Here is a 117,942-nt window from a genome sequence, read left to right as displayed (position 1 = left end):
GCCAGAGGGATAAGGGCATATCTCTCATCAAATAACAAAAAGGTTACAAGTTTGAGAGAAACTCAGAAGATTTAATAATTATAAGATCATACCAAAACGTATCTTTTGTGATTGAACTTAAATACTATGTGCATAGACTTTAATTAATCATTGTGTAGGGCAACTTTTAATAGTTAAGTCAGATAAATATACAAATCAGTTTTTATACTGCATCACTGGTAATTTCTTTGTTCCTCACTGTATTGTACAGGGTGACAAACAGACTGTTGTATGGTTGAGGAAGAACCATTGTGTCGTAGGACCGAAGCCGACTACAAAGGCAAAAGACCTTAACTCGCCAGAGTGTAGAACTGAGAAAAATGACTTTAAAATATTTTTGTTGTCCAGCCAAATGAGTTGCAGGCAGAATATTGGAAATGTGGCAATTCTTTGTTATTCATGTTCATAAAAATCTTTAGCTCAAACATGACCTTTGACCCTTATTTGGAAGTTAAGGTACTCTGCCTTTGCATTGCCTGTACAAAAGGCATTAACTTCCATTTGATACTGTATTTCACTTGGTTGCAATTGTTAAAATAACACAACCAACACTATTTCTTTGCTACACTTTAGTCAAGCTACAGATATTAAAACAAAGGCATAACACCTTAACTCCACTGCAGTGAAACAGTAACTTCACTTTGATCCACAGCAAAACAAAGGCAGAAGACCCATATAAGTGAAGTTACTGGACTCTGCCTTGGTTTCTCGAGGGCTTTTGGAAGTTAAGGCAGATACAACCTACTATTTTCTCAAAAGAACAACACAATTGACTCAAGATATTTGTCCTCATAATAAAGCACATCTGTAATGTTCCAGAAATGACAAAAACTCATTTTTTTTTTAAATTGAAGTTACTGCCTTTTGCCTTTGTAGGGCAGTACACTCTGCACTGTGGGTGCTGCTGCTGCTGCTGCCCTCTGCTGGTCACCACGAGCTCGGCTCTGATTGGTCGATAGACGCCCCCCTCACTTGGACTGAGCGCGCGAAGGCACCCTACGTGGTTCACAGACTGCTGCTCTGCTCGCTGTTAGCTTTGCGTTGTGTCTTAAACAGAGCAAAACAGAGGAAAACCTGAGATAAGGGTCTTCGTCATTTACCTGCAATGGCCGACAAGGAAGGTAAAGGTGCAGCTTGTACTACTGCCAGGAACAAACACCGCGGATATCTGACGCGTCTTATATTTGCTAGCTTAGGTAGCGGCTAGCTGCAGTAGCTCCTTAGCGGGCCTGTAGCAGATACAACAAAAGCCGGGCAGCTGAATTTTCTTTTTAACCAAAACAATCTTGGTTTCAGATTGCAGTTATCGTTTCCGCATTGTTTCCCACCAGTTAACATGGTCAAATGTAAAGCTTTGGCCATCAAACGTCATTATAAATATGCTAACGTTAGCAGGGGCATTATGATAGCCAGGTGACGTCAAGCTAAAGGTTCAATGTGTGAGGAAATAAGCTTTCATGTGATTGAATACATAGTACTTGCAAGGTTGCGGTTCATTAATGTGATATTTTCCCTCAGCAAAGGCAACCTTTAACAGCTTTTTGTTAAGAGGTTGTCAATAATCTAATAATGTCAGAGATGTGTTGTATAGTCCTTATTATTAAAGTGACACCTACCGTCCAATTGAGTTAAACACGCTTGTGTGAATAACCCCTTTTTTCATTAATCTCTGTCCCCACTCAGCAGGTGCATTTGATGATGCTGTGGAGGAGAGGGTCATAAATGAGGAGTACAAGATCTGGAAGAAAAACACTCCTTTTCTGTATGATCTGGTTATGACCCACGCTCTGGAGTGGCCCAGTCTTACTGCCCAGTGGTTGCCTGATGTCTCCAGGTACACTTTTTTTTTTACACACATTTGGACAGTTGTACATAAAAGTAACAACCTGCACATTATAAATAACTGTAAATGACATTAATTTCTATTTATTTTGTCTTTACCAGGCCAGAAGGGAAAGATTACAGCGTGCACCGGCTGGTGTTGGGCACTCACACATCGGATGAGCAGAATCATCTGGTGATTGCCAGTGTCCAACTGCCTAATGATGATGCCCAGTTTGATGCCTCACATTATGACAGCGAAAAAGGAGGTTCGACACCCGTGTAGTCACATTCTTTTACAAATGTGAACATTCTGTGGATTGTACACTTTATCAGGAAAAAAGTTGTTAAGCAAAGTTTATAAGCCCTCAGTAAGCCTTACAATTCAATAGTTGCAAGTAGCATTGTTGCCTTTAGCTGAAATTGTGAGTTCAAACCCTTGTATTATTGTTGTCCTTTGAAAAGATAAGGCTTGCTGCCCCTAATCAGTTGCATGAAGACAGAAAAACATGCACTGTCTAGATTTATTTCACTACTGTAAAATAATCTTTTGTATTTCACTGCAGAGTTTGGAGGCTTCGGATCTGTAAGTGGCAAAATCGAGATCGAAATCAAGATAAGCCATGAAGGAGAGGTGAACCGAGCCCGCTACATGCCCCAAAACCCCTGCATAATTGCCACCAAGACCCCCACTTCAGATGTGTTGGTGTTTGACTACACTAAACATCCCTCCAAGCCAGGTAGGAAGATCACAGGAAGTACAAGACACTGCTCAAGGTCGCTTGTTGGTTGAACATGTTTTGAAAGTAAAGCAGACTCAGTTATACCTTTGAACGACGGAAGTGCATCATGTTTAACACATCTTCGTTAATACTCAAATTTTACTTTTTGCATTGTCAATAGATGCTTCTGGAGAGTGTCGTCCTGATCTGCGTCTCAGAGGCCACCAGAAAGAAGGCTATGGTCTGTCCTGGAATCCAAATCTCTCTGGCTCTCTACTTAGTGCTTCAGATGACCATGTAAGATCAAAATCAAGTTTTATTAAGCATTATTCAAATATGGGATCTGACATTTATTTATTTATTTTTTCTTTGCTCATCTTTCCTGCTCTGTAGACTGTCTGTCTGTGGGATATAAGTGCTGTACCAAAAGAGGGGAAGATAGTTGATGCAAAGACTATCTTCACTGGTCACACTGCTGTGGTGGAGGATGTGTCCTGGCACTTGCTTCACGAGTCACTCTTTGGATCCGTAGCAGATGACCAGAAGCTCATGATGTAAGACATTTGATGATGAGTCAAATCTGACCCTGCAAAATTGTGATCTTGTAGAGTTTATGGAATAATTTTGGTCTTTTTTACCTCAGCTGGGACACACGTTCAAACAACACCTCCAAACCCAGCCATGCAGTGGACGCCCACACAGCAGAAGTCAACTGTTTGTCATTTAACCCTTACAGCGAGTTCATCCTTGCCTCAGGCTCAGCAGACAAGGTAATGTAATGAACCACCACAATTTCCACAATGTGTTGAAACTCTGGGATATTTGTGCTGTTTTACTTTGTTGTTTGCAGGGATTAAAAAAATCTGCAGCTGTGTCTAATTTCTTTCTTGTGCTCGCAGACTGTGGCTCTTTGGGACTTGAGAAACCTGAAACTGAAGCTGCATTCCTTTGAGTCGCACAAGGATGAGATTTTCCAGGTAAGATCTTTATAATTTATATACATATATATATATATATTGCATTGAAACTGTGTAGTAAGTCTTAAGAAAACTGAATGAATTAAATCCCAGCAATGCAAATTTAAATGTAATGTATTACAGGAAGTATTACTACCTACCTAGAAACCCTGTAGATTGGTCCCCCACAAAACCTCCTTGTGATGAGATTTTTATGATTTTATCTCTTTCTCTCTGTTTTTACTTAGGATGATCTAATTTGATTTATTTGACTGTTTTTTACAGGTTCAGTGGTCTCCTCATAATGAGACCATACTGGCATCCAGTGGAACAGACCGTCGCCTGAATGTCTGGGATCTCAGGTAAAACACTGCAACCCAATGTCCGCTGGAAGCAACTATCATGTTTTCAGGCTCCCCTGCTAGTGACCGATTCAGTTACTGACATTCTAGCCAGTCTGTTGATCTCTTTTCTTCTTGAGAGTGGAGTACTACAATGTGTGTTATGTTTACAAACATGTTTCATTAATAGAGATTATAAGTTATCATGAAGTAGTTGTTGTAGTAGTGTCATTAAAGATAAAACACGAAGGTCCAATGATGATTGCCCCCTGAAGCAGACTTTACACAAACACAGGAGTGGTCACAGTATGCAGTGATTGGTACAGAGTTTGTCTGATTTACAAATCTTTGTCTGATTTCTGTAGCAAAATCGGAGAGGAGCAGTCACCAGAAGATGCAGAGGATGGCCCACCTGAGCTACTGGTGTGTATTTTATAGCCTGCTGAACATTGGAGGTTGTATGCTATCTTTGTTTCAAAAAAAAGTTAAAATTAGCCTTTTTTTCCCCTGTTTACTAGTTTATCCACGGAGGCCACACAGCCAAGATCTCAGACTTTTCCTGGAACCCTAACGAGCCTTGGGTCATCTGCTCTGTGTCTGAAGACAACATTATGCAAGTCTGGCAAATGGTAAGACTCTGCGAGTATATTTAACCAGTATATTTAGCTGTGGACAGGGTAGAGAAAAATATCCATTCTTACATTATAGTGTCATAAGGGGAATTACATTCCCACAATATAATTGGAGATAAGTTGATTTGAAGCAGTACATTAAGGTCACAGACAGAAGGCAACTCTTCCATGAAGATCCCTTGTGTCTTACCAAAACTATGACATGTGGGTCGAACAGGGCAGGGAATAATTTGCAGGGAAAGTTGTGTATTGGAAGGAGCCTGACATTTGAACTAGCGACCGCAAGGAGAAACTCAGTGGAGATTGACTTTTGATGTGAAGAAATACGTCTTTTTGCGAGATTGAGTCAGGGCAAAGGAATAAGACAGAAGAAGGAAAGGTGAACATGGTGAGTGTTCTGAACCAGCTGTCTTTATTTCCTAAACTTTGCATTGCTTTTTGATACTTATTTGTCCTGTTACAATGTACAGTAATACGATGTTAAAACAAGCTTGCTGTTCAGACTGTAGTAGTTTTGCTCTTTGAAAGCCCAAGACTTAATTTTTTACTGGATGTCCTAAAAGAAAAAATGCCACTGACTTGTAAATGTCTCAACCCCCTGACAGCATGTGACTAAATCCCTTACTCTCTGATTCTGCCTTTAGGCTGAGAACATCTACAACGATGAAGACCCTGAGGGTTCAACAGACCCTGAAGCCACAGCATAGCATCTTTTCCTGTTGTGCGTTTAACCTACAACCTCATCATAAACTGCCAAACTGCCCCCTCAGTAGTTCCGTGCAGCTACTTCTACTTCTTCCTCCCATCCTTCTTTACTTTATTGGTGGGACACTATTCGGTTAAAGCACTGTAAATACAAGAAATTTAAAAATCATGTGTAGCCCTGGCCCTTTTGGAATGCTCAATTTGAAGAACTGTCCTTTAACTGAGTGATTTATCGCCTGATGAATCTCAGGTTTCCCACAGTGCATAAACAATTGTTTTCCGCAACCAAACTGGCTCTCTGTTCCACACTGTCCGCTATTAACCGAGGCTTTTTCAACAATAAATGAACATGTTTATACAGTATCAAACACACAAACAGACATTAAGGTAATTTGGCAAAAGCCCGCTGTTCAAAGTGTACACAGCAGGAGAAAAAATGTTACAAGTTAACTTGCAGCCCAGCTTTTGATATGATTCAAAGGACAGTGGCAGTTACTTAAACTGTGAAGATGGTTTTATTCACAGGCTAGAAGACTATCTGAAATGTGTCTCATATTTTCCGCTTCATTGTGGTCAGAACCTAAATAGGTCTTGATACTGATTTTCTCACCAGCTGTTTTTAAAAGAAATAAGAATTTTGGAGTGAATCTGTTTGAATTGTCCATTGGTGGTCCCACCTCCCCAAACCTGAATCATTAAATAATCATTTAACTGTTTTTCGTGCTATAGATTAGTGGTTGAACTTTTTATATGTTCAATGTTTGTACAGTGAGTGCATTCTTAATAAAAATGTGTTTCATTAGTCTGTGGGTCCACTTGATTTATTGTCGACATTTCTTAATATAAATATGCTCCTTGCATATTTGTACAATTAGAACGGAGTCTTAGTAAGCCTACAAACATTTTTAAACAACACTAAATCCTTGGAAGTGAGGGAGTATGTTTTACCTCAGCACACTCACTGCTCTTTATTTTGTGTCTGTTCTTGGTGCTTTCCCACCCTGAGATCCTGTTCTGACTTCATTATTACTCTTGTTCTCATTGTTTGGATATTGTCTTGCCCTTATAAGTACATGAACCCTCTCCACACTTCATGCAGGGACATTAACTCATCAGTCACACTGAGATTACAGCAAACAAAAAGTCTTTATTCATAGCAAAACTTGTCTACAAGGTGACTAAAAAATATCTGTTTCAAAAGCATGTCTCATTTGTATAAAGTGCATTCATAGTTGTGATAAAATAGCGTTATTAAATCACAAATATCTTTGAAGTAATAAAAAAAACAGTCAGTCGTTTTTCTGCTCGTCATCACAGTTATGGTCCTTAATGGCAGCTCTGCAAGGAAAATGTTTCTTTATACCAGTGACTTCCCATAGATATTACAAATAAGGATACAAAATAAAGCAACAAATCTTACCTGTAAAGGATTAAACGTTTGGTTAGACTGTCTCTCAATTCTTCTATTTCTTTGGTTTTCCTCTTCTGAAGATTTAACTCAGTCTTGAGCTCTCTGCTGCTCTCCTCCAATGTGTAAACTCTCTCCTGTTTACATGGCAAGTTATGAGTGCTTTTAGTATCAGGTGACCCTACCTTTCATTCATTTGTCATACCAAATGTCTTGTTTGATTTTATACACATAACCTGAAATTAGAAATTCTGCTTACCTTGTAATGCACCACATCCTCTCTCCTCTGCATGTGAGTAAGTTTGAGTTTCTCCTCTAAACAAGTTCGCTGGAGAATCAGTTTTTGGATTTCCTCCTTCAAGGGTCTCAGCTTGGTTCTGAGCTCCTGGTTCTGCTCTTTGGATTTCACCAGGGATTCGGCTGTTACCTCCCTCCTCTTGAGCAATGCAAGCATAATGGGTTCATATCTGGCCAAGACAACCATTGACAAATACACATCTTTTTATTATGTAAAACGGCATGAGGATAAGTGTCATGTATAAATAAAAGAACGTTTTGAAACGTATGCCTGGATAGAAGTGACTGTACCTATCCTCAAGTGCTTTAAGCCCACTCTGCAGATACTGCTGAATATCCCCACAGGAGTGCCTCTTGGACTGGGTCAGCTGATCCTGGGTATTGGAAGTCTGACTGGAGCTCTGGGCATGATGCTCTGCTTTTAGGTGTAAGAGCTGTTGTTGATGGGCTGCTCTTAGCTTGGCACTCTCTTCTGTCAGCTCAAGCACCACTGACTTCATTTTTTCCTTGAAGACAGAAGACACCATGAGGAGATTTTATTTTTATTTTGAAGTACAATTTTTTTCTAAGGAGCTTCTTACCTCTTCCCTCTTCAGCACGTCCACCTCTCGATGTTGAGTGTTCAGGGCAAACTGATTGTGAGCGCAGTCTCTTGCAATGGCAAACAGCCTCCTCTTCAGCTTTTTGAGCTCCTCATGAATCCCTTGTCTCTCCAAGTTTACTTTCCATATCCTTCTCTCCTCCTCCGCTCTCTCCTCCCATAGGCACTGGATCTCTTTCTTCCTCTCCTCTCTTCTTCCCTCTTCTTCTTTCCGCAGTGCACTCATCAACACCGCCACTTTGCTATCAATTAGCTCCTCTGTCTCCGCTTCCTCTTTATTTGTGTCCTCTACCTCCTCTCTGTCTTGATTTCCTCTCAACTCAAGCACCTCCAACAGCAGTTCCTTTCTCCTCTTCTGTACCTGCTGCACTTCCTCTATCCACTCCTCCATCTGAGACCCTAGTGCGCTTAATTCATTCATGCTAGGGCCTTGATAAATTGAGTCCATCCCCAGCGCTGTTGTGTCTTCAGCTGGAAAATGACTGTTGTCTACTTCAATCCCTTTAATTTCTCCCTCTGTTGATGTGGCTTCATTAGGAGACATACATCCTGTGCTTGTTGCCTCACAGTACATTGGACCATTTTGTGTATTATCTGATGTCATCGATGGCCTTGCAAACCTTAAATGAGCTTCAAGAACACTCTGGTCTGTGTTTGCTTTCCCTTGCCCCCCGAGTCTTTCCATTGAGAAGCCACTTGTGTTATCAAGGCTAAGCACAGGATATGTCCGGCTTTCAACTGTTGCTGAACCTACTGCCAGCTCATTTCTGTTCATGTCAGAAAGTATATTCCCCCCTGCATGTGGACAAGCACATAATTCTAATTCTAGCGGGCTGGCCTCCAACTTCATTAACCTCTCTTGCTGAATGGGAACCAGTGTTGTACCGCTACGGAGGTTAGAATTCGTACTGATGTGTACATATTCTTGAGTTGCATCTGTAGCCCAGTCTTGTGGCTCAAAATCCATCCCAGTCTCTTCCATACAGCCTTCCAGCATTGCAAGCATCCCCAACAGATGGCCCTCATACTCAATCATGGAGTTGCTGAGTTTGTTACCTGCTGAAGTGAGAGGCATTTTTCTCTGTTGAGAAACATCGGTGGCCACTACACTCTTTTTGATGATCTGCTGCAAGCCTTGCGCATGGTCTTGTGCTGGCTGGTCTTCTCTCCCAGCCCCATCCATGTTTGTGTCCATGTAGCTTGTGGAAAGATATGCTTGGGGAGAAATACCTGTTTCTTGGTCGCTGTCCATTGGGACTTCGTCTTTTCTGTGGCATTGAACTATTTCAGTTGGGTTTGTCTCTGAGAAGTGAGAGCCAAAGGAGAAACCAGTGAGCTCTTCACAACTTTTCAGTAGGTCATCCATCTCTTGTAGGTACGGCTTGATCAAAGATGATTGATTCAGTTGTGTTCCTGATAAGGTGAAGCCAGCTTGTTCACTGTTGCACTCTCTTTGTTCCGTGAGGGTTCTGTCTGGATCCGCATCCTCCTCTTTAATGAAGAGAGGCTCGAACCCAGTCAATGAAATGTTATCGTTGAGGTCCTCCATTGGTTTTACTGGTGTGATAACCGTGGTCACTCAAGATTTGGAAGTCTTCTTTTCAGCTATGTCATCCTTTGAACAAGAAGATGAAAGTGTTCTACTGAGTAGCTGATGCATTGTAAGCATGATAGTTGAAGTTGTTAGCAGTATTGTTGTTGTAGGTACGCTAAACAAATGAAGGGCTTGGCCTGCATTGATAACATGTCCGCAGAGGTATTGAATTCCTACTTAATGCCAGACATGCAAGAACGCAGAGCTGGGCATGGGGACAGTTTAGCAGAGGGTATGCTACCAGCAGCTGTCCTGCTGGGCTAGATGCCACAGTGACCAACTGAGTGCTTGGCAATGCTCAGACACACACACTTAAAACAAGCCTACTCATGTATGTACATGAACACCACAGCACTACTAATATAAACACATGCAAACAGTTCTACCCGTAGATCCAACAAGTGGCATTTAACTGTTAACATTAGCCAACAAATTATCATAACATGTCATCATGCAGATAAATGAGCATTGTGACTATTCCCTGGTTAGTATCTTAGCTGTAATTCCCCTCGTTGAGATGGACTGGGCATCGAGTCCCAGAGAGTAAATTTATCAAGTTGACCCAATACTGTCATTGCCAAAGAATAGTAGTGTAGAAAGGGCACGAATGTAAGTGTAACATTATATTGGTAACTGCTATTTCTTTGCCAAAACCTTCCCTCTAAAAGTGGGTCAGTTGACTCAAATAAAGTACAATTAAAACAACAGCATCAACATCTCCGTAGTTTATGGCTCTGTTATATTTTATCTTGGATGTTTCCTCACTGGCCCTGGACTGTTCTGCTATCCTATGCAAGGCTGACAAAAGCTCTGGGGAAGACATGGCAGCTGTCTTACTGCAGGGCAGGAGTGGACACAATTCACATTCCTTTAGACTTCCATCACACAACGGTAGTACTGGGCATATATTTGCTTTTCATATGAGCGTTTTCATCTTAAATGAAAAACATGAAAATCAATTATTTGAAAGATAATGAGCCCCGAGAAAAGTATAATCCTGATAAAATATAATTGTACTTACTTCTGTGCCCTTTAACCTCCATCCTCTGGATGAATCCGTTTGAATTGAGTTGCCATTCAAAGATAAAACAGAGTAAGCGGCAAAGTGTGAGCGGGAGCAGTGTTTGCAGCCCAACTGAGAGAGGAGGGAGGGTTTAAGACGGTTGACCCAGCCCCTCCCGCAGTCAGTGTGCTATGTGTGACCATGACTACCTGAAATCTGTTTAGGTTTATTTATAAACACTGGGCCAAAATGGTCATCTAAGAACACTGAATGCCTTGGTGCCATATGTTGTTCAGCGACATTTACATAACTTGATTGAAATACTTTTTGTTGTCAGAATGAGTGCATTTTCATGAATTAAGTAACATTAACTAAATATATTAAGAGCAATCTGCTTTTTCAACAACATCAGTAGACTTTATTAAAAAAAAAAAAATCCATATTGTCCAATAGCACACAAACACCACTTGATTCTAACAACTATTAGCTGGTGGAATTACAGCTGTATGCACCTAGTATGGCTGTTGAGAGGTGTGTGTATGTGGAGAGTTTATGGTGTGTGGCTCCAGAATTCCAGCCATGCCTCCTCATTATCGAGTAGTCTCCAAATAGCTCCATGCAATTTTCTGACAGCTTCCCGTGGGAGGATTGGTTTTCACCTAAACTTTTGACCTCGACAATGGACCACAGGTGGTCTTGTGTAGTCTGAGGAGAGGACAGAGGGCGTGAGACAGGATTGTATAAGGCATGGATATACGTGAAAGGCTTAGAAGAAAGGGAACATGTCCCTGGGATAAAGGAAGAGGACAATGGAGTTCCTGAAATGTTCAGATAAACAAATCCGAAAAACCAGACCAGTGACGAGGTGACCAGGGTCTAGTATTTTCTTTATTCCAAAACTACCTTTAAAATTGACTTCATTTATTTGACTAAGTGACAATTGAACATTTATTTGGAGTCATTGTATGGCTCTCATTTAGATGTTTTGATTGACCGATTTTTTACCTCCCATTTTTGACCTTTTCTTGATACATAAGAAAAGGTAAAACAGTCAGACACCACTAGATGGCATCAGAGTTTGATTTTGACTCCTCTTGTCCTTATTGTGACATAAAGAGAATGTTTATTTTCTACCATTGAACAACCAGTTTCGAGGCAGTTTCAGACTATCAACCCAGTCAGTTTGTGGGTCACTCTTAAGGACACAGCTATCAACTTTTTAAACTGTTATTACAGTACAGTTTCATCATCAGACAGATACATTTTTTTCTGCAGGCTTATTTGTGCTAATAACATTTAGATACAGAGGTAAAAAGAACATGTTGATTGCCTGTTAATTCTGTTGTGCTATAAAATAGAACTAAGAAAGGTTATTTTACTGCAAGTCCCACTTCAGAATATTTACATGACCCTTTTTACTGAGTACACTTATTTGCAGCAAGCACCCTGTAAAATAGTGACTGTCATGCCTTTGACATTCTGAATCAGTGTTTCCATGATGAGTCCCTTGTGCCGAAGGGAAGATGTAATGTTTATCTTATTCAGCCATCTTGACCGCTGTGACTCTGTGTTTTGTCAGGTTTAGGCTTTGAGGGAGGGAAACAGTAATTTACATGGAGCTATGTCCAAGGATGATTTGTCTCACCACTGTTGCACACCCTCTTGAAAATAGAGATATACTTTGAGAGTCTTCTTCACTAGCTTGCCAAAAATGTAATCTTTTCAGCTTTTCCTTGTATTTTTCTTTATTTTCCTTCATAGAGAATGGTGAGGTCATCTGAATGTGTGGGTGTGTGTATAGAAGGTCTTGGGGGAAACCAAATATTATTGTGGGAGTTGTGGTTAAGGACTGAATGTCCCACAGAGATAGGCCATATGCTGTACATTCATTTGGACTAGTCTGTTACTGTCTGCTCCAATTGGCAGTACTGTCCAAACTCACAAAAAATGTCTCGTCAGTGTGTCTTTATCAATGTGTGTTTTTTTTGTACGTGTCACTATTTTATAGAAGAAATGTGAATTATACAGGGTTTGTGATTTCATAGTGTACACATTTTCTAGTATCACCTGCCACATGGGGTGCTCAGTTGGTATAGTGGGCACCCCATGAACAGAGGCTACAGTCCTCATCCCACTTGTCGCAGATATGAGTGTTGATGTTGATCCAGTTTAATTCTTGTCATCTCCCTCTCTCTCTCCACATATCCTGTCTCTAAAGCTGCCCTATCGAATAGACTGAAATGCCCAAAAATTACATTTTATTTTTGTTTTTCACTTAAAGATGCTCAGGTATTATTAAAAACTATGTTGTGATCATCCTATTATGCATTTACTGACAACTGTGCAATTTGTGGAAAGTTACAAGAGTGTGTCTTCAGACTTTCACACTATAATGTTCAATCTGAAAGCACCCTTTTATGTGGCTCCATTCATGTACACCCCTCTCTGTCCCACCGTTAGCCCAGTCACCTCATGAGGGATGAGAGACGGCGCTGCAATCAGAGACGCAGTACGTAGAGGTATTATGGTGAAGTTTCATTGCAAGAGTACAATTCAAGGAGAACCAACAGACTTTTCAAACCGAAGATAAGACATTTTTTTGGTATAAAATACTTAAAACAAATAAAAACCAAATCAACTTGGGGCTGCATATTTGAATCCGTCAAGATCAGTCATAGAAATGGCTGCACTTGGTCCCAACACGAGGGAGTAGTGGGGCAGGAGAGGAGGTGGTGTGCTGAAGGGACAGCTTTGGTTTGAGAGACCGGTGCTAAAGTGCGACATCTACTGGACATCTACTCTCAAAGTCGCATATTATACCTTTACAGAACTTGAGGTTTAGACATAGCTGGTGAATAGTAGCAACAACACCTTGTAGATCCGTAAATAAAAGTAAATATTTTACACCCTATCAAGCCAACATAGTTACTGTAACAACTTCACTTGTATTTTATTTGGAAAAAAATGGTCAGACATATTTCTTAAATGTAACCTAATCAAAATGGGCAACTTTTTTTTTATCAATATCACTTACCGTGAAAAAATTTCACATCTATGAATGTGTTGTCATTTAAAGGAACACTATGGAGTTTTGGGAGAGAAATTTACAGATCTTATTGTACATGTTCATAATTGTATACACAAACTGTCCTCAGAGGAAAATTTGGTCCTTGGAACATTGTTTGATGATAAAATGCTACGCGAGAAGTTATGTTGGGGGGCCCTCAACAGTGAAAGCCTAACTCTCCTGGTAGCTTATTAGCTCCAAACAGTGTTCCAGGGACCCATTTGTTCCTTTGAATAAAGTTTGTGTATTTAGTTCAGAAAATATAGTAGACAATTGTTTCGCTTCTCCAACTTTCAAATTGTACTACCTAGTGCACCTTTAAGAAAATAGCTGATTGGGCTGATAACAAACGCAAACTTTTTAAAACTTTAAATGATGTTCTCTCACTTTGTTGTTCCCTGCCATCAGTCGTGTCTTACATAATAGAGTATTGTCCCGGTAAGTGTATTGTGTATAGTTAAGGCTTTTTTAATGATGGTGACCTATCAGGTGTTTATTTTAAAGAGTGTGCCCTGGCTTCATAGTTGTCAGACACTGTCTTCTTTTTGTCATCAGCCACCCAGTGTTTGCACTGGTTGGCATTTATGTTCTTAAAGGATCACTTAATATAATGGAGCAGGGGGCCCTATGTCCTTTTTCAGTGTGTTTTTCTCCTGTTCTGGATTAGGCATGTTTCCTCTTCTTAGAATTATAGATGTGCTTACCCTTTAAAAAGCCACAGCTAGCTTTGGGTTGTTCCCACAGCTCTTTTATTATAGTTTAATGACTCATGGGAAAGTCTTTAAAAGAAGCTACTTCTCTTTAAAATGTATATTTAGTCTCTCATAGTTTTACTTTGAAACAGTTTTTGCAATGTTTTTAAAAGAGCCCATGATTTAAAACTGTTGTACAGACCCCAGTATCTTGTGTTGAATCAACCTTTTAGAAATACAATATTGTTCACTGTTTTTACATGTATACTATTGAGCAACCATGACCAGTTCCCATGAAGGGATCTGGCAGATGGAAAGAGCTGATATGGAGAGATGAGACAAACCCAGACGAGATCACACGCACACAGTCCATGAGGATTACAGTGTAGATGCTGTCATAGCAGGTGACCGAATTGAGCTACAAAGAGAACGCTGTCAACAGTGAAAACATCAGGAGAAATTACATGTTGAAATGAAATCTTTGACCGAACATCTTTGAATTAATTGAATACTTGTGTTTGACTGTGATACATGTGACCTTAGTGATCCCCTCACTATTCCTGTAGCGCCAACATGACCTTGTCTTTTTCTATTTAATCAAGTTAAACTATTGAATAACTATAAAATTTGGCCTCAAAATCCATGGTGCCCAGAAGATGAAACATAGACTATAGATAAATATGGACAAAGGGGCGTTGGATAGCCTAGCGGTTATGTCACACGCCCCAGGTAGAGAGTCTATAGTCCAACTAGTAGTTGCAGCGGGCGAAGGTTCAAACCGACCTTTTGCTGCATGTCACCCCCCACTCTCTCCTCCCAACATTTCCTGCCTCTCTTCAGCTGTATAACAGTCAGCAGGGCATCAGACAGTTCAAATAATGTAGGATATGGAGAACGTACTGCTATCTTACTTGAACAAATTACCATGCTGTGTACATTTAGTATTTGGCTCAAAATATCAATATACCGATAGCCTCACAAAGCTCCGAGTATGGTTTAAAGTAGTTGTCTGGTCAAATCATTGGGAAGCACACAAATACTGTTTTATCAACCAAAATCGTTTATATATTGTAGAATTCCCTTTATCTTATTTATCTTCATCCAGTAGAGGCTCACCAAGCTTTTCCTGGAGCTACTCTTCATATAGAAAAGTATCATAATGACTCCATGAAGATACTTAATCCACCTGAATCTTGCTCGAAACCTAAACACATCGATCAAGGGGGTAAATGTTTTTTACACTGAATCATTGGATAGTGTGTGCGTACAGTCAGTTTAGATGTTTCTTTTGCATGAACTTTATCATTTTTTTTTTAATGATCTGCAATTGTTTGTATTATGTTACTGTTGTGGTTTAAATGCTAGTTTGAGGTGAGACATTAAATATTACGACAAATCCTTACAATAACAGATTATATGAGTTAACAAAAAAAATATTGCACAGTCTCTAAAGCCTTTGACTTTGACAGGACGACTTTGTTTGTAATATCAGTTGTTTTCAGAGATTGCTTCACCCGAAAAATGACCACTGTGTTTACAGCTCCCTTAATTAGATGTTGTGTGAGTGCCAGTCCTGTGTTTTTAATAGAGATTCAACAGAGGTCACCTGTCTGTGGCGTCAGTGCCTCATTTAAAAGACCCCCGGAGAGAGTAAAAACAGGCTGATAGTTCCTTTGCGAATGGAAAGAGAGGGAGAGACAAAGAATTAGCAAAAGAAAGAGATATGGCTAGATGGATGGATGGAAACTTGTGGCCTGTTTTTGTCCTGTTCCAAACAACCACACCCTCTCAGGAATTCCTGCAACAAAAATATTTCTTTTCATGTTTTTATAGCAGCAGTTATCCATTGCAATAACCAGTTTTCTGCTGGTTTTTACTTTACTTACCACACTCAGTTTTACTTTTAAATACCCCATGTTCCATAAAATGATGTGTTTGAAACTTATTGCGACCTCATATTGTATGTACAAGTTTTACTCTTGAAAAGAAAACTTTGGATATGTGAAAAAAAGTGTACAGTGTTCAATAGTTATCTTAAAAGTAGGCTAAATAACGGAAAAAAAATGAAAAGGATGACTATAAAGTAAATCAGTTAAAATAAAGAATATGCAAAATAGCAAAGTGATTAATGTTATGAATGGTGCATTGAGTCACACATTGTATACAGGGGTGATAGGATTCTTAAAGGAAAATCGATTGAAAATTGCATTTTTGTACAGAAAACACAAAAGCATGATCGACAATTCTGGCAGTACATTTTTTTGACACATCTAAAAAAAAAAAAGCATACTTTTAAGCTGACAGAGCTTCTCCTGGGGGAAGCTTGCAGTTGAACTTTTGGATACATTAGGACCACAGTTTGGGTCAGAGACGAGATAGATACGACAAAAACAAGTTAAGCAAAACTATAAAATCCTAAAGCTTTCCCTGAAGTCACCAATGTGTCAATATTTTTCCTTCCTTGTGAGACTATAGTTAACATTCAATAAATATTCTGTTAAGACATTTTAGCAAATATCCTGAATAATGTTGGCATATCCCATATGTCTTGATCCGAAAATGCTAAGCACCTTTCAGGATAAATTAACAAAATATACTTTTAACATGTAGCTTCAGCTGCCCTGTGTTTGTGACATTTTTCACATCATGGTTATTGGTTTCAACAAATGCTTAACACTAGAGCATTTGTGGCTCAGTGGTAGAGTCTGCCATCCCTCAACGGAAAGGTCAGGGGTTTGATCCTAAGCTAATGCACATACATGATTATATTACCCTGGGCAAGACACTAAATCCAAGTTGCTGCTTCGTCGGCGGCAGCGTGTGAATCCGTATGAATGGGATAGACACACAAAGCAAATTCTGGCTTAAGAGTGTGAATGTGTAGTTCTGAGATGATGTGTAAAGCCCTTTGAGTAGTCAGAAGACTAGAAAAGCAATATAAGCTCAAATCCATTTACTTGTAAGAAAATGTTTTTCCAAAGTTGTCATATTAGTAATAATGTACACTTTACTGTATTTAAAAGTATAGCCACCAGTACACAATGCTTTAAAGACAATTAAAATTGAATTCAAATATTACTAAATTTGTAGAAATGTGACTTCCCAATTAACTAACCGTACTACCAAATATGGACTTTTTTAAGAGTTAGGATAGCAAAAAAAATTGAAATTATAACAAAGGTCAAAGGGAAAAAACAGCTTGTAAGGAAAAAAAATCTAATTCTGCAGTCCAAGAAAAAGCAAAACCAAGTTTTTTCAGAAGTAACGTGTATCTGGTCCTTAATATTTCTGCATGGTTTTATTTGAGTGAATTGTGTTCATGAATCTCTGTGCATATTCATGTATGAATTCCCGGCCAGATGGCTCTGTACACAGCCAGTGTGTTTTGGCTCTGAACCGTCTGGATTCTGGGTAATACTTCTATTACCATCCACTGTGGAGACACTCTCACTCTAGATATTGGACATTCAGGGCTTTGTGTTTGCTCTGACTGTTTGATTATTTAATCTCTTAGAGAGGGAAAAACAAGCTGCGCTGTACACGGTCATGGACCATGAATAACGTTTACTGTACCCTTTGTTTAATGTATGTCTGTGTATGTTTGTCCAAAAAGGGCCATGTCAACTTAAAGCAAGAACCTCAACGGGCAAGCTTCAACTTGTCCAGGCAGAAGCAAACACCCAATGGCTAATAAAGTTTGATGGACGGCCTGAGGGTCACCAAGCTTTTCTATGACAGGGTTACACACACATGGTGAACCCTCCCTCATCTCTAGATAGTATTAGATAGACAGAAACACTAACCTAGGGTGAACAATTACCTTCATTTTTTCCTCCAGTTTTTCCAATTTTTGTATTTCAAACACAGCAGCTGATGTGCCTAGAGTTAGCTTCAAATAAGTAGCTGTTGTTTAAAAAGGCAGCAGAAAACGATAAAATGCATACTGCATTATTTTAGAATTATACGTTTGTTGTGTTGTTTATTTCTAATGAAATGTGCAACTCACCTCATATTTGTATTGGCAGAGTGAAGCAGTTTTTAAGACATCCAAACACCTTTTCAAGATTACGTCTTTATTTTAGGCTACAGCAAACAGCTAGTGAGAACATGACCCTCCCATAACCTTATTGTCTCTGTCGTCTGGCTCTTAGATGAAATAGTTCCCCAGAGGCGCCATAAAGCAGAAAACAGACAACTCTCACAGCTTCATTTACAGCAGGTTCAACCCATTTTTTCTTTTTCCTGTCTGCTTCATTACATTTAACACAATTACCAGTGACATGACTCAACAGTGTATCCTCTACATTCTTCCTTTTCTCATGAGCTTGAAATGAAATGGACATCTCCCTCATGCCCTTACAGCATAGTCTTTTGCGTCTCCTTTAGAGGAGGGTCAGAGGAATGTGGACGGGACGGCCAATCACTGTCCACCAGGGTCAATAACGTGCCTGGACTGGAGTAACTGGAATGGAGTGGAGTCTTTACTTTTTATGTTTTGCTCACTGCAAAACAATCTGAAACAAAGACAGATTAAGTGTCTTAAATTAAGACAATAAATGATTTTATTTTTGTTTGAAAAGATATTTCTACTAGGCATACGTTTTCAGTTTCCAGCCGAGTTGTCACATGTTATCTTGATGAGATATTACAACTAGTTTCTATGATTTTTATTTGATTTGCAGGTTCTGAGTAATTTAATGTAAGAAACTATAACTACACTCATTGGTAATATGAAGACAACTTCTCTTCAAATTCAGGGTTTTCCTATTGCTAGAATTGCATTATTGTTTTTACATCTTTAAGCTTGTTAAGACAGATAATCACAAAATGGAATTAACCATTTATTGTCAGTCTTACACAACAGAATATATTGATCAGAGAAGAAAATTATTTCCACATCAAAGAACAACACTATGAGTGATTTGAATTGTTGTACCATTCTGTTACATCCCCAATGTTATACACCCCCAAATGTAATAAAGTCAGGATGTTGTAAAAATGTACTTAAAAACATTTGAAGCAAGCAACATGTTAAAAAGAATGGGACAGGGTCATGTTTACCACTCTGTAGCATCACATCTCTACCTCTGAGCCCCAGCCACCCTAGGTGCACTAATGCACCCCCATACCATCTCAGATTCTGAGAACTGATAACAACCCGGATGATCCCTCTACTAATAAGCACAGAGGCTCGACGTCCAGAATTTCCATTTTAAATGAACCCGGACCGAGAGAGGGCTGCAATGTTTCTGGACCTAGTTTATATACGGTTTCCTCTTTGAATGGTAGGTTTTCAGCTTGCATCTGTGAATGCAGCGATGAATTGTGCTGAAAGACAATGGCTTCTTGAAGCGTACTTTCTCCCATGCATAGAGTTGGCCACATCAGAATTGTGTCTGTTTTTAATACAGTGTCCTCTAAGGGCCCAAAGCTGTGGCTGCAAAGCTAGCAGCGGGTATGATGGGGCAAGTTTATTAACTCTTTAGAGTGTAACTCCTTTGAAACAATCATAGAATAATGTCATATTTCCTTCTTTAACAACTGTTTTTACATCGGCCCTGCTCCCTCGCTTCACTACATCCTTATATCATTTGACTACTGCTGCTGTCTCTCTTGCTCGTGGCAGCTTTAGCATGTAGTATCCACTAGCAGGCCTACCCAACATCCAAGAGGCACACAGGCTGTTATGACTACTACAATTTGGTGGAAATAAGTGGACATTTTTGATCCATTTCATTAATGCATCGATGTCGGGGTCTGGAAAATCAACATAGTATCGTGAAAAAAAACTATTTTGATACTTTGCCGTATAAATTTTCTTCCCAGTACTTTTGTTCATTCTTCTTGGGTAAACCCTTTTTTCAACTACAACTCGCTGCCAACACTGACTCTAGTGGAAGTCTTGACAGGACAAAGCTGTCTCTGTTGCACAGAGGAATCCCCTCTGTGTTTCACTGCTGAGAATCAATCTGGAAACTCTCCTTATTCTCGATAAAACTTTTATTAAATGAAACAATCTCTGTCCTCGTTTCTCTTTCTCTCCCCTCCCTTGCCACCCCTCTCATGCCCTCAGTTGTTTGGTGTTATAAATAGTGGACTGTGGAATGTAAGTTTGGAGAGTTTTGTTCTTTTCAGTGCTTTAGATACTCGGTGGTTCTTCGAAATGCATTTATTAATGTTGAAACAAATATATGTTGTATTGAGGGTTGAACAAAACTAGAAAGGAATACAGCTGAGACCTGTTTTGATGTTTTTCGGCGTAGTTTTAGTGCTGTATGCTTTTGTTAGAGAAATGGACAGAGTGAAGCAGTTGGTGCAGAAAGAATGTGTCTGGTGCAGCAGGACAAAAGCAGGTTGGGAATGATAATGCTGGTCCGAGGGAGCTGGGCTTATCCCAGCCGGTGGAATGGATTTCCTGTCTGCAGCCACCCTTCAGTTACATCCAACACACATGCATACACACGGGTCATTGACTGAAAGTTTGTGCTGCTGCTGTTAAGATTTGATTGTGTGGTACTAACTGGTGCTGTCACCCTTATTTTTGTATGAATTGATCTTAAAATGTTGTTTTATCTATTTATATTTCTATATTTACATCGTGCATTTTTGGTTTAGATATCATAAGTAAATTAAGTAAACATCCTTAAAATTGTCAAATATTGCATGGAGCATTTTCGGCCTTTTATCTCCCAGCGAGGAATAAGGCTTTTGTAATGTTTCCATCCCTTTATTTACGGTTGTTTTGGTCATTGTTGAGTTACTTAGCATAGAGAATCATCTTAAGGTAAAGACTTTACATGTTCCAGTCCTCTGAATTATAAAGCGAACACCTTAAAAAACATAAAATATTAGCATGCAAATGTTGCTACAACAGATGAGCTAGAGAAGAAGAGAGGGAGAAACACAGTGGAAACAGAGTAAAGACGATACATTCCCCAATATGCTCTGAGTGTTCTGGTCATTAATGTTTTGTACCTTTTACTGAACACACACACAGACTGTACAGCTCCCTTGCAGACCTACAGAGTTGCTGTTTTGTATTACCATGGAAACCAGTTAAACATTTCAATCTGTTAGGCATGAGTGAACTAAACTATGACTCATTTTAACCCCTCCCAACACACCAGTACATGCTTCATTATGGATTCCCCAACCACATGGGCTCAAAATACGCTCGACGCACTTGAGAAATCCTGAATATTCACCCGCTAAAAAAACTTCTTAACAGGTCAGGCTTTTTGAAAATAACTTTGATTTGAAATAGAAACAAATGTGAATCCACTCCTGGCTGAAGACGAGCCTTACAAATTTCTCAAGATATTGTAAGAGGCTGCTGGCTTGCACTGAGGCTATATCGTATACTTGATGGATTTAGCCCTTTAATGTGAAGCATGAGTTCCATACTAACAGTGATATCCTGAGGACATGCACCGGAATTAGCCCAGGAATCCCAACAGACAGGTAATCTAGCTGCCTCATCTCAGAAGCTAAAAGAAGACAGTGACCTGCAGCTTACTGACAGGATATGTAACAGATCAGTTAATAGGACTTTTTCACATTCAAATTGAAAAAGATTATATCTTTTTTCTTAAAAATATCAACTGGATGCAAATTATTTCATCCAGGTGGTTTGCAAGGATTTCTTTTGCTTTTTATTTGAGCTTTGAAGGCTCAGGCCCAGGAGTAAGGGTAAAAATGAAAAAAAAAAAAGTAACATGGCTTTTGGATAGCTAACATCTCTTAGCTTACCTCATCGACGACTATATTTTGTTGCACAAGCTACTATTTAAAACATGTTATGTGAGAGATATTGGTTGGAGATTTGATACAAATACCCCAGCATAGAATAGACAGCATATTAAGTTCATTGAAGCTCCTTGATGCTTGTACATAAAGTGTATTTTAGACTCTTTTGTCACAGGTGTGTCTCTGTCTGTTCCCCCCCAAGGCTGCTACCCCTCCTCCACCTCCTGTCCTCCTGCCTCCCTCTCTTTATCCATGTGGGTCCTCCTCAAAATGAAACCAGATGAGCAAGTCCCACAAGAAACATTTTCACTCCACCCACATCATCTCCCCTCAAAACCTCCCACCCACCCACTCACACACAATGATGTCACCTTGTCTTCTCCCCTCCACTTCTACTTGAAACAAGCTTCACAGTTCAGTGTCACGGCTGGTACATTAAGGATGAGTGTAAGTGGACGAGACTGACCCCCCGTGACTACCTGTCTGTCTGATTGTGTGTGTTTGTCTTGTTAACAAGGGGTTTCAGGTTTCCACCTGGCTGCACAGTGACAGGTAAAAGCCCCTCCCCTCGCAAATTAACAAAAAAAACAGCTGAACCTCTTCACATTTGCCACACCACCTTTTCAACACTTGACTGCTCAGTAGTTTCTGAGACCTTCTAATCATATTTCCTTTATCATATTCAGTTTAATTGAACTGTTCTTTTCATTACAGCTGCACAAGTTCTGTACCACTTTTTTTAATTTTTGATCTATCAATTTGTACTTCGGTCCAAGGTGTGAATTTTTCTCTTTTCAACTGTAATGATGTCTCCTGGCCCAGGGGTTCCACTCCTGAGGGAGAGTGGGATGACTGCACCTGATCCCCGGAAAGGAGGCTAAGACAAAAGCAAAGCCAGCAGCAGGACAAGACACTCTGAAGGACCGATGCAGCTCAAGTTAAAGATTTAACACTGGAACCAAAAAATGCTTACTATGAGCCTTCTGGAACATAAGTAGAAGAAACTACAGCTGGAATGGTGAGGCTGACTCCCAACAACACTGTGAGAGGTGGGTGGAGAGGTTGGCTCTCAGACAGAGGGTGGGACTCTGAGACCATGGAGCTTCATTCACTCTGCTGAACACACATACGCACACACATGCTCTGCAAAGCTGTTCTCAGGCTGAGAGAAAAAAGGGGAGCAGACGAGAGGACAGCACGCTCGCTGAGTAAGTTCTGTGTAGTTATGTTCTTGCTAACAGCAAATTTTTCGCCTTATTTGCGTATTTGACAGCACTTATAGATGGTCCTGTGTTCATCTGCATTCTTTAGATGTGTCTTACGAAATAGAAAGTATGCTTTTCTGCCACTAAATGTTTTTATTGAATTGAGCGTTGTGTTCTCTAACTCACCCATACAGTCTTTTCTGATGATGTGAACCACATGTCACACATGCATGTACACGCACACACACAAACACACACAGATGTTGCAGAAGTCGAGCTCTCCTCCCCACGTCTTCTCCTCTATACAGAAAAGTACAAGATTAGAAATAGAGAAAGCAGGAGTGGATGAGTGGATGGAAAACTAAGGTTGGACAGTTTGAGAATGCTCTTGATTGTTGAAAAAGTAAGACTCATCTCTGCTTAGACTTTCCTAATTTATGGTTCTTTAATCCTTTAGAGTGTCCCATGTAATTTGACAAATTCCAGTTAATATCTCGAGTACAATAAATCACTTCTATTCCTCCTTGTACTACTGGCTTTTTCATGCCACTTTTTCCTCTCACTGGCTTTCATTTTGAGCCAATGTTTCTGACTTTCCATCTCGCCCTCTATCTCTCTCATCATGCTGATCTCATTGTTGTCTCAGGTGGTGACAGACAGGAAAAACAGAGACACTGAACGAGGCGAAAGAGGAACAAAGGGATACATCAAACCCAGGAGGGCAGGGAGGTTTCAAATCCTGTGTCCCTGAAAGAAGCCACGCTGATCCAGGTGCAGGTACCAGGCCTTAGCTCCCAGGACCAACCTCCAGGATGTCCCGGAGGAGGTCTACAGGGGACCTGGTGCCTAAGGAGATCACTGAGATCTTAGCCCGGGAGGCGAGGGTTCAGCGTGGGCAGAAGAAGTCGGGAAGCTCCTTGGGACACGCCTTCAGCTGGTTTAGAGGGAGCAAGAAGAAGAAGAGTGTTGGGAACGGAATAAACCGTGCTGTCATTGGGTCGACGGACGCCAAACTGGGGCTACAGAACCATGAACCTGCAAAAGGTGAGTGATTCAAGAAACAAACAAACTGGAAGTATTGAGTTCCATCGAAATCTTCCACAAGGATGACCAAAATGAAACTCCAAATGTTGAAGGCTTTTGCACATTTTCTATATTCATTGACCATCAAACAAAAACTACAGTTTATTTTTCTAAAGGTTTACTTTTAGGCTTTTTGTGCCTTTATTGCAGAGATAAAAAAAAACAGGGATTGAGAGAGTGGGGAGTGACATTCGGGAAAGGAGCCACAGGTCGGATTCGAACCTGGGCCAACCGCTTGGCCTTGATCCTCCATACATGGGGCGCGCGCGCTAACTAATGCACCACCAGCGCCCCAAACTACAGTTTCTTTAAAGGAGATCTATTATGCTGATACATATTTAAATACATACATATAATGTTAGGATGTTGGAGGTCCTTACTAAACCTCGGCAAAGATACACAGTTGTTGGCGTAATCCCCCGTCGGGTTTCCTGCTGCTCTGTCAGTAGAACTTTGCAAAACTTGGCCAAAACCTGACGTTAGGTTCTGCCAATGTTTGTTTCATGTACAGCACTTTGGTCAGCTGTTGCTGTTTTTAAATGTGCTTTATAAATAAATTTGACTGATTGATTGAAAGTTTTAGGACATGCCCATCCAGGCAACTCTTTCAAGGACACACCCACCTGGGGGGAGGCCTTAAAGAGACAGCAGCTGAAATGAACAGTTTTAGACAAAGGCTGAAATAAGGGATTTTACTGAAGCCAGTAGAAATACACATCTCGCAATGCTACTTAATCAATGTCCCAGACTGACTTAATAGATGGTGAAAGTGAGTATAATAGATCTCATTTAATCTGTAATAACAATGCTGCACTGATACATATGTTTACATCAACCAATCAGAACAGAGTTTGTGCAATGTGAAAGCTGTTGCTCAGAGAATTATAATTAATATTAACCAGATGTTACCATAACTGGTTCAGCCCCATCAGCTTCTTATGTACAGACAACTGTATCCAGCCAAACAAAACTCAAGCAAGATGCCCAGCATCAAACAACAGACAAAGTTAGCAACAGCTTGATAACACTGAGAATTTTAAAATCAAGATATTTCCAACATGAGTTTTTGGAGACCTAAAAAGTCTAAATGAGCTCCAATATGCCAACTGCTCACCACTCCCAAGACATCATGATCTTTGTCTGCAGGTTTTAGATATGTGTTCTGTGTAATGAGTTTTTCATAACAAATTACTGACATGTACATCAGTTTTATGTTTACTTCTTGCATGCGTTACATATTTAGCCAAGTAGTCAATTAATGCAGTATTAAAAGGAAAAGGAAATCAAAAAGCTGAAAAAATTAGATACTGCAAGCTATCCCTAAATAGAAAGTGACACGAGTACAGTACATTAACTATTGTTATGTTTTACTTTGGTAACACATTCCTCTATAAATGGGTACATTAGAGATGTTTCTCATGCTGTCTGAGGAGCATAGAAGTTCTGGATGGATATTCCTTATTTAGTCACAGTGTTGTTGAGGAGACAAGGTTTGCTTGTTTGGCAACTCTGCTGTCTGCCTTTTTTTGTCTGTCATGATCACAACCTGTACAGAAACATGATGACTTTTTGATTACACTGATTTTGTTTTTATCATAAGGACATCAGTCTGCACATTTATGACTTAGTGAAAGTGAAACACAAACACACACAGACTGAAAAGAGAGTCTAATCCCTCTTTCTGTTTACTGATGCGTTTGCTCGGTCGGCAGGACAGAGATTACCCTCAGTCCTTCCTGTTTTTGTTCCATCTCTAAAGCCATCTCTTCTGTCATTGTGTATCTGTGTGTGAACAAGTTTGCATGTGTTACTGCAGTAACAATCCAACAACTTTTTTTTTTTGGTCTTTTGTGGTTTTTGTGCTTGTTCTGCCTAAAAGGGACTTCCATGATGCCTCATTATGCCTAACATTGTGGTTTTGGAGATCTATGAAGAACTATGAATACTGGATGGGTAACAGTCAGTGACTCCATTTGAAACCAAGTTTCAAGTAGTAGGGCTAATATTTTCCCAGCAGAGGATGTGACCAAAGGCTGCTATTAAGACTGTGTGGGAACTATATTTCTTGGCATTTTGTCTCAGTGTTTTTCAGATTTTAAGACCATAGAGGATCACTGTGAAGTTTGTTTTGGAGACATCCAAATAATCACAAACACATACCCAAAAAAGTTACAATACCATTTTCTTCTATCCCATACCAATTTCATATCCGCGACTGGAAGTAAAGGCAAGTAGTGTTTACCACTCCAAATGACACAAAACATACACATAAAAAAACACACTGATATTTAAGATGATATAGTAACAAACTGTTACATTTGTGTCTGAACTGTTTTGATAACTTGAAAAATTAGAGCCTGAAAATGTGTGATAAGAAAACACTGATTGCTGGCATTTTACCAGCTTTGATTACACTTTCCAGTAGCGTCACACTGAGTTTGTGTTGGTGAAAATTTACACTAAATCAGTTCTTCTTCGCCGTTCTTTTTGTTGATGGCAGCTTCATCTTATGGAATCGCTGTTTAGGTTGGAGGCTAATACATCAGAAGTGTCATTGAGATTTTTGACTGGAGTTTTTGCTGTTTCACTGTTTTCCAATTTTGTTTTCCAGCCATCTATACAATGTATTCATCACAGGATTAACGTTTATAACTATGTTAATATCTCTACCTTTCTTTAGGGTCCAATTGAGCTAAATGTTGAGTTTGAGTTGGGTAAGGGTTAGTTAGGGTTAATGTGATAAATGTGATTGGTCCCAATGTTCATTCCAAATCATGTACTATTGGTTCTTAGTTTTACTTTGGAGAGGAAATCTGTGAAATGTAAAAATTAGAGTTTAAGATGCAACATGAATTTTGGTGTCAATCTTTTCAAAGCCTCCTACATACACTGGAGGTCTGTAGACTGACAGGTTCCATAGTTAACAATGCAAAATGAAACCGTAACGCCATTGAACAGAATGATTTGTTTGTGACTTAACCATTATTAACAGGAGGTTATTTTTGTCTCCCCTCCGTGTGTGAACACATTCTTAGGTTTGGATTGTCTTGTTTTCTTTGGCACGATGTCTCCCACAGAGAGAGTACGTTAAGCCTGTTTTCTCACCAGTAAATAATTATTGTTATACTCTGACTTTGGGTCATTCTTCCTGAACCTGCGGAGTGACTTTAGTACTTTTAGAAGTCTGTACAGAGGCATTTGTCTTGCGCAAGTTTTCACCACACAGACGCTACCAGAAACACATACACACTCTCTCTCATACTCTGCATGTACTCATATCCTCCCTTTCCCTGGTTTTTAGTGGGGGTATTTGACATGTCCACATTTTCCAGAAAAGACTGGTCAAACTACACAAGTGAGAAGGAAACTCTTGCGCTTCAGCCACTCCACAGATGGAGGTTGGTGCTCTCAGAGAAGGACTTGAGACGTACCAAAAATATAAATCAGTGGATACCTCCTTTAAGACAGGAACCAAAGAAAATAATGGAGCACACGAATCTCTTAAGGCAAATGTATTAAAGGTGCAAAGGACTAAGGTTTTGACACACTGCATCTTCCTCAGCATCAAAAGCAGAAGTTTGACTTTGCCCTGACCTATAGTGTGCTGTTCTATCTTGATGTCAGTGTCATTATCCTGCTTTATCAGTTGCCTGTAACTCTTGCAACAACATCTTTTAGAAAAAGCACCTGTGGTAAGAAAAAGGTGGTAAAAGAGCAGTCTCAACCAAATCCCTCTCTTATTGTCATTTAGTGTACTTAACTCTGCTTCTTCAATTTTGTACTGCCTAAATTCTACATGTTGACTTCTAACCAAAGCCCTTAAAGATTCTCTCATGACAGAAAAAAACCAGTCAATGCTTTGCCTTTTCTCATTTGATAACACATTTGATGTAAGTCATCGCTGTTGCAGTTGATGCAAACTAATTTATTCACTTTATTTATTTTGCCTTCATTGGATAGGACAGTGGTTAGAGTAGGAAACTAGGAGAGAGAGTGGGGAATGAAATGCGGGAAAGGAGCCACAGGCCAGAATCGAACCTGGGCTGCCCGCTTGAAGGTTATAGCATGGGGTGCGACCTAACTGCTAGGCCATCTGCGCCCCTAATTTCTTCACTTTTAAATCAACATTGCATTGTTTTCTGCTTCACCCAATAAGGTGTTGTGATTGGAAAAAGTGAATGCATATTGAGGAAATTATTTCCTGCACAGCAGCCTTTCTTATTATTGGCTTATGGAATACATATTTAATGTAGTTTAAAGAAATCTCATACAACGTTTCAAGCCCCCTATCAACACCCTTTACAACAAAACACAACAATCAGACTCTGTCCTACTCCTCTAGCCTCCTCCTTTCTTCCTCTCAGCACTTCTTGATCCTGAAGCAGTGACATGTAGCTCCTTCAATAATATGTCTTTGTTGATGGCTTTACGTAGTCTGTGTCATCCCTCTGGCTCAGATCTGCTCATCGGTTATCCAGAACTCTTCATGCGGCCTCTGACTACTACCGGCTGTATTTTACAGACATTCCTCTCCTATAAAATAATAAAACACTCTTTGATGTGCTGAATTCCTGGGAGCCGTGTCTTACCGTGGTGAGTGTGTGTGTGTGTGTGTGTGTGTGTGTGTGTGTGTGTGTGTGTGTGTGTGTGTGTGTGTGTGTGTGTGTGTGTGTGTGTGTGTGTGTGTGTGTGTGTGTGCGTGCCCGGCAGCCTGGATGCCAAATTGGGCCTTGAGTTATGTGATGGAGGGGAGAGATTACAACAAATCACAAAGCCCCATTCAGCCTTGAGACGCCTCTTAGGGAAAACTCTCTCAATGCTTTTTTAATTAGAGCAACCACTCGGCACACACACCCATACACACAAACACACACCTATGTCTGTTAGTTTCAGGTTTTATCTCTCTCTCTCATTACTGACTATTTCTGTTCTTGATTTGCTGTTCAGATTGCTTTAATACCTTCGATCCTGGACTGCTGTGGGTGTGTTGCTTATTATTGTGTAATCAGTGTGTGTCTAAAGTTGTGTGTGGACTGAACACCTGCAGAGCTGTGCGGCTGAGGATGTGTGGCCGAGTGCTGCCCTGTATCAGAGTGTATCTCTGTGTTTGTGTGTCAGCAGCATATTGCTGGGCTTACAGGGCAGCGGCGGCGCCAACCCCAGCGCCAGCACTGATTCATTACATCACCTACGCACACACATACACACACATACTCACACACACACACACACACACACACACACAAGGGCGTATAGAGCCTCCCGCAACTACCTGCTTTGTTCAGCACAGCGCATCTTTGGCTGCTGGCTTGATGAGTGGTGATCTCATTTTGAACAATCCCTGGGATTCCACAAGTGCGTCAGTGTGTGAAGTCATTGTTTTTGATAAGTGTGTAGTTGTGTGTGTGTGTGTGCTTGTGTCGGTAAGAGAATACTCTTTATTGTGTAAGAACTGTTTGTTAAGAGATCCCTTAAGTTTCTCTGTCTGCTTTCCATTTTGCATGTGCTGTTGCCACATCACAAAAACAGTCGGGGTGTGTAGATTCGTACTATATAACGCAGATTACAGAGCCAGCAGGGTAATTGAAGAGCAAACATCTCATTACATAGAGAACATTGTATACAGCCTTAGCTTTATTACAGGCCACAACTCACGGCTACTTTAATACAGTTTGACAGGATGAAGGCAGTAAGAGGAGGGAAAAGAAAAGGACATGAGGCAGGCAGGCAGGAAGAGGGGAGTGTGAAAGTTGAATGCAGCTACACAGTCTCCCTGCTTAAACGTCTTTCACTGCTCACACACACTTTGACGAGTGACGTCATTTTACCTGGGTGAGCAGACACCTCCAACCCTCACCCATCACCGCAGAGCGAAAGCCATGCAGGTGAGGTAAACGTCTCCCAGGCAACGGCGCTGCGAGGAGCGCACTGTGGCTGCAGTACTGTGGGGCAACCATAGGGTCTCTGGCAAAATAATGTTTGAGTGAAACATTGATCGTCCTAAAAGTCAAGTTCAGTGTGAGGGCATGCACAGAAGAGAAGTATGCAGAGGTGTGGGGAGTGAGAGGGAGAATCAGATGTAGTGTTTTCCTCATCAGAATAATACTCATCCCAAACACACACACATATTTTTCTGCAATTTGACTGGATTAGTTTGTAATAATAACCCTTTATAACCCTTTTTTTCAGGATATTTAAAAATAAATGTCATCATCAGATTACATAAAAGCACTAGCCATTTCATGAGTCACTTGAAATCAACATTCAAAGAGGTATTGTTTATGGAATAAGAGCTAATGGTTTGTTTTACAAGACGTGCAGTGTGTTTGATGTTGCGGGGAGGCAGCTGGAAGACATCAGCGTGGCGCTGACAGAGAGGGAGTCTGTATACACAAGGATATACAGAACTGATTTACCCTCAGGACAGTGTGTGTTGTGTGTGGCTCCTGTTACGTAACTTGTAATAGATACACCTGCTGAACAGTTTGTACCTGATCCAGCTGTGTGTCCTCTGTCTCTTAGAATAGGCCGGACAATAAGGAATTCGGTCAGTCTTGAATGTAGAGACATCTGGAGCGGTATATGTTCTGACTGCTCAGGCTGGATGAAACATCTTGGAGCATTGACCAGTGTCACATTATCTTAAAGTGTCCCTGTCTGATTTTGGCTGTAGTGCCACACTGACTTATCATCTGAAAGGCTTTTTCTGCACGCACAAGCTCAAACTTACATATCTACTTCAGCATGATGCAGTTCCTCCCTAAATATCTGTTTAGAAATGTTATTGAACTTTTTTAAATTAATTTTTTAACACCACTGATACATAAACAAAGTGACAGTGGCTCCCGATGCACACATTTTTAGACATTCTATTGTAACTTGGATTTTTCTACAACTTGACTTTAATGTTATTTGTTTGGCCACATAACCTAAGGTCTGGGTTAAAAAAATAATTTGGATAATAAAGGAGGGATGGAAACCAAGATGTCATATGAAGCTATAGGGCTGCTATATTTGAGCAAAATACCCTAACTCATCGCTGTTTGTATAATCAGGAGGACAGAGGCCCTGAGTAACATTTAAAGTGCTTTCACACTTTCACAAAACTCCTGAAAACGTCCTGCAGTTTCAGGGTGAGCTGCATGTGTGAAAGCAAACAGCTGAATCTGTCCCTCGGACTCTTCTCAGACTTTTTTCCTGCCACCCCCCCAGTACATTATCAGTCTGAAATCAGGCTGAGCTGATGTTTGAGCGCAGCAAGATATACTCAGGAGATTTCCCCTGGGGCAAGCAGGGTCGGGTGGCTGAGTCAGGTGGTGACTTTTTTCACCCTAAGACCGGTGCGCGACCATATATGTACGCAAACACTCAGAAGAAACAGCAGTTTACCTGCTCATTACTGTGTATTCCTGTTCATGGTACTCTTTGGCAGTGCTTTGACTTTCGTGTACTATATAGTCTCCGTGCATTCATTGTCATAACCATGGCTTGCCACAAGATGGGAGTGGTGGGCAGATGTTTGCAGGTTCACTTGATATTAAAAATAAACTGAAGATATTGTAAGTGTACTCAGAAGAATAGATGCTGTCAATGGAATGTAGGTCAATCTGTAAGGGATGCCAGTTTTCTATTTCTGCAATGTTTCCAAACAAGACCCCACGCTCAGAACCGCCGGCTATACACCAATAAAAAACACACAGAGCAATACGGTAGATTCCCTTAATGCTGCCTTGAGGCCCTGGTCGTAGTCACCCTGACAACCACCTTCCCTGATGACAACACCCTGACAGCAGCATTCCTCCACACAAGTGTCCTTTTTGTGTTTGCATGCTCTGCACACTCGTTCGTGCACACTCTCCTTTGAGATTCCTAGAGCTGTCACATCCAAACGTTCCTCCTGACAATGTCACACATCTTTGATCACACTCATATTTGAATGTATCTGGGGCATATTTGGCATGTTGCAATACAGCTCAAAGGTGACGGCAGGGCACATCCAACGCGCGCGCACACACACACATGCGCAGACACACTAAAGTGCACTCTCATAGCTCTATGACAAATGAGATAGTGAGCTCAGAGAACTCTTACCAGTGCAAATGGACTGGGTGTGGTTCTGGTAGTGCTGCATTAAGAGGCAGCATCTCTCTTGGAGCGTTTTATTGCAGATCGTTTTACACTCCTCGATCGGAGGCTTGAGTGATATCATCCTTCATTCCTCTTCCTCTAATGGACACGCATATTTGCACGGTGTACGGTATGCATTCAAAGTCCTATCTGGAATTTCTCAGGAAGTCCTGCAGCTAAAAATCAATTCCTGTTCTAGAAAAAAACAGGAGATTGTAAATGTTAGTTATCCTCACTCCCCCAGTCAGTAAATCTACTTTTTATAGGAGGTTTTTTTTTTTTTATCTTCTAGCAGGCCGCTACACATCAGAGGGATTGGGGGGGGGGGGGGGGGCTGACACGTGATCATGGTGACCACAATGAGAAGTATGTGGTTTCACTTTCTTGTGCCCTCATCATCACACTCCCTGCCTCTTCCTCCATTTTGTTCCTGCTTAGCATCTCATGTTTGACATGGTATGCACAGCGTTGCTTCACGATAATTCCTCTGTCTGACCTCGTTTAGCAGAATGACTGTTATCGATCTGCAAGTGTGTCAGTTGTGTTCCCATCGTTTGAGTTTTATCATCCTCTCTGCAAATCATCGTTGTTGGATATGCCCTGTCAAGACATCATGATATTCAGATGGTGTTCATCTGAAGCAGGAAGAGGAGGCAGAGGGAAACCAAGAAAAAAGCAGATAAGAGGAGTGACAGTCAAAGTCAGGGAAATGTCAAATGTTCTATTGATCAGTATTGCCCTCTTCTTTCAGTATGTTTGATAATTATCATTTCACATTACACTAACAGCTCTGTTGAATATAAGCTTCTTCCGAATCCCATATCACCACTGTTACTGTGACTCACCCATCTGGTTCAGCATCTGTAATTCCTCCAAGCATAGCTGGAACATTCTCATTTGGGAAAAAAAAAAAGAAAAATGTTTGATCTGTCCGACCAGTTGACTTGCACATATCCTGCTCGCTCTGCTGTTTATCTATGTCACAGTGCATGTGTGTGTTCACATGTGTGTGTGGGTGTGTGTGTGGGTGCTTATCATGAGAGCTGCACCTTTGAAGATCACTTGAATAATTGACCATCCCTCTTTGTTGTTTTATAGTCCCACTTTCTGTGGCTTATTTCTACAGGCGGAAAGGCTGCTGAGACACTGCTCGTTTTACCGTCAGCTGCTTTCTCTCCGTGTGAGCGTGTGTTTTTCTCCATCACTACGTTGTTTTGACAATGTCTGTCAGCTGTGATTATAATGGTTTTGCAATGTAAGGAACTCTGCTTGCTTCAAAAGGAAATACTGTTGCATTTAAAGAGTGCCGTTTGACATGTAGGAAAAGTGTGTGAATCCATTTTCATGATTTATAGAGAAAGAATAATGGTGTGTGTCTGCTTATGCTTTTTATTTTTTTACTTCTCTCTGACACTGAAAATGCTCAACTGTGTGAATGCTCAGCTCTCGAGCTCTGCGCTCACAGAGAGAGAAAGTGGGAGGGGCACTTGCATTCACACAGTCACACACAGCTTGCCAGTGTCGGATGCTACCCTTGCTTCAGCAGCTGGATGTAAAGGACTGGAAGCGTGTCAGCTTTGACAATTGGACTGATTTGAGTGTTTGCGTTTGATTTTTTTCACCCTGGATCGGTGTGTATACGTCAGAGCAAGCTTGTTTGAAAGGAATTGTGTCAGTGGGTCTTCAGCACACAAACACTGCACGGTGGCTGGTGTGTGTTGGCAGCACTGAATCAGCAGGAAATAACTTGACCACAGGGATTACAGGTTATTGACTTTGACTGGAGTGTGTATTTTCATGCAGGCGAGCAAAAGACTGTGGGAAGGTCTTAGAAGAAATACAAATGTAATGTCACAGAACAACGAGATGTGAGAAGGGGATTCAGGACTGCCCCAAAATGGGGAACAACGTCCAGAAGAAGAAGAAGGTCCAGACAGAGAAAAACTTCTCCGCGTCCCCGTACCCGAGCCCTAAACGGGAAAAACCTAAAGGCTTGAGGCTGTTTGGACAAAAAGACAAACTGAAATCAGGTAAGAAGTTCACAGGATGCGTTGATGCGTCGGTATCAGGAGTTGTAATTGTTTTGTGTTTGTTGTGTTCTTGAAGGACTGACTGTTGAAAATGCAGCATGTTGTTTTTTTTTGCATTTTCAACATCCTGTTTTACTGTAGATGTGCACAAAGCACATTTTTAAAAGCATTGAGTTTGGAGCAAGCTTCTGAAGTTTGCTGCGTTTGCCTTTGGTCGGGTGGTCATCTGTGTAAATTAGTTCCTTCAGTAAGCTTTTTCAGATGCAGGGTGACAACATTCCCATGCTGACTTTAGCGTAGTCAGCTTCAATGCTTCCTGCTTATTGCACAAGTGTGCAGAAGAGGGCTGTGTGTGGGCAAGCGTGTTTTTGTTCTGGTGATTTGTTTATCCTGCTGACAGGTCAGTAGGATGACAGAGGGCTCTGATTTAAGACCGACTGTGACTTTGCTTATTATCCCCCAAACCTCAACATACCTCATTACAACGTGTGTACGTCTGTGTGGGATTTTGCAGAAAGAGTGGTAATTGTTTTATGTTGCTTTAAGGTGTTTTTGAAAGGGACCACTATACCTGCAGTGGAAAACAGAGCGTTGCACAATGATCATTGTCTCAGTTAACAGCCCCCGAAGCAGCGACAAGCACCAGACATACAGGTTTAACTCAAGCTCACACTGACTCAGACTGATTGTCAGATAATGCTCTGCCTCTGAGATTTGTTGCTGTTGACATTTTCTTTTTCTCAGGAGTTGCCTTTTGTGTTCCATGTTTTCTGTTCACATTGTGGACTATTTTTATACTACTAGTGTTTATCATGACATTCCAGACCGTCATTCATCTGCCTTTGAAGTGTTGAACTTTAAGTTCCTGAAAACTTGTATATCAACTCTTGGTGTTACAGCTGCAATCATCCATATCCACACGGGGAATTCTTTTTTGATTCAGCCCTGCTAAACTTGAGCATGTTAAATGTATTTTTAATTTTTATTGTTGGACTTGCAATCTTATATCCAATTGCATTATGCAGATGCAAAACAAGCCCTGAAAAAACTGCTATTTGTACTTGCAGACTAACTTGAATTGCCTATTGATGAACAAGTGAAGCATTTTTCTGATAAAGCCAGATATGTCAAAATTAAGTTAATACTTTCTCGGTTTTACGGTGACAGCCTTTTCTAAAATTCAGAGTATTGCTCATTTCTGTGTCTCTCATAAAGGATGATTGGCCCCATGATGTTTGTATTTCCTTTTTGTTAAAGTACTGTTTTGTCCTGACAAAAAGCCAAAGAGAAAATAACTTAGAAGACAGTTTTAGTGTTTCTTTCTCTTTCAGTTTTTCATGTTGCCTTGTTCTATGTTACTATGGCATAGACTATTGTCTTTAATCAATCTAATATTTTGAATCTGAGTACTTTAGGAAAGCATTAGTATACTTAATACACTTGACTGAGTAAGCATGACAAATTTCTGTGAAACTATGTCCCATTCTGCAAAGGAATATGTTTTAATGTTTTCCAAAAACTCATATTTAGATGTTAGTGAACCTACTGTTTTCTTTAGCTATGTTGTTGTTTGGCTATAAGTTTTAAATGGTGCTAATTTGAATATTACCAAATGCATCCGTCTGCTTGCATCCTTAGACAGCATGAAAAAATTAAGGACAGCTGACAGAGCATTTTTTCATGTGGGTGCATTTTGTATTGCAATCAGACGTTCAGGTTTCGTATTGAAGCCTTTGTTTTGTTGACATTGTTTGTTGTTTGTTCAATCCAGCCTTTAGTATAGCTTGTTTTCCACCAATATGGCTCGGAATAGGTCCCTGAAGCTCCTGCCTTCCGTGGTAACAGCTGACCTCCCTGAACCTTGTGGGTTCATGGTATAGAGATATGCATTAGCTGTCTGTTCAACAAGACTGGGCAGTTGAGCAACCTACTTCATCAAAACATGATGTTGGCTTTTGTGCGTGTGTGCGAGTCTGCAAATGAGAGGCGCTTTGGTCGTCCTAGATAATAAACGTGTGTTCGTATAAACACATCTTGATTTCATTTTCCGTCAGGGTGGTCCGCGTAGATGTGGGTGTGTGTGATGCGTTGTCCTCTGCTGTCCTGCATACGCCGCCTCATTGATGGGGAGTTTATTCAGAAACTTGGGGTGTGAATGCATTCCTACATTCCGGCCGATTACCTTATGCATGAGCACCCATCCAGCACCCAAACACATCAACTCAATCTTGTTCAAGAGAGGCTACTGACTACACAAAACCCCGAAATGAAGCCAGCAACAGAAGCAAGGAAAGACTGCATTGTATTACATTATCAGTTGTCATTGCTGTCGTATAGATGTATGTATGTAACGTTTTTATATACCTGTAAACCAAAGCTAATGGATTAAAGGCTCAGTAAGAGCAGCATGCACACATTACATGGTGTCTCTGTGCTGCAGTAAAGCAGCTCCTCTCCTCTGTACAGCAGGCTGATGAAACATGCAGAAGATGAACTCGGGGACTAGATCCTCACTCTGTGCTCCTGGAATATGTGTCATGTCGGTGCATTTGGCAAGTTTTCAAAACAGAAACCCCGCCTTGTGTCCTTCTCAACACCTGAGAGGTTGTTAATGTTTGTCCGTACAGCATGTAACAGACTGAGAAGCTACTGGATGTCACACATTGAATCCCTGGGTTTTCGGTATTTTTAGTCAAGGTCATCCAAGGAGGTATTTCCTTCTTCACGTCAGGACTCCCATTAGCTTTTGCTCTGTCATGGACAAGCTGGTTTTGAATGGAATGTAAAATAACATATTTCAAAAGTTAATCTCATGTTTCAATTTTGCAGTTAAAAATAAAAATTGTTAGGCTTTCATTTTGAATTTCTGTACCGTCTTAAGCTGTACTTTACTTGCTGTTCAAATTCAAGCACGCTTTTATTTTGAAATAAAGTAATACATTTCTGGTAGATGGAAGGTTACAACATTACCTGAACCACGGAAACAGGAACGTACGGATAAAAAACTAAATGAAAACAGCTCAAAGGAACGGTAACTCGTCAGCTGAGCGGTCTGAGAGTTTTGTAAAGTGAAATGAGACATTTAAAGATGCAGCAGTGTTGTTCTTTTCCATCACTGTGACTACAGGGAGACACTGCTTATCAACGGTCACCCAAGGGGACAAAATAGCGCGTGATTAATCGCGATAAAAAAGATGAATGCATTGATTTCAGACCTTAATTAATTGTGATGAACTGGTTAATGCTGGCAGCCCTAGAAATGATCAATAAGTTAACATGTGTTCTGTACATTGAGTCTCAAACACTGCGAGAATGTGTAGACTTGATTTCTGCTGTATTTATGTGTAAAATGTTGCACATTAATCCTTTAAGAGACACCTCGAGAAGCAATGAAGAAGAGTTACAAATTGGGGTTCCACAAGATTTATACAAAGTGTAAAAACGCCTATTACAGTTTTCTAAAGTGCATGGAGATATCCTAGCTAGCTATCCGACTTAACCCAAAGATTTCTGTCTACTATCACGATAATTGGAGAAATTTGTCACATTTGGAAGGCGAGAACCAGAGGATGTTTGACAAAACTGAAACAATTAACTGATATCCAATTAGTTGCAGTTTACTACTTGTCAATTCATCAACGTATTGTGTCAGCTGTAGAAGGGGTTACACAGACTTGTCGATTAGTCGACTTTTCAGCTGTGCGATGACGCTTTATGCCTGATGTCGACTACTCACTTGCGAAGCAGAGCAGGATTTTTTTGGCACAACTTCACCAACTACCAAGGTGCATGAAGAGTGAAAGGCTTGAAGAGGTCAAAAAGCTCCAGCAACACTTGTAGTATGAAGAGCAACTTCATCAAAGTTAATAAGGTTGATGTTTTGCCCTCCTCACTTATGTGGGAGTTGTAGCACACGTTATTGTGACAAACTTTGTTGCAGCTGTTGCAGCCTGTTTTTTCATTATGTATTATCTGACTGCTTTCAGCTGCATATGCATTACGTTTAGAAAACAGAGATTTCTGCTGGTTGCAAAGCATTCCCATCTCCAGGAGAAGAACATTGGATTTCCTGTTCAAAGAACTTTAGAGAGTATACAAGAGTGTTGTCTTTCTGGGGATGACTTAGTTGAACCTAAAAGTTTTCAAACTTTTCCTCACCCAGTTCAGTCACATAATCAACTCCTCACTTCAAGTGTTTGGATTAAGTTTCCCTGTTTACACGGCGTGTTTTAGACAGGACAGTCACAACGTCAGTCCACCGCGCTGTTTTGTGAAAAAGATGCTGAGACGGAATGGGGTTATGATGTCGTTGCGCCGTTAAGAGAAATTAGAAACAGAGTTGTTTTGAAGTCCGTGTAAATGGGAGAGTGACAGGATGGGACAGTGCTGCTTCTGTGTGTGTGTGTGTGTGTGTGTGTGTGTGTGTGTGTGTTTCTGTGTGTGTGTGTGTGTGTGTGTGTGTGTGTGTGTGTGTGTGTGTGTGTGTGTGTGTGTGTGTGTGTGTGTGTGAGACGAAGGCATCGTTGTTTACATGTCAAGCCTCTTTTTTGTTCCGGAAGGCTGGCATGCTGTCTTAAAATAACACACATGGGACAGCAAAGTGCCAACTTGGGGAGCTTCTTCACGACTTGTGTTAAAAAATTGGTGGATGTGTTTATGTGCACACAAACTCTTTAAGACACAAAATGACGTGCAGGAGCTCCAACATTTCAAAGTTGCCTCTGTATTTGGTGATATGACCAGGAGAAAAGTGGGCTGCAACAGATAACATATTGACTCCCTTCACTGCATCAACAGGTGATCAACACCGCGCTGTCATCCTTTCTTTCTTTGGCCCTTTTTGGAGTTTTATGAAACTCATGTGAAGCAGCTGATTGGTCTCCAGATGTTAGATATCACAGTCTCATATCTGTCCTCTCTGTAGGGAGAACCTCTGGCTGGCTTTCACAGGATAGTCTGACTCAATTTGTCTCTGCACACAGGAAGCACTTTCAGTATGATCCGTCTAGTGAAGAATCTGAACCTTGAATGTCAGGGCATACTATTGTTAAGAAAAAACTTTTCTACCTTTTTATCTTCACCTCATTCCTTCTCACTCCCCCCTTGCTTCCTCTCCTTTATACTTTTATCTCCTTGACCTTGGATTATTTCCAGGTGATCTATCTTCTGACATTCCTAAGGGGGGAATATGTGCATATGGTCAGATGAACTGCTCATGTTTTATGGTTAGTAACTTTAAGGTCAATGTCGTCTCGGTAGATGACGTTAAGTGAGGACTTGTGGCAGAATTGAGGAGGGAGAACGTCAGAAGGTGACTCTATAGCGAATATAAAGGGTGGAGAAAGCAAGAAGAACATGTCATATAAGGCTGTTTATAATTTGAGAACAAGGCTGCAAGCTGATTTCCCTGCCTTTTTCAATACAGCTGTCGTGTGCCGGCTCTGATATTCCATATTCCATTATCCTGCTGGCTAAAGCTCGGCTAAGCCTTTTGATTTCTGTAACCGGGGCTAAGACGCTCTCTTCTTGGTCCTCCTTTGAAGATCCCATTTACTGTGTGCCGCTGACTCCCTGCAGAGAGCTTAGGCAACGTACAGCTGGATAAAGAGATGACTTTTTGTCTCCGCTATCTCGCCCTCCTACGCCTCGCCCCATCTCCTCATCCAGCACTGATCTTCTACGTCCTGTAGCTGTTTTCTCTCTTTGCATCTTGCTGCTGTCCTCTACTTTTTATGCAGGTAAGAAAAAAACATGCTCGCAGGAAAATCTCATTTTGCGTCTATATTTCCTACAATAAGATAAAAAAACTTGTAGATTTATTCTGAAACCAACCTCTGTCTGTTTATGTAACCCTGTTTACCTTTCATCTCCGTCCCTAACTTCATCATTTCTGTCTGCTTGGAAAATAAGAAGCCTATAATCTGTTTAGAGTGAGGGGAAAGCACCTGTCACTCATCAACCGTCTCCCCCTTTCCTGTGACATTAGGCTCCCAGAACCTTTAAGGCATCCTGCCTGTTTTAAATGGCTTCACCTGTTTTCACCTGTAATGTAACGCTTTAGCCTGCTGCAGTAAAATGTCACTGACGATTTCTTTGGAAAAGAATGCACTGCAGATACCTCTGCCCTCTGATGCCCTGCAGCAGAAGGAGCGTTTGCAGCTTGAACATTTTTAGAGCATGCAATTGTGGTTAGTTTACATACCAGAGTCCTAAGTTAAGCGTAGGAATTTTTAAGCTCTTGGACGGCATCCTCATAGCACTTTTAAATTAAGGATAATTGCTTCTAAATTATTCTCAACCAGTTTGAAAGTCCCCCTCATGCCAAAAGAAAACCTATGTTGAGTGTAGTTTTATGTTTTCTATGTGATGACTTGACCCAAATTTAACTTCAGCTGCCACTGGAAAAGAAATCCTGTTATTTCAGTCGAGGTTAGGAGCAGTGTGTGGCTTATTACTTATTTCAAAACAAAACTTTAATTGGTACCTGAAGGCAGTAATGCATTAAAACACCTACTACGTTCCACATTCATTCTTTTCTTAACTATGGCTTCACTAGTCTACAGTTTATCATGAACAGCAGATCAAATGAGTAATGTGAAAGGGGTTTGTCTAAGCAGCAAACACACAGAGACTCTTCATCTCAGTGCAGATTATATCCACTATATGGAGCCTTTTAGCTTTCAGCTCTTGCTTTTGTCCAAAAGTCAAACTGTCTTCATATTGCCCATGAGTACTACCTACTCGAGGTCTCCTGAGGTAAGAAGAGTCCGCTATACGACGCTGTAATGAGAATATTTGCCTCTATGTACCATGCAGCAGTTTCAGTATATAAACGTCACTCCCCCTCCAAATGGCTCGAGGTGAATTCTCCGGAGAATATCCTGCTGCGTTTTCACATCAGCTCACTCTGACTTGCTGGGGAAAAAAATACTAGGGGTCTGGCAGGAGAAACTCCTGGCGAAAAATGTGGCTGTTGGCGTTCACACATACAGCTTCTGCGGGAAATATCCGGAGTTTTCAGTAGTTTTCTGCAAGTGTGAAAGACCTAAAGGACAGAAGAAATATTCAATATGGTATGTAGATGAGCTGACAGAAAAGCAACACTCTGCTTTATATTTGTGTCATAGGTAAAGACAGCATTTATTGTAAGTTGAATAACACTGCGTATGACCATGTAAAGTATCTACCCAAAACGTTGTAGCTTCAATGTGTAAGTTAGAGTGACCTCACAGTCTCCAGTATCAGAAGCCTTGATGTGTGGATTGCTCCGTAATGGGAATCGGTCCAGTAGCTTCCTGCATGTGATTCAAAATTGAATTAAAGCATCAGATCTTACCATTAAAAAGCGCACACACAAACACACAGACCTGTGTGTGACCTTGCCACTCAAAGGTCATTATTTCAACTCTGGTCACGGTGTGGATTTGATGTTTATCCTATCAAAAGAGGAATAAAGTCATCTTTTACTGCTGATGTTAGGCTTCATTTTCCAACACCACTGTGTCCAATCTGTAATCAGAATCTTGTGACAGTCTTAACTCAGCATGTCCTGCTTTGCTGACATAACAGAGAGAAACATCAAACAAAGATAAAAACTTTACTTAAATCACGTTAGGCATCTATTGAAAGGTCTTGTACTAGTCATCCAAAAGTGTTCACTGAGTTTTCCCTTGAAAGATTCATCTGGTTTGCTAACCTCTAATAAGTATTTAAAGCATGTTCTATCTCCGATTACTCACTCTAATCTAAAAATTTGAGAAACTTTTCCCCATTACCAGCAGCTTTTCAGTTAGACTTGTAGTTTTTACAATACTTTAGAATGTCCAAATAAAATGCTCAACACTTCAGTTAACAGTATAATGAACACAAATAAACTACACATACAAGTTTTTGTGCCTAAAGAGTTGTGAAGTATTGTTGACCTGTATACAGAAAGTAGCTAATGTAGCAGCTAAATCTGGTACCTGCACTATTTATTGATTGTTTATTTTCACAGCAACGCATGTGCAATAAATATGATCAAAGAAATAGAAACATGCAGTTATATAACTGCATTTTAATGAGTGTAATACTTTGATGTCACCAGCTATAATTAACCCCAACAACTTCAATAATGTGGTTTCACTGGTCGGTGAAGAGGTTGCACTGGGAAGCCAAAAACAAGTGCCAAGCAGATGGTGTGAGCACCAGCCTCAGCCACCTTTTCTACTTCAGTATTTGGCAGCAAGTTTGCTCAAACAAGCTGTCCTCTCTTCACACAGATTTACAAGTGTTTTCAAACTGATTCAGTCCAAATGGTTCTGACTTGTTTACGAAAGAGAAGCTTAGCTCATTTGCCGTGCATAATGGGATTTCAGTGAGGAAAAGTGACGAGGAGGAGTATGTTTTTTTTGTTTTTTTTTCTTGGGGGGAGGGGGGGGGGGGCGCTTTAATAAAAGCTCACAATTTGCAAATTGAGATGTTTTCTGTTGGTGAGAAGCGCATGCATGAGTTCACACACACACACACACACACACACACAACAGACTGATTCTCTGTAGGTCTCAGTTTACACATATGCACATTGTTGGACTTACTTTGCTGACGAGCATAGTACTCAATGCGTGTGAGTTTCTTTGTGTGTTACATCATGTGTGGAGTGTTGACAACTGAGTGCATCTGTTCAAACCTAATGTGTTCAGTGTGATCCGGATGACACGCAGTCAAATTAAGTTAAAGTTGTCAACTTTCCACTGCTCAGAGGAAAGTTGTTTTCCATAACCCTGACTTTTCATAAGCTTACTTGATATGATATGATGAACATGATTCCTATGGTCACATCATTCTGAATGCATAGATGTATTTTTAAACAGCTTTATATCCCTGTCTTTGAGCAACTTGTGGCTGAATCACATAAGGATAATACATTTTAACAGACAGAGAGTCCATGTACAGAAAACAACAAGGGACAATTGTGTCACAGAAAACTCCATGTCTGGAAATGTTGACAATCTCTTTAACTTCAATAGAACGACAGAGAAACAGAATAATGTGAGTGACTTTTGGCACAATGAAAGTCAATGCAGATACACGTTATCATTCTGTAGTGAGACAAACCAGAATGAGACATTTAGATGTGTTATAGATATGGTCAAAGAGAGAGGTTTTTTTATGAAGTAGACATCAGGGGAAGTTTTATAGTGATATCTATTTGTCACGGATCTGTGGCAGAGAAGTGATACAGATCAGTTTTCAGATACAGTTTTCTTTCCATCTGTCTGAGTGGCAGAGAAGGCATGTTGATAACTTGATAGATAAATAAATGCTTTAAACCACTGAGTTTTTCTGTAAATCTTGAAATGAACATCACAGTGTAATGAGCTCATGTTAAGAAAAATGTAGTGGCAGACAGCACATTGCTGGATAGAGAGTTAAATGTGTCTCCTTGTGGCTCAGTAAAATAAATAAACTGTACGCTGTCAAATTTGTAAAATATGTTTAAGCATGGTTACCCTTCATACACCTTTTAAAATTCTACTGCTAAAAGATTTCAGTTGCTCTGTAATATTTATTCTGTGGAGAAGGGTTACACTTATTAACATTTAAACCAATTTGTCAGAATCCGATCAGATTATAGCAGAGACAGGCAATAACATAATTAGATTATTAATAACATTTTGAAAATAATTATGGATTATTAGATCCCATTGCCAAATATAAATCTTGAATAAACCATGACCGGGTTAGCTTGGAATATTATAAACACTGTACAAGGGAGAAAATAACCCAAGTGCCAGTGTAGACGGCAAAAACCTTCAATTCCTCAAGTGTCCACTTGGGGCTGGCTCCAAAAAACCCTGGAAGTCACATACACACCCATTCTAAAACGCCCATTTTGACAGTAGATATAAACATGTTTACAGCCTGGTATGAAAAATGTTTAGGTCTGAATAGTTTTCTTTATGTCTTTATCGACACACACTGTTTGGGGTTGAATTGTTTTAATACTTTTATGAAGGATAAGAGAGGGGAGGGAGTGGTGTGACTGCATGCAGGCAGGAGGTCGCTGTTTGCTCGGAGGCTGAACTCCACCTCTTTGACTTTTACTAGATTGACAGAAACTTAGAGTCAAAGGTGCGCTCCAGAAACCAATGGGTGATGTCACTGAGACTACGTCCATGTTTTCTAATGTCTATGGTCAAATCATATTATATTGTTTTTATTCTTTTATTTTGAAGGAATTAGTAAAACACTGATAACTTGTAAAGTTGTGTGGTTAACAGCGACTTACCTTTGAGTCAACTTAGCTGTTAGTCAGTAAACTTAGTTACGGTTGTTATAATGTAAAAAAAAAAATAATAATAAAAAGTTGCTAGCTCTAAATCTTTTATATTTCTTGTATCACCACAAAATAACACCACAGCATATTTCCTGACATGTTCAACTTTCCCTTCAACTGCCTTCAATACACACTGTGACTAACTGCAAACAAAAAACACAAAAAAAACCACAAAGACAATTAAAGACTGAGACAGTTTATGGCAGTAACCTTTTTATGTGCATGTAACGTGAGGGTCCGATGTGTGGTGGATGGATCACTCAAGTTAAGAGAAACAGAAGGATGGAGACGGATAACTTTCTCAGCAGCACTTCACTGTCATCCACATTGTTCTGCTACACAACCACCACCACACTTCCTTGTTGCTCATCACATGTCCCGTCATTAGCCAATCAGAGGTTAGGCTGATTAAACTCAAGGCAAACATTATGACAAACACAGAAGTAGATTCAATATAATTTGGTCACAGTTACTAGGTGCTACTGCAAACATTAAAACATGTAAATATATCAATATTATTATACTCAAATATGTAAATAGTTCACTGTATAAATGTTAACTTATTTTTAACTTAAACTTAAATACATGGATTAACTCAAATATATGAATTTACTTCACTTTTAAATCTTACATGCATTATTGCTGAGAATGACTGTATAAAAAGGTTGCCTTAGTTAATTCCAGTAGATTTAGTCGTCCGACTTTACTGAAAAAAAGGGGTGTCAGATCTGACTGAGGAGTAAGACTAAGGGTGCATTGGGCTTGTCCGGTCCTGTCCTGCTCTGCTCGGAGATGACTCTGAACGGAAGCTATGGGCTCTCTCATTAACCCATCAATCATTCTAAATGAGGCCATTCACCATTAGAGAGATGTGCCCTCAAATAACCTGCAGCACCTGTGCCCCTTTTTTCTCCAGCAGTTTGCCTTGGTGTGTTTCTTAAGGACTTGTTTGTGGAACATCCTAAAAACCCTTATCACAAAATCTTTAGCCTAGTTGGAGCCCTTAAGTTTTTATTGTTGAGTTCATTTACAACTTTTCTAATCTTTTTAACGCATTTTTTGTTTGTTATTGACATCTGACTCTGTGAATCTGTGTTTGAAATGTGCAGTAGTCAAGACAGATTTTTCTGCGGTATGCTGAACGTCAGTATGCTGAAACCATGTCTGTCGTCTCTCTGGGTGGCTTTGTCTGGAGGCCCTTTGAGTCTCTTAGTATACCCTCTAATTTTCCTGGGTCACTCAGAGTACTCCTCTGCTCACTCCCACACAAATTGGCAACAAATCAATGTATTATCTTGTTATGAGACAGAAGATGAGTGTTGTGAACAGTGGCTCATCCGCGTCTCCACTTTTATACAGCTATATCTGTAATTGTATTTACTGAGCTTCAGTTCAGCTTGCAAAAAAAAATAAGCTCTTAAGTTCAAACCACCAGGAACATAACAGCTCCTCTTCCATGAAGAAACATAACCCCAATCCTCTTCTCAGGGAGAGGGTGGAGCAGTGAGGATGTGTTGCAGCTTAGTTTATCTTTTTGACCATGTTAGTGTTTACAGTAGAAGTGCAGTCATTCTCCTCAGCTCAGAGGACAACCTGCTTCTGCAGAAATTAGTACTTGGAATAGAATAACATAGTATATCTTTAATAAAGACATGAGACATCAGAGTAAGTCTAGCAGACTTAAAGATATCTTCTTAACATCAGTGTTCATTTCTAGTTAACCTGCAGAGGGACGTATGTCTCGTGTGTTGTTCCACTTTAATGCCCATGTACCTCTAATCCTGTTAGCTAAGCAGACGCTTGTTAAATGTCTCTGTTCCTCACACTGACACTCGTCAAAAATAAATTCATAAACAGCAAGAAGAATTTTACAGGACAGCCTTACAGACACATACATTGGGGCTAGGGATTTTCAGCTCCAGAAAAACACATTTATTTTGAGTTTAAGTTAGAGTTCAATCAATTAGACATTTAAAATCACAATATGTTTTAAAAGTACTTTATTATCTTCAGCGAAGTTGATACTGCCCACAGTATGGCTGGGATATATGACCTCAAATCAATAGCACGATTAATTGAACATTTGACCTCGATTACAATGAATGAACGATTATTTCGTTTTTGTTTTTTGCCCTCATAGTTCACTGACATGGTCTCTACTGTAAATATGCTCAACTATTAAAGCTGGAATATTGTTTCTAATGAAAGAGTGCATATCTGATGAACTATTTTGTGGTTTATTATTGAATATTTCGAACGGAAATCAAAACATCGCTTGAAATTAAAACCATACATTTTAGTAGAAAGTAGAAATTAACTTCTCTTAAAAAAGTTGATAAAATAAATAACTTAATAACAGTTTTTCCGCAATATTTACATTTGACTCTTTCTTCCCTTAAGACTACATGTGTCCAAACGACCGACATTGCTTCCATGTCGCGGATTGGACATGTCGTCACGTGACTCTGCCCTGACAATAATCGGTTAGAGGTTCTGAATGCCGATTTCGATTAATTTTCGATTAATTTCCCAGCCCTAGCCCAGAGTTAAACCCATATTTTATCAAAGCTTTCTTCTTTTATATTCATGTGACAAAAAGTAAAGATGGCATCTCTCTCTTGTGTTAACACAATCACATTGATGATGAAGAAGCCTATAATGATCACACAATTTGTCACAAGAGAACCTGGGATTCAGATGTTTTCCTTTTATTCTTTGTTTCATTACTTTGCCCCCTTCCTCCTCACCGTTTGATGTTAACTCACCCACTCTGTAAAGCCACCCAGAGGAACGCTGAAATACAGATGGGGTTCATGGGTAGTGACAGGTGCTTGTACTCTGTGATTTATGTCCTCCTCCTAGCCTGTACCCTTTCCTTTTCCTCCTATTTCCTTAGCTTCCTTCCTCACCTTCCTTCAGCCTCTACCTCTCCTTCTCCACATCTCCAGGGTCCCTTTATTGCACACATATACATGTCCTCCTCTACCGCTATACAGTAAGCTCTGATCAGATACTGTAGGTACAACAACAAACAACCCTTATCAGACAGTTCATGTTTTATTCTCTGCAGGTCACCTGAACAGACGGTGCGATGAAAAATTCCACTAGATATGTGCAGGTGGGTGGAGGTTAGCCTGCCTCGCTCTTTCCCTGGTTAATACTACACCAGTCAATGTAGAGGAGCTCATAACTCAAGTCGAGAGCACAGCAGCTATAGAATACAAATCAGGGGAGCAGCAATGAGCTGAATAATGACACGTGTGTGTGTGTGTGTGTGTGTGTGTGTGTGTGTGTGTGTGTGTGTGTGTGTGTGTGTGTGTGTGTGTGTGTGTGTGTGTGTGTGTGTGTGTGTGTGTGTGTGAGCGTGTGTGTGTGTTTCCGCTCGTGTGTTGGGGCAGTTGGAGGTTTATTGCTGGTCACAATTTAACCCTGTCTTCCCGTACTCTGGCAGTTTCATTACCTGTATACGATGAGAGCTGGGAGTGAAAGATGTGTGGTGTACTGTTGTGGTCAGACTCAGCAGACAAACATTCCACTGCAGACTGCAGGCCGCTTCTGTATATCTACCAATATGCTGTGTTAATAAAATAAAACATCTTTCAGTACACTATTTATATGCAAAATGTTCTATTATAACAATGGACTGGTTCCACTAGATATTGTCTTTATTTGTTAAAAAAAAAAACGACACTCAAATGATCCTTCATTAAAGAGGAACATGCCATCGTGAAGCAGAAAATACAAGTACATACAAAAACATAAGAAATGGTCACAAGACAATGCAATCAATCAATCAATCAGCTCCAATTCATAAATGTTATCTCAAGACACTTTACAAAAGCATGGTCTTCTAGAGCGTACTCTTTGTTATACTATTTGTAAAGACCCAACATATGCAATTCATAAGTGCCTTAAACCTGCAATCCTTCGAATGGCCAGTAGTGGGCTCATTTACCAGCTGCAAAAAGGAGTTCAATTGAATGGAAACTTTTTGCAAATAAGCCTTCATTTCGCCTTTTTTATCACTAAAAATAAATGTTTTTTTCTCATTTGCCAGTTTGGAGTCTTCTCTATTTTAGCATTGTGCTAATTTGGATGATTATATTATCATTTACAGTATAAATGTAAAGTCATAAATAAAAGTAGGCTAAAAGATTCAGTGGAGGTACTGGAAAGAGGGGAGAGCAGCTGGCTGCCAAAACCCACTTTCAAAACCAGTCAGCAAGAAAACACATCTGCTAATGTTACGTCATCTTAAACAACACTTTGTCCCCTTAGATTGGTTCTAATTCTAACTAGCTTCAAATGGCTGGTTCAAAAAACCAAGAGGGGACCTCAGGGCTGCCACATCCACCTCGTATCTACAATCATGGTAAATACTTACTAGAGAACAAAATGTGTATCATTCCTGGAAAAAAAAAGCCCCCTGCAAACTCAGTTTCTACTCTTGTTTTGGTAACATTTGGTAAAAACTACTGCCCAGCTGATTTTGGAAACTGTTTGAACTATTTGAGAAATTAAAGCAAATATTTAAAACTCGTTTTTTAAAATCTATTTATCAAGGATCTGCGTGTCACTGACCGGGCATGGCAGCAGCAAAAAAGTTGATAGAGAAGCTATTAATGTTTCTTGTCCAATCATAACATTAGTTTAACTCTGTCGGTTTTTGTTCTTTTTAAGGAATCAATGCAGCAAACCTCCCAAACACATCATGACCCAACAGGGGACGAGGGAGCTCTGAGCCTCATTTTATGAACAAGTGCCTGTTGTCCTCGAGTTCTCCACAGCTGTGTTATTACACAAAGCTCTGCAGGCTGTGCAGGTGTGTCTGAAACCTTTCAGGAAACACTGCTCCTACATGATCATAGTTGTTTTTTACTCCCTATTGCCATCTTCACGGCTTTGTCCCTGCCACCACCATTACTTTATTTCTCATGATTAAAGAATACATTCACTGAACCACACACCCCTTGATTTGCCGACACACAGTGGCAGTTTTCAAGCCCAGTCGGGCATGAAGTGGAAATCCTGTTACTCCTCATGGCCCACTGGCTCGAATGCTCACCAGATACTGATGTTGACATTATGACAAAGGCAGTACAGCTTATTCTTTCTGTCTGCTTCTCTGTTTAGATCACTTCTCCCTGTTCAACAAGTGAGAGGTTTGGATGAGGATGCTAGGTGACCTCATAGTCAATGTGGTAACAGTATCTTGTTCTCGAATAATGTCAGAGTTTGGGCTTGGTCAGTCCACTGGGAGTCATAATTTACATTTAGATGGCTCTATGTTTCTACAGTGAACATCATAATCTGATGACCTGATGTTTTTGCAGTGTCATGTTGTCCAGACAGTCGGTGTTGGTACAGCACTCTCTAGTGGAGCAGGACATGATACAGGTTTTTGTACAAGAAATGACGATTATCCATGTGATCTCTTTTCAGGGATGAGGTCTGTGTCTGCTCTGGTGAAAAGTGATATATTCCCCCTTTTTATTAATAAGGCCTGACCGTTTTGTAAATGACTTCAGCTGTATTATGTCACATATTTCTTCTCTCTCCCGAGTAGGCGTGGTGGGTCAAGTTGTCCTGAAGCTGCTAGCTGCAAATGAGTCTCATTAGTCTTGGTTTAAAAACTAATTTTACAAATTAACTTCAGTTTACTCGTCATGTGGAGTCTTTACTCAGCCTGTAAATTACCTGTATTATCTCTTCTGCGGTTCTTGTGGAGCTTCTAAAGTTTAAAAAATAAACCTGATGATGTCATCATTTGTCATGTGTGAAATATCAACAAATCTGTTTTTGATCATCTTGAAAACTATAGCTAAAGTGTGGCCATTTCTGTCTTTGAGCAACACCCAAAACAGTGTCAGACCTGCTCTTCACATGGCCTATTTTACTAAAGAAGAATGTGCAACATTTTACACATAAATACAGCAGAAATCAAGTAGATCCTCTGTAAATGTCTCTTTGAGTCATGACTGTCTACAACGAGTGAGAAGTGTGAGTCCCTCCAGCTGTGTTGTTGTTGGAGCCATGTTTACATAATGTTTACATCATGTTTACATGCCTTACGTATAAAGCTGTTTTGGTCATGGGCTAGAAAAAAAGAAGAATAACGCAGCCTACTCACTGCTTATTTGGATGTCACGTAAGTGTCATTAGCCTGCTAACACAACAATGTAGGACACAGCCAATTGCAGCTCGAGCAAAGTTTAATTTTGTCCGCGCTTGCGCTTATTGTTGCTTAATTATGGTGTGTTTTAATCTAATTCAGAACTCCTCGAGTGGAGAGGGGTTGGAGGTGAGTCGCTGTAGGAGAGCAGAGGCTTCAGAATAGCGGAGGTGTCGCCCAACAGCAGTTTGTTTTGGTTTAAAGTGGTCATATTATGCTTTTTCTGTTTTTATATGCTCTTTAGTGTGTTTTCTAAGTGTCCTGTGCATGTTTAGGCACATCTATGTGCAAAAATTCAAAGTCCACGGAAACGCGGCTTCTCCGATGTCCTCCTGTTAGCTGCAGCATTAGCTGCATGTAACGCTCGGTTCTAGCCCCCCTCGAAAAACATTTGCCAGTGTGACGTCTTGTCAGTGTGAGATCACTGATCTAAGCCCATTGGCTCGTTGTGGCAAGCCCAGCAGCTCATGTTGCAGGCCTGTTAACTTCTGTAGCACGCCCACGATATGCCGCAGCCTGCTGGTAGCACAGTAGTGCTAAGGTGCTAATGTTTATGCTCCCCTCGGAGCCAAAGTGGCTGCATTCCCAATATGGTAAAAGGGGCGTGACATTTCTGAGAACCGTGCTGAGCGACTGAACAATTACGGCAGAGCCGACAGGCTGACCAATCAGATCAGACTTGGCACACGTGGGGAATCTGAACGTGGGCACTTCAGAGCCTTAGAGAGAGAGTCAGAAGCGAGCCGGTGCATGGAGCGGCAGTACATGAAAACAGACACTTTTTTTCGAACTTTAGCTATTGTGAACATACTTTAGTAGGTACAAAGATTAAATATACGAACCCCAATAAGGGCATAATATGACCTCTATAATGCTGGTGCGAATGGGCGACATCTACTGGATCAAAAAGTCGCACATTCTCCCTTTAAGAAACAATAAAAGTTCTATGATGTCCCACTCATCTCCTGGCGTTACATTTTTGTTTGTTTGTTTTCTTTCGTTTATTTATGCTCTGAGCTTTAGGAATACTCGTTCTTAGAATGTGAGATCAATTCAAAGAGTTTATGTCCCTAAATATTCACTAAAAATCAACCTGTACAGATTTTTTACGTGAACAAATGTTTTGATTAAATTTTTTTTTTTTATTGTATTCCCATACTAAAATGTTCTTTTTCTTGAAGTTGGTCATTTTCTTTTAGCTGCCGTTAACTAATTCAATCTAAACCTGGCTTGTATCCACATCATGAGGTGTAAATCAGAAACAAAGGAACGACATGTCAAAATCCTTATCACTAAAATGAAGGTGGCTCGTGCTAACAAGGCGAGTCTTTCTTTGCCTTTTCACATTTTAACAAGCCTGTATTTCTCGGCTGCCTGTGATCTGAAATGTGGTCGTTGTCTAACCGCCTGGTGAAACAATTAGTGATTTATGATATTTAAGTACACAGCAAAAGGCTGTAAAACATGTAAGGAGCCATTAAAAAGCTACAGCACTTGATTTGAAATGATTGATAGAAGGTTTATTTGGCAGTCAACCATTGAATATTTGCAGTTTCTCTATAATGCCTCTAAGATTAGTTATCAAGTTAGCATATGCTACTTTCCTCTTTTGTAATGCAGTGTTATGTTGCCTGTGCGGTGGAATGGTTTGTTGTGTGCACTGAATCAAAGGCGTTTGAAGCCTCCCTCTCCCCTCTGGCCTCTCTCCCCAAAGACCAGATGGTGTCTCTTTAGGCCTTCTAATGAATATTGATATGAGGGGTCCTGGTTAACAACAGGGGGGTGCTTAGGCCGGACCAGACACCCTAAAATTGGCACTTTGTAAAGGTCTGTATTTAGTGGACTCTGGTGTGGTAGGGATTTGTTTTTTGAAGGAGGGTACTGTTTGAAATTATAGGACCATGTCACTGCGGAAGAAATCATTTTTAGATGTACGTAATCATATTTGTAAACTGTTACATTCACATGGATAAAGAGTTAATGAGTAAGATGATTAGTGATTGGAATACAGATGATGTATCAAGCTTTTTTCTCTAGCAAAATGTAAATTAAAAGAATCGTACAAAATGTTTAAATCCAAAGACTGATGAGATTATGATGCTGATACAGGGGAAAACAAAAGTCAGGTGTGAGGAAGTTTAAGGTAAAGACATATTAAGCCACTGGTAGAGTTAATCCTCTGGCATGACTCCAATGTCTAAAGCTGCTCCCCAAGTCCTCAGCTTGTTCCAGGCCTCATGAAACCTCAGGCTGAACTGACACCAGGCCCCCAAGGCAAGGCAGCCTGACCCTGGATGCAGGGATGCAGGGATGCAGGTCAGCGATTTCTTCTCTGGAGAAATGGTAGTGTCTCCACCCATTTCTAAGCATCAGGTGATATGAGTTAGTGAGGAGGGATGGTGGGTGTATGGATGAAGTTAATTGTGTGTGCCTCCAGCGTGTCCCTCCAGCTGGTCTTGGTGTATGAGCCAGCTGTAGCCCCCTGATGTGCCACTTTATTGTGAATAAACATCTATTCAGAGGCCAAGCACTCCAAAACTGCTGCTTCTCTGGCGGTGACACAATCCTGAACACAGCATCGGTTATTTGTCTAGCAGTGCGTCAGCCTTTTTTTTTTGCAGATTTCCCCCGTAGCTGTGTTGTATTTCATAGCCTCTGCGGTTTGTCAGGAAACATTAGTAGGCATGCAGGAACTCATCTGCACACAGAGCTGCGACGATGAACCAAGGATGTGTCAGCTATAAATAACTCAAACTAGACCTCTGTGGCTATAAGGCACCGGGGCAGACAGGAAAAGAAAGGCAGCGAAACTGAGAGATGTAAGACAGAGGGAGGAAAAGAGAGAACTGTGAAGCACAGATAGAGAAGAGGGCAAAACTTTACAGTACACCATAATGCTTGTTTAGCTTCTCACTATGATGACACAACCTTTACTGTCAATTGTAGCCCCTGTAGTCTTTAGATAATGAGACAGAGTGCCAGACAGATACATAATGCTGCAGGCTTTCATTAGGATAAGGACAATGACAAAGAGAACTAACGGACCCTCAAGTAAATCAAAGATTATGGCGCAGTTATAGCTGTTATTATAGCTGTAATAGGAATTGATAGCAATAAACTGAAGGAGTGTCTGTTGTAGTGCACTGGCCCATAGAAATATAGTTTTATGACCAAAGCATGACAATGCAGTCATTTCACAGTACAATGTTTACATTTAATGTCCAAAGGAATACATTTCTGTTTTCTTTTAACAAAAGAAAGTTGTTCTGAGGAGAAGATCTATCATTTCAAATGTAATCGATCAATGAAAACATGTTTTTTTATATGGGGAAAAATCATAACAAAACTTATCTCACAACACTTTACATTAAGAGCATGTGTTTGAATGACCCAACATGAACATGAAACAGTGTTAATATATGCCTCTAAGATAAATAAAGTTCTGTACAACATGTGTGAAGTCAGAGTCCTCAGGGGATGAAGATATTCAAGGTCACAAGATTGTCACATCCAGGTACACTTAATTTTGTCTTTTGTTATTGTCTCTTTTCACTTAGTTTATTTTCTTTAAAGCTTAAAAAAAATATATTTAAGTCATAAGAAAGGGAACTCACTCATAAGTGTGTCTGTGCAAATACATGATCACACGTGTCTGTCTGTATTGAGTGAAGTGGGGGTTGAGGCCTCCTGAAAGCCAAACTTTGACAGCCGTTTTGCTGGTGGGGGGGGGGGGGGGGGGGTCTCTTAATTCGACAAAAGAGAGGGAATCGCAATGAAGAGAGCCAGTGTGAGCGACACAGGAAAATAGAGGGAGAGAGAGAGAGAGAGAGAGCAGAGGGGGGGAGGGAGGAAGGTATCAGACTCAGGGATAAGGCAGCTGGGACAGGCTGCTTGGCTGGAAGCAGATCTCATTGTGCACTTGTCTTTCCCAAGTCACTCAGAAACACTGCAGAAGGAGGAGAGAGCCTCTCACACCAACAACAGGGTATTTACTGTTGCCCACAGACAAACTGCTGTCAAGCTTCTGAGGGCATCCGATTCTTTTTTGTCCTACATTAAATGTACTCACCACTGACAAAAAGAGGACTTGTTGGACTCTGGCTTTACAACTGTATCTGGATTTTTAAATCTGCTATGGCGCTGGTGTAGGCATGGTGGTCTACTTTAGGAAAAGCATCCACTCTCTGCTGTCTGTCTTCAAAAAGAAGGGTGAGTGCTGAGTCACATGATGACTGTAGTAGCTTTGACATAGCTTTATACCTCAGTAATACTCTAACTCAGGTCTGAGTGAGATTTGTGGTGTTAAGATGACATTTTTCTTTGCATGTTGTACCCTAAAAAGTTTGTGATTCACAGTGGAGGTAACGAGGTGGTGGATTTGTGAGAAAAAAAAATTGTTAAGTTCAAAGATGTGATGATGATTGCAGACTCGATGTGCTCGTCATTGTTTCTCTCTTTCTCTCACGCACACAAACAAGCACACTGGCACGCAAGAATTAGAATTAAGGCAATATGGGGGTCTTCTCTAATGAGATAAAGAGCTTAACAGACTTTTTTTTTTCGGCGATCATCTAACTTGACCACAGTCATGAACCTCCTGCAGGGGAATGGTCCTCCTGCATTTAGGAATGGTTTCCCAGTTAATCACAGTAAAAGTTGAGATATGCACTTGTGCTGTGGCAATTTTTGTATTGAAATTGGTCTCTTATTCCCAAGATTGCATCAGACAGTCCCAGGTTCCCAATGACCTGAGATTTCCCACAGCTGCACACAGGGGAGGGCATTGTGTCTGGAATGCCTCACCTGTGTGAATGCAGGAGGATAGGGGTAGGAGTGTCTGTTCTGCTGCTCACACTAACATGTACAGTGTGTGCATTCAGAGTCACACAATGTCACCTAACCAGGGGAAACTGAGAGCCTGAGTGTTGGAAGTGACAAAAGAGAGAAAGTGAACACCTCAAGTGACCTTTGACTAACTTATAATAGACAACACAACTGATATGACTTAGATATCCCTCATATACACAAGAAAGCAATATTTCTAATCACTTTTTAAAACACAACATTACAAAGTACTTACTGGTTTAAAAGAGAATGGAAAACATTGTGATACTGATAAACGCACATACAAACATGCATTGCATACCAAATATGCATACATCAATATACACAATTAGGCATACACAAGTCACATATGGGGGTCATCATATCAGACAAAAATTAGCACGACTAGAAATAAAAATAGGCAAACAGGAAGAGTTATAAAAAAAAAGGCTAGCCTAAAGAAGTGAGTTTTTAAAAGCTGTTTAAAAGAAGCCACAGATTCAGCCAATCTGATGGCGAAGTGAAGGCTTTCCAGAGTTTGGTAACTGTAAAAGCGCGGTCACCTCTGGTTTATATTGGGAGTGAGGAACTAAAAGAAGCTGCTGATCAGATGAACGAAGACGCCAACAACTACAGTAAGGCTGTAACAGCTCAGAAACATATGTAGGTGCCAGGCCATGCAGGGCTTTATACGTTATTAACAAGATTACGAAGTTGATTCAGTGAATAACAGGTTTTCAGCGTAGTTAAGCGAGAATTGGAGTGATTTGTGTCCAACAATTTTGTTTGTTAACAGCCTAGCTGCTGCCTTTTTGCTAACTGAAAAAGGGTTAAAGAGGATTGTGTGATACCAGAGAAGAGGGAGTTACAGTATTCTAACCCAGACAAAATGTGTTGTGTGTGGGTAGCATAGATTTTATTTTGGCATATATATTATATATGAAAAAAAAAACAATTAGAATACCAATGGTCCTGGACAGGGGTTTAATGTTACTTGGGACCAATATGCTGCCTGACCACTTTTGTGAAGCATTCAGGGCCGATCACTAAGACTTCAGTTTTGTCAGAATCGAGGTGGAAGAAAATTGTCACACATCAAATTTGTAACAGCTGCTAGACACTGGTGAAGGGTGGTAAAGTTATTAAGATGGAGTTGCCTGTTGACAGCATAACAATGATAAGAGATACAACAACAAGTTAAGTACATAACACAGGGGTAACATATATGAGAACAGAATAGGTCCAAGGATTGAGCCCTGAGGGAATCCACACAAGATATGTTTTCTAGACCTGGTTTTAAATTACATATTTTAGAGCCATTTATTTTCCCCTGCCAATTCAAAAACTAACTGTAGTTAACTATTACTGAACCAAAGCTGCATCATTGGCCGTGCCAGCATTGGCTATATTGGCTACTGTTCAACAAAAGATTTTCAGATCTTAATTTCTGTACAGTCTTTATCCTTTGATACTGACTGAAACCATGGAAGAGTCTATTCCCACGCAGGAGGTCAAGTGGCATCTTTAAATGTGGACAATCCAGATAATCTAATCCTTCATGGAATAAGGAGAAGGAGAGATAGAGTAAGAGATTAACCAGGCAATTTACTAGTCTAATTTACTGTTAAGAGCCTGGTCAGGCTGGGACATCTGCCCACCCAACTGCTTTGCTGAGGAGATTTGAAGAGTGTGCTGCATCACACCAGGTTGAGGTGCAGAGGATTCACTGAAAAGCTGATAAATGATTTGGCCCCTGCACACCTGTTGAGTCTGTTTATTTACGTGTTGAAGTTTATATCTTTAGACACCAAGGAATGTACCTGTGGAAACACTTACCATACCTGTGGAAAATAAGGTTTAAGCTTTATGGGTATATACCATAGACTGTAAATGTTACAGTATATACATATATATAGGTATATGGTGTATTAAGAGTGTTTTTGGTCAAAAGGGAAGATGGTAAAATTGTTGATGAAAGAAATGATCATTTTGACCATTTCATGCTAAATGGCTAAATTATCATTCTCTTGAAACGTTCACTGTTAAAATGTTAAGCATCATACAGTACAGTAATTTAATTGGTCTTCCTTTCTGTTTTTCCTCATCTCTTCCATCATACCAACAGCTGGCCTGAAAGGTAACGAGGACCAGAAGAGGTTGACCGTCCACTACACAACCTCTCAGCACTACCAGGAGAATGTTTTCATTGAGGGCAGCAGGCCACAGTACCTGGAGGACCTGCACACAGAGGCCCAGGAAGGCCTCAAGATACTACAGCAGGAAGGTAAAGACACATCACTACAAATATAAAAACATGTATCGTGTTTTATTTTCAAAGATGTCAATTCATCTAAATACAGTAAGACTTGCCCACAGTTTTAAATGACCAACCCAAGTATATTAGATTATGTTAATATATCTGAGTGGTTAATTGCATGGGAGTGCTTTCCTTTTTGAAATGTGTTTGTCAAGGGTAATTTTCTCTATGAAGTTAAAGCTTCTTTATCTATGTTATGATCCCTAAAGACCCTCCCTTTTAGTGATGACTAAGTTTGTATTAAGATTGTTTCTTTTCTTTTCTGTTTGGTTGGTACAGAACACAGAAATGGAGTTAACTTCCCTGACAATGAGAGCATTGCTGTAAGTTCCCCAAACGCTCTGTGGATAATTTTTCCTTCACGTCCTACACACTAAACATGCCACCTAACTAAATACTATTGTGTGTGTTTGTGCATGTTTGTGTGTGTATACGCTGCAGTCTACAGATACTCTGCGTCTGGAGCATGATATCAGCTCCAAGGACGGAGGTTTCTCTCTGGAGTCAAGATCCACCGCAGGGAGCACTGATACCACAGTAACCTCCGCTGTGTCGACAAGGCCTGTGCTCACACGCCAAGGTAAACGCCATGCAGGCCTGACGTTCTGTGCATATTTAGAGAGAGAGGAAGCCTCCGTATCTCCTTGGATTCTTTGATTCTTGCTGGAAATAGGAGCTAATCATAGAGCTTGTGTCAGTGCAGCAGTTCAAGCTTTTTTTTTTAAACTTAAATTCCCTGCTTTACAAAGAGTCATACTGGAGTGCTTATTTAGCATGCACATCTCATTCCCAGCTGCATTTATGGTTTGGAATCAAAGGAGAAGGAACTTTACACACATTCACACGCACACACAGCTGAATCTGTTTTCGGTTACTCAAAAGCATTTGAAGACATCACTGCGGCTGCCTCTGCATATCACAGCTGCAAGGTAGAGAATGAGTGTGTGTGTGTGTGTGTCTGTGTGTGTGTGTGTGTGTGTGTGTGTGTGTGTGTGTGTGTGTGTGTGTCTGTGTGTGTGTGTGTGTGTGTGTGCGTGTGTGCTCAAGGGTTGTCAAATTCATATTCTGATTTATACCGAAAACATCCATATTTAAAATCCTTCAGTAAAATCAAATTCCCCAATATACTGAACTAGGTTTCAATGAATACGTTAACTGCTTCTGCTATTGGTCAAGGTACTTGTCTTGTGCCCAATAAAGTTTCTACATTGCAACATTAAATCTCCTCAAATTCACCGTTTCTCTGTTTCACTCAGGCTCTACATTCAAGCCTCTGAACCCAGTAAAACGATTAGATAGGAGCCGGAAAAGAAGCAGGAGGACCACCATCATGGGTATTCCAAACCAGGTCCAGAAAGAACTTGGTATGTCAACACCATCATCCTTGCTAATCCTATAGACATCATGTATCGTTGGTGGTAAACTTGTTAGTTAAAGTTATCCGCCCTCTTTCCAGCATTGCACAGAACCTCAACCTTCCAGCAGCTTGTTTCCACCCAAACCCTTGATCAGGATGGAGAGGACAGAAACAGCCAATCAGGTGTGGTCATTATTCCTACGGTTGATGGAGGGACCCCACTCACAAATAAAGAGGGAGCAAGGGTGCATCTTTCAGATGTGTTTGAGGTAAAAGGTTCCTCACAAGGAATAAATTACTTCATAATAGTTTTACATTAAGTGAGGTTGTATTACTAAAGAATGGTCCTCTCTCCACTCCAAAGCAGGATGCATCCAGAGATGAACAGCTGCTGAGGAAGCACCTACGGGCAATGAATCAAGACGAGCAGCCCTTCAACCACCAGGGCTTTGGCTCTTATCACGGTCCCACCTCAAATGTGAGACCCAAGTCCCTTGCAGTACCTGGCATGACCACTTCTTTCACCTTCTCTTCTTCAACAATGCTAAGCTTCCTCCAGGAACCCCAGGTAAGAATGAAATTAGTTACAAGAAAAAGGCTTTCAAGTTAAAAAGCCTTTTCTGACTCGTCAGTCTTAAGCATCGTTACTGTTACAGTCCAGATGTCTTGAAACTTGGCTGTGAATTCTTTTTTTTTTACTTTTCTTTTTTTTTTGGCTCTCTCTTTTTAAGGGCCCAGTGATGTCAATTTCTCCTCAGGCCACCTACTTGTCTACAATCATACCTAATGCGGTCTTGCCAGCCTCGTTTGACGTCATAGAGATTGACCGCAGCAGCAGCAGCCGGACACGTGGCAGCGGTGTTAACCACAGCGGTAGCGTCCGCACTGTAAGCAAGAGCAGCCTGGCATCCGGGGACTCATCGGTCAGCCCTTTGCTGTCCAGAAGATCAGATGGTGATGGTTCCCAAGCTGACGATTTTCACAACAACTCCACACGAACGCCCATATCAGATTCAGGGTCAAACTGGAGCAAGTCCCAATCTTCAAAGACCATTATTTCACACTCCTCTCCTGTATCCTCTAAGGGCAGCACACGGAGCGCTAAGTCACAGAGAGTGGGCCTGAATGGGCAGGACAGCCAGGGAGAGCACTCTGGTGGGGAGAATGACCTTGTCAGCCTCCGTAGCTCAGTGAGCATGAGTAGCAGTAAAAGTGAAAACGTTTTTGCAGGTCAAGGATGTGAGTCTGGTATTTCAGAGTCAGTGGCAACTGGGGAGGATGGGAAAACCAACCAAAATGTCACTCGTAGTCTGTCTGTTATGAAGACCAAGCAACCCCCAGCACCTCCAAGGAGAACAAACTCTCTGCATAGTAATAGGATCAGGAGCAACTCCAGGGTTCTGGTAGATTGCAAAGATCTCAATGAATCGTTGTCTGGAAAGATGGCAGAAAATACTGTAGCAAAGGATACAATAACTTCAATGGATACCACTAAGATCCCCATTCCTATATCAAACTCTACTGGGTCCATTTCCCTAAATGCTTCCAACAGTCCCTTGAGCCCCACACAGGCCTCTTCCAATGTAGCAGAAAAAGCACCAGAGCCCAAATCAGAATGCACTAACTCATCCCCACAGAAAACTCCCTCTGAAGGAGGGAAATTCGACCGTACTATGTCCCCTTCCAGTGGTTACTCAAGTCAGAGCGGCACACCAACACTTTCCCCAAAAGGGATCTCTCCAACCTCCCCTGAAAAGCCGAAAAAGACACCAGTCAAACCAGACAGATCAGTGTCTCGGGCCTCATCTTCAGCAGCTTCTCCTTCCTCCTCTCTTACCTCTCTTTCATCTGGTGCATCTGAGTCTGTCAATCTACATACTTCCACATGTAGCCCCAGTCCACCTCCACAGGGATCTTCCCCTGATGTTGCTGCTAAAGAGCTCACTCCAAATAACAGTTCTTCAACTTTAGGGGTTGAAGTCAGAGAGCTGTTAAATATCCCACAACCTCCCAAAGTCAAAGCACCGTGTCCTCCCCCTCCAGAGACATGGGTCCACAACAGACGCTCCTTTGAGCTGCTGTGTGGTCCTTCTCCTACTATCAGCAAAGGAACCCAGATACCAGCAGAGACACAGGTGAGCTCAGTGAAGCAAGCAGGCACTCAGACTGAAGCCAGCAATGAGATGCAAGAATTAGTTAAAAAACAATCAACTGTAGACATAGCTGTCTTAGAAGCATCAGAGAGCACTGCCAAGCCGGAGACATTGTTAGAAACAGCGCCTGACATTGTTCACAAGGAGCTGGAGAATCGGGACTGTCCAGACGTCCGGCAAGATACAACAGATGCATGTGTTGACACTCAGGCACAAGAACAGAGTAGTAGCCCTGTCGTCAAGCTTCCTGAGAGTCAGGAGACAACTCCAAAGAAAGAACCCCCTCCTGTCATGACCAAACCCATGACGGTACTGCACAGAGAAGTATTAGTGTCAAAAGAGCCCTTGATGAATGGAGAACAGAGCCAAATGAGTAGCAGTGCAAAATCAGAAGTTGATGAACCTGTTAAGAACACTACTATCCAGTCACTGGATGGGGTTCCAGCTTTAGTTGACAAGCGTGAGAATGAGACAGACGACAAAGAGGTCAAACCCATGCAGACACTTACTGTAGATGTCCCCAAAATTAGTAAGATCTCACCGCCACCTTCGCCTCCACCAGCATACCACCCGACACCTCCTCTGTCAAGAAAAACTCCGACTTCATCAGTATCCATGGCACCAGATGATTTGGAGAAGGTAGAGGAAGAGGGCCATGTCATAGAGTCTTGCTGGCCACCCCCTCCTCCTCCTATGGAAGGGGACTCTGTTTTCGATGGAGGAGAGGAGGTTGAATTTCCTCCACCTCCTCCGCCCTTTGTGGCAGAGACAGTGCCAAAAGTGATGGCAAAGCTGGATCTCTCAAAGAGACACACAGAGGAGATGGTAGAGACAATTGAAGAGCCGAGTGAAGCCGGGGCCTCTGTACATGAACAAACTCCAGATGTGCTTCCTTCTGTTCCACAAACATTCGCTGACATCAAACCGGAGGTTGGCGTACAGGTTTCAAAAGACAACACCTGTGATGAGATTTCTTGCAGACAAGAGCAGAATATTTTGCCTGTTTCAGACAAAGCCCAACCAGTTCCACCAGTGGATGTACCTATTTTGGAGCCTATCACAACAGTAGAGAACACAGCACCGGTCTCTGCTTTGATTTCTTCAAGCAGTTCTCAGAATCGACTCTGTCTGAAAATTGAAAATCAGTCTCCCGCCGAGCCTCCAGTCAGTACCCAACCTCCAGTTACTATCCCAGTAGCACCTCCTTTACCAGCAGAGAATTTAACTCACGGTGTTAGTTTCAGGAGGCAGCCCAGCGTGGCAAATCGAGACGCCAGGAGCAAAGAGCTTCTTTCTCGCCACAAAAGTGCACCCATTCCCAAAGAGGATGCTAACATACCTCTGGTCACTCCCTCCCTGCTTCAGATGGTTCGTCTCAGATCAGTCAACATGACTGATGATCTGGTGAAAGCTCCATCAGAGGACAAGTCAACAAACCAGGGAGTCCCAGCTCTTGAAAATAGCACCAGCACCCCAGGACCTCAAAACATTCCACAAAAGCCAATCCGCAAGTCTCTGTCACTGAAATCTCCCCCTAAGACGGCTCAGACGTCTCCTGTGGCACTTAACACCCCTTCCATGCGCTTACAGGAAGCCATACGTATGAAAACCGCTGCTATGTCTTCAAGAGATGGTCTTCCATCCCGACTGGGAGTGAGGTCGTCCACCTACAGCTACGTCAGTGAGCAAAGCGCTCTGTCTCAGAGGTCACCTGATGTAAATGACATGCTCAAGTCGCCAGCCACTACAGCCAGCTTTATCTTCTCCAGGAGCACAAAAAAGGTTGTCATAGAGACTGCTGCTGCCTCCTGCCCTGAAGCTCAGGCAAGTCTAAAAGAAAGCTTGGCCGCTGAGCTTATGCAGATGTCTGACCAATCAAAGGCCGTCGCCCTCTCCAACGGCGGGGTGAAATCTGACAAAGTACCTCCACCTGTAGCAAAGAAACCAGCACATGGCAGCCTCAGTCCTTCGCGGAATGATCCTGCTTGTTCAGCAACGACGGACGTCAGCGTCGGAGGAAATGGAGCCATTGGAGTACGGAATGCGAGTGGGGTAGCATACGCCGAGACAACAAGTAAGATCAGCATTTCTATTTGTGAGCATGATTTTCTGCCATTGTATTTGAGAGACAAGGCCTCATTAGTGCGTTTTGGTGTACTAAAACAGTGTACCTGCTGAGTGTGTAAACTGATTAACGCTGACTGAGTCTGTGACGACATATATCAAAGTAGCCCCTCTTTTTGTCATGAAAAAGCAGAATGGAAATTCTAACATTACCATTATAGTACACAATGAAGCACTTTAATATCGCCTTAAAGGGCACATTTTTAGCTCTCCATAGCAAACGTAAACTTCCTTTCACATTGACGCAATACAAATGCTGCAGACTTTGCCTACAGCTTTTACCAGTCAAATGTGCAAACATGTCCTCCAATCAGCCCTAACCCGAAGCTCATGATCATGTCTCCGTGACTGAATTTGATTAGGACGGAATACCCATTACATGTGTTCCTGTAACAGTATTACGTTGATTAATGTCTAGCCTCCTCTTTTCTTCCTCCCTCAGCTACAAGAGTGACAGCAGACACAATTGAAACACTGTTTTGAGAGCACATTGTGAAGAAGTGAAGACGCCAGAGGAACAAGGACATAGGACAACCCCCCCCCCCCCCCCCCAGCAGAAGCGGACATAACTGAGACATATAATTCAACAATCACGAGTGTTGCATCTTCTCTAAAAGCCTTAGCCTGAAATGGCCTTCCTACGTATTTATGCAAAAAAAAAAAGAAGAAAAAACCTGTTGCGTTGAGTTTCTTATGAAAGCTTTATTCTGGAGTATTTTTCTAAGCTATAGTTCTCTTATCAAGGCCCCTCAGGATGAAAAGGGTGTACAATGGCTGAACTGTAAATATTTGTCTAGTGTGATATTGCCTCCCAGAGGAAGAAATGGGTAATGCTCACTGCAGCTCAGCAGAAAAGATTAGTCTCACAATGCATTTCTGTACAAAGGTTCACTGTCTGTTCAGTTCCCCCTGTTGTAATATAAAGAATCATTTTATTGGGGATCAAGATCAAAATTTCCTTGCTTTCTGTAATATCCAGATCTGATTGGCACACGCAATTTAAGTCCTGCTTTCCACTGTGTGCATAAAAAAGATAGCTCTGGTATAGTATTTAAGAAAAAGGGATGCTGCATATTCACAAGAACGAGAGGATGAGATTTTGTCTAATCAGACAGAGGCACTTTTTATAACGCTTAAGTTGATACACATTAATACTTGCAGAAGCATTGAATTACAGATGTTGCTTAGATGCTTTTACAGTCTTCTTCTGTGGTTTCATAAAGGTCAGCCAAACAGAATCCGAGTCCTTTTAGGATGCAGGTATAATTTTGGTTTGTGCCTGGTTTCACTTGGAGCTCTGTCAGTCACTTTCTCCGACCACATCGGTGATCTATCACATCTGAAAACACGTTTAGGGCTACGGGTGTGAAATGCGGCCCTGAGTGATTTGATACACTGGAGAAGATTTAGTGTGAGATCAGTGCTTTTTTTAAAATGCTCTGTGGCTAAAACTTTGAAACAAGACTTTTTTTTTTTTTTTTTTTAATATATCAAGCTAATGACTTGTTGCACAATATGCTTTCCCCTAACAAAATCATTGGTGAGTGAATTTGACTGACTCTTCATAATAGGTCAAAAATCTTCATCGTAATGATTATAAAGAATTCTGTACAGTTATTACTTCTATAAATAAAATTTAAGTGTATTAAAAATAAACATGTGTTTTGCTTTTTTCTTATTAGACATGGCATGATAAATCCTGAAAAGACAGAATTAATTTCTGCAGACCACAGAATCCAGACAGTTGTTTTTATTTCATTTGAGTGATGATGCATTATTTGATTGTATGACAGTTATTTGAAGATATTGTTCTCTTACAGTACATGACAAAATGATTTATTTACATCTGATGCCTGTTGAACATAAAACCAGTCTTATTTATTAGGATAACAGATTGGCCACTCCCCACGATGAGCTATCAAGGCAATCAACACAGTGTGACTTTAAACTGGAAGATTAATGACACACTAATCAATCCCTTTTATCAGCTGAGAATCTTCCAGGAATGGGAAACGAGTACTGCAGCATCACGATGGTTAACCTCCATTCTCTGAGTACAAATGTGTGTCTATTGTAGAAAAGCTGTCATTTTGTATCTTTACAGTTGGGTGACTTAGCAACACCTTACAACTCCTGTTATGAGGAAGAAATTAATCGTTGGTTGATTATTTACAGAATTTTTGTTAAACATCCCTCTTATCTTTCTGATAAATTTGAAGCAAGGTATGAGAAATGGTTTAAGCCGCCGAACGTGTCTGAGGGTTTTGGCATCGTTGTCCCATCGTTCTTCGAGAAGACGTCCATGTGAAGTGTGACCCCAGTTGCCATGACGATTTGTTGATGAGAGGGTTTTTCATGTAATGTGGCCAGCAGGGGCAGCCTCAGTGGTGAATGTAATGGATGGATATCTAACTGATGTTGCCTCCTTTGAGTGTCTTACATGTGATCTGTCCTAGTTTGGTCATCAGCTGCCTGTCTTTCCACTGAGCAACACACTCGCCTGAGACGTTCAGGTCAACCTAAAGAGACACCAGAATAATAATGTTAAGTAAGTATACGTGCTCCATCCACCTACAGAAGAAACACTTTATGGTATTGTAATAGTCTATTGAAAGAGTCACAGTAGAATCTTAATGATGCATACCTGTAGTTTCTCCCACACTTTCTTCTTTGGATTGAGTCTGTCGTCTGGTTTGCCCGTCTCATATCCCTCCACAAAGACCTGTTCTCCTGGCGATGAGCCCTCTGGAGGGTCCAGTGGTTCGACCCTCCTTGGCTCCCCTTCACTAAAAATTAGATATGACAATTTGTCAAAAAAAAAAAAAACAGGTGAACTGAGTTATGTTAGCTTTTATGTAGACATAACCAACACTCACATAGAGGAACACAGCAGCATGGCCTGAGACTCAATCCCCCGCATCTTCTGGGGTTTCAGATTGCAAAGAACCAACACCATCCTGTCCTGTAAGTCCTCCTGTGATATATAGGCTACCAGCCCGCTCACTACTGTCCTCGGCTCAGGCTCGCCAACGTCAATCTTCTCCAGGTACAGTGAGTCGGCATCAGGGTGCTTAAAAAAAAAATACACGTGAACAGAAAGGCAGAGGACTTTAGTACAGGTGGAATATCTCGATGAAGTCCACAAAGTCGTCTGTTATTAACTTTGGTTTCCAAACCACGAGGAGTTTATCTGATCTTTATCTAATTTTATGAATGAAACAGCTGCCGATAGGTCACTGAATGTTTTGCCTGTTTGGAAATCTATCCAGGTGTCTTATGCATCAGACATCGGCAAAAACTCAAATCTTAGTACAACAATGCCATAACAACCCTAGTCATCTAATTTTCTAGTAAAAACATATCTCACTTACATACACTTACTATAAGACACCTGATAAATCCAGATAAATAGCTTATTTCAAGATATAGATACGTATAGTTCAAACCTTTTTCTGGTCTTGTTAGGTGAATGGGGCTTTTAATAAGTGTAATGACATATTTCTGACAACAAGTAAGAAGAACAAACTTGCTAAGGTTATAGATCTGTGTGCATTGTGGTGCTTTAAAATACAAATAATAATAATACATTTGATTTATAATAGTGTGCGTGTCCCTGACGGACCGTGGCGTGCACAGAGTATGTGGAAATTGGGAGTGAATGTCTTGCTCTCGGTTAGTGTGGTCTTGACTACAACACTAAATCGGGTGAACGGGCATCAAGGGAAAATCTAGATATCTTACCTTCCCTACACTGATGATCTTGCCCACCCTGATGTCCAGTCTGGAGGGGGCCAGCTCATCATCCTCTCCTCCTCCACCTCCGCCTCCTGCCTTGGCACCCTTTCCTGCTCCTTCTAATTATACCAGCACACACACACACACTGATGAAGACAATTCTCCACACAGATCAAGTTGACATCCTTTTATACTAAATTACTCTATGATTGGATGAATAGACTTAAAACTATGCGAGAGGGAAAAAGACAATCAGGATGATGGGTAAAATACTGACTCGTCTTTGAGGCGCTGGGATAGGCAGAGTTGGTGAGTTTGCGGAGCTCAGGTGACTCAAACTTCTTTCTTATCGGCTCCAGAAGTTGGTTTAGTGCTAGTTCCACTGACGCCTTCAGGTCTCCAGGGTGGACGACCTGACCAAGTCAGAAATGACTCGTGGTTAAGACCAGGCATGACAGGATTTACTTGAAGAGTTCATTATTCTAATAAACCAAATACACTTCACCTCCTCAGCGAAGTCCTTCTCCACCTCTTCAAACGCAGTGTAGATTTTGTCTCCACCCCACTTGGCATCTCTTTTGACGCAGAAATCTGAAACACAAGATTTTCAATGATGAACTTCTTTTCTATTCTTTAAATGACTGGAGGAAATGTCTGCAGGCGAGAAATAGAAGGATGTTGCAGAGGAATGTCTACCTCCACGCAGAGGGAAGAGGACATATCTGACAAAGGAGAGGACTCCGTTGTTCTGGATGTTGCCTGGCTCACAGAAAGCCTTCTTTAGCTTCTTCTTCACATCTTCTTTGGAGTCCAGCAGATCAATCTTAGACTCCTGCAGCCAGATTAATTTATTACTGATGATGAACATTGCAGTTTAAGATTTTGATTCACTTTCTTGATTATAACGAGCTTTACTTCTTCTGAGGAGCTCATCTTTGCCCCTGTTAGTCCGGGTACCATCGGGTTCATCAGATGGGCGCGCTTAGCATAACCAAGAGACGGCAAGTACTGTGGATGAATGAAAGGCTACAGTTAAAGTTGATATTTTACAGACATGAAAACTGTATCATGGAATTACTATACAGAAACATTTAGTTTGTTATTAACGACGTGCTGTTTCATTTTTGTCAAGTGGTCAGTAGTGACAGGAGTAAGAAGGTGATGACTTAAAATATATAAACAAAGATGGAACGAGAAGGTACCTTCTCTGCAAGAGTGAAAATCTTCCTCTGATCAACACCTCCAAACTGGGCATCAACCTTGAGGTACTCCTCATCCAGAGCCTGAGAACAAAGATAAATCACTTTTATGATGCAAATCAAAACAGAAATGTAGTAGTAAATACAGTTTGTATGCAAAACTCCAACATGTTCTTAAGACACACAGATGTGAGGGTACACTCAGGCCCCTGCGTCCACCTAGTGTTTATTTCTGAGCATCAGCGTCTTTATTAAATTCAATGAGCAGAGAGCGGTTGCCCGGAGAGAAAAAGCGCAGCACCCAGCGTCTTTCTTCCGAGCACTTTTTGTGCAGCCGCTCCGAAGCGCTCAACACGAACAATTTGAAACCTTTCAGAAAGGCGCTATAGACTACGCCTGCGCTCTTTTCCAAATGTACGATGTTCCCTGTAGTTTTGCCGCGTACGGATCACGTCTTGTAACCACATCCGCGTCTGATCAGGCGATAAACAATCTAAGATAAAAAAAAAAAAAAACATACAGCAAAAAGTAACGGAGGTGTTTTGGTAACACAGCAGCCGTTGTCAACAGACTGTTGTCATAGGGACAGGACTGACGCAGCGCAGCGCAAAAAAAAAACCCCTTCATACAAGCACTCCAGAGCGCACAGCCAGCGCTTTTCTGCCCGGAAAAAAAACGCACAAGGTGGACACAGGGCCGTAGACTACATCCACTGGCAGCTCTAGTTTAAAACAGCTTCAATATGGAGGAGTTACATCACTTCATGGGGATATTTTTGCTGTTACCATAGTAATAACAGAAGTCCATTCTTATCAGTCGAGTTCTAAGGAACACCAGGATGATCTTACACCACTTCAAGCAGCATTTACACCTTATCATAGGACAGCATTGTTACCTGCAGTCCAGGGTAGAGCAGCCCACTCAGCAGGGGATGCTCCACCTGTTTGACGACCTCAGCTCCAGCCTTCTTAGCATCGTGCTCAGTGACCATGGAGGACAGACGGTACACATCCAGAGTGTACTCTCTGACAAAACAGATGCAAGCCATTCGTTCAATTACTCTAAGAAAGTTTATGTTAAGACAGCCTCTCTGAGAAACATCAGCAGAACAACTCACCTGCTGAGCTGGTAGTCAGTTCCTTTGACAAACTTGAGTTTATCCAGAGGCACACCAATGCTCTCCAACATGGCCTTAATGACCTGTTCGTAATATTTTACTCTGAGCTCCAGCAGCTCCCAGGGGGCCTTCATGTTGTCTAGGAAAGCATGTAAGTCTGCAAACAGAATCGTGACCTAAGGGAGAGAGTTAAAAGTAAAAACATGCTTTTTTAAAAAAAAAAAAAAAGATTTGCTGAAGCAGGTAACACATATCAATGTGAATTCCTTCACAGAAGCTCAAAATGCTCAATAATGTCTACCCACCTCACATCCAGCCCTGAGGAAATCTGCTATCTTTGACATGGGGACAAAGTAGGCGATGTGGGGTTTTCCAGTTGTTGCCGTTCCCCAGTACACCTTCAGCTCTCTCTCCTGCAGAACCTGCTTCACCTTCTCCTCTCCAAGGGCCTCCTGCAACACACACCACACACACATTTGAAGATTGCTGGATGTAAGCTTCTGGGGAACTTTACAGAGAGTGTGTGTGTGTGTGTCTGTGTGTGTGTGTGTGTCTGTGAGTGTGTCTGTGTGTGTGTGTGTGTGTGTGTGTGTGTGTGTGTGTGTGTGTGTATGTGTGTGTGTGTGTGTGTGTGTGTGTGTGTGTGTGTCTGTGAGTGTGAGTGTGTGTGTCTGTGTGTGTGTGTATGTGTATGTGTCTGTGAGTGTGAGTGTGAGTGTGTGTGTCTGTGTCTGTGTGTGTGTGTCTCTGTGTGTGTGTGTGTGTGTGTGTTCACCTGAAGGTTCCTGGTAATGAGGTGGAACTTCTCATCTGGACTGAGCTGTTCTGCCATGGCGCAGGGAAATCTCACTGGAAAAATAGGAATTAAAAATTGTTAGAATTAATGTCAGCTTGATTTCATTTTGTCAAAACACTTAAAGTGTAAAGTGAGTTTAATGTCTATTAAATTACTTAAAGTTTCATTGTTTCTGTCAGCCACTGACAATGTGGAGGACCAAACTAAGAACTCGCCTACTCATCTTTTTCACCAAAGATGAACAGTAGGGCGAAAAGCAGGTAGCAGAAAACATGTTTTAGATGTTTTTCAAAATTAAAAGGAAGCTGGACGATTTTCCTAACATAATGAAATGTAGTAGAAGATCATAGTGGTTATTAAACCGAGCTATTTAGCTAACTAGCTAGCTAGCAACACAACCATGTGCAGCTGAAGTCGCTCCTGTGATGTTTCCGGACAGGGATCGGTTCCTACATTTAGTATCTACATTTCCAACATTTAGTCTACCATACATGCTGTAAAATTCTGCGGACATACCTCTGTCTTGTTACAGTGAGACGTGTTAGAGAGAAGCCGGCTGGGTGGACCTGTCAGTGTGTTGCATCAGCGGTGGCGTCAGCTCTGCGATCGACTCACATGATTCAGGGAAAAGCAACTGAGTGCAGAACGTTTGATTACGATCGATTCAAGCAAAACTCAGCTCCCTCGTGGCCAGGGGCGGTTCTAGACCACTTTTACTGAGGGGGGGCAAACTGGGGCCAGTTGTTTTGGCAGAGGGGAACATTAAACCCAGGTGAAAAATAGACAAAGATGATCGCTTTAAAAAAAAAATATATAAATATTATGCCAAAGAATAGCGCACATCATAAAATACCATGATTTATATTTGTTTCAGTAACAGAATTTAATACTAGATTGTGAGTCAATTACTGTGTACGTGTTTTGAGAGGGGCTCTTCCTTTTGGAGGGGGGGCCACAGGGGGGGACCAAGCTCAGTGTTACAGGGGGCACTGGCCCCTGTTGACCCCTGCCTAGAACCGCCCATGCTTGTGGCTGCCAGTGATATTACACTTGTGTGTTTTTTTTTTTCCGGAACTTTATAATACAAATAAATAATAATAACTTTTATTATATAGCACCTTTTAAAAACAGATGTTTACGAAGTGCTTTGACTGACAAATCAAAGGCAGGAGCTGAGGAACATAAGAATCAGGCCAAACATTGAGTGATCTATTTTAAACAAAAGGACAAGAACAAAATGTGAGCAGATAAACAAGAATAAATGCAAATGAAGGACTCAATTAGAAACAATAGGTCTGGAAAGGCTGTTAAAGGTAAAAACAATACAATTGAAGAAGTGAAAAATAACAAATGACATTAAGATAAACAGATAATAAGAAGATTAAAGATTAAACAGATTGTGAGAAGATGACATCACAGAAAAATACAGTATACATGACTGTGCATTTTACAGTGAACCCATGTTCCCTTTAACTTCACACAAAAGGCAAATAAAAAGACAGTGTTTCATGATTTAAATCTAGGGTTAAATCATTCGCTGGAAAAACACAAAGAGCAACAAAAAAAAAAACAGGGTTAATATATGATGAATGTGAATTTCATTAATTACGATAAAGGCTATGCCACAAGCACATTATGAAGCTATTAAAATGGTAAAACTAGTTTTCACACTTGGCTCTTCAGAAATTGATCATATTCACTTTGGTAAGTTCATTCCACACTGCCTCATGTTTTGTAGAGAAAAAAATTCGTCCTGCAGCCATTTCGTTTCCAAAAATGTACATTTTCACAGTAAATGTTCTCGGGCAATGATGACTCCCTTAATCACATTCATCCCAATCATCCCACTGCATAGAAAAGTTTTGATTATTAGTGTGTTGGAAATGTGTTATGATATCACTAAATAGTCTATAATGACTGGTCATATTCTGTTTGGCTGTTTACAGGTGTAGGTAATCATTAGATGTTCCCCGTGAGAGCAACACTGACTGAGTTCAAGTGTCATGTTTTATTCTGGAGGAGACTTTGTGGATGGTCAAATCACCATTCTGACTCAAGAGTCCCAAAAATACAAAAAAAATAAAAAATAATAAGTGTTTTCTGTGCATTGGAGTTGTTGTCAAAAGTCTAGCCACGGTGGTGTTAGTTGGGAGGTTCATAAATCGGGCTCCAGCCGGGGCAGCACAGGGAGGATGAGGTTCCCAAACGAGGAGTCCTGAGTGATGAAGAAGCCGGACGAGTGGACGTGAGCATGCTGCAGGGCGGCCTTCTGCTGGGCGGCGATGTGTTGCTGCTCCGCGCTGTCCCTCACATCCTTCAGACTGGGTCGAGACGACAGAGGGATGTTGGCTCCGGGGCTGTTCATGGACTGGCTCTGCAGCAGCCGCCGCTTCTCTTTGTCCAGCTCCGCCAGGATGGCCACTCGGGTCTTGTTTTGAAAGCCTGGTCCTGGAGGGTTCGCAGCCATGTCAGACCAGCGATGAAATTAAAAATACTTCACAAGTCCATGAATCAGAGGAAACGGAATGCTTTACGTTGTGTGTTCGCCAGGTTCACGTCGGTGTTATTTCCTTTCTATTGTGGCGGTCATTGAGGGGGAAAACAGCGAGATTTTGTTGTGAAGTTGAGGTAGTGCTTTACGCTGACAGCAGGCTAACAGTGCTAAACACTTCCGCTTTAGGAGTTCATCCTTCAAAATAAAACAGATTCGTTTCTTTTAATGCTTAATTTACAGGGATTTTTTACATCATTAAATCAAAAATCATTTGTTTTATGTTCCTTATTCTAATATAAACTGTACTGTAAAGACAATGAAACAAATAGAGAATATAATAATTATTATGAAATATAACATTAATTAAAAAACTGGATATCATTGATCATTATCATTGCATAAAATCCGTGGGACAAATTTGCTACCATTAACATTAACAGCTTAATATACAGTAAAATAACTCAGAAAACCAAACGAATACAATGCTAAACTTAAAACAACTCAATTCATTATTTGAATCATTTGATTTAACATTTCTTATCAGCGACTAAAATTGAATTTTTCTATGAAGCAGTAGCTGCTATATAACAGGAACAAAGCTTATAAGCAGTTTTAAAAGACAAAGCTCTGACACTAGATGGCAGTAGTCAATAGGCCAGTGAATGGGACGGCTTCTCTGTCTTTGCAAGCTCTCTCAGATAGTTACAATTGAAGTTATCTATGACAGTGAGGTAGGGCCTAAATGTTATATGTGTAATGTATTTTCTTACCTATTTGGAAAATGTTTCAAAGCCATGCAAGCCCATTAACAGGTCGATATCTTTATCTATTTCTTTTTGTTGAATATGTAAACAAGAAGCCACTTAAATATCTGAAATCAGACACTCGTGTTTGGATTTCAAATCCAGAAGAAATGCAGACATCTCATTCACAGTACACTTATTAGTATTTATTAACAATCTTTTTTCATTCTCAACAGTTTTTTCTTAAATAACTACGGTATAGTGTAACAGGTTTATTTCACTTGAAGCCACAAATATCAAAGATATGTACAAGTTTACATACAATATATACATATAAACAGGAGGCATGTACACAAGGCTTCTGTGTGTTCCTGTGGGATTAAAGCTCACACATTTGGCTACAGCCTCAAGAGTCATGAGGGAAGTATACTGACAAGAGCAAACACTTACAAAATCAAGCAGGATGAGGAGCACAGGATGTGCAATTACATAAGTTTAGTGGATGATAATGGCACCAAGTTGGCATATACAGTATAGTATCTTTATGGAGAAAAAAAGAACATGTAAAGTAGATATGAACAATTTCACATTGGCAGCCCAGTTGTCGGAAACAACATGTCAAAGATGTAAGAGTATGTATAACATATTACTGTATATACACATTTCCATATCAATGGATATGAAATATGTCAATCCACACTTTCATGACAGGGATTGAGGTCGCAAAGAATCCTTGTTGTTCCTTCAATAAACACATAAAAAATAAACATCCCAAAAACAGACGTCCAAACAGACTGCAACAAGTTCACTTCCCCATCTTCCACTTATCTTTTATTCACAAGTATGTGCTTCCCTTTTTGAATGCATATGGGGCAAAGATGACAAGGATGGCGACATGCATTAAAAAAAAGCATGTGACTATTTCAAAATGTGAGTGCCCATTTCCTTATATTGAAACCTCTAACCGAAGACCAAACAGGCCTCAAATAGATATAAATATGGCAAAAAGCAAGACTTTCCAGAAAACAGGAATTCAAAAACAGCAAAATCAAATCTAATAAATATTTAAATAGTGAGATAACTAGATTAGTTGCCGGTTTTTATCAATATTAAGGAAATTAAAGCATGTTTAGGGGTAAAGGGATTTCCTGTAATCAGTAGCTGACCTTTAAATAGGATATTGTAAATAATGTCATTGCTGGATAAACATTACAGTTACGAGTGCAAACTAACCGTCTCTTCTATTGTAGTGGTTTCATTACTTTGGTAGGGAAGTAAAAGGAGCCCTTAAGAGCAAAGCTGTTACTGTGCAGCCACAAGTTCAGACATCACATTATCTTAGCTTCCGTTAGAAAAAGAAACAAAAAAACGATTGTGATGGGAAAGAGATGGAAACGTACTAGTTGACTGGTTTAAGTAAACTATGAAGCATATTAATACAATTCCAGAAAACGTTTAGATTTTTCAAAATGCACGACTATGTCAGTGACTCAAGACCAAATGACTGGCACAAGTTTGTCAGTTTTGAATTTCCAACCCCAAAATGAGGCTGAAATTAAGGCGGTGTCACTTTTTGTTCAAGTTTCTCACAATGCTCACGTCGCACAACTATAGAGTTGATTTTAGCGCAGTGTTCAAGGTCATTAATGTTCACTGTGGTATGTACAAGGATGGAATCTGTCCAGCTTCAGCGAGTAGCACCGAAAATGGCAGTACTGACTAAACGTGCTTCAACATTTCATGCTTTTGTGCATTTTTCAACAAAGAACAAGTTCAACCTTAAAAAAAAAAAAAAAAAAACATTTTCCGGAAGTACTCAAAAGTATTATGTTTTTTCAAAATATAAGGCTTTTGATTTCAGACTGAAAAAAATCAGGAGAGTTAATTTCATGCCAGAAAATTGTTCTGAAGTCAAATTCATCGACTTGAAACAGCAGCATTGTGATTGGACAAGGCAGTGTCCTAATGATCCATCAGGTCCAGATCTGTTGGTCCCGCCAAGTGCAAAAAAGACCAATCGATCACTCGATTGGTGGATGAGTCTCTAAAAAAAAGGTGCTAGATCATAATGGCCAGTTCTGTTGAGTCTGTTTCTGAATCTGCTTCGTTTTCCCTGCGAGAAAGTACAGACAAAAATAAAGGTCAGAGATTCATTTCATGGAAAACAAACAAACACAAGGAAGAAAATTCTATCCACATCCCCTACCTCTGTTCCTGGAGCAGTTTTCTGTTGCCTTGCCTCCTCTCCTCGTCGATTGGATACGAATACAAAATAACTAGGCCGATTATGATGAGGCCTACGGGGGCCGCGGAAACCAACAGTTTTAAGGTAAGATCCACTGCCTGTGGTTGAGTGCAGCCTCTGCTAATGTATCCCGCAAAGCTGAAGAAAAACAAAAACATGATTATCAAAATGACAAGCACCAGTACTTTACATTCTTATGCAACGCAGGCAATAATGTTGAGGCAAACATCGGTCATACTAAATGTATATGTCAGTGCAGCCAAGATCTTATGTGGAGCAAAATCGTTGATCAAAGGCCAACACTGCTGTAAAGTCAGTCATGTGAAGCGTGCATGAGCATGCATGCGCTACAGCCTTACTGTACTTACACTAATGAAAGATTTCTTAGATGTGGGATTAAGGTTCTATGAGATTTGGCTTAACCCTGATTTTTTTTTATCGTGTCACAATAAAGTAAATTCAACACCTACAAAACCTTTTTTTTCTTTTTTTAAACTTACAATATAGATCATCTGTGTAGTCTGTGTGTATTTAAGTATTTTCTTACTCTAGACTGAGGGTGGAGATGCCAAGGGAGACTCCAGAGGCAAACTTGGTGAAGAAGACGTAGAATGAGTAGAAGAGAGCTTCGTGGCCGGTGGAGTCGGGGTTGTGCACTTGGAAATCGTCAACAACATCAGGCAGCATGGACCTTAAAAAAAAAAAAAAAAAAAAAAAGGAAAAAAGAGAAGCATGATTGGTTGAACCAAATAGGTGCATACCTGATAATAAAAAAAAACATGAAAAAAAAAGGTTCAGCAGAGGTCTTACCAGGGCAGCAGGAAAGCTGCAGCCACTCCGACCCCGGCAGCGAACGAGACAATGTAGGTGACAATCAGGTTACTCTTCAGACACACCACCAGGATCATGAAGGGAACCACAGACTAGGGAAGAACAGAAACCCATGAGAACACTTTTAGAACAGGAATTTACCGAAGTCCTGTAAATCTTTCACACTTCACAAGACTTCAAAGTTGTGTTTGGCTGGATCTTTGGTGCTTACCAAGGTGCCAGTGTAAACCGCTGTTTTCTTCCCAAAGCGAGTCAGGAACCACTGCCAGAAGGGGATTGCCAGGGTAGCTGAGAGCTGAGGGGAAAAAAGAAAAAACATTTAAAATCCTGTCACCGGTAATCAGCTGTTTGAGTTTTGTTTAGACACACACACACAAAAAACACACCAAGATTATCCAGGAAATTCCACACAAGGACTTCTAAAACAAGTGAATAAGAATTCCCGTGCAACAATGAGAGACCCTCTACGACGACGCATGGCATTTAATGCATTCTCAAAATGCTCCGCCCTGGGATGGAATGAAGCGTGGTGACGCAGAAAAAAGTGGTGTTGAACATTTGACCTCTCGCATCAGCCAAACACAACAGCGAGGAAGGAAGACAATATCGGTTCAACAGCTTTTCCCAAAACAAATCGGAGCTCGATGTGACACGGGATTCCACAGGGGTCACCGTGTTACCCTACAGGGGGGGCAGAGGGCTTGCACCGATCTGTTTGGCCTCTGAACCCACAAATGTTTAAATAAGAAATAGATAATACGAAGCGCTGCTGCAACAGGGTATTTCCCCTTTTTCTTACACCAAGAAAACGCAGCACAGTCATTTCTGCAACTATGACTGCGTCCTGTTTTATGTGGTTCACCACTACAGGTAGACTTTCAATTCAATACGTTTGAGTGCGAAAGTAAACATCATATTATAGACTTTGAGCTCAATGAGTCTGAACTTTCCTGCCAAAGCACAAACCTCCGCCCCAATGCACCTCGTCATCCCTTAACTCAAAAAGCAAAAATGGAATTGTCTGCTGAGTTTTCATCTTCATAGTACACACATCAAAACACTGTTTACACAACTGAACTCGGAGTATTACTCAACATGAAAACCTTCTACCTTTGAAAGTCTCCTGTGACCTCACATAAGCAATAAACTGTACACTTATTCTGTTTATTGAAATTATTTTTACTCCACGCTGCTCTCACAAGCAGGCCTACGCCTACCGGTAGATACAACACCAGTGAAATATCAAACAATATCCAAACCAGTTTTCATACCACAGGAACAAACAGAGAAGTCCTAAGCCCACACTATTGGGTCATTTCTTGTTTTTAATTTAACAAAAAATGACAGACAAAACTCCCACACATTGTCAGGATTGCACCAAAAACTGTTTCAGTATCGAAATGTGTCAACATATTTGTGAAGTTAAGTCTGCACTCTCTGTCCCTAAGCACTTTTCAATACCGTTGGTCATTATAATAATGACGATTGCAGGGCGCCTGTGGGATAGCGTTTAGTTTGCACGCCCCATGTATAGAGCGGGCAGTCCAGGTTCAAATCCCAACTGTGGCTCCTTTGCCCGAATGTCATTCCCCACTCTCTCTCTCTCTCTCTGATTTCTGACTCTATCCACTGTCCTGTCTCTCAATAAAAGGCATACAATAAATCTTTAAAAAAAAAAACATGAAGATTGTATTGCTTTACAACACCTGGTATCAAAAAGTATCGAGGTATCGTTCATTTTGGCCGCCATAGCTCTCTCTCAGTGTTTCCTTTTTTTAATCCTTTAAAATTAAACCAGAGTGAGCAGCGGGCCTCTTCCTCCTAATACGATCTCATCTCTGTGTATTAGCCTGACATCTCCTCGGATTACAGCGGCGGAGGGGCATGGGATCATGGGTAACTTCATAAGGTTTCTGTGAAAGCTCACACTGGAATAAGCCATTGCACTAAATAAAATGTACTTTAACAAAGGTTATTGCCTTGGTTCCATAATCCTCTCCACAAAGCAAAGGATCAAAGCAAGTAATCTTTCCAACCTCTGTAACCTGGACTCTCTCTCACACTGTACAGTGGGGCTGTGCGTGCTACAGGACGCGCACCTACCGATTCATTAGCTCTAATACCTGTCAGGGTTTGAGGCAATTCAGTGATTCGAGGACCTTCTTTTCCCAGAGGGGTCAAGAGAGATAAATGGAAGGGGCGATCAAGAGTGGCTCCTTTACTGTCTGTGGGAATGGGATGGCATTCAGGCGGAGCAGTAAGAGCAGACACATCGATGAAATGTGCAGCCAGAAGACACTGCTTTTCTAAGCAAGAACAGAGCAGCTTTGTAACTGAAGATAGTTTATGTGTTCTCCCTGGGAGAGACGCTTTTGTCTGCTAATGGTCCAACTTATTCCAACACAAATGGGCAGATTAAGGTTTCATGTGCTGAGGGAGAAGCTGTCACTGCTATGGAAACAGTGCACCTATCGGCCCTGGTGACTGTAAATGCCACCTCTGTGTGTGTGTGTGTGCTTGCACTCACCATGATGACCAGCAGAATATTCTGGAAGTCGTTCCTGAAGCCCAGTGTGTAGCTGCAGAAAAGGGCAAAGTTTCCCTCCAGGAGCTGCAGGGAGAAGCAAAGACACTCACTCAGTCAAAAGTGTACTGGCCAAACAAACACAAGCACAGTGGTGAGCCGACCTCGCAGGCGCAGAGTCAACTCAGGCTGGGAGCAAAAGAAACGTCTAGAGACTTCCAACATTCATTTTTAAAAAGGCGCCGCTTCTCTTTAACCTACCATGAAAGCCAGTGAGGTGAAGAGGAAGACCATGACCAGTTTGGCGTATGGTCCATGTCCCATCACCAGCTTTATCCCCTCAAAGAAAGCCATGGGCTCTGACCTGGGACGACAAGATTCTGTAAAAAGAAAAAACATATCATTTAAAATATGATCAACTTAAAACGCGCTTTCACATGATCATGTTTTTTCATTTTTTCATTTTCCACAACAAAAGGCCTTTCAGGCTCGTCCTCCACTGGAGAGTCCCTTCACTTGTCACAAGGTTTCTATTCCATGTCCTCTCTCACCCATCTTTGTCAGCCCACAGTCACACCATCGTGTTACACTACAACTGAGCATCCTCATTGGACCAAGGGTGGACACACATCAATAACAGTTCTGTCACATGATGAAACAGAAAAGATGACGACTTCATCAGGGAGTTAAAGTGGAGCAGATGACGTTTTTAAAAAAAAAAGTGACCAGAAGCCATAAATCAAGGCTCGTAAACTGAACAGGAATCACACATGCGAAACAGGTTTAATGCCCTTTTATGCTTCATGCAGTTCACAAGACATGGAGCAGTAATTTCAAAATGAAAAAAAGGGCTCAGGGACCTCAGGGTTAAAGAACTAAATGCTCGAGTTTTCCCTTTATTTTGGCTTTCAATTGAAGGCCATCAGTGGAGTCAAAATTTCATGTAATTTGGAGGACGGAGACAGTCTGACTGACAGATTGGTGCCTTACCTTTTTTCTCTCTCACACCGAAGAAAAGAACAATAGCACAGAGGACATAGATAATGCAGATGACACCAGAAGAAATCATGTAGGCTGTTTTCTGTTGAGAGGCAATAAAACAACAAAAAGCACTGTTAGCAAACATTTCCTTTTATTTTCTAAATTTAACTTATCTGTTCAAAAAAAAAAAAAAAAACAGAACTCACTGTGTGCTCCAGTGAAATGACCGGCTCTGAATCGTTGAGTCCGACCGTGCCGTTGCTCAGTCCTGCCGCGATGTCCCCGGGTCCTGGGACGCAGGGGGCGTTAGCCATACCAACTATCTGTCCCTGGATGGCTGTCCCAACAACAGTGCCCAGAACCTCCACCGTCATCCCTGAGGAGAAGGAACACGGGAAAAGTTCATTCAAGCGGGTTGAGGTTTGACATCTGATTTGTCCGGATGTGTCAGGATATTGGTTTAAAAAGAATACATGATTACGCTGCCTATGATACTCACTGTATGCTGTGGCTGAGTCTCTTTCTTTCTGCTCTGAGCTGATGAACATGGTGAGCGCAGAGTACGGCACATGGAAGCACTGGATCGCAAAGGAAGAGAGGACAATGTGGAGAATGTGAGATAGCAACAAAAAACAAAACAAAACAGGCTCTTTTACTTTGTGTTCATCCAGTAATGTAAAGACGATTTAATTCATTGTTGAACATTGTTGAAATGATTTCTTTATAATCTGGCAGAGAAAAGCACAAGTGTACTGATTCTTCTTTTTTGATGTCTTTAAAAAAAAAAATGCATCAAAAACAGTCAAGCCCAGTTAGCATGATGGATTAAAACAGGAGGGCTCAGCTCGCCTGGCCTCGCTGCAGCTTCAGAATGTGCAAGAAAGCAGTTTTCTCAAAATGTCAAACTATTTCTTCAAGTTTATTTTTTTGTGATTTAGAGAAATCCAAGGATTCTTTTCAACAAAACAGTACGGACAATTACACATTGTGGAAATAAAAGCTTCTCTTCGTGATAGTGTGATCAATTTAAACATTTGGCAATCAAGGCTACTCCATTGACGAAGTGTTTGTCAGGAAACGTCTCACATGGCCCAGGATTGTGTGTGGCTGACGGTGGTACTCACTGTCTGCAGTGTCTGGAACATGCAGTAGAAGAGAAGGTACCAGATGACTTTGCCGTCCTCAAAGGGGGGAACGTACCATATGAGGAAATAGGAAAGCACAGCCAGAGGGGTTGAGAGCAGGATCCTTCAGACGCGGGAGGGGAAAAGGGAAGAGGGAGAAGAAGAGACGGCGACAACGTCAGCGGATGAAAACGTGATCCGACTCGAGCGTGAAACACTCTTATTCAGGACACAATTAGCAGTCGAAATGAAGAGGGGCCACACACACATTACATAACAAACTGTTTCACAGCATCTTTCATTCTGTTTGTGGCATCTTGTCCCACAAATATGAACATAGCCTGTCCTCCTCTTCCTCAGAACACTAACGTCCCAGAGATCTGCACCGTAATGTCATTTTAAGAGAGGAAACCTCCTTTAGTCACTTCCTGCCCACGATTCCTACTTCCTATGGTCTGATCAACACTCTCCACTCAGATATGAGGAATGATGACCACCCCCCCCCCCCCCCCTCTGGAAATCAGAGCCTGTTTTTTGGAACAGGAAAGCAGTCCAGTGGCCTTCTCAGTTACTGGAAGAGCTTATCACTTAACATCCGGTGATTCATCCTAATCAGCAGGGAGTACATGAGCTCATACACACGTCACATTTGACTAAAAGCAACAGTATGCGTCTGTCTGATACACAAACAAAATGACACATCAGCTGACCATATCAAAACGGTCCATTCACAAGCTTGACTGCCACCTCTAAAACTTAATGAACTTAGGTGAACTGGAAAAATGACGAGAGGAGAAAGTGCTCCGCAGGCTCTCTCGCGCGTGTGCGCTGATTAACTCAACACTTGTGTGAACGTCAGTGTGGGAGTGGTAAGCAAGTTAAAGCAGGTGTTTCATCAAGGGATGAGAGCAGACAAAGGAATGCGTTTCTGTTACGCTTATTCCCTCTGTGCCAAAACGAAGACGCCTTCTCAGATCTGCCTGGTGTGCCATTGGAATTTTACAGAAACAAAAGACTGAGTTTTTGAAAGCGGCTTTCCTGACACACCTTTCTTTTTCGCTCTACTGTACACATGGTCGGCTAAGCCAAGACTTTGCACTGCATTTGCAGAGCTGCGCTGACACTGTACACCGTGTCAGAACGAGCATCGTCTTTAAATGTCCTCTGAAATAGACGTGCTGAATCAGAAGGGGCGATCCCATCTCGGCAATGTAGAAGGGGAACAGCTTTGAGCCTGGTTCTAATTCAATGCGAGAGCTTTTTTTAAAATGGGCAGACAGAAATATGTCAAATCCATGTTTTGGCAGCCGTCACTGGGCTGGCCTGCTGAACAGCTGTAATTAAGCTGACAACAGCCACGGCCAGTATTCTAGCTTTAAGGCATTGAATTCATACGTGATGTTTCGATATTTTTAGAAACCAAAGTTTGCTTTCTGTGAGAAAATGTAATCCTCAAAAAGCTTCTGTTTGAACCATCGCTACAGAGGAAGGAAATGAAAGCAATATTTACTTCTGACGTAAACGCAAACTAGCAGATAGCAGTCAGTGTCCAAATCAAATTATTTAAATTCATGTTTTAGGACCAGCAGGCAGCCTGCAGTCAGTCACATTAGAGTCCCTCAGTAGCTCTGCAGCAACAGTACGACATATTCATCCCTGCTCTGCAACCTGAACTGTAGTAACCTCCTGGATTCCTCAGTCAGTCTTAAAAAACTATGCCAGGGCCTTCATGGCTGAGGGCCCACACACCATTGGCTCACATATGTGGTGTGTTGTGGGCTGGACCAATGAGAAGCTAGCCTGACTCCTCTCTCCCCTCCCCCTCCCTTCACACAGGGAGCCTTTAAGACGGAGCAGCAGCTCCGTCAGCCCCTCTGCTGCTCCCACCCTGCACTCGTTTCCTCACATCGTTTTTTCATCTGAACCGATCACAAAGTGAGCGAACATGCCAATCATTCCTGCATCCTGTCCTCCTCTGACGAACCTCCACCCACCACAAGTCCACACCTTTTCTCGCAGAACAAATGGACGAGATGTATCTCGCTCTGCAAGTGCGGCGCTGAGCCTCACCCACTTTTCATAATCGAAGCTCAGTAGCCTGATGTCTGCTGAAAACTCAATTCAAGGTTTCTTATTATCAAAGTAAATGCCAGGAAATAAATATGATACAGCTTATATTTTGGCCTTGTATCTTCTTCAGGGACACAGATGGCACAGCGGTAGGTCACGCCCCGTGTACAGAGGCTTATCCTGCAATTGGACAGCCCGGGTTCAAATCCGACCTGCATGTCATTCTCTATTCGCACCCCCAATTTCCCATTCTATCCACTATCCCCTCAAAGGCAAAAGCCTCAAAATACAACAAATAAAAAAAGATCTCCTTCTTGAGAACAAGAAGGTATTCCAATAAATGTTTCACAGCTGTGACTGCCATCACTTGATTTCGTTTTCAATTATGCAGGCAACCCACAGGCAGCACCTAGGGGCAGCACCCAGGGAACCAGGGGCAGCACCCAGGGAACCAGGGGCAGCACCCAGGGGCTTTTAGCTCAGATGTGTGGACTAAGTGAGACCTTTGTGGCCGTTGTCATCTCCCAGTTGTGCCTCTTCAAACACAAGTGTAACATTTTTTTTTTTTTAAAAAGGCAACAACAAGGGAGAGTGAATAAGCTTGTGTGACAGTGGGCTCCCAGTGGTGCTCATTAAACAGCTGCCTCGACCCTTGTCTTTTCAAAGTATCATTCCCTATCACCCTTCTGCCTGGGCTTCCAAAAAAGGTCAGCATGTTTCAAAAATAGTGAAGGGACAGTAGCTCTTAAATATCTTGTTGACAGGAGACCACGTCTTTAACCAGCAGCTCCCACTGACACCCCACACCCTAACTCACGTAAGAAGAGTGTTAATTATAAACTTAAGACGTCTGCGGTTCAGCAAGATCTGCAGTTTTTTTTTTGGTTTTTTTTTGACAATGCAGGGGCCACATTCAATATTCAGTAATAAGTTGGATACATTGAAAGATACCCATGTAGTGCTGCCGAGAGGACCGAGTGGCAGAGATTTGGGGGAGGGGACATTGCAGCTAAAAGAAAGGGGTCAGCAACCTTTCCACAAAATAGGCCTGAAGCATTTTAGGCTTCCCACTCTCTCAGCCTGGCCGCCACCCACAGACAAAAGTGCAAGGCAGCATGTGAACATTCATTTTGCTTCAGGCTCTGTCCAAAGTGCACTGATCAGACTGAAAGCAAAACCAAAATCCATACTTTTTTTTTTTTTTTTTATGTCTAATTAAATTCCTTGCGGGTTATTTTGTTCAAAAAGGGGTTCATATCAAAATATCATGTAGCTGAAATGTTTGCCGTCTATTTAAAACATACAGAGATTCAGATGTAGCTCCTTTATCGATTCTGAAAAAGGGTTTGTGTGCTTGCTGAGACTCTGTAGCAGGCAGGAGTTAAATTTGTCAGTGTCATGCTAAAGGTCACGCTGTGGGACCATCACCTTCAGAATCTCCCTATGTTTGTTTAGACAAGACAGCCTTCAGAGCTTGGCTTTACTGGTCCAGCAGACTATTGCAGCCAAAGGCATTTTTCAGTAGGATGTATATTATGGTTGTATGCATAGCAGCAATAAAGGATATGCGTGTGTGTGTGTGTGTGTGTGTGTGTGTGTTTAGGCAAAAGGGGGGAGGGTCCTTGAATGGACACATGGAGGCATGTGGTGGCCAGGAGGAAGTGGTGTAGCAGTAATTGCATCAGCATGATGCAACCCCTCCCAGAAGATGGGAGAATTCAAATGCACAAAGCCCCGCCCCCAAACACTGACACATGTAGAGTACATGCTGGTTGGACAACTTCCATTCACAAGCCTGTCTAACGACCCAAGCCGGACAGTGGCCCCCTCACCCCCCAACCCCCCACCCCCCACCATTAAGCCTGTCAGACAGCTAATATGTGACAAGAGCTTCCATGACATAACTGGGCTTCATCAACTAGATCATGGAAACAGAAGAGAGTTCAATATTACAGCAAAAGGGGGGAAAAGGGTCACCAGATACAATAACCCAGATCTGCTTCAAAAAAATTAAATTTTGTCTAATAGCTGTGAGTTGAACTTACCAGGGCAGCATGCGTCCAAAGCGGGTCCATGGACTTCTGGAGACCAGGAAGCCCACTGTGGGGTCTGTTACCGCGTCCCATGCTCGGCCCACAAACAAGATAATGGAGGCATAGAAAGGGTCCAGCTGGAAAAAAAAAAAAAAAGATTAGACTTTAAAATAAGTCCTACCACCAAATGTACCTGGTTGCTTGCTTGTATGAAAAATTAAGAGGAGTTAAGTTAAAGAACTAACCTGCAATATAGTCGGTAAATTATTGATATGCCAAAAGAACGTTAGTAAAGTAGACATCAAATCCCTTTATTACTACAATAATATTACTGGATTTGTACACAATATAGTCTACAATGGAAATATGTGATTTGCATTAGGGCATGTGAAAGTAAATATACATTAAAGTGGTATGTGTGTATGTCTTACAGCTGTTTGGTATGATTGAACAGTGTTTGTAAACCAATGTTTATATCAAATTAACCTTAATTGTAGAAGTGCTGTATTTAATTTTCATGAGGTCTTATATAAAAAAAAAAAGTTTTCTTAGACTAGACTTTACTTTTATGGTAGTTGGGGTTAAGCTGGTTGCTTTATCTGAAAGAGTTTATGCATAGTATCAAAGGCTCCATGTGATAGCCTCAATGTTTACATGGTGAGAGAGAATCAAGTGAGCATGTTCCATTCATTCATTTGATCATTGTGCATGTTAATATCACTTACAATGTCTTGCTCAGCCTTCCACTAAGATGTTTGGAAAAGGAGGTTGGTGGTGTTGCTTTAAAAACATGACCTTAAACTAAGTACTGTTTAGTTATTTACTTGTTTTGAATCAATAGTCCAACGGGCAGCAGTTAAACAGTGGAGGTGCCACTTGGCACATCGTCCAGTCTGCTGTTCATCCAGCTCCGTGAAGAGGAGATGAGCCTGACTGGAAGCCAGGCCTGATGAATGCCTGACTCCTGACTGTACAATCAGCGCCACGCTGTGTCGGCCAATAGACCCTTAATTTACCAACTTGGTAGCTGGACAAAGCTCAACCCCTGGGAAGCTGTTGACTTACACGCTATTTTGGCCAAACCATCAGATTAGTGTCAAAGTCTATTAAAGCGAACCCCTCCTCAACGTGCTACACCCGGCCCCCTTCCAACATTTTTTCTGAAAAAAGCCCCGTAAGCCTTTTGATACAGCTGAGCCACATCATAGAGTCAATTATGGAAACTTGTTCAACCTCTTCATTTTTCCAGGATAACAGCCTCCTTTGTTTTCAAGCTTTGGCGGTCACAATGTCCTGTGTGTGCCCTTACATGAGGTGATTTGAGGGCACAGAAAGGTTCAAGTTCAGTGACTTGTCTTCAGTCTGTAAATGCCAGCACAAACACTGTTCTAGGACATACAGAGTACAGAGGAGACCGTAGCAGGGGTGCAGTGTGTTCTCATTCCTAGTAAAGGTTGTCCTTAAAGGGTGGCAGGTTGGCTATATTTAGGTCTGTGGTATGAAAGCAAATGATGGGAGTTTTTTTTTGGGTTGGGTTAGGGTTAGGGTTAGTAATCCTAACCAACTCACCTGAGCTACATCCAGAAGGTAGATCTGCAGAAAAAATCCCAAGGCACATCCTGTGATCTGGTAGGGAGCTCCACCAACTGCGTAGCAGAGCTTGTTGCAAATTGACAACTTATTCTGGTTCTCATGCTGGGAAAAAAAACAAAAAAAAAAAACAAGGAGAGAGAAGGGAAAACACAGTTAATCATGATTATTTCTCCATGACATTAACCCTGACATGGAACCAAGAATAACGGTTTTAACTATCTATTTTTATAGAGGACGAATAACATCCGACTCCAACCCTGCAGGGTGGACTACAGCAGATACATCATGAAGGAGTGGCAGCAATACAGCTGTGACACTCACAGTCCTCCTGAGGATAACACAGAGGTAACTTTCTCAGTTTCCTGCTCAACCTTAAACCTGCCGTTCCCCCTTTTTTCAGAATCGCCTCATTTCTGACATTCCTGACGATTTAAACAACGTTCTTTATTAAGAATGTGGCCTTAATTCTTTATCACCAGGGAGTCCTTAGATCTAAGAGCTCACATTTCCAAACGCTTACTATCATGCAGTGTATTTTGGCAGATGTCATAGACGGCCACTGGGAAAACAATAACCCCTTGGTGTTCTAACAAGAACTCATTCTTCCCCATTTTCTCCACTGTAATAATTTCCTCATCAGACACTTTCTAAACAACGCCTCTTAAAGAAATACAAATCATATTAGTGCCAGGGCATGACATCTCCATGGTGTCACAGTCACACACACCACATGGGCACTCTGAACTGTGTTAACACTAGGAGTGATGGCTTGCCAGTTTGACCAATTCTCTGACCGCCGCTGCCCACAGTGGGCTGAAAACACACCCTCCTGTCTGACCAATCAAATTCCCCGTGTTTGATATGGAAAAGGCGGAGTTTTTTTTTTTTTTTTGTCTCACTGAAAAGGTAGAGCTTGTTTCAAATAGCGTCATCGTGTTATGGAGAAGACCTTGAACTGCACAGGCTCACTTCAGCGATGCTCAGGTGTCACTGACACACATGGAAAAGAAAACAGACACACAACACAAAACCATTTTAATGTTACTGAATGAACAAGCATCTTCCTTGTTGATACACCCAACCAGTGTTTTGTTTAGGTGACAAAACCCTCCGTGGCTGAAATGAGAAACCTGCACCATCAAAACACAGAGACCATTGTCGAGACTTTAGAGAGACTGAACACAATGGCTGGCAGCACAACAGTTGGACTACCAAGTGATTTAGGTCAGGTCTCCATGGAAGTGAATGCAAGGTCTCAAGGATCAGACTTGACCCAGCCATGTGAAGCACATCACCCATCAAACACAAACTAGGAGAAGAGTGGGCAACTGCAACAGTTTCACCCACTGGTTGGTATTGTTCTTGTACACCTGCTCTACCTGTATGCTTTCGACTGAGCAGTGGCCCTCCTTGTTTTACAATGTGTCATTACGGTGAGTGTACACTATGGTACACACTGGAGCATGACATGTGGAGGAAGGCATTCATCTGACAATTAAAAAAAAAATGCTGCTCTCCTCAAAAGGCTTCAGATCAAACCAGTTGAGTGATTCATCTGTGCATAATCCATCAAATGTTTCAGCAATGGCCTCTGTATATATTTTATGAGGATGCCTACCAGTGCTGTGTAAACACGAAATGACAACTGCTTTTACTACCTCTACAGGCTAGTGCTTCTCTCTGTAGTCTACCAGTAAGGATGTGTTGCCACTGCAGACTGGTTACATGCTTGACAATCCTTCAGCATTTGGGTTAATGCACAGCAAACCTTTTAATTTGACGTTGCAATGAGAAAACTCGACGGCCCCACATGAACCATTTGCCACTAGAAAAAACAGAGACACGTCAAAAGCTCTAATTTTGGATGGCGTTTTGGGATATTCACGTGCCGGCTTCCCCTGCTTATGACACGTCGCCTTGGTTGGTGGGCGCTTCCTGCTGCATTCAATACTTTCGGAGATAGTGGGAAATGCCCCCGACAAAATTCACTCGAAATGACCAAATGAACTGGAAATATTCTTAATAGCAACCAGGGACGCTTCATAGAGGACAGAATGCGTTAAAAAAAAAAAAAAAAAAATAGACAGTAAAATTGGGGATGTTGATGCAACTTCTCTGGGTAGGCTAGTCCAATTGTTGCTTCCAAAATGCTATTTTTTGTGTCGCACTAAACCTGAAGAGAAAACCGAGAAGTCAACCAATTAATATATTTTATGTTGTTGTATATTTTGGTAATAACGTCGATTTATATAGCCTAGGCTAAGCCAATGGTTTAAAAACTTGTGTTTTAAATGTCCATTTCATGTGTTTCAGATGAGCCCTTGAACGCAGCACTAAATTCTGAATTCGGTAAACTGATATGAGGTTTGTTTGGCGTAGATTTTTTTTTTATCAAATACATTTTAATTAATCAGATAGACCGTTTTGCAAAGGAGATAACACTGTAGTTTGTCCACATGACTAATTCCCCGAGTTTACTTGAATGCTGCTCTAAAATAAGTCTACATTAGCCTGTATAAAAAAAGGGACTTTAAACGAAAGAAGTGACTGGTGTAATGATCAGTCTATCACCTCAATCATTATAGTGCTCAAACAAAAAATAAAACAACCCGATAAAGCCTCTACTCTAAACCCGCTGAAAAGCCATGGTAGTTTATATCTAACATGAACGATATGGAGAATATCTCGAAATATTCAGATGAGAGTTAAAGGGCTTGCTGAGCGTAATATTGATTTTCGTCCATCCATGCATCGGCGGATTAAGACCTGCACTAGTGATTTCAACCATTGACTGACTCGACGTGTGACTATTTGGTATATTTTTTTGGTTCGACGACTGTGTAGAAATGTGACAATGAGCCGCTTGGCGCCCTGCTACCGTACGTGACACACTCACTTAAAACGTTAATTTACCAGCGTGTTCAGTTCATTCAAATGTGCCAAAAAGAGCCAAAAAGAGCCAAAACAGCAGCCTCGCCCTAATCCCGGACTGTCTGGTGGCTTGATTAGGAAACAATCGCTGGAACATAATTTAAATCATTGAACGTACCTTTCTGGCGAGTTTGATGCCATCCAAGCTGACCGGTTTATTCAATAAACTGGTGTTGGAGTATTGTTCACCACCTTCTCCTTTTGCCATAGCAGTGTGGTCCGTTTTCTCTGTTTGAATTTCACACAAAAAAATGTACCAAAAAAAAAATAATTATCAAACAAATCTTCCAGTTAGTAGTAAGGCTAATGTGAGGGGGGGGGGAAAAAACACGTCCAGTAGTATCGACGTTGCCTAGTGGCTTTTTGAAAACTGAGACGATGCAGAGGCAGAAAGGCTGGTTGTAGTAATTTTTTTTTTTTTTTTTTTTTTGGAGCTCCCCGCCCCTTTCAACGTGCCATTCACGCCATGTTTGACCCCGCCCCTCCACGGAGGGTCACAGCCGGGTAATGACTGACTGACTGACTGACTGACTGCTGCGACGAGCGTATCAGATATATGACATCAAGATGCAGCTGCTGTCGTGATAAGAAGAGGCACAAACAACATTAGGCTCTCGTAATTGGACATTTTGGATTACTCAGAAGTTATTGATGGCTTTATTTTATTTTTAGACTTCTACAAGGCTTTCATTTTACAATCTTTAAAGAAATTCGGCGTTGGTGAATATTTCTCTTCACGCGATTAAAACTTTTTAAAATTTTATGAGAATATTAATAGTGCCATTAAATTATCGGGTGGTACATCTCGTAGATTTAATCTGTCGAGGGGCATTAGGCAAGGTTGTCCCGCCTCCCCATATATCTCTGGATAGTGGCTCAGCTTTTGGCAGACCGTATCTCTGTGCTTGGAAAATAATGAATCATAACTCAGCTGGCGGATGACACCACAGAGTTTTAACAAAATCAAAATCTAATTTCTGTAGCCATTGAAGCCATTGGGGAGTTCTCAAAGGTTTCTGGTCTGTGCTTGATTATAAGCAAATGTGAACTCATGGCTATTAAAGATTGCACTGAATCTGCACTTTATAACACTCTACTGACAAAGGAGGTGCACTATTCAGGGATATTAATCACTAAGGATCAACAAAAAAAGAACCACATCAAATTTGCTTCCCATTATACAGAAAACAAAAAAATAATTGAACCAATGGCTCTTCAGGGATTTGTCATGAAGAGGCAGAGTCTTGCTTATTAAGCAGAGGGAATCTCCCGACTGACATTGTGATGCTTTGGCTCTGCATCTTGATGACAAAATACTGAAAGAGACAAAATGCTCTTCAGTTTCATCTGGAAAAATAGGACCCCATTACTTGAAGAAAACTGTTCTCGAGAGTTCTTGTGAAAATTGTGGGCTTCATTTTTGGGGATTTTTACACTTTAAATAATACATTTCAGATAAATTGGTTAAAGCAATTTTTTTAGAAACCCTGCCTCAATTTGGAATATTATACCTCTCCAAGGTCCAAGCTGGGTGGCATTAATCCCCCTAGCGTAAACTGTTTTACGCAATATTCTTAAGTTATATTAAAAGAAAAAAAGAAGAAGACATATAACTCTCACTGAAGACATTTTGTTTAGGATTTCACCGGATTTCCCCCCGGGGAGCCTTCTGATTCTGATTCTGAAGAACAGTTCATTTAAATGTGACTTGGCCATACTTCAGGACCACAAAAGGAAAGAAGCCTAGTTGCTTTTAGCCTACAGCTGTTTCCGCATGTAAGGCTGTATGTAAAGTGGGATTAAGTTTCAGGTTTTTCAAACTTTCCGGCATTTTTCTACCATGACTATGTATTATTAGCGAAATCGTATTGTGAACGTTATTCATTCAAAGTAAAAACATTTCAAACATCAAATGTGACTTTGGGATATGGTGGGTGTGGAGAGGTTTCAACAGAAAATAATATTTTGTCATCTCTGTTGATCATTGTATCATAATGAAATGTGACAAAGATCAAGTGTTTAGTAACAAATACAGTATTTAGTAATTCAAGTGTTTGACCAACATGGCATCTGCAGATAGGCTACAGTTTTGCAAAGATATCATACAAAAAAAATCAAATTGTACAATGTACCAAAAACTGGGACAAAGTTAAAGCCTATATAATTAACTGTGAATTTTTGGATTTAATATTTGTTATGACTGAACAACAAGTTGGAAATGCTCAATTATACAAATATATTTTACTAAATATATGTCATTGAATGCTCTTTATCAATGTCGTCTACATGTACAAACACATCTTTTGCATGAGTTGTTTATTTTGGTAAATATTGAGCTCAATAGTGTATGTTTGTGTATGTTTTTGTTTGTTTTCGAGCTCTGGTCGGTCACACTCCAGAGCCCCTTCACAAGTCCAGCATACTGCAGACAAGTTCAAATGTCCACCTCCGTCTGTATCCACCATCAATCAAGACGCTTCAAAGGGACCATCTTTTGATATGGTCCATAAAGCTGTTCATAATTTGAAGCCTACATACGATTTCTTCATGTGTGGTGTAACTAAAAGCAACTTTCCTCATGTGGCTCCTCAGAGGTCGCCTGCCTGCTGCCTGAGGGTCTCTCAAACTCTCTGACTGAGGTCTCTATATGCCGTACTTGTTCTGCTTTGGCAAGACGCTGTGCATGTATATGTGCTGATTATAGCTGAGTACACATAGCATAAACCTTGCAGTATACATATACAGTAAACACAAATTACCGCTGGTGCTGAGTTTGAATGCTCATCTGTGTGTCCAGCAGGAACCTCTGGATTGCAGGACACGTATAGATGTTTGATTTGTATATTTACTTGTGTCCACACATACACAGTCTTACCATCCTCGCACACACACACACACACACACAAACAGTTACTCACCGCAGGTACAGGTCGCACACACGGGCCGCCTCCCCTAGCTCAAATATAGATTTACAATGGAAGTTTATCTCTGAATTATACACCTATTTGTTTACATACACACCCAGTACAAACACACACACACTTACACACACACGCACACACACATGCACGCGCACACACACATGGACCAGTAAGAGGGAAACTCCCAGCAGCATTATCAAACTTCTGATAGTTGAACCCTAAACTTGCCGACTGTACAGTCAAGTTCAGACCATACACACACACACACATGTTGTGACAGTGGAACGGTACAGACAAATCAATGTGTGTCAACATACTGCAGATAAGATAAAACAGTATGGACTTGCTGAAGATGTGATGGTACATTCAGGGAACAGTAACACTGCGGGGGTAAAGACACTTGAGTGTGTGTTCAACTTTATCTGGTATATGTAAAGGGCAGTCCAGCTTTTTCATGTGAAAATAACACGTCATCAATTCATATCTCCTCACTGAGACTGTTGTAACCAATGAGTTCATTTCAATATAATGAAATGATTTTCTTTTCTTAGTAGAAAATAGTGTCTGACTGTATAAGGCTGATTCTGTACTCAAAGGAAAGAAGACTTGAGACATTTTGAAGTGACGTTAAAAAAAAACCTGACAGACACATGTTGATGTCACTCAGCTAATGCTATAATGTTTGTAAAAGAATGAGGCAAATGTTCTCAGATTTGTGCACTATTTGAGGTTAAACTTTGCAAATGTTGAAAGAAAAATTAAGTTTTATTTGGTCTTGTACAGAAAAGTTTGAAAAGGCACCCTTTCTCATTTACCCTCGATAAGGATTAATGTCAATGTTGCTAACTTTATATGAATACTGCATGTATCTGTCTACACCACTGGTCTCGCTTCAGGACCCACTACCAACTCCTTCACAGAAGACTTGCGACCCAAACGTCGGCAAGTTCGCGAACAATATGATTCATTTCATGAAAAATTGTGCAGTTTGGATCTCAGATGATACAAAACATGTTACAGAACAAAGAAACGGAATGAAACGTACGCGTTCAAGAAGAACTTCATGGACTTTTTGATCGGTGTCTTTTCCAGGCACACAACCGCGACCCACTTTTGGGTCCCAACCCACCTGTTGAGAACCACAGGTCTACGCCAAGTCGTTTTGCTGATCTTATGGCTCATGTGTTGGCTTTGTGTGCTTCTGTTAAATTAGGACTTACAGTTCCATTTGATCATTACATTTTGAATATAGTTCAATATGACACTTTCAAAATAGGAAAACAAATATGACACTTTTATTTAAATTAAACATATTTGCTGAAGTCAGCCGTCTTACTTGATATGAGAAGCTACTAAGGCAAGGATACAGCTTGAGTTATCTAATGTAAACTTACTTTTAATAGAAATATCTTATTGAACTGACATAAAGTCTCTTGTACCATTATCCTGAATCACGCCATTTTCACACAGTCTCCTACTATTCAAAATCAGACTGCGTGCCTTTCACATGAGAAACTATCATCTTACAATTGATTATTCAATAAAAACACACTCAGCTCAGTATCATCAGGCATCAAGCAGCCTCTGTCTGTCTTTGTTAGCATCATTAGCTCCATGGTGGGGGCATCGTTTGAGCATTTATTCTAGCATGCATCGTACACAGTGTGCTTCCAGTGAATGAATGTGCTGTTCTATCCAAAGCTCATTGAAACCAATGGAGACATGTCCTAAGTGATGGGAAACCAATCTCCCTAACAGAACAACAACAAGATAAAGACTTGACACTGCACTCGAGGTCTTGAGAGACCTAACCCCAATCCAGCAAGGTGCATTCCCATGGATCACTTTACCTGTCCCATTTAGGCTTTAGAGTTGGCATGTGTGGCTGTTTAGACCTTTTGTGAAGCTTTGAAGGGATTTATAAATCATACCATTAGTGTTTTGAATTTGTCCTGAGGTGGCACTGGAAAAGTCTTAACCAGGCATGGGCACAACAAAGCTCAAGATGTTTGGCATAGTGTATTAGTGTGTGTGTGTGTGTGTGTGTGTGTGTGGGAGTGTGGGAGTGTTGGAGGTAATGTTGTGTGTTCTTTGTCCTACCAGAACCCTTCTCAGAGACATTGTTATTGTCAAAGTCACGCTGCCTGTTGATAGATAGACGGCACATGTGACCACTGTACTGTGTGAGAGAGGATATATTTATTGTGTGTGTGTGTGTATGTGTGTGTGTGAATTTTCAATGTGTCTGTAAGGAGCCCCATGACTGTGTATATTTGTTGCCAAACACAGCGTGTGTGAAAGTCAGAAGGAGCAATGCAATGCGTTGAATGCAGAGGCTGTCCAATAGGTCGAGCTCTGTGTGCGTCATGTCAGCCAAGTGGCCTGGTATACTGTGCATAGCTGCAGGTGGGATGGAAACTCCGGAGGGGGAGTCGTCATGTGCCTTGAGTCCGGGAGTTAAAAGGTATTTTCTCATGAAGCGGGTTTCAGAGAATCCGTCTGTTTAGCTTGGAAGCAGTTGTTCCCTTTCTGGATGATCATGTGTCTGATATGTTTGGAGAGGGGAAAAAAAGAGAAGAGTCACAAACCCATCGGTTTAGCTGTGAGATGTCTGATCTATGAAATGTAATCTAAAATGTTTGGACCTAAACCAGCTTTGCTTGGCAACTCTGTCTTAACATGTCTTTGTGGCTGTGATTGCAGTTAATCCTGTGGGGCATAACTAGATGTTACTGATGAAAAAGGAGGACATCTTTTTTTTGTTTAGTCTACTTAACCTGTTGTTACAAGTATGTATGAAAAGCTCATTCCTGTCTTTTACCTACACTAACCTAATCCTTCTTACAATACACCACTTGAAACTAAAAGGTAATGAAGAAGATTTTTGTATGAGATGCTGACTGAGGGTTCTGTTGATTCCTGGTATAACTTGTTCACAGATTACACACACAAACTATTAGCAGAGAAAAAGTTCAATTAAGTGTGAAGTAGCATTCAGCTTTTCTGCTCAATTCTTAAAAGTTAAAAGGGTCCATTTAGTGCAGATCTTGTCATATTTCTTAGAATTAGATCCTTAAAAACACAAGACAACAATGGAAAAAGAGATCTCTGATCTCAATGGAACTTACCTGGATGAAAAAGGTTGACTCCGATGTGTCCTTGGGCAAGACACTTAACCCCACATTGCTCCCGCTGCTTCGGTGGCGGTGTATGAATGGATTAGTGTTGTGCTTACTCTCTGATGTACGTCGCTTTGGATAAAAGCATCTTTTGTTTGTAACATTGTAGCATTATTTGAAAAATGCACTTTACATTGTGTATGACATTGTTCACCAAAGGACTTGTGAGAAAAATCCTCAAAAATGATATAAAGTGTAAATGATATCTGTTTAGCTTATTTAATTATACAATACATTATACAAGGAGCTTTAAGCATTCCTTTTAGTTATTCCAACAACAACAAATCTTCACTAAGAGCTGTATAAACAGTGATTTAAACCGAAACCAGCTGACACTGGACAAAAATTGGGGACTGATCACCAGAAAATTACAGGGCTGACATATAGGCAGACAAATTTTGCTCATACTCACACCTACAGGCAATTTAGAGTCACCAATTAACCTAATGAGCATGTTGCTGGACTGTGGGAGGAAGCCACACATAGCACAGGGAGAACATGCACTTTTCACACAGAAAGGCGCTGTCCAACAGGGGATTTGAATCAGGAAGCTTCTTGCTGTGAGGCGATAGCGATACGCACTGCACCACCAAAACACCAACTTTCTGTATTAAATGTGTCTAATAGTTTGCATGCTTTCAAAGCTTGAAACTAATTCAACTCAAAGTATTTTATTTTTGAAGGACAGGTATCAACATAAGCTGGTCATGGATTGTTTTAAAAACCATGTCAGAAAAAAGCAGTCCTTCTATTTCTGCAAAAACATGGATAAATGAAAGTGATGTCACATTAAATAATGAATGCCAACAGTAAACCACAACAGATCTCAATGGTCTAGATCCTGTTTTTTGGTGCAAAATTTGAGGTCATTATGAGTCCAATAAAAACCCCTGACAGGAAGGAGTTAAACATTGCAATAAAATCTCTGTATACCTGTCCTCCATGTGTGATGTTATTTTACAATGAAACATTGACATTGCAGCAAAAGAGACAAATGTGTACAGAAACATTAAAACCACATTTCTGGGACGGGAAGCAGACAAATCACACACTTTGAAGTACACACAAATTGGCACATGCATCATGAAAACTGAGGTGATTATTTCAAAGTCCATTTTACGTGTCAGTGTGGCGCGCGCTGACAGAACATTGAACTCCACTGCTATCAGGGTGGACTGACCTCTGGGCTCAAAACATTTCAATCCAGACTGGTGAAGTCACAGTGTTTATATTACCTGTCTGTCCCACCGACACATCCTCAGCTTCTTTAGCAATCAGGTGAGGTTTTATGTAAGACAGGGTAACAGCGTGATTGATTTATGTGGCTTAGGACTTTGCCAGAAATCATATCATGACACAGAAAGAGACACGTCTCACTGTTGAGGCTCCATGTATTCATGTATTAGACATTGCAGAAGAATTCAGAAAACACCAGAGTTTAGCCAAGGGGTCAAGAAAGCTGAAAGATGTCATCCCTCTGCAGGAGGCTGAGATCTGATCATTCTCTGCACAGCGAGGTATTTTAATATGGTGGGAAAAGAAAGACAGATCAAGGTGTTGATAAAACAACCTCACACTGAGAGAGATCGATAACAAAAGTTGTTTAGTGTCAGCACGCAGTCCCGCATGTCTGCAGACGCTATCTTGATGAAACGATGCAGATATCAGAGAAGCACCAGGGATTTTCAGCTTCCTGTGAGGAGAGAGCGTGAGGAGAGGAGATTTGTGAGACAGAAAGACGTGCACAGACAAAAAAAAATAAAGAATGCACAACAGGTGGTGAAAACAGGAAGGGAAAATCAGGAACACACACAGCTGAATACTCACAAACACACACACACACACACACACACACACACACACACACACACACACACACACACACACACACACACACACACACACACACACACAAACTGGCTCGGTCCTGTGTGGTAATTAACATAATTACTCTTCTTCACATAAATTCCTGCAAATGGTACTCCACCCTGCTCACATGATCTAATCTGAACTCAGTACTCCGAAGGCCCAATTTGAAAAAAAAAAGAAGAAGTCAATCATTATGGGAGTTTTCCATCTTTAGTTGAATCATTTGTTCAGCCTTTTCTAGGTCATACATGTGTAAATAAATACATTTATGAGCTGCATGTTATGACCTTTGCTTAACTCTTTGATTCAAATAAAAAGCAACTTATGACAACTTTGTAAATTAAAGATAGCATAGCAGCAAAAAAAGGAAGCATAAGATTGGTTATCAAGCAGCAAGGGTATTCAGAAATGAATGTAAGAAAAGACAGAGAAAAGTTTCACCCTTGGCAAAACAACCATGTGATCACTAAATTAAACAGGGGGCGGCAGTAGCTCACTCTGTAGGGTACAAATCTGGAAATTGGTCTAATAGCTAGAGAGACCAGTTCACTGTCAGAGTACTGCTGAGGTCCCCTTGAGCAAGGCATTGGACCCCCCAAGAGCCCTGGATCGCTCGCTGTGGGCAGTGCATGTCCGTAAGATCCTGTTTGTGCATGTGTATATTTCAGCCTATGTGTGTGTAGCATGTCTCAACAACAGAGTGTATAATGTAATTTCCCTTCATGGGATTAATAAAGTTTATCTTCAAACCTTTTTCTAATCCACCTTAAAAAAAGAATGTAATGTAGTTGTAATGTCATTTTATGTGTGTGATATATTGTCTGCAAAGTTGTTCTGCTCTCAATTGTTGTTTAATGATTTTTATTGATTGTGTTGTAATGTTTGTTTGTTCGATCTTCCTGCCCAGTGACCACAGATGTAAGTGAGCTTTATAGCACAGTTATGTTGTGGATGGACCCTGTCAAAATAAACTAATAAAACTAAACTAAACTCTAACTTTCACTCTCTGCTCGTCACTCACTTTGTGTTAAAAATATAAAAATCAGTCAGTGTCAGGTGAATCGGGTAACTGACAGGTTTTGTTTTGCAAAGCTTTAGTATAAACAAAAGGGAGAAAAAGAATGAACAAAATCATATTTAACCTTGAGAGAAAAAAGACTTAGTCATCATCTTGCATAGAAGATATGAGAAAATTGAGACCTCTGTCATGATTTGAAGCGGAATAAATTCTTTCTTGGAAACAAAGACCCTCAGTGTAATTCCATAAATGTCAATCTCTTAGCACGCTCACTTAGCAGTCTGACATTTCCAGATAAAATACACTTTGAAGCCTCCAAATCAGCCCCAAGCAGTTGCATTTAATTATTTGTGCTTAGAATTGAGACTTGGGACAACTGTTGGCCCTTTTATTGAGATATTGGAACTATAGATTCGAAGAAATGAACATTGCCTATTTTCCAATAGTGAAGCCATTGTGAAACGTTCCTTAAACGTACATTTTTCCTAGCAGGAGGAAAGGCCGCTGTTTACTAAAGAAGAATGGTTGTATGAAACCAGATGAGAACATCCAACTTCCGAGATGATTAATTGTTTGTCTCGGTAACATTTAACCAAAAAGTTGTCTGTGTGAATCACTGGTTTCACAAAAAGCATTTTGGTTAAAGTCATTGATTAATGCAGGGGAAGCTTTTAGCTTCTTTCTATCAACCAGGATAGAGATGTTAAAATGCATATCCGCTCTGTTGTCCAAATAAGGTGACTTCTGGTTAAATTACACTAATATGGAGACAATTAAAATGTAGAATTCAATGCATTAAAAAGTCAGGGTTCAAAAACCAATGGGTGCACATGGTAGCTCAGACCTTTAAAAAAGTCAGTCTATAATTGGTGCCTATAATGCAGTTTTGATTGTCACATTAAAAACAGGAATACTGAATTGTACAACTCAAGACTCAAGATTCAAGATTTTTATTTGTCACATGCTCATACAGATGTGCAGTGAAATGTAATGAAACTCATGTTTCATCAGTGGGACTTTTGAATTCTGTGATTTCGCCACAGGCTATATGTAGAGTTAAAGGATCAATAATGTACTGGACGTTCTTACATGCTGAACAATGTGTATGAGCCACGTAGACATAGCAAGCAATGTGGTAATATATACAGAAGAGTAAAGGGCAACTTTTAATACACGCACAATGAAGCACTTTAATTAGTGCTGAAAACAGCAGAGACGCACACATACACATATTAATGCATATATGAAGGATGTAAACACTTTCAAGCTGAAAAACTCTGCTGAAACACACTCAGATATGAAATATGATTCTACCTACACACATGTTCAAGAGACAATATGACAAAGTTCAGTGTAGCAGTGAGATGGGGAATTACATTTCATCCAGTAAGTTAAAACCGTTATTAGTTCATCTTTTTTTACAGTCAGTACAGTCAATACAGTTATCCCAGTACTGCGTCTAAACACAGCCTTCTAGGAGACAACTTAATTACACTTCAGAATTAGATCTCTATAACATTCTGTCTGGAGTGGATCATGAGCTCTGAGGTGTTTGGGAGGTCCCTCGTGCCGTGACTCTGTAATGATTTAGACGCAGGTAGCCTCCGGCTGCTGAAGGTCATTTTGACTCTTTGGGGGCTGCTTCAGGTCAAAGAAACATGGACATCAATGTTTGATCTGTGAGTAAATATCAAACATTGATCTGTTGATGAATGAGTGGATGGGATTGTTTCTGCTGAGCCATCAGATATTGTGTTGATAATCAGCGTGCCATGAAGATATTCAGTTTGCCATGTGACACTGTATTACACATGTGACATGTAGACAAGAGCAGCTGGGCTGTCAATGGTCTCCTTAGCGCTGACTGTGTAAGGTTATGATCTCAGCAGATGTATTTTTGTTTAGAATGGAAACTGTGACGTCTGCATGAGTGTGTATGTGTCTTCCTGGGAGAGTGTGTAAGTGTGTGTGTGTGTGTGTGTGTGTGTGTGTGTGTGTGTGTGTGCACCCAACAGCTGCTGCTGATGTCTGCTGCTGTCCCTTGGGAGTAAATAGACAAGGTCGGTCAAAGGGAACTGGACTTCACTCAAGTTCACTGCCAGTTACCTGTTAGCTGTGTGAGCTGATGTGTGCGTTCGTCATCTGTCCTGCTCCTGCTACATACATATTTTTCTTTTTTAAATATATATGATACCGCCTATATTCATATATACAGTATATCCTAAAATAGAACATGTCAGTATTTTCAGAAATGTAAACAGGTCACACGGCGTATGTTTATCTGTAGAAATAGGACAAACTGTGATTCATGTTTTGTCCTTCAACACACCTTGTCCTAAATAATAATAAAGACATGTTCTCTGGGGTTGCTTATCTACAAGATAAAAAAAAACATTCTCTAAAACCACTAGCTATTATCTTTATTGCTGCAGTGCGGTTATATTCCACTTAGTGCTTCCTGCTCTCTGACCTCTTATATCTTCTTTCAAAGATTGTCTCGCAGGAGCCAGACGTGTGGTATCCTAGCTGAGCGTGAAAGGAAGTCTGTTTTGAAGAAACCGACGCTCATGGGACTGCAACAAGGGTCACGTTTTTTTAAAACTGTACATGAATGTGCAGTGACTCCAAGGACAAAGTGCTGACTCAGTTTTGTGTCTTTAAGATAAAAGCCTATAAAAGGTAAATAAAGCTGTTTGCTACTGTGTGAACTGTAAAACAATAAACATGGGGGGAGAGAGAGAGAGAGAGAGAGAATGGTTAACAGAGTGAATTTACCCCTAACAATTTCTTTTGACCTGTAGGCCTATTTTTGCGACCTTGCTGCCATCTAGAGGAATATTGGTAGAACTACAGTTTTTGTGCTTCTGAGACACCGCACACACAAGTCACAAACACTGACCTGCAGTGAGTCCAGTTTTGCTTACATTTTAATTCTACAAGGTTTTCTTAACTTTTCACAAAGCTATTGCAAAAGCTTTTAATTTGGACAAATATTTGGATAACAATTAATTTAGATTAATATATAATATATATTATATAATAATATTTAAAATGCATTGGAGAGAACGTCTCTCAAAGTCCATGTGCAGTCTTTTCTCAATCAAACTCATACACCCAAAATATGCTACTTCTATACATTTTATTTTGCACAAAGTTTAGATACTAATTGTTCACTACAACACATCATTTAGAATAACTGTATATTAACTATAATTGTATACAATTATACTCCAAGGGGCCATGACAAGAGATGCAGTTAGTGGAGACTGTAGACAGCATCTGGCCCGTCCTCCTTCTCAGTTAAAGGCTCACAGATTTGGAATCTCCTCCCATCAGAAATAAAAACATTAACTCTAAAGCCTTTAACAACAAGGCAAAACAGTTAGCTTAAACAAAGGCAAATCTGTGAACACTAAATTGCAGTTTTTCTTATAACAAAGCATATTTTACTTCTTTTTTTCTTTTTGTTTGTTCATGGTTTTTAATTCAGTTTTTGTTCTTAAATGGTATTCTCAGTCATTATCATCAATCTGAGTGTCTATTTCTGCTTTACTGTTGGTTTTTCTACATCTATGTCGCTGCTCATCTTATGTCTGCTGCAATTGTCAGTTTTTATGTCTAATTACGTTGTTGTTGTTGTATCATGTGTGTTCTTTTATTGTTCTTCTGATTGGCTCATTCTTAAAGTCCCTCGAGCTTTTACTGAGCTCGGTAAATCAACGTTTTCTTTCGATGCCGCAAACTCGTGGAACGCCCTCCAGCAAACTCTAAGGATTGGATTCTTCCCTCTCTTCCAGAGTTTAGGACTTTGGTTTCTAGCCACTTTGTTTCAAATTGTAACTGCTTTTAATGGATCAGAGTGTTTGTTGTGTTTGCTTGTTTTACTGTGCTTGTAATCTTGACGGCATTGGAAATGAGGCAAACCTCAGTGTCCTTTCGAGAATAAATAAAGGTTTCAAATGAAATTAAATTTCCTAAAAGCCTAACCACGAACAATAACTGCGAATTAGCCATGGCTAGAATAAAGTCCTATATACATTGCATTGGTTGTACTTTAGATATAACAATGCCTACATGTATTGTCCCTTACAAATAAACTGATAAATAAACATGATAATATATCTCTACGCAGTGGATGCTGGATTGACCACTATTACATATTCCCATGTCTGTAGCTAGTATTCACTTGCAGAGTGTTTTGCATTACTGTTTGTAGAAAAAAAGGTTACTGACCACATTGCTGCTTTCTTAATACCTCATTATAAACAGGGGCGTGCACAGAGGGGCGTGCACAGAGGGGCGTGCACAGAGGGGCGTGCACAGAGGGGCGTGCACAGAGGGGCGTGCACAGAGGGGCGTGCACAGAGAGGCGTGCACAGAGAGGCGTGCAGGGGTGGCATGAGCTGCCCTTGAAATCTGATTAGCCACCTCAGGTGCCACGTCATAATCCAAATTTATGATTGGTTATTTGCCTAATGAGAGGTGGGATTTAAGTTAAATTCAACAATTTTGGCTGTTTTCAACAGGCTGCTAGTGGGTTTTTTTTGTCAGTACTTTCAGTTGTAAATACATACTTTGGATTCATTGATTTTTATAAAGGTATTTTTGTAAAATAGACAGTGTGCAAGAGTTTGCATGCAATTTTCTAAATACCTTTAATTGATTAACGTTGCACAAACATCTTTTTTTTTTAGTCCCAAAAGAAGCAAACTAAGAAGATTTACATGTTACCAAATTGTGTTACCTGTAAATAAATATCATTAGCAGGGTAGAAGGGGTAAAATAAAAATTGAATTAATTTGCGTATGTGTTCCATGCCCCCCCTGCATAATCCAGTGCTCCAAGTGGGCCACCCCAGTCAGAAAAGTCTGGGCTCACCTGATTAAAAGGTATATTGGAAGTTTTGAGGGTAAATGATGTAAAGAATTCTTTCATCACTATACATGATTCCATTTTTTTTTTTTTTAATTTGTACTTTTCTGGAGCCAAATATTGTTTGCAGAGCTGCATGTCTGCAAAGAGACTGTGAGCAGTGTTTTTATTAAGAGAAGTAAGTATCAAGAAATTTGTGTAATAAGTATTAAAAGCCAGAAACACACCACTCAGAGTGATTTACGAGGATGGGGATAATTGATCTTATGTGCCGGAAAACCACATGCCCAGCAGGGAGCAGTAAACGTCAATGCTGCTGCTATGGAGACCAGTGTAATTATCATTTACGTGCACTGCAGTTATTCCAGGAAATATTTCTTCATCATTACAAACTCATTCCATGTTTCTGCATGAAAGAGTTTTTTTTCCCATATATATATATATATATATATATATATATATATATATGAGATAATACAACTAGGGTATAAGTAATAATGCTCAACCTGTCTATCTAAGTGAGTAAGGATGAGCATAACAAGCAGTTCTCATGTAGATTGTATGAATCAACACTCCTTCTCTCTAAAGGACCTTGGCTCTTACAAACAGAGCTCAGGGAAACATGAGATAATTCTTAGTTCTGGTCCTTGAACTGAAGTTGTGCTTTGATGCTGAAGTCGAGTTTGAAAGAGTAAGAACACACCAAGGCTGTGAGATACTGACATGCTGCTCCTGTGAAAGAATTCATCTGATTATGGACACTGCTTCACTGTGTTGTGATGAAAATGCACCGTTTGTGCATACTTTTCAGATACGACACCATTGAAAGTAGAAACCGACAATATAAAAAGAAAAAATCTCATTCGTTGTCTGTATTTGTTGGGTTTGCTCTTTCAATGTAATATATAGATTCATCTGTCTCGCTTTGGGTATCTGAGGAGCTGGCATCAATACTCCCATTCAATCAGAGTCATTTATCATGAATATGTAAATGTTGTTATGTAATAGTGAACAGCTTGGATAGAAAGTTATGCTTGCAGAAGTCACACTGACTTTTGACAATATATCAATATACTGAAGTGTTCTCTTTTTCTGTTTTGCTGATCTTAGGGCTTAAGCTAAGGGGGTTAGCATTGCTAACTTCTATGTATTGGTGGTGGAGGTGTTGGTGTGGTAAAACTGAAAATGCCTGCCTGGTTTCTTTTTGCATTTCAAGCGTGGGATGTAGGCCAAGATTTGGTGATCTAAGTGGAAGATGAATGAGGAAGGTTGAATGAATGTTGGAAATGTCAAAGCATTCAACGCTAACCACTTGTAAGGCCTCCTTTGGTTGCTTTACGATATGAAAAACAATTGACACCCTTTAGCCTCAGCCTTTGATCAAATGAACACCTCCTTCACAAACAATGTCTACACATGGGATTGTCTGCTGACTACATGAACATACAATGTATTTTTCCTACAGTAAAATTTAATGCAGAATTTTTTTTTACAAAATGTTTGCAATTCTAAACAAATACTTTGAAAAGTACTTAGGCCATCTCATTCATTTGCAACTCTTCTCTTTACCACCTTCATAAGCTCCTCATTAGAAAAACATGTAAAAGTGTAAATATGATCACTTGAGGAACTGCTAGGACTCAGCAGATCTGTTGTCATCACTTTGCTGACCAATGGTTCTCAGTGTCTCTTTTCAAGTGGTTGGGGGAGTATTGGATGATGTCACTGCTACCTGTCCGATCGACTTGAGTGATTAATCACCAGGGGGCCTGGACTGGGAGGAGAGGGCGAGCAGGATCCGATTGAAATGAGGGAGGGAGGGGCAGAGGACTGATCAATCACAATGATTGACAGGCTCGATGTGAGGCTCAGCATCCCTGGAGGATACTACATCACCAGAGTCAGACAAGACACATGCAGAGGCACATTAACATGAGCACATGATGCACAAAGAGAAACACACATGCACAAACACAAACGCACAAACATACCATACAGCACAAACATGTGCAAAAAAAAAAAAAAAAAAAAAAAACACAAGCAGAACAGACACTTTCACACAAATTGCCATCACAGCACCACCCACCCAAAGGTGTTACCTCTACCAAATCCTCTACCCCTGAAGAATGTGTGGGAGAAATACACCCAGATACAGGTTGGGTAATAACAAGCTCTGCACAGATGGATTTACTGCCCCGATTGGGACACTCACACATACACACATACACACATATATATATATCTATGCACACACACAGACACAGTAATCGTCGCCATCTATTCATGTCAGTGACACATTCTCATCATGGTCACTGTATCTTGCAAGAGAGAGCGAGCAGATTCAGGGACAGATATATACGGTGCAAAGATTTAAAGCCCACACGCGCCAACATGTGCACACACGGGCGGAGGAGCGGTACACAGGGGGAAGAAAAAAAAAAGGACTTAGGCCTGCATCACACATTTTCAAGAAATGGAAAAGAATATGAAGAGTTCTGAAAAACAGTGCCCTGAGAGTTTTGATTAGCCCTTTGTGATCAAAAATCAGTTCTGGTGCAAAAACCCAATAGAGTCTATGGCAGGGGTCTCCAGCAGGTAGCTCGGGAGCTACCGCTAGCTCTGTCATGGCTCTCTCACTCTGGCTCCCTCCTGATTGAGGTTCATTCCTTTCACCTGCTCTCACCTGCACACCAGCTCTCCATCTCCTCATCAACTCAGCAGTACATATACCCCGGCTCTCCATCCACTCATCGCCAGATCGTTGTGTCAACTACTGCGGTAGACTACGGCTCAGGCTAAATTAAGATTTTGAAAGAATCTTTGAAATTAATCTTTTGTGCTTGTTTTGTTTTTTTTGAGTCTCACCCTGTTTTTTCCTTTGCTTCAGGATCACCGTTCACCCACCTGCCTTCCTGCTCAGCCGTCTGCCTCAACCTGCTCTCTGGACTCAAACCTGCTCAGCCACACTCACACCCCTACTCTGGTCTGGTCAGCCTTCGTCCCCTTCACTCTGCTAACCTCCAGAATCTTCAACCCATCTTCATCTCCATTTGCCACAATAAACCTCATTACCAATCAACCACTCTGTTTATGTGTCCTGCATCTGGGTCCTAAATTCACTGGTCGTAACAAGCTCGCGGGCAGGTTTTAAGTAGCTCGCCTAAAGGTTGACCAACTCTGTAAAAAAAAAAATATTCATATATTTAGCCCATTAAAAACAAGTGTAAAGTAGTAATGTTTTCTTGGACATTGAAGTGAATTTAAGATTATTGATAAGCATTGGCTTATTGCAATTTCACACAAGTACAAAAAGTATCTTAATTCAGCTGATGTGTGCTATGTAAATAAATGCAAGCGATTTGATGCAAGTAGCTCTCAGATAAAAAAAAAAGTTTGGAGACCCCTGGTCTATGGGGAACTCGGTCAAACACAACTTCAGTCTGAGTGACATTTCCTGAAATAAACAATTTCAACAACAGTTATCTGCTTTTGCAAATGAGCTCTTCATATGTACTTGCGCGCCTCCATCCCCCTTCCTCTTTCTCCTCTCTCACTCCTTTTTCTTAACCCCCTCCCCCCTTCTCTTTTACAGTATCATCTGCTGATTCGTGCTGAAGTGGTAAATTATTGGTGTTTCAGAGACAGAGACATCTGTCACTAACTGGGGCCGACATTTGGAAGCCCAATCAAGCCCTGAGGCTGCGGCCTGTCATATGGGGGACCAACGGCCCACCATCAGAGCATCTCCCTGGGGTCAGATCACTGTAACCCCATCCACACCATCTCTTTACCCAAACCTCTCACCACCACCACATTTAACCCCCAGTTTACACTTAAAGCCTCCACTCTATCCTCCTCATCTCTTTGTCTTCTTTCTACCCTCTCCTTTCTGTGTTTCTTAGACATACAATGGGCTAAGATTATAGAAACATTAGCATTTACTCATCCCACCCCCATCTTTTACCCCTTCCCCATCCCCCCCTAAGGTAGTAGCATTACAATAGGAGTAGTGTGTGTTTTTCCCCCGAGTAAAGATACAACAAGATGCTACTCATTGATATGTGAGCGGGGGGGAGGGGGGGGTGGGAGCATGATATAATACACGCAAAAGATATAAACCGTTTGGGAATCACTCTGTGGTATTATTATAATTCTATTAGTTTACTACACTACATAAAGTCAATGAAAGGGGAAGCGCATGAAAGGAAACAATGACAAAAGGCATTATTAACAGTTCTCCTCTAAATAAATCAAATAATGTAAAAATATAGAGAAAATGTGTATCTTTTCCTTCACTTGGAAACCATTAGATTCCTGATTGGAGACCTGGACCTTAGGTGTCCTCAAGAAAGCTCTGTTTTTGTCTGTCAAGGGGCAGAAGGGGTATCCATTATCTAAAGATCACTCTGGGAAAAGCACGATATTATTGCATTATCATTACTGCTTAATCCAAGAATCCCTTTCATATTGAAGCTGCTTAATAATTAACCCCATACAACTGATCTATATTTCATAAAGGGACTATATGTTCTGGTTTTGAATTCGTTTTTTCAAAGCCCCCCTCAGACAGTCAAATAAATATGAAGAATGCAATATTTCCTAATCATCTCTTAATCTGGTGTGTAAGCACATCACTGTTGGCAAACATTTTATTTTACTTTATATATATACAAATTGTATTTAAATTACATTTATACAATCGGTACATATATGTTGTTGTTTCTTTAACCTTCTTTGGTGCACATTGATTAATAAAGCTGTCAGTGCACGTTGAATTAAAATGCTTTATTACTCTTAACAAATGCAAATGAAGGGCACTTTATACTTTAAGTGCAGTCTTCCAACCTACAAAGGCGAAAACGTTATAATCGTCATAATCATAGCCTTTTCCCCCTTTTTCATCTTCATGCTTTAGATTGCAGGTTTAGCCTGCTTGCAGTATAGAGTCTCCGAACCTAGTATGGGAGGCAGGGCCCTCACGTATCAGGCCCCGAATCTATTGAATGATTTACCGAGTTTGTTCTTTGAGGCAGACAGCCTCTCTACTTTTAATACAAGGCTTAACATTACTTAATGATCAAGCTTAAAGTAAGGGCTGACTCAGGCTTGCCTTTAACCGACCTCTAGTTATGCTGTTAGAGGCTTAGACTGTTGGGAACAAGAAACACTGAGTCCACCCCCACTAAAGCCGTATGCATTCATCTCCCATTGATGCATAATCAAAATTTTGAATCTTTCCCAAACCTGCTTGACTCTAACGGCTCCGATTATTTTTGTCAGCCACACATACATGTTTTGGTGTTAATTGCTTGTAAGTCATATTTGATATTTGCCATTGCTATTATCTTTATGTCTTTATGTCTATTATTATCATGTCTGTTATTATAATATTGTTATTGTCTCTCTCTTAACTCATCCAGTCGTGGCAGACGGCTGTCCTCCTAGAGTCTGGGTTTCTACCTGTTTTAAAGGATGCTTGTCCTTGCTGCTGTTGCCAAGACCTTCCTCAATAACACACTATTATTTCAAAGAATATAATCATTTATATATTTAAATAAATGATTAAATACCATATGAGTAAAAGGAGAGTGACTATAAGGTTGACAGGGATGGATCAAAAAGGGGTTGAGGTGTAAAGTCGCATTGTTTTACAAATGATTTGTTGCATATAAACTGTTTCATATTTGTGCTTGTGTGGGCATTCGGTTCCCTGGGGTGTGTGTCTGCATTTTCAAGCATGAGTGCCCATATAAAAAAAAGTTTGTTAAAGAGTAACAGAGGCAGAAAGAGTCCCAGAATGACTTGAATTCCTTTAGTCTGTGACCCTCTGCCCGCCATGTCAGAAGGCCATATGCCCCACAGACAATACAGAGAAGATTCACACATTCAAGCACACGGTGGCTGCTCAACTCTGGCTACATTTCAGGAGGAGCAGAAGTAGGTATTGTTAAAGATAACCATTGTGTCTTTCCTCGGCAGGGATGGGGAGAGACAATTGCTGGGTGTTCCTGTGCTTGTGGAGGGGGAGGTAAGGAGTTTGTGAGGGGTGGAGGGAGAGCAGGGAGTCTTTGTATTGAATTGAGGACCCACTGAGACCCTATGAATATATGGTCTTCTGCGGCAGATTGCGTGTGGGTGCTGAACACTCACAATGTGTCATTCAGAGGACACTTTACGTCAACGCTGGACAATGATGAGAAACTCCCACAGACTGTTTAGCCGTGCAGTTCAGTGATTTTATGAATGTGATGCAGATAAATTTAGACTGGTTAACTGTTTATAGCAATACATCAACATCAAAGTGCTCTCACTCGTTGCACTTATTAATCACAAGTGCTCCAACCAAGGTTGTCAATATACCTTCATTTTAAACTTAGATACTTGGGGCGGCAGTAGCTCAGTCTGTAGGGACCTGGGTTGGGAATCGGAGGGTCGCCGGCTCAAGTCCCGGCACGGACCAAGTCCAGAAATTGGTCTGGTAGCTGGAGAGGTGCCTGAACACTGCAGAGGCGCCGTTGAGCAAGGCACCGAACCCCAAAACTGCTCACTCTGAGACCTCTCCATTAATGCATGTTTGTGCATGTGTGTGTATGTCAGCCTATGTTTGTGTAGCATGTTCATGATACCACAGCAACAAAAGTAGAAGTCCTAGGCACCATATATTGGGTAAATTTCTTGTTTTCAATTATTAACAAACTCCTGAACACTGTCTGACTTGCTCAAATATGTTGACAACGTTCATCTGCAAGTTAATTTAAAACAGTTTTTTTGATGCTCCCAGTCAATAAATAACAGTGATTGTATTGTTTTAAAACACATGGTATCAAAAAGTATTGAAGTACCGTAAGTTTTGACAAGCTTAGTTCCAAAACTTTATTATTTTTGATTAAAATACTGACTGTTGTTGGGCTGCTGGTTGTGCCGAGGTTAGTGCCCGCGCCCCATGTATGGAGGCTGTAGTCCTCCAAGCGGGCGGCCCGGGTTCGAATCCAGCCTGTGGCTCCTCTCTCCCTCATGTCGTCCCCCACACTCTCTCGTCTTGATTTCATACTCTGTCGTGTCTACATTAAAGGCACAAAAGCCCAAAAATAAATCTATGAATGAAGAAAGAATACTAGAATATTCCGATCTCATCTTAATCCCATTTTCAAACCTGGCGCAGTTTCGGTAGATGGCTGTTCATCATGAGCCTGGATTTCCCCTAATTTCTGCCTCTTAAAAGGAAGTTTCTCTTGCCACTGTAACTTTGGCTTAATGTTGCTAAGTGCTCATGTAATATAACATTGAGTCTTTTTACCTGCTCTTTTGTAATAATAAATAACAGAGAGTAAGGTCTTTTACCTGCTTTTTGTAAAGTGTCTCGATGTAACATTTGTTATGAATTGGCGCTATACTAATAAAGATTGATTGACAACTGACTTATTTTGCTATAAAGAAGTTAAATTTTCCTTTCAGTGACAACAAACTATTACGCAAAAAGAGTGCCTAAATAATGACTTTTGTCTTCCATTCAAAAAGTCAGATACCATCTTTACTTTGAACTTCTTAAGTGTAAAGTTTACGTCTTGTAACGTCACACATGAGAGAGACTGACTTGTCATAATTACTAAGTCTTAGTATGTTGACGTGTTGTTTTCTTTTTTTCTCTGGAGGAGGTATTTCAGGTCTGATGATGTCATAATAGAGTCATATCATCATCTTGGCATGGGCTTGAAGAATACCAATGACACCATGTATAACTTTCAACTTGCTGCATTAATGTATTTCATTGCTTGAAGACTCAGACATGTCGAGCTTCTCCTCTTCTTGTTTGTGACTTCTAAGTTCTTTCAGTGTCTTCTGTCTCTAGTGAGTCAGTCAAGCCTACGGGACTTCAAACTCCATGAGTATCACTTTAATTTTTAATTAACATTGATTTATTTTTTTAATTAATTATGGATAATACTGAGAGGAAATGTCTGATGTTCAAATTGTTTTGGAGAAGCATACATTTCAAACGCACGCTAGGCTATATTAGCAGATTTGTTTGGCATGTTAAGGGCCACAGAAACACACCTACAAAAATGATAACATTGCAAGAGTTGATTTAAAAAAAAGTTGATTTGGCAAAAGTTTCTGCAGAATACAGCTGATTGTGGAGTCACTTTATAATTCTCTGTGGGTTCATCCCCATCCCTATGTGCTCCTACACTCATAAGTCACGTGCGATCCATGTAAAAACATTGTTTACGGCAGTTTGGAATAAAGTCTTCCATCATTTTGGGGGCTGCTTCACCATGTGATGATCACTTTGTAAACACCTTCCTGCATTTTCTTAGGAATCATCTGAGGGCTCTAAAGTGGTACTTAGATTAATGTACCAGTGGAGTGAAATAAACGAGGCACTGTGCTCTGAGACAATGCTAACTACTGAGCCGATCTGTGTCGACAGCCTTGTTTTGTTTTGAATCATCTGTGAGGGAAATCGCGCCCACAGGGCCAATAGGAATTACCCCAGCTCTTCAAAAGGCAATTAATCTTAATTAGGAATAATTATGAGGCGAGGTGCGGTTGCTCCAGCTTCCTTTCATCTCCACTTATCCTCCGCTGTTGTGTGGGCAACAATGTTTGTAGCTTGAGCATTTCTGACAAGAGCCTGTGGAGAAAAAACACAGTCGTGGTTTTCCCTTCTCATCTGCAGTAGCAGGGTTTGTTCAAATGAATAACAAACAGCATGTCTCCAGGCTGAAACCTGAACTGAGTTCAATGAAACCCGCATTTGTACAAAGGAAGCAAACAACACATATTTGCTATAGTTAACTATTCAACAGTTATGCACAAAGTGATCTTAAGTGTGCTTTTCTTTTTAAGAAATCTTTCTAGGAAATACAAATACTGTTTTGCATCGGCAACATGATGGTGAAGATAATGAGCAGATCTCTTCTTCCTCTCTTCACTTCCTCCTTTCTCTGCCCAGCACAGATGCCTCCATCTATCAGTCTTCACTGTTGACAAGCCAAAGCCACACTCCCTCCTTTGATCTCTCTGCGGGGTCCTTTCTGTGTGTGTGTGTGTGTGTGTGTGTGTGTGTGTGTGTGTGTGTGTGTGTCCATCTGTGTCCAGGCACCCATCTGTAGGTTACCACACATCCCTGCCTCCTCTGCCTCCAGGCTACAGACGATCTCAGGAGTCACAGCACACATGAACCCTCCTATTCTTTTCTTATAGAGTGAGAGGGGAGCTTTTAAAGTATAGTAATGTGTTTGACTCGTTTCACTAAGCAGAGCCGGGACAAAGACAACGACCTCATCCCATTAAGGAAACGCCACATATGCTCACAAATGACTGTTTTTGTTGGGAGTATATAACTACATGTGCTGCAAATCATGTATCTTTACTATCCTCTTACAAAGGCTGTAAACATTCACCATCTGTACTCATCTGCAGCTTTAACAATTCATGTAAGCTTCGACTAAAAATGTAAGCTATTTAGCTTTCACCATCTGCAGAGCCATAAATAAATTGTCATCTTGCACAAAAAAATAATCCTGACCCTGTGTTGGACTTTAAAACTCACCTGCTTTAAGGTAAAATAAAAGTCCTGTAATCTGTTAACCAAAACCTTACCCAACTTTCTCCCTCACTTCTCTTCAACATTTAAGTTTATTTTTGATTAGATTAGAATGTTGAAGTCAGTATTCTGCCAGAATAAGAGCTGCATTCATCATTTTTTGGGCCACTTGGAGGACACCTAAAAATTGCTGTTTAATAAGTCGATAAAGTTAATATGGTGAACACATTAGCATACAGTTACACATCCAGCGGCCACACAGGCACTATGTTTACTAGCAGGGAGGTAAACAAATTGTTATCAGCGCTTTCCCCCTATCATTGTTGCTGTTGAAAACAATGCATAAGCAGACTGACCCAAACAGCAAAGCTCTTGATGTTTAATGAGTTAAAAAAAAAGCTCACATGCATTTTTTTTTCTTAATGAATTTGTTGAGCGACCCCTTAAATACTGCGAGTTGACATTTGACCCAAGTGACATATTATTGATAGCTGCAGCTGTTAACATGTCACCAGCACAAATGTGATTAAGCAATGTCATTTCAAATCAAGAGAGATTGAAATAGGTTTTGTTCAAAAGTCTGAACACATTGGATTCATAGAGTTCCAATTTAATGTGAATATGAGTGCCAAGGCCTTAAATCAGAGATTACATTTCCCCATTTTGCTGTTTATTGAGCAAAAAGGTCCATCAGAATTGATGGAAGTCCATCATGGGGGGAGGAATGACAATTTCTAAAGACGTATGTTAATATTGCTGCCAGGAGGTCGGAGTCAGGAGAGGCAAATCAAGTGCTCCCCTATCCAGACTGATTAAAAAAAAAAAAATCATTCATCCCTGAGGGAAATTCTGCTTTACACTGTTATTTTAGAGACATGCTTCTCACACACAGGCCCAAATCACACACAGGACCTGTGGACATGCATTAGTGGAGAGCTGTCAAAGTGGGGCTGCTACACACTGCTATGCAGACTCTCCGGTTCCCAACCCAAGTCCCTACAGACTGAGCTACTGTCTCCCCCCCCCAACACCTAGTGTGTAATATGTTTGAATTTTAAAAGGTAGAAAAAGTTTGTTTCAGCAGAAACCAACACAGTATGTTTACAAGACAAAAAAGCTTGACAAAAAATGTGTTGACTACAGAATCTTGAAGTAAAGTTAAGCAAGAGATGAAACCCAGTTTTAATTCTAGCTTTGCAGACTAAGACATTAATTGCCCCAGAAATAGATGCTTATTCATGATATTTACGATGTTAACTATTGTTTTTTTTCCCAGTGCAGACTGTTGTTTTGACATCTGCTCTGTGTCAAAATGTTGGCTAAGATCTTGCCTGAACATACATAGTCTGTTGTGTATCAGCCCGTCAAGGTTACATCTCAACTGTGTTCATAGGTCAAATGAGGTTCTTATTCTGTTTGTGTAAAAACACACATTCAAGGCTGTAGCTGCACTTAAAACTACAACAAAAAAAAAATGCTCTCATGTGGATGAAGAAATGTGATTATTGTGGTTGCAAACGATTTGCCCTCATTTCCCCATATGTTTTTTTTTTTTGTAATTCAGATTGTGGACATGATGTACAATATGCAGAGAACTGTCAGATCATGCAGAAGAATGCATGAAAACGAAGGGAAAACGTGCAGACAAAATAGCACTGCTGTTTCTTTTGCATTCTCAGCTTCAAGGCCAGTGCGCCAGTCAAATGTTCCCTCCAGCAAGTCAAGACGTGAGGAGCATTAATTCCCACCGCTAGATGTCTCACTAACTGAACAGCAGGTTCTGATCTGCAGCAGAGAGGACACAGCTGGTGACAGACTCATGCAACGTGCTTTAAGCTGCACAGGAACACAGAGATGCTGCTTTGCGCTTCAGACAACTTTCTATTGTCACAAACATCTTGTGCTTTTTCTTTCGGACTGATGATGAGGCTTCACGGTTTTCCACCATGACATTTGAACACATACAATAAGCAATGTTAGTTTTCACCATTTTTTTAAAGGTTCCTTACAGGCCTTACCAATCTGAGGGGCTCTAGGTCAAAAATGACTGGCCACAGAAAATAAACGTGTGGGACTACCTGGTGTTCAATAAGTCATTGGAATATCTTCCCCATTTGCAGATGTAGTGGGTTTTATTCTCACACCAACACACCTGTGATGATCATAACCCAGACTTGACCTCCTCTCAGCTTTTGAGCATTCCTTTCTCCCCTCGTCATACCACGGGAACTATCACTTTTAGACCAGTCAAAATAAATCTTCTTACAAGAATATCTCTCCTTCTTGTGCTTATTTCACATTTTTCATTTTAGGGAAATCTTACTTGTTATCCTGTCCACTCCAGTCTGTTCTTACCACTGTGTTTACTTCACAATGATTGATTAAAAGTCAAGTTATAGGTGACTTTTGGTGACGGACCCACAGAAAGTTATCATCTGACTCGGCAGAAACATCACTGGTTCTGTTTTGGCTCACTCACATGCTGTTTCTGGCTGAAACAAACGGCTGATCGAAGTAGAACAGCTTAAAAATAACTTGTTATTGTTGCTATTTGCCAAGTGGCAACAAAGTTTTCAACTGGCCGGTGGACATTGTGGAGCATGTGGCAGCTGAAGGGTTTCCCTGAGGAGATACCCTAACAGAGCTAACGCTGAGAGGATATCAGAGTAGAATTCAGGAGGAGAAAGCCAAATCAATACTTACGTTGATATTCGTCTGCTGGCTGAGAAAATGTGCACCTGTTAGCTAACCTCAAAGAGTCATTGACTTGGGTCCCTGGGGACTTCGAATAAACTACTGTAAGAAACAAGGATCATGTTAAAATGTTCACTTGTTTCCCTTTAAAACATCAGTGAAATAGAGATGTGTAAAAGTCAATCACCCATTGCTACTGCGCTCCTGATGGAGATATTTGGCCTTCTTGTACTCATGTCCCGCCTCCATCTGGTCTTCCCAGGGAACGGCGAGGTTCATCATGACTACCTGCTTGCACGAGTCGATGCGCGATGTTAGGACCAGATCTGGTCTGAGCGTTATTCTTGCTCTGTTCTGGGAACAATAGTTGCTTCTCTGTGACGGCACTCAGCTGCCGGTCACAGGCTGTAACCAGCAGCCCTGTTCAGGCCATGCATGCACGACACCTCAAATCTTTCGCCAGGTCTGACAAAAAAAAATGACACAATAAAGAAAACCTCCAAAACCCAACCTTGTGGTGATGTGTGATGCTTTAAAGTAGGACCCATGGCAGTCATGAGCACAATCAATAGTTTGGACAGATTAAACTTCATTTGAGTCCTGTTTACCATCTCTTTAAAAAAAACAAAAAAACACACATTTAGAGACAAACGGATAGAATGATTAGAAGTTATTAGTCAAAATTGGTCAACAATGGGAGCGCTGGTAGCCTAGTGGTTGGTGTGTGCGCCCCATGTATGGCGGATGTAGTCATAAGCAGGCGGCCCGGGTTGGAATCCGTCCTGTGGCTCCTTTCCTGCATGTCTGTCCCCTCCCTCTCTCTCTCTCTCTCTCTCTCTCTCTCTCTCTCCAATTTATGAATCTACCCACTGTCCTATCTCTAAATAAAGGCATAAAAAGCCCAAAAATAAACCTAAAAAGAAATTTAAAAAAATTGGTCTACAAAATTATAAAAAGGTATTTAGTAAAAAGATTACAATGCAAAAACATCTCTGAATGCTTTGGTCAGCTAGAGGCCACCTGAGTTCATCCCACATTTTCTTTTAGTCTATCATTGCATCATCAGTGATTACTAACAGTGCTGGATGCCCGATGGACAATAAAAGAATACAATGTTCCCAGAAGTGAACATAACATTTTATATGATGAGGCATCAATTCAGATAAATCAACCAATGCTCACAAACAGCTGTCTGCTGGTATGGAGAGGCTAAGAGAACAAAACACAAACAATAACACCAACATGAGCAGAAAGGCAACCTAACTCTGTAAAAACATTCAAAACAATCAGCTACATTGGTAACACACACACACACACACACACACACACACACACACTGATAATTTCCCTGACATTTTGCATGTACGTTATGCAATGCAAAACAGCAGGCGATTCGTCAAAGGGAATGTTAGCAGACTACCATTCAGTTTTGTTTATTTACTACAGTTTGTACTCGTATGTGGGATTATTTGTACTCCTTTGTTGACTGAATGTGTTCGAGAGTTTGTGTACCTATCTGTCAGTGTGTGTGTGTGTGTGTTTGTGTCAGAGTGTGCAATGCTTCAAGAATGCTCAGTAACACTCCCCTGCCAGATATCAGTTATGTAATTGGAGCGTTTTCTTCAAGTCTGTTCCTGTGAACCACGATTTCTTCACCTCCAGAAATCTCCATCATGCTGGTTCTATTTTTTCTTCCCCCCTCTTTGTCCCTCCCTCTCTCCTCACCCCAATGATATATATCATGGCATGTCCCTCTCCTCCACCGTTGTCTCCACGTCCTATACTCTGATTCATCTCTTTTCTCCATTTCCACGTTTTCTTCTCTCCTCCTGCTTGACACTTGTTAATCCCTTGCTCTTTGATGCACACACTCTTTTTCACACTCACAACCTCTCTCTTTCTCTCTCTCTCTCTCTCTCTCTCTCTCTCTCTCTCTTCCTCTTTCTCTCTCCAGGGTACAGACTGTGCTGACAGCCTGTTCCTCCAGAATTGATTTCTACCCAGAATGCAATAAAAGTCACTGAAGAAAGCAGAGGAGCAACAGCTTGTCAGTCAAAAGTGCACACGTGTATATGTGTGTGCATGAGCG

At 40.9% G+C, this 117,942-nt stretch overlaps 6 protein-coding genes and 1 long non-coding RNA gene across 11 annotated transcripts; 3 read left to right on the top strand and 4 right to left on the bottom strand.

Annotated features, from left to right (window-relative positions):
- The first annotated feature begins 1,012 nt into the window (after nt 1–1,012).
- rbbp4 (retinoblastoma binding protein 4) lies at nt 1,013–6,018 on the top strand. Of its 2 annotated transcripts, none has more exons than XM_061059034.1 (12): nt 1,013–1,160; nt 1,723–1,873; nt 1,984–2,129; nt 2,427–2,600; nt 2,764–2,879; nt 2,976–3,136; nt 3,226–3,352; nt 3,482–3,559; nt 3,824–3,900; nt 4,245–4,302; nt 4,398–4,508; nt 5,156–6,018. In XM_061059034.1, the coding sequence occupies exons 1-12, from the start codon at nt 1,145–1,147 to the stop codon at nt 5,216–5,218; spliced, it is 1,278 nt and encodes a 425-aa protein (XP_060915017.1). In that variant the 5' UTR covers nt 1,013–1,144; the 3' UTR covers nt 5,219–6,018. The 2 variants fall into 2 exon arrangements, with proteins under 2 accessions (XP_060915017.1, XP_060915018.1); XM_061059035.1 differs by having other exon boundaries at nt 1,022–1,160; nt 1,726–1,873.
- A 325-nt stretch (nt 6,019–6,343) lies between these two features.
- On the bottom strand, nt 6,344–10,289 carry sync (syncoilin, intermediate filament protein). Its single transcript, XM_061059033.1, has 6 exons — nt 10,138–10,289; nt 7,503–9,137; nt 7,213–7,427; nt 6,884–7,091; nt 6,637–6,761; nt 6,344–6,554 (listed from the first exon to the last, which is right to left on the bottom strand). Exons 2-6 carry the CDS (start codon nt 9,069–9,071, stop codon nt 6,506–6,508), a joined length of 2,166 nt encoding a protein of 721 aa, XP_060915016.1. The 5' UTR covers nt 9,072–9,137; nt 10,138–10,289; the 3' UTR covers nt 6,344–6,505.
- A 12,402-nt stretch (nt 10,290–22,691) lies between these two features.
- On the top strand, nt 22,692–64,990 carry nhsl3 (NHS like 3). 4 transcript variants are annotated; one of them, XM_061058834.1, is made up of 10 exons: nt 22,692–22,832; nt 23,476–23,873; nt 57,509–57,667; nt 57,980–58,023; nt 58,142–58,280; nt 58,957–59,064; nt 59,157–59,326; nt 59,425–59,625; nt 59,789–63,284; nt 63,777–64,990. In XM_061058834.1, the coding sequence occupies exons 2-10, from the start codon at nt 23,642–23,644 to the stop codon at nt 63,815–63,817; spliced, it is 4,590 nt and encodes a 1,529-aa protein (XP_060914817.1). In that variant the 5' UTR covers nt 22,692–22,832; nt 23,476–23,641; the 3' UTR covers nt 63,818–64,990. The 4 variants fall into 4 exon arrangements, with proteins under 4 accessions (XP_060914817.1, XP_060914816.1, XP_060914819.1 ...); XM_061058833.1 differs by having other exon boundaries at nt 59,422–59,625; XM_061058836.1 differs by lacking the exons at nt 22,692–22,832; nt 23,476–23,873 and adding an exon at nt 33,541–34,069 and having other exon boundaries at nt 59,422–59,625.
- Nucleotides 64,991–65,047: 57 nt separating this feature from the next.
- yars1 (tyrosyl-tRNA synthetase 1) lies at nt 65,048–70,856 on the bottom strand. The gene is made up of 14 exons (XM_061058838.1): nt 70,698–70,856; nt 70,161–70,234; nt 69,691–69,837; nt 69,386–69,561; nt 69,164–69,293; nt 68,272–68,352; nt 67,985–68,077; nt 67,766–67,901; nt 67,575–67,660; nt 67,347–67,482; nt 67,076–67,188; nt 66,211–66,404; nt 65,979–66,120; nt 65,048–65,853 (listed from the first exon to the last, which is right to left on the bottom strand). Exons 2-14 carry the CDS (start codon nt 70,215–70,217, stop codon nt 65,743–65,745), a joined length of 1,602 nt encoding a protein of 533 aa, XP_060914821.1. The 5' UTR covers nt 70,218–70,234; nt 70,698–70,856; the 3' UTR covers nt 65,048–65,742.
- Nucleotides 70,857–71,381: 525 nt separating this feature from the next.
- On the bottom strand, nt 71,382–72,843 carry LOC132991456 (SOSS complex subunit C-like). The gene has a single exon (XM_061060229.1). The coding sequence runs from the start codon at nt 72,646–72,648 to the stop codon at nt 72,337–72,339; it is 312 nt and encodes a 103-aa protein (XP_060916212.1). The 5' UTR covers nt 72,649–72,843; the 3' UTR covers nt 71,382–72,336.
- A 759-nt stretch (nt 72,844–73,602) lies between these two features.
- Nucleotides 73,603–90,066, bottom strand: mfsd2ab (MFSD2 lysolipid transporter A, lysophospholipid b). Its single transcript, XM_061059029.1, has 14 exons — nt 89,869–90,066; nt 86,796–86,921; nt 85,239–85,363; nt 81,124–81,247; nt 80,499–80,577; nt 80,206–80,375; nt 80,009–80,099; nt 79,280–79,398; nt 79,022–79,105; nt 76,706–76,789; nt 76,474–76,586; nt 76,211–76,354; nt 75,625–75,801; nt 73,603–75,531 (listed from the first exon to the last, which is right to left on the bottom strand). Exons 1-14 carry the CDS (start codon nt 89,956–89,958, stop codon nt 75,477–75,479), a joined length of 1,581 nt encoding a protein of 526 aa, XP_060915012.1. The 5' UTR covers nt 89,959–90,066; the 3' UTR covers nt 73,603–75,476.
- Nucleotides 90,067–106,234: 16,168 nt separating this feature from the next.
- On the top strand, nt 106,235–106,688 carry LOC132991649 (uncharacterized). The gene is made up of 2 exons (XR_009676218.1): nt 106,235–106,387; nt 106,497–106,688. It is a non-coding gene; the product is annotated as an uncharacterized LOC132991649 (long non-coding RNA).
- The last annotated feature ends 11,254 nt before the right edge of the window (nt 106,689–117,942 follow it).

The sequence above is a fragment of the Labrus mixtus genome, chromosome 16, assembly GCF_963584025.1.
Source record: "Labrus mixtus chromosome 16, fLabMix1.1, whole genome shotgun sequence".
In the NCBI taxonomy this organism is placed as follows: domain Eukaryota; kingdom Metazoa; phylum Chordata; class Actinopteri; order Labriformes; family Labridae; genus Labrus; species Labrus mixtus.
This window is presented reverse-complemented; position numbering and strand designations above follow the sequence as displayed.

What these genes read in the sequence shown, in the direction of transcription:
- nhsl3 (XM_061058833.1), top strand. Translation starts at nt 23,642, where the DNA reads ATGTCCCGGAGGAGGTCTACAGGGGACCTGGTGCCTAAGGAGATCACT. An exon ending in CAAGATACTACAGCAGGAAG is followed by an intron (nt 57,668 to 57,979) that starts GTAAAGACACAT and finishes TGGTTGGTACAG; the next exon opens with AACACAGAAATGGAGTTAAC. An exon ending in CCAGGTCCAGAAAGAACTTG is followed by an intron (nt 59,065 to 59,156) that starts GTATGTCAACAC and finishes CCCTCTTTCCAG; the next exon opens with CATTGCACAGAACCTCAACC.
- mfsd2ab (XM_061059029.1), bottom strand. Translation starts at nt 89,958, where the DNA reads ATGGCAAAAGGAGAAGGTGGTGAACAATACTCCAACACCAGTTTATTG. An exon ending in TCATTTCACTGGAGCACACA is followed by an intron (nt 80,100 to 80,205) that starts GTGAGTTCTGTT and finishes GCCTCTCAACAG; the next exon opens with AAAACAGCCTACATGATTTC. An exon ending in AAACTGCTCCAGGAACAGAG is followed by an intron (nt 75,532 to 75,624) that starts GTAGGGGATGTG and finishes ACTTTCTCGCAG; the next exon opens with GGAAAACGAAGCAGATTCAG.
- yars1 (XM_061058838.1), bottom strand. Translation starts at nt 70,217, where the DNA reads ATGGCAGAACAGCTCAGTCCAGATGAGAAGTTCCACCTCATTACCAGG. An exon ending in TCATTACCAGGAACCTTCAG is followed by an intron (nt 69,838 to 70,160) that starts GTGAACACACAC and finishes TGTGTGTTGCAG; the next exon opens with GAGGCCCTTGGAGAGGAGAA. An exon ending in AAGTGTGGGAGAAACTACAG is followed by an intron (nt 65,854 to 65,978) that starts GTATGCATCATT and finishes GTGTCTCTTTAG; the next exon opens with GTTGACCTGAACGTCTCAGG.
- LOC132991456 (XM_061060229.1), bottom strand. Translation starts at nt 72,648, where the DNA reads ATGGCTGCGAACCCTCCAGGACCAGGCTTTCAAAACAAGACCCGAGTG.
- sync (XM_061059033.1), bottom strand. Translation starts at nt 9,071, where the DNA reads ATGGAGGACCTCAACGATAACATTTCATTGACTGGGTTCGAGCCTCTC. An exon ending in ACGTGCTGAAGAGGGAAGAG is followed by an intron (nt 7,428 to 7,502) that starts GTAAGAAGCTCC and finishes TCTGTCTTCAAG; the next exon opens with GAAAAAATGAAGTCAGTGGT. An exon ending in AGGATGTGGTGCATTACAAG is followed by an intron (nt 6,762 to 6,883) that starts GTAAGCAGAATT and finishes CCATGTAAACAG; the next exon opens with GAGAGAGTTTACACATTGGA.
- rbbp4 (XM_061059034.1), top strand. An exon ending in GATGACCAGAAGCTCATGAT is followed by an intron (nt 3,137 to 3,225) that starts GTAAGACATTTG and finishes TTTTTACCTCAG; the next exon opens with CTGGGACACACGTTCAAACA. An exon ending in ATGGCCCACCTGAGCTACTG is followed by an intron (nt 4,303 to 4,397) that starts GTGTGTATTTTA and finishes CCTGTTTACTAG; the next exon opens with TTTATCCACGGAGGCCACAC.